This window comes from Caretta caretta, chromosome 8 (assembly GCF_965140235.1).
Source record: "Caretta caretta isolate rCarCar2 chromosome 8, rCarCar1.hap1, whole genome shotgun sequence".
Lineage (NCBI taxonomy): Eukaryota > Metazoa > Chordata > Testudines > Cheloniidae > Caretta > Caretta caretta.
The window spans coordinates 46647222-46776483 of record NC_134213.1 but is presented as its reverse complement, the minus strand read 5'-3'; the positions used below and the strand labels follow the sequence as shown (position 1 = coordinate 46776483).

At 43.2% G+C, this 129262-nt stretch overlaps 1 protein-coding gene across 18 annotated transcripts; it reads left to right on the top strand.

Annotated features, from left to right (window-relative positions):
- The first annotated feature begins 11681 nt into the window (after window positions 1-11681).
- PRRC2C (proline rich coiled-coil 2C) lies at window positions 11682-128963 on the top strand. 18 transcript variants are annotated; one of them, XM_048862309.2, is made up of 35 exons: window positions 11682-11821; window positions 30810-30977; window positions 32013-32190; window positions 33263-33357; window positions 36863-37000; window positions 40192-40433; window positions 41143-41222; window positions 43060-43190; window positions 43278-43368; window positions 43696-43843; window positions 45008-45088; window positions 46580-47207; window positions 49161-49333; window positions 50110-50353; window positions 52582-52795; window positions 54164-56488; window positions 57939-58147; window positions 58918-59072; window positions 59633-59978; window positions 60487-60572; window positions 68396-68584; window positions 71184-71435; window positions 79353-79442; window positions 81474-81575; window positions 86623-86833; window positions 87731-87934; window positions 96713-96834; window positions 98466-98602; window positions 100036-100270; window positions 100937-101059; window positions 103043-103261; window positions 118756-118859; window positions 122982-123108; window positions 124139-124375; window positions 127132-128963. In XM_048862309.2, exons 2-35 carry the CDS (start codon window positions 30863-30865, stop codon window positions 127390-127392), a joined length of 8292 nt encoding a protein of 2763 aa, XP_048718266.2. In that variant the 5' UTR covers window positions 11682-11821; window positions 30810-30862; the 3' UTR covers window positions 127393-128963. The 18 variants fall into 18 exon arrangements, with proteins under 18 accessions (XP_048718266.2, XP_048718280.2, XP_048718262.2 ...); XM_048862323.2 differs by having other exon boundaries at window positions 33263-33372; window positions 49164-49333; window positions 96722-96834; window positions 100937-101044; XM_048862305.2 differs by having other exon boundaries at window positions 33263-33372; window positions 49164-49333.
- The last annotated feature ends 299 nt before the right edge of the window (window positions 128964-129262 follow it).

The window sequence follows — 129262 nt, the reverse complement described above, 5'->3', positions numbered from 1 at the left end:
GCCTGCCAGAGGGTGCCAAAGTCATGCACAACCCCAAAGGCATACTGAGAATCAGTAAAAATAGTGGCAGAGAGCCCCTCGGCTAGAAAGCAGGCACGGGTTAGAGCAATCAGTTCAGCCACCTGGGCAGAGGTCACAGAGGGTAAGGGCGCAGCTTCTATGGTCTCAGAGAGAGAGACCACAGCGTACCCTGCAAGAAGGTGGCCTTGGTCATTTCTATAACAGGACCCATCAGTGAATAATACCAGGTCAGAGTTAGGGAGAGGTACATCTGAAAGGTCGGGGCCCGGGATAGTGATAGTGGAGACAGTTGCAAGGCAGTCATGGGATTCACCATCACTAGGTAAAGGAAGGAGGGTAGCAGGGTTTAACCGGGAGCAGCGCTTAATAGTGATATGTGAGGCTGAAAGCAGCAAAAGTTCATACCTAGTGAGGCGAGCAGAGGAGAGGTGAGCAGTGTTGCATTGCAGAAGGAGAGTTTCCACAGAATGGGGAACCATGAGAGTGAGAGGAGAGCAGAGGACAAGGGACTCAGACATCTCGACCAGGCGCGCTGCAGCAGGTACAGCGTGTAGGCAAGGGGGTAAACCCTGGGCTACAGGGTCCAAGGTTGCAGAAAAATAAGCCACCGGGCGATTTCTGTCACCGTGCTCCTGAGTAAGAACCCCGAGGGCACAAGCAGATTGTTCGTGACAGAAAAGGGTAAAAGGCTTGTCATAGTTAGGTAACCCTAAGGCAGGGGCAGAGGCTAAATTCTGCTTAAGGGAGATGAAAGCAGCATTTGCTTCAAGTGGCCATGGCATGGGGTTAGGTAAAGAGGATCGAGTGAGTTCTTGGAGTGGTTTAGCCAGAGAAGCATATTGGGGAATCCATTGCCTACAGAACCCTGTCATGCCTAAGAATTTTCTGACGTGGAGAGCAAGGCTGGGGAAAGCTAAGGATGGCTTGTACCCGGGCTGGATAGAGTGTACGGGAGCCCTGGGAGAGAAGGAAGCCTAGGTATGTGACAGAGGTTTGGCAGAACTGCAATTTTGTGCGAGAAGCCTTATGACCCTTGTTTGCTAAAGCTGTGAGAAGTGTTAGTGAATCAGTTTCTGAGGCAGACAGAGAGGGGGAGCACAGGAGTAAGTCGTCCACATATTGGATCGGTGTGGATCCTGATGGGAAAACCAGATCAGCGAGATCCCTGGCTAGGGCTTGAGAAAAATAGGATGGACTCTCTGTATACCCCTGGGGAAGGGTCGTCCATGTATATTGCTGACCCTTGTAGGAGAAGGCAAAGAGATACTGGGATTCAGAGTGAACTGGGACAGAGAAGAAAGCGGAGCACAAATCTACAACAGTAAAGTGGGTTGCATTTGGAGGAATAGACGCTAGTATTGTAGCAGGGTTAGGAACCACTGGAAAAGAAGGTATGACAATACAGTTAATAGCTCAAAGGTCTTAAACAAATCGCCACGATTTGCCATTAACCTTTTGAACTGGGAGGATAGGGGTGTTACAGGGGCTGGAACAAGGGACAATAATTCCTTGTTCTTTTAATGCAGATATAACTGGAGCAATCCCAGCCTCTGCCTCAGGATTCAAAGGATACTGAGACAGGCGAGGCAGAGGTTTGAAATTGTCTACAGTAATCCGAACTGGGTCAGTATTTAATCGGCCCACTTCAGATGGGTGAGATGGCCATAGGGAGGAAGGAACCTGAGAGATTAGGTGCTCTAGGGACGGAGTTAAGGGACAGCAAGGGACCGGAGTGGAGAGGGAAGTTTCAGACAGCAGGGAGGCTACAGAATCACATAAGGAAGACTGAGGGATTTGCAGATAGACACCATCTGGGGAGCAGTAAATAGAACAGCCACGTTTGCATAGCAAGTCCCGTCCCAGAAGGTTTGCAGGGGTGGAATCAGAGAGGAGGAATGCATGCTCCTCAGAGAGGGGACCAACCTGAACAGACAAAGGTTTTGAGAGGGGAAAAGAGGTAGGGATCCCTGTAATGCCAACAGCAGACACAGATTTTCCAGATCGGGGAACCTCAGGCAAGTCAGTGGTGCGGATTGTAGAAAGAGAAGCTCCAGTATCAACAAGGAAAGGGAGAGAGAGATCATTTACAGTCAGGACACATTCTCCAGTAGGGGACAGAGGTAATAAGGGAGCTAAAACTTTGTGAGGTTCCCCAGCGTCCCGTCATTGTTGGGGTGAAAAATAGGGTTGGGGATCAGCTGGAGGAACCAGCGGGGGGTTCACTTGATTTCCCATACAATTATTAGGTCATCTTGGACACTCTTTTTTCTAGAGTCCAGGCTGTTTACAGTACTTACAAACCCCAGTTAATCCAGCCCCCCCCCCCCCCCGCCCCCTTCCGCAACCCCGTCCCTGTCCCCGGTGTGGTCTGCTTAGTCCTGAATAATGCTGTATCTGCAGAGCCATTAACTTTTGGGCGGACTGTTCCTCCTTTCCTTTTAAAGTGCGGTGGCAATGCTCTGCTACTGCCAGCAATTTGTCCATGGTTTCAGTCCCCATCCCACGCTTATTTGTTTTAACATGCTGCCTGTGGCAGGGAGAAGACCATCAACAAATGCACGTGCCAAGGCCCCCTGCCCATTTACATTGGGCTCTTGTATTCCTGAATGTTGTAGGAAAATATCAGTTAGCCGGGACCTATAGTCGCCTGGGCTTTCTCCTTGCCCTTGCTTACAGCAACGTATTGCTGTCCAGTTTCTTTTAGGAGACCACACTTTGGGAATGGCTTGATGCAGGCGCTTCCAAAGAGCCATACACCGGTCTCTGTATGCCGAATCTGGGCCAGTACTTTTTATGGTTGAGTGGCGTGCCTCAGCTGGCCAGTCTGCAGCAGCCAACCATTTTTCATAATAACTGGCAGGAGCTAACAATTTACACAGTTGGAGGAGATCTGTCTCAGAGGGTTCATAGGTTTCACAGATTAACAGAAACTCCTCAGAAAATTTGACAGAGTTTTCCTGTGGTTTGGGAAAACTTTTAACTATAGATAAAAGTTCCGTACGAGTCCAGGGCTTATAATCCCATATGGACTCACTTTCTCCCATCTTAAGGACTCGTAAGGGTGCCACAACAGTATGATCAGAGTCTCTCATTAACCTCCCATCAGGTTCTCTTTTCCAAGAAGAGATGTCAAAAGAATCTTTGCAGTCTGCTTTGGATTTCTTCTTCATAATATTTTGCAGAGCTGCGAGGCCAATGAGGGTATCTTCTTCACTTTCATTATCTGTAGTCACTGAAGATTTTTCCTTTTCTGATTTCTTATTTGCGCAGGAGTATGGTGGGGGTCGGGTTTGATCCGGATCATTGCACAGGACTGGGCAAAGGGGAGCGCTCGGACTAGTGGTGGGAGAGACTGCATCCAATTGAACTGTTAGTTTTTTGATAGAATTTTTAAGAGAGGTGAGTTTTGACTCAGTCCATCTATGATTTGCCTCTTCCCACCACTGCATGAAGCAGTCTACTTCTCCTCTCTCCAATTTGGTTTTTGGGAGGACGAGTTTGCTTTTTAAAGCATCCACTCGATCCTTGTCCCAAGAACCTAACAGTGGCCACTGTAATTTGGGGTTCTCTAGAGCTAATTTGGACCATTTTTCAAGAAACCTACAAGAGTCCGGACCCCTCCTAAAATACATAAAATAAGCTGGAGTTCCCTTAGGGAACTGTTCTACCTTAGACTTCTGATTACCCATCCAGGAGGACTTCACACAGCACTCACACAAGAAGGAAATTCGGGCTCAGCAGAGCGGTACCCGGTGCAACACACAGAAAGGAGCCCACAGGCTACTGCCTCAACTGCCCTTGCTTTCACACCAGGGGTTATACCCAAGGCGTGGTGCGGCTGCAGCTGTGCAGATTCCACTTATTCAGACCGTGGGGACGGGGACCCCTTGGTCAGCCAGTCTCCGGATAGAGATGGCTCCCAGATTCACACACACACCACGGGGAAGATGGATAGACACAAAGACAAGACATTCCTCAAACCAGTTAAAGCACAAAAATAATAATTACCTGAGACGTCTGATTCCAGAAGCTGGATCCAAAGACCCCTACCCAAACAGAGTGGGAACCAACAAGTTCAATGGCGTAGACTGCGCTGCTGCTGTGTACCTTTCTGTCTTGTGAAGGATCGCTTGGACTAAGCGTCCAGGCGCCGGCTGCCACGATCGTCCTGCAAGGCAGTCAGGGATCACACAGCCTCAGTGAAGCCACTTGCCATCTCGGTGGGACCTCCAAATTGTCAAAGTTTGACTCAGTCTCACAATTTATCAGACCACTCTGTTTTATTAGCAAAGCTGCTCTGCTAATACATTTAGAAGTGAGCCCCCCGAGTGGGGCTTGTGTCTCTTAATTTATACAGCTTGCTGGAGAACAAGTTACAGAGAAGTTACAGACAAAAGAAGAAAAAGATTTTAGTCACCACCCTTCGAGATTCCTGAGACCAGTCACGTATCTTCAATTACCTACCACCCGTAACAATCTCCTTTAACAGCTTCCAGTTAACTTAACTAATTGCCCTTCACACCTTCCATTCTGATGCCTGCTTCTTAGATGTGCTGGCTCTATCTTAATTGCTTCTCCATTCAAAAGCTAACTGTCCCTACGTGTGCACCCTCAGATACTTTGTAACATGTTTTGGCATGCCCTCTCATATACAATGTATCCAGCATGTTCCCTTATACAACCTTATACTTATACAATGTTATACTTCCACACCACCCTGACAGTTAAGAAGTTTTTCCTAAATCTTCCTTGCTGCATTTTAAGCCCATTGCTTTTAGTCCTGATTTCAGTGGTTAAGGAAAACAAATTATCACCCTCCTCTTTATAACAATCTTTTACATACTTGAAGACTAATATGTTCCTCCTCAGTCTTCTCTTCTCCAGACTAAACAAGCCCATTTTTTTTCAATCTTTCCTCGTAGGTTGTGTTTCCTAGACCTTTAATCATTTTTGTTCCTCTCCTCTGGACTTTCTCCAATTTGTCCATGTAGTGATTCTGTGGCTGTCCCTCCCCATCAGGCTCGGAGGGAGGCTACTCTGTCTCACTATGTCAGTAAGGGAGTCAATTAGCAGGCTAGGGCTCTGAACCTCTGGGCAGGCAAAGCAACAAGCAGTCTTTAGCCCAAAGCCTCCTGGCTTGGGAACTCAGCAATTGACAGTCTAAAAACTCTGACCCTTTAGCTACAACCTTCATGCTGGAGCAGGCAGCAAACACCATCTGGGGCTCTGGGTGGGCAGAGCAATAGGCAGTCTTTAGCCTACGTGAGTAGGCCTGCTGGCCTCAGGTGACTAAGCCACCATCCCCCCTAGGAGTGGGAGGACTTGGGCCCATCCTACTCCACCAGGTCCCAGCCCAGGCCTCTAACAGTGGTGGGTGGTCCTACCACTTGGTCAGCAGGGCAGTCACTGAAAAACACTGACTCATTTTCTGGCCACATAACCGGACTAATATCTGGTTTCTGTTGGCTACTTCCTACCCCTGCCTGTAGGGCTCCGTTGCTCGTGGATGCTCAATTTCCTTGAGGTAATCGTCTGGCAGCAGTCCTGGCAGCTCCTCGGGATACTCATCTGGTGACAGTTTCGGCAGCTCTCCTCCTTCAGGGTTCTCCTCTGGGACAGAGATTGGCACAGCTCGGTCCTTGGTCTGGGACTGGCCACAAGGCAGAGGCATCTGACTCCTTCCCTGGCTTTGGCCCACCTGAGCTAGAGACCGCACCTCTTATACTTCCTGTTCCTCCCCTCTGCCTCTGGCCATAAAACGTCACTGGACTAATTCTTGTTTGAACTAGAGCATATCTTCTAAACATCTAATCTTGATTTAAAAATCACCAGTGATGGAGAGAATCCACCTCAGCCCTTGGTAAATTGTTCCAGTGGTTAATCACCTTCATTGTTAAAAATGTGTGCCTTATTTCCAGTCTGAATTTGTCTAGTTTCAACTTCCAGCCATTGGATCTTGACTTCTGGCCATCGAATCTTGATATCATAATGCCACCTCCAACAAAGCCCTTGAGGAGAGCTAGCTAGGCTCAAGAACAGCTTTCAATGGACACTTAAAAGGTTTTGCCCTCCTCCGTGCCATGCATACTGACTTTGATTTTTGAAATGGTTTCCTAGAACTGTTGAGTCAATTTCTGGACATGTGAGTATTTATAGTGTGGGTGGAGCCACCGTCCTCAGTAGCATATACAGGATGAGAATTCCAGGTCACCCAGCTCCCTCTCCCATCTACGTGAGTAAAAATAAGCAAAACAAATAAAACCAAGATATGTGGTTTTTTGAAATGTATTTTTTGTCTGGTGGGAAATACACATATGAGCATGTATGGGACCCCAGGGTTTTTGATGCATGTTTATTGGCAAATTATTTAGAATTCCTCAACATATTATTTTCTTGCTTTTAGATTGTAAGTTCTCTGAGCAGTGCCTGTGTCTTCCTCTCTTTAGAAAGGATCTCGCACACATTGGTGCTGCCTCAGTCTAAATAATGAAAATATTGCTCTTATTCATATTCATTATTTTATGGCATCAAAATGTGATTTAGGTGCTTCTCAGAAGACATGGTAAGTCATGGTCCCTGCCCTAAAGAGCTTACAGTTGAATCATAGAATCACAGAATATCAGGGTTGGAAGGGACCCCAGGAGGTCATCTAGTCCAACCCCCTGCTCAAAGCAGGACCAATCCCCAATTAAATCATCCCAGCCAGGGCTTTGTCAAGCCTGACCTTAAAAACTTCTAAGGAAGGAGATTCTACCACCTCCCTAGGTAACACATTCCAGTGTTTCACCACCCTCCTAGTGAAAAAGTTTTTCCTAATATCCAACCTAAACCTCCCCCACTGCAACTTGAGACCATTACTCCTTGTTCTGTCCCCTTCTACCACTGAGAATAGTCTAGAACCATCCTCTCTGGAACCACCTCTCAGGTAGTTGAAAGCAGCTATCAAATCCCCCCTCATTCTTCTCTTCTCCAGACTAAACAATCCCAGTTCCCTCAGCCTCTCCTCAGAAGTCATGTGTTCCAGACCCCTAATCGTTTTTGTTGCCCTTCACTGGACTCTCTCCAATTTATCCACATCCTTCTTGTAGTGTGGGGCCCAAAACTGGACACAGTACTCCAGATGAGGCCTCACCAATGTCGAATAGAGGGGAACGATCACGTCCCTCGATCTGCTCGCTATGCCCCTACTTATACATCCCAAAATGCCATTGGCCTTCTTGGCAACAAGGGCACACTGCTGACTCATATCCAGTTTCTTGTCCACTGTCACCCCTAGGTCCTTTTCCGCAGAACTGCTGCCTAGCCATTCGGTCCCTAGTCTGTAGCTGTGCATTGGGTTCTTCCGTCCTAAGTGCAGGACCCTGCACTTATCCTTATTGAACCTCATCAGATTTCTTTTGAAGACCCTGATCCTGCAAAAGTATTACACAGAGAGACTCCTGCACCCATGTGATCCTAAAAGTTCCCCAGGGACAGCTGGCACATTGTTGTCATGATATTTACCCAAAAGGTGGCATGTAATATACCACTGGAAAACTAATAACTCAGCGATCATTAATATTTTTCCATGATGCATGTATGGTACATCCCCAAAAGACTTTATAGACATATGCTGGAAATATGTGACTAAAATATTTTTAAACCAGGCAGGTTAGGGGAATTGATAAACAGGTTCTCTCCAGACAAAGGAAAAAGGCCAACATCTGAAACCAGGTGTGGCCAAATTCAGTGGGCTATTCATTTGTACTGGAGGTTGCGGGAAGAGATAATTTGCATTGTAAAAATCATCAGTGGGGGAGAAGAGACAGCATTAAGTCTATACCAGACAGCATGGCATCCACACCTAGCAGGGAAAGGAACTTTATCTGGAGATATGTTTCAGAAGAATACATTTCCAATGTTTACTGGCCTACAAAAAGAGGGGGAGCAAGCCCCTAAGTTATCCTGAGGAGTCAAAGAAGCCCAGTGCTTTGAGCTCTGTGTGTAGGGTCCTGGACAGAGGGTCTGGTTAACCATGGTGGAAAAGAGACTTGGTGAGAAACACTTCTTTGTACAAGATACCCTACTTTGTTAAAGCAGGTTTTAGTCTTAGATGTATATTTTTACTTCTGTTTGCTCGTAACCCTTTCTATCTTTATTCCTTATACTTGGTGTCATATAAACCTATAGCTTTTTGTTGAATGACCTTGTTTTAATTTTCCTATAAACCAGCTCAGTGCTGTGATTGAAATAGAGTGTTTGTCAAACTCCAGTTAAATTAATAAGCTGCAGTGCATTGTCTCTTTAAAGGAGCAACAAACTTCGTAACTTTTGTAAGTGGTCAGTGAGAGAGGTGGACATTGCAGGGAGACAATTTTGGGGACATTCGGGGCTGGGAGGGTGGTGGGATGACTCTGTAACAAGTAACTGGGTGGTGGAATCCAAGGTATGCTTCTTCCCCCTGGTCTGGTAAATCAAAATGAGGTTGATCAGGAGGTCTCACGACTTTGTGGGGCCACAGATCTCCATGCCGTCTAGTGGATAGAAGAGTAGACTGGTAGTCAGGAGACCTAGGATGAAATCTTGCCTGTATTGAAGTCAATGGAGATTTTGCCATTCAATGAAGCCTGGATTTCACTCCGGGTTCTATTCTTGGCTTTGCCACTGATTGCTGTATGAGCTTAGACAAGTCACTTCACCTGTTTGTGCTTCTGTTTCCCTTCCCACCCTTTGTCTGTCTTGTCCATGTAGATCGCAAGCTGTTGAGGGCAGGGACCATCTCTCACTATGTGTTTTTACAGTGCTAGAACAATGGGGCCTGAATCTCTAGCTGAGACCTCCAAGCACTACCATAATTCAAATAATAATTAGTAAGAAAAATGCTGCAGGGTTTCTTCCTTTTATGTAAATGACTCCTTCTGTTATCTCAGAATTATGAGTCTTTATTTCTGATGTCAAGAGTTTTCAACAATCAAAGTGAGGTCGCCACATTTGTGGTGGGATGTTGGTAACTTTGGGAGTGAAACGAGTAGTGTGCCTTGAAATAAGATTTGCAGAAGCAGGGCCTAAATCTGTTTTGGTACTGCGATGGAGCCGAAGGATTGGTTCTACTCTCCAGCTTTTAAATAGTCCCTTGGAGAAATACCTTCAGTGTGCTATGCCCATTAAGGTTCCACTCTTCTCCAGGGTAGGCCACATAGCCTCAACACCTCCAAGACTGAGCTGCTAGGCTCCAGCAGGCCCGTTTCACACCATGAACTCTGCCCAGCGAGTCCAACTGAGAAAGACTCCTAGTCAGAGACTTTTTCATTCTTCAAGGACCAATGCACCTCACAAGTGTTTGTGGTGACACCAGGCAGCCTTCTCAAAACAAAGTAGGACTTATCAGTCAACAGAAACACAGCAGCGGAAAGTCCTTGGGTTGGCCTAGAGAAGCAACGATTACAACATAATCCATCCTGACCAACCCAGTGCTCCAAGCTGCAGTCAAATCCATTTCTGGCTCTCTCCCTCTGTTTCTTTGTCTGTTCCAGGTGAGAGCCCTGGGTCTCTCCAAAGGCCAGCTCTTATCCAAGCCACCTGCCCGGTTCGGGCTGCTATCCTCCTGTGGGTTCACATGTTCCACCTGCCAGAGTTTCCTGTGGGTAGGTGTCAGTTGTTCAGTCCTTGGCATTCTCAAGGTCATCTCAGAGCCTCCACTTCTATAGGTCAGTTTCAGGTAGTCCTTAACAATCCCTTTATACCATCTCAGACAGCTATGTGACTCAATGCCTCCAGTCTCCTGATATGCCCCAAGAGCAGCTTTTAACCGTTTTGGACCCACTGAGTTACAATCCCTAGTCAAGTAAGTCACTGTCATGTATATCATTCATAAAAATATTACAGAAAATTACTACTGTGGTACAGGTGCCCCATTAAAGCATTGCCAGCCCCCAAATGTTCAGAATTCATTATTCAGGCCCCACAAAAATCATAAGATTTTTTTTTAAATAATACATTTTTGATTCCTTTTATTTTCATCCTGGCCTTTGAGTCTTTAGCACGCACAAAGGCCTGAAACTTACCTTGTCAGTTTTGCCAGCTCTTGCAATTTTTGCATCAGTCTTGCAGTATTTTCTGATAGCCCCAGCTCCTGGAGACTTGTGTTTATGTGAGAATCTCTGCTTTCATTTTTAAAAAAAATACACTTCTAGCCCTCATGGTTGCAGAGAAAATCTGGACAATATGACCCTTAAAGGCTCAAACATCAGAAGGCAGATAGAAAGACTCCAAATTTAAATTTTAATCTTATTTTAAAACCAGTCTTCTGATTTATTTTATGGCCCAACTGATGATTTTTGAATGCTTTTGGTTGGCAATTCTGTTTATGTAATCATTTGACTCTAGGACCTGGGGATTTAACGTAAAACATCAAACCTCATGAGAGTTTTTACAGGCTCTCTTCAGCAGTGCCAGCATCTCGCCGTATTTGGTAGTTTACTTAAACCACAGCTCACGGAAACAATTATATGTGAATCTCATATTTCATTTTAAAAATAAAGTGAGGCCTTGCCTGCACACAATAGTAGTACTGCTTTAGCTACACCGGTTTATCTCTAAAAAAGCCCCTTTATTTTGAGTCCCAGTCCAGTGCTGTATCCACTAGGCCACTACATGATACAACCTCCTTGTTTGGGCTCGGTTACACCAGTACAGGTTATTCCTGTACAGGAAGGAGAATCCACTATACTGCTATATGGTGCCTTTACACCAACATAATAGCTTCCACACTACTGGCCGTACTGGTATAAATATATACTTTTTAAAAAAAATCTCACCCCTATCTAAACTAGCTATACTGTAGAAAAACTTTGAGTATGTGTACTCTGCAATTAGACATCCACAGCTGGCTCATGTCAGCTGACTCTGGCTCGAGGGACTTGGGCTAAGGAGCTATTTAATTGTTGCATCCCCACATCTGGGATCCTAGAACCCGGATTTCAGCCTGAACTCAAATGTCTACTAACTGCAATTAAACAACCCCTTAGCCTGAGCACCACGAACATGAGTCAACTGGTATGGGCAGCTGCAAGTTTTTAATTGCAGTATAGGCATACCCTCTGCGAAGAGCAGGTCTTAGTTTCTAGCTCTTGTCCTTGTAGAGAACAGATTGGAAACATAACCTGTGTGCACCTCACAAACTCAGAAAACAGAAGGGAAGGGAAATAATTTCCCATTTATTTTTAAAATCTCATGATTTTTTTAGCCTGATTCCTGGATGTCGGCAGGCTGGCAATACCTGCTCTTTGCCAAGGTGTGTGATAGCTCCTAATCCAGCATTCAACCAGCACAGCTTTCTTACAAGCTGAGCAGGGGCCTCAGGTTTACTGGGATTTGCAAACTTTGCTGTGTCCTGCAAGAGACAGGAAGGCCAGGGAGGAATCCGGAGCTTCTCCAACCTCCTCTGGGCTGACCCCAAAAGAGAACCTCGAGAAACAAAAGCCACGAGGTGCCCCTGGGGGTTAGAGTGACCTGATTGTCCTGCCCTTCCCACACCCGCCGCAGTGCCTGCCTCCCTGGAAGGGCAGTTCCAGCAGGCTCCTGCAGGTGGAGCTATCGACTCCGTGGAGAGGAGGAATCCGCCCAGGCTACTGCGGCAGCCAGGCATCACGTGACCGGTGCTGCGTGGGCGCTGCGCGGTGAGGTCAGACGCCGTTGGCGCCGGCTTGGCCGCCCGCCATCTTGGCCTCTGTGTGGAGGCGGTTCGCGCGGTGGTAGCGGCCTCACCGAGTCCCGCAGCCGGGTACAGGCCACAGCGCCGGCCCCGGACGCTGCGCGCCAGGTAAGAGGCCGCAGGGGAGCCGGGAGAGGGGAGCTCGCCGGCAGGCTCCTCCCTTAGGGGAGCGAAGCTCGCCGCCGCTTCCCCCGCGGCCGGGCGGGGCCGGGCCGGGCCCCTGGAGCCGGTGGGAGCGGCACTCAGATGAGAGCGGCCTGCGCCGCATGGCCTGGGGGGCTCCGTCTGGGCCCCGCTCCTGCTTGGCGTGGGGGGAGCTTGGAGGGCCCAGGGCCTGCGGCGAGGGGAGAGGGTTCTGCTCGCTGGCATGGAGAAGGGAGAGGGCTCCCCGAGACCTTCCCGGGAGGAGATGATTGCGGGAGGCTCCCCGTGAGCCCTCTTTTGCTTTCTCCTGTGGGGGAAGGGACCCGGCCCCATCGTGCTGCTGGGGGGGAGGGGGCGGAGATGAGGCGAGGGTAAGGGGCCCAGCATACAGTGGTGCTCTGCGGGGAGGTGAGGTCAGGCGCGGGGGGAAGAGACCCGAGCCCCATAGCGCTGTTCCGGGGGAGGGTGAAACGAGCCGGGGCGGGGGGAGGGATACCAGCCCTATAGTGTTGGTCCCTGGAGCTGAGCAAAGGGGCCTTATTTCTTTGCATTGAGTAATGGGTCCTTTTTTCTTCCCTTTTTTGAGGATGGCTTGGGTTGAACCTGTATTTCTCTCTTGGCTCCATGACAAGAGTGATCGATTGGTTCTGCTCTTTGCAGGCACTGTGAGCTCCATGGGGCGCTGCAGAAGCAGCATCTCTTCCCTGCTCACCCCCAGCTGTATGAATAGCCACGAAGGGGAAGGCACTTGGTACAGGAATATTGTATGGTGAAACTGAGCTTTTTCCTCCCTATTGAGGCAACTAATCTCACAAATGGGTTGTTGCAAGTTTGGAGGCATGGGGCATCAGAGGGTCTTTTTGGTCAATGCAGTTTAGTTATCTTATCTCTTTCTTCCTCTTACTCTAAAATATTTCAGTTTTCTCATCTATCACTGGTCAAGGCATGGGCTATGCACTTAATGCAGTTAATGTTAGTTTGTAGTTGCAGTTTTTGTTCCAATTGTATGCCCGTATTATGGGATACTTGGCTATCATTTCCAAGGTCCTATGCTCTATAATGTCTAGGTTATGATGAGACAGATGTTTTTGTACTACTTGAGGTGAACAGGGTGAGCAGACATTGCAGGATTATTTCATTTAGCTTCAGAATAAAACCCAGCTCACTAAAGTCTTGTTTATGCCATTGTTACAGCAGTAGGAGTGCTAGTGTAGACATGGTTCCAGGAGGCTGCTGGCATTTTAACATGGAGCTGTCTAGACCTGCTGCTGCTGGTCTACATTAAGCATTCTGGGCATCACCATTGAGGGAAGCAATGGTTGGAAATTTTGGGGGCAAAGATTAATTATCGACGCAGCTCAACAGATTTCCAAGAAAGTGTAATGTTCCTTTGCTGACTAATCAACAGGAAGCATCCCAGTCTGTAGTCAGAAGTGTTGTCCAATATACATGCTGTTCCAGTGTGTTTCTCGTTATCCCATTGCCCATGCCCAGCCTGTCTCAGAGGATTCCAGACTTAAGTTTTTAAAAGTGACTTACAAAGGGAAATAGGAATTCATGAAGAAAAGAGCGAAATGTATGAAAAAGGCCTGAAGGGGGTCTTTTGGGGAGTGAAGGCAGTGATGTTCTGTGGGTTTTGGTTTTTTTTAATTGTTGTGTTTTTGTGTTAAATAACAGGAATGTCAGACAGATCTTCTCAGTTCTTTCTGGTCTCAGATGTGTAATGGGAGGTTTTTTCACCACTTAATTCAAAGGCCTTTTTTCCTTACCAAGTGTTTCTCAAGCATTTGAGTCAAATAGGTGTTGGCAAAAAATAAACTACAAAATTTTTGAACAGTTAGACTAAAAATCCATTTCCCTCTCAATAGTTTAGTTTTCAGTCTCTTGTCCAGTGTGATATAGTTCCACTTGTCCTTCAATCTTCTACAGAATTTCTGATGTAAATTTTTTTTTTAAAGAAACCTTCCCGTCTCCTTCCTACGTAGTAGAGAAGCAAAATGGGCACAAAATTAATTTTATTCCCCTGGCAGGTCACCTTTCATATCTGTGCTGCTAGAAGCTTGTCCGTTCTCAGTTTTTCTTTGCATACTATGAAGTTCAGAGTAAAATGTGTCATTTTTTTTATCAAGCTTAATATAGGGGCATTATAGTATGTATGTTACTCAGTGTTGTTCTTTGAATTAAGAAATGAACATTTTCAGTCCTTAGGACTTGGTGCGCCTTTGACAAAAGCATGGCTTGTGCCATGGAGTACAGCATATTCTCTGATAAACATTAAAAGGTGACATTTACCTTTTAAGAAGGTATTTTTATAATGGATTTCAATGGAGCTAAAATGGGAGGCAGCATGGTCTAATATCTAGATGGAGACTGGGACTCATCACCTGTCTTCTGCTAGAACTAACATGCTGTGGCCTTGAGTGTACCCAGTCACTGCACTGCCTAATTTTCTTAATTTGTAAAATGGAGATCACCACTTTTGTAAAGTCCTTAGTAAGATAGATAAAATGTGAGATATATGTGCAAACCATTCTTCACAAGCCCTGCTTTGAGGACTGTACCTTTCAAACGCAGTAGTAGCATAAATTCTCTTTACTCGTTATTTAAACCATTTAAATGGAAACATTGCTTTTGGAATAAACTTCTGCAAAAATAGTTGCAAAAGTTACAGTTGAGTTGAAGTTTTACTGGAGTACTTCTGGTTATATAGATTTATAGAATGCATCTTCAGCCTGTGGGAAAATCAGATATAACAGTCTGTTCTGAGAAGTGAAATGGTTGCAAGTAAAAGATTGCACATTTTAGGACAGCTTGTCTAGGGTGTTGCTATGCCTGGGTGGGTTTTTGTTTCAATCAGTAAAAGGTATGTAAGTAGGTAGATTGGGCATACTGTGTAGTATTACACTGGATCTGGGTTGTGAAGTCTTCATCCCAAATACCTTTATTTAATTAAATGGGGAAGTGACATCAAATTGATAGACAAGGCAGGTGACTTTAGTGGCTCTATTCTGTATGGACAGGCTACGTTTATCAGGGCAGCCAAATGAAAGATGTTGCAATACTCAAGGTGGGATATACAGGGAGGCACTAGCCTAGGCACTAGCCCAGTTCCCTGCTCTGCCACAGACTTTGTGTGATCTTGGGCAAGTCACTTACTCTCTCTGTACCTCAGTTCCCCATTTGTAAAAATGGGGGTAATACTTCCCTACTCACAGAGATGTTGTGAGGATAACTACATTCAAGATTATAAAGCACTCTGAGATCTGATTTAAAAAAAAGGCTCTATGTAATTTTTATGAGGGCCTGGACAAAAGATTTGGGGCAAGTCTACACAACAATCTTAAATAGACTTATCTTAGGTTGGCTTATAGTCACCACTTCCACACTACCCTCCTTTTGTCAGTGGTGCACTAGGAGCGCTTTCACCGACTGAAGAGGGGCACTGGGGTGGGCTGAGAGTGAGAGCTCTCAGCTCTGCACTGGAGCCCAGCTGCCCCTTGGGGCTTCTTGCCTCCCTGATCCCAGCCAGAACCAGGGGGACAGCCACTTGGGGCTTCTTGCCTCTGGTGGGTAGATGCACCCCAGAGCCTGGTCAACTGCCGTGCTTCCAGCAGGGATCCAAGACCTGGCGGGCAGCAGCACTCAGAGCAGGGAGCCTGGGCAGCAGCCCAGCTTGGCGTGGAGACCTGGTAGCAGCCTGGCTTGGGAGCCGACTTTCTTGTCGATTTCACGGCTCTGTCGGAACCGTGAAATTGACAAGAATGACAGCCAACAGCCCATGTAAGGAATGCAGTGTCTACACAGACACTGTGTTGCCCAACTACACTGATATAAGCCCTATGCTTCTCATGGAGATGGAGTTATGATGGTGTAATAGGGCACTTAAATAGGTGGGAGGAAGTCTGTAGTGGAGACACTGACATAGTTGGGTCGACATATGCTGCTTTATGTAGACTTAACTCTAGTCTAGACCAAGTTTACGATATGAAGCTGAAAAGACAAGATGATGGAGATATTGAGGGGGAAGAAGCCCTCACCCTGGCAATGAGGATTTAGAGTTATACACTGAGAGAATTCTTTCCCTCTTCTAGCAACAAACCTGGGGGAGAAGGACAGGAACTTCAAATTTATCAGACACCCTAAATCCAGAGTTTGCTGTAAATGATGGTGTCTTCAGGCAGGGTACAAGAGAAAAGTAACCTGATAACACCCTCTCTATTTCCATTAGCTAGGGATGGAGGCTGGACTCGACATCATGGAATTGCCACGTTGCTTACTGGTAGAACCTTTCCTTGTTGTTTGTATTGATCTAAGGCTTTCGTAGTCCAATCTGTTTGCCCTGTAATTTTTTTAAGCCTTAGTTTTAGTTTTATAGATCCTGACACAGAATTTTTAATATATTAGCTATAACATGAACAGAAACAAGACAGAAAAGAACACGGCTGAAAGATGTGAAAAAAGATGAACACTGGATAGGTTTGTAAAACTGGGGGGAGGAGGGGGATCTAAACTTGTGACAGCACAAGCGTTAAAAACACAAGGAGCAGAAGATGGAGATAGAAATTGTAATGAAGTACGAAGATAGCGTAATAAAATGCAGAGATGAAAATAGTTTCAATATCTATAGTATACAAACTAACAAATAGACTACTGTTTTTATTATGAATACCTCAACACTACATAACATTAATTTTTTAGCATTTCTTTATAAACTGTTAGTTACAGATTGCGCTAACGCATGTTTTTTTATCATTTGTACTCTTTAAATTTAATGTAGTACTTTTTTAGTTAATGGCAAAATGAGACTACTAGTGCAAAAACACAGGTCAAAAGCAAACACTGTACCTTTGCGTCCAAGGTATGTGTAAAACAAGTCTTAAAAGATACCCATGCAAGGGAAAAAACTGACCATCACTGTTTGATATTTTATGATTGAAGGTCTGATTTTTTTTGTGTGTTTTTACATTATGCTCCTGGGGGAATTCTGTGCCACTGCGCATGCGCAGAATTTGTCCCCCACAGATTTCTTTGCTTCCTGGTAGAAAAACGACTTTCTAATGGGGGAAACCACAAAAATGCTCATGCGATCCTTCCCAGCAGTATGTTTTGGGTGCCCAGGGCTGCCGGCAGAGAGGTAAATCACTGTGTGGCAGGAGGGGGGATTGGGGAAGGCCTGGTTGGTGGCTCCTACCCTGTGCCGGACTCAGCTGGTGGGCTGGGGAGGACGGGACTTCCTCTTCCCCTGCACGGCATCCGGGGCCGGGTCAGACCCACCCCCAGATTTCTTCCCCGGCTGCAGGAAGCTCTGCAAACTCCCCCTGCTTCCTGCAGCCGTTGCTCCTCAGCTGCAGGGGGAGGGATCCCTGTACAGGGAGCTGCTCCCCCATCTGCCCAACCCCCATGCATCCAGACCCCCTCATACCTAGACCGTCCTGCCAAGCCTCACCCCCCAGTGACTCCAACTCCCGCTGCACCTGGACCACCCTGCTGAGCCACCTGCACCCAGATCCCCACCCCACTGAGCCCCAATCAGTTGCACCTGGATTCCCATCCACTGAGTCCCACTCCCCCAGCATCTGGACCCCCCACACCCAGTCCCTGTGCCGAGCTCTATCCCCACCACGCTCAGTACTCCCCATCCCCCCCAATGGCAGTGTCTCAGCCACCTTCACCTGGATTCCCCTGCAGAGTCCCATTACCATTGTACTCCAACAAGCCCCTGTGCATCCAGATCCCCTCCGCACCCGGGTCCCCCGTTGAGCCACCTGCACCCATATTGCCCCTTACAGAACCCTCTCAACCCACACCTGGATTCCCCCACACTAAGCCCCTCCAAACTTGGATCCTGCCTTGCTGAGCCTGCCTGCCCACACCTGGTGCACCTGGCATGGAGGGGCAGGGCCCTGGGGTGTTTCTGGGGCAGGCCCGGTCCTTGCACTGTGTCAGTGTTGGGTGCAGCCTCACCATTAAATCGAGATCTTGGGGCAGGGGGATAGGGAAGGGAAGCTGCAAAGTGATCTCTCACCTCTGTACAGCTAGTGGTCTGTGCTCCCCAATGCCATGCTGGACCCTCCACATTTATTTGACAAATAAAATTTGCAGAATGTTGCAGAATTTTAAAGTATTGTGTGCATAATTTTAATTTTTTTGGCGCAGAATTTTTTTTTTTTTTTTTGGTACAGAATGCCCTCAGGAGTAACACTGGAAATTCAGGTCCCATCTAGCCTGAAAGGTGGTTGGCTGGAGAACTGATAAATCATAATATCACAAGAGTCAAAGGTGTTGGACAGTTGAGAAGAAGAGGGATTTTTACTTGGACTATTTTAAATGCTACTTACTGTTAAACATCTTTTTCAACTTAAAATCATAACAGAGCCTTTAGTAAGAGGAAGGCTTTATTAAAGATTCAAATATTTCATTTAGGTGTAAGATTGAAGTAGACATCCTCTGAGATAGGAACAGCCATACTGGATCGGACTAAAGGTCCACCTAGCCCAGTATCCTGTCTTCCGACAGTGGCCAATGCCAGGTGCTTCACAGGGGGGAGAACCTCTGAATTGATATTTGATATTCCTGACTTTTTTGCTTGCTTGCTTAGAAAAATTAACTTAAAAAAAAAAAGGGGGGACAAGAAAACCTTTCAGGCCTTCCTCATGCATCATAAAGTAGCAAAAAAGCACAAGCCCAGCTTTAAAAAAAAAAATGCGATTATCTTTAATACTTTTCCTTTTGTCCTTAGTCCTAGTGGAACTCACTTACAAAATTTTTCTTAAAAATTACATGAATATATTCTCATACTATAGAATTAGAATTTATAATCCCTGTTACATTATAGCTCAAAAATATCTCATCATAAATCTTAATTAAAACTATCTTTAGATAGGTTTTTCCTCAAAAAGCATTTTCTAAAAAAAATCTGATTTAATTTAAAAACTGATTTTTTTTTTTAATTTAAAAAAAAAAAACATTGATTTTTATCCACCCTATCAGAAGACTAATGTTAGTGGCAAAGAACTTCTTGGAAAAAGTTTTTTTCCCCCAGTTGTTTGACTGCTCATTGCTTCAAGAATAAAATGCGAAACGTAATTTGATGGGTTCCAAGTAAGGATGTGTAGTCCCTTATAGTATTTTACTCCCTTCCAGATTAATGCTCTCTGACAACTTTTTCACTTGTCAAAGATAAATTATTTCATTTATGGGTCTTGCCCTGTGATGCTGTTTATACTTGTGGTTGAAGTCCAGGAAAAGTACCTGAAGCTTGATTTTACATAAAATGTAAATTACGTGTTTTTTACACACGACATCTGGCAAATTTTTTGAAAGCAATGGATTAGTCCACATGAAATTCTTTCCACCCTCACAAGTCAGAGAGGATATTGCAGTCAGGTTATTTTCTACAAAACAGAAACGAAAACAAAATATTGTATATAGAATAGAGTGAGATATTACAAGTAGATATTTGGAATAGCTATTCTGGAATAAACTGTTCTGAAGTTCCATAATAGCTCCCTGTGTGAACACACCATTCAAGAATGTCACTTTATTCCAGTAAAATTAGTGTCCTTATGTTTTTCCCCCAGAATAGTTAGTCCAGTCAATTTCCCCACGTACGCAGGCACTTACTGTGCACATCTCCTTTTGAATAGCACCTTCTCCAAAAGCATAGATGTACTGAGAAGGTAAAAAGTAGATAGGGGATATACAGGGCACAAATCATGTTTGTTCTGGCAAATTCATTTCTAGAGTGGAAAGAAGGGCTTAAATACTTAACCACTAGAACATCTTTTGTGCATTGATATAAATTCTGGAATAAAGTTTAATTTGCAGTTGGGCATGGGAGCTGCCCTGAAAAAATTTCCTGAAGGGAGCTGAGTCTAGAGCAGCGGAGGGCAAACTACAGCCCGTGGGCTGGATCCAGCCCATCAAGGCTTTCAGTCCGGCCCATGGGATTGCTAGTCCCCTGGCGCAGTGGGGCTAAGGCAGGCTCCCTGCCTGCCCTGGCCCGCTGCTGCTCCCGGAAGCGGCCGGCACCATGTCCTTGCGGGCCCTGTGGGAGGGTAGGGACAGAGGGCTCCATGTGCTGCCCTCGCCTGCAGGCACTGCCCCCGCCAATTGGAGTGCAGAGACAGTGTGTGGAGCACCATGGCCCCCCTGCCTAGGAGATGGATTGGCTACTGGCCACTTCCAGGGCGCAGTGCAGTGTCAGAACAGCTAGGGGCTAGCCTGCCTTAGCTGGGCAGCACCACCAATGGGACTTTTAACAGCCCAGTGCCTTACATTCCGTGACCCAGTCCTGCCCTAAAACCACTGCCCTAAAGGCTCAGAAACCAGAAGGCAATTAAAAAGAACCCCAGCTGATTATTTTTCAAGATCTCATTACTTTTTAAGCCAATCTTATAATTTTGGGGTCTAAACACATTTTGAACAATTGGGATTGGCGATACTGGATATCGTATAATGAACTACAGAAAGACAATCAGATACTACAGTGATGAGTGATATAAGAACCTCTACAAAACAGACTATGCCACTACCAGTCCCCTCTGTCAAGACTCTTCAGCTGGTGGAATCTTGTAATTCATAGGTATGAGATTGTATTTTGAACAGGGTGTTTTTATTTTGTATATCTGGCATAGGTTGTGTAACTGCTGCAGTGTTTGGCAACTGTGTAGACTTCAACATTCTTAACTGTAATTCAAGAAATGGTAGGGGAAGCTTGCTATTCGTTGCATATGTGGTGAAGCATTGATGCTTCATGACTAGTAGAGCAAGTACAAGTTTCGCACCGTGGACACAAGTGTTTACAGATGTGTTTTATTAAAAGGTTCTGTTATGTACCCTTACTCTTGTCCCCTTTTCTTAATATTTAGCACTTTTAGACCATATGATTTTGTAAAACCAGTAAATTTATATGGGGAATTTAGTAAACTACTCTTAATCCATTTTAAAAACTGATTAGATTTAAAGTTGGCTTTAACGAAGCTAGAGGGCATGTTTAAGGCATGTTGAACACAACTGTAGCAATGGCGCTTTATTAGAAGCATAAAGTGAGATTTGCTCACCTGTTGCTTCTTTACCTGCATTTTACCATCCCTGACCAATTAATTCTTTTCTCCTGGGGCAATTCCGTGCCACTGCTTGCATAATTAATGAGCCATGCATTTTTATTTTTTGCACAGAAAAAAGCTTCTGCTGGAAAGGTGCTGCAGTTCTGCCTTTTGCCCACCAGAGGGTGCTGTGATGATAGAACAGAGCAGCAGCTCCCAGCCAGCTAGGGAAGAGAGAGGGCCTGCCTTCTTCACAGTGCCTGTCAGGCCAGATCATGAGACAGGGGATAGGGGGAGACAGACAGCATGGGGTTGCTGTGGGGTCAGACAGGGACTCATAAGGGCTAGTGGGGGAGGACAGATTGGGACAGGGGCTGAATGGGAGTGGAGGCCCAGGGCCACATTGGGACGGGGGTTGGCTGAGTGGGGGCACAGACATATGGGGACAGGGTGGGGGTGTAGGGCCACATGGGATGGGGGGAGGGGGTGTCTGAGTGGGGGTGGAGGGACACATGGGGGTATAGGGATACATGGGGTCAGCCAGGGTCTGCATGGGGAAAGCTCCCTAACAATCTCTTCCTGCCCCTAAAAAAAAAAAAACCCTGTTCCATACTTTTCCCACCCATATCCAACAATCCTCCACACTCTAGTTCCTTCCCAGCAATTACTTCCTTCTCCCTCAGCTCCTCCATTATCACTGACTTCCCCCAAGCCTTTGCACTGCTTCAGAGGGGTGCAGGAAATAGAATTCTGTATTGTGGTTTAAATGAATTATTACTCAGAGTTCTGTATTAATATGCCTAGTAAGGAATCTGTTTTGTTGCCAGACATACTTGCTGACAGGTATTTTGAAATAAATGACCAAAAATAATTGAAACTGGTGTGATTATATTGTTTTGCAGAATTTGAAAATATTGTGTGCAGAATTTTAAATTTTTTGTTGCAGAATTCCCCCAGGGGTAAATTCTTCAACTCCTTGTTCCCTCTTCTCAACCCTTGTGGGGGGAGGTTGAGTGATTTTTTTTTTTTTTTTTTTTTTTTTGTGGTGGTGGTGGTGGTAAGGGGACTTGGATTTTGTTTTGGTTATGGGTTCTTTGGCAATTGTGTGTGTTAGCAGTTTAATGAGATCTAAGCCGCTTGTTCTTACATTAGAAATTCATATCTTGTCTTCTCTGAAAAATGACTGTAGAATTAGTGAAACAATGACATTACAAGAATGAAAGTGATTGTTGAACGGGGCAAGGAGTTTTAGTCCCTGTTTAAAGCTCTTGTTTTTCTTTAAATCTATTCATTTCAGTGTCTTATATTGAATAAATTATGTCTTTGTTAAAGACACTATTACCACCACACTTTAAGCTCAAGAGCTCTTAATGAGTGTGATCTGAGATGTCCATAGTTTTGCTGGAGGACCTACTCTCATGCGAGACCTGAGATTCTTGATGTTTTAGGGAAGAAAACTTGAAAGACCATCTCCCTACATCTTAAAGATGTAGCAAAACACTGCACAATCTGTTTTTAAAAATCTTGTGTAAGACACTAATTAAGACGTGTTTTTTTAAATTAAGCTGGCGCAAATTTGTGTATAGGCATGCTTATTTTGTTCTTTTTTTAAACCACTGATTAAGCTAAAACTTTTGTAAACCAAAATAAGAATGGCTATGCACAAACTTGCATCAGTTTAGTTAAACCAGTTTAAACATACACCTGCATTTAAAAGTGTGTCATCAGTGACCTAAAATTGGCTCTTTTTTGCTCTGATAATCTTAAGATTTTTCCCCAGTATTTTTGTTTAAATAAATGATAGGAAAAGTTCAACAGCCTGGGATTTCTGTCTAGATAACACTAGAACACTCTATCCTCATGTATCTTACAATGTCCAAAGGAAAGAGCTGCTTGCCTCCAAGTCCTGGGAGCTTCTGCCTAATAAAATGTGGAATAAGTTAACCAAGGGCTTCTGGGAAGTGGTTAGTCATTCATTGGGTCTGTTTTTATAGTTTTCAGGTAAGTTAGCCTGGTTGGATGTACAGGTGCAGTCTACCTTATCCCTAACACTGCTAAACAAGTGCTGAAAAATTTCTGGCTGAAGAGGCTCATACTGTCAATCAAAGCCACCTTTCACTGCTGAAAGGTATTACTTAATGAGGGCTATTTTCATGCCAAACATCAGCTTTCTACTCCCAAGTCATTTTGGCGCCTGTTAGAGAACGATGCCTCTTATTAATAGGGAAAGTTTTTTGTTCTCCCTCCAAAACATGCTCACCTCATACTTCCAATGGCTGAACCGTTTTTGATCAAAATTCATCTCTGGGCTGAGATTAAGCCTGGAAAATTTCAGTCCCCAAAGTGAAAGTTTTGGCAGCTTAAGTCACTGTAAACCTGGTAGTTGGAAATAACATCTCACACAGTTGGACTATTGTGCAGTGTATGTGCACAAATCAACGGGGTTAATATTTATATTTAACCATTTGCTTTTTGTGACTTGAATAACCATGTGCAACCTTAATGTTAGCATTAATGTAGGGCTTTGTTTGTTTTTTACTTCTAGTGTTTTCTCAGTGTTTTTCTCCAACTTTATGCTGATGTGGATTGTAGCTGCTGTGAGGTCTGTGGCTAGAACAGGGAAAACCCCACACCGCATTCCGTTTTTGCTTACCTTTGAAACTTTTAGTCTGATATCACATTAAAATATTTGTTTGCAACATGGGCTTAAAATCTAAAAACCGTTAGCAGTTACTGATAAAACTGATGAAGTGAGCTGTAGCTCACGAAAGCTCATGTTCAAATAAATTGGTTAGTCTCTAAGGTGCCACAAGTACTCCTTTTCTTTTTGCGAATACAGACTAACACGGCTGTTCCTCTGAAACCTGATAAAACTTTAAAATCCTAATAACATATCAGGAATCTGAGTGTATTTATTAAAGAGAGTGTGTTATAAATGAGCCACAAACCAGGAATGCTTTAAAGTTGGACTCTCCCCCCCCCCCCGCCCCCTCCCCAATCAAGTCACTTCTGGTTCCAAGTCCTCAGAATTCACTTTCTTAAGTCTTGATCTGTTGCTGTGATATAGTAAACAGTCTGTTCTTCAGATGACCCACACATTAAATTTTTTACCAGATTTCACATACTTTTCAGGATATAGTGAGGCTCATTCTAGCCATAGATCATAGTGAAGTTTTGCAGTTGTGAAGCAACTTCTCTGCTTGGTTAAAGATGTAGAATCTGGAAATATGCCAGATTTACAGTTACAGTGAAAATTTTCCATTCTTGTTGCAGTTTTTAACACCTTAATCTTCATCTGTGCTGTTCTGCACGTGAGACAGTTCAGTAAAGCAGCAGGACCATTCTCCTAAAGCCAGCAGTAATGGGTTTGGAGGAACACAGGCCATTACATTTAATTACCCATGTAGCAGAAAGATACTACTCTTACTCAGTAGTTTGAAGATTTACCTGAGACTTATTTTTCAGGGTATCCATTAACGAGGGTGTGTTTTAAGGATGTTGGCACTGTAGCTTGACATGACTATGAAACTGATATCAATACCTTCTTTCTAAGAGGGGAAAGATTACGCTTTCTAGAAGAAGTAATTAGAAAAGAATATAGAAAGGAACCCAGGAATACTGACTTCTGTGCAATTTACCTAGATACTTATATGGCTTCTGTTATTGTGGTATGTGTGTCCCTCACAGACATTAATGAATTTATTTTCATAACGTGGTGAATATCATGAGGCCCTCTTTAAGATGAGGAATTGTGAGATGCCTAAGATTGCACAGGAAATCTACGGCAGAGCTGGGTATTGAGTCTAGTTCTGAGTCTCAGTCCACTACAGACCATTCTTCTTTTCCAAGCCATGGCGTTGATTTACTGTGTGACCTTTGGCAATTTAACCGCTCCACTTCTTTTCCACTCTATAATATGAGGATATTTGCCTATCTTCTATAAATTATTGTGGTGATTATCTAGCTAATAGTTGTAAAACTTTGAGAGATCTTGAGAAGAAATCGTGATGTAAGTACAGCATATGATTAGTTAACTATCGTAGAGTATTGTATACTTGTACATCAAATAAAACCCCTTCGCCAAAATGTTGTCAAATTAGATAGTCCTGACTAATGTTTCAGAGAAGGTCCCTGATGTGTTATGCAGTTCTTTGAAGTATAACGTCTATTTTGTGAGTTAAAAAATAAATAAATAAATATATAAAATATGTAGGGGTAGAGTAATAGAGTGCCCCAGCCGTTGCTTGCACCAACCAGGAGGACTCCAGTGGTAGGAAATTGAGATTTTTAGTAGTCAGGGATTTGCAGTAGATTGCACTTCAGATTTATCAGGGACCTATTAGTTGAAGGATCATAAGATATGGAGCCCCTGAGCATGCCCCAGGGACAGCACCATGATAGGAGTCCCATTCCAGCATCCTCCCCTTTATCAGAAGCTGTTGGTGAGGGAGTTGACATCTTACCTTCGCATTGCTGCAAACATTTCTCATCTCCCCCTTTCATTTCTGTCTTTAGCATGTGTATGCTCTGTCTCTTGACTACTAGAACTTAGAAATCTTACTGGACACTTTAACATGAGGTGATGAGAAGTGTGTATATAAAACTGCCATTCCGTGGGAGAAATGTGACAAAAAATATAGAGAAGGGATCTCAATCTCAAATCCTCGTGAAGGCCACATGATGACTAGTACATTGGCCCGAAGGCTGCATCACTGAAACCATTAGTTTTAATAAAATATAAATACTCAGTAATGCACCTCACTCAAACGACAAAACGCACATTTACTTTTAGAATTACTTCAGTTATAGCTCCCTCACCCCCTGGCCCCGCCCCACTCCACCCCTTCCATGAGGCCCCTGTCCCTATTCCAACCCCTTCCCCAAATCCCTGCACCGCCTCCCCGTGTCCCTGCTCCTCCCTCCTGGAAAGTCCTAAGGGCCGCCATATAGCTGTTTGGTGGCGGAAAGCGCTGGGAGGTAGGCAGAGGAGCGGGGAGCTTGGCTGCTGTTGGATTCGGCACCTATGGAGGGACGCAAGAAATAACTCCACGGCCTGCGTATTTGAGTACCCTGATATAGAGGAAGTAATTAAACTACAAAACGTAGGGGATAGACTATCCTTAAGAGATACTATGTTTAGATCAACTCCTCTACATAGGCCACTTTCAAGAAAAGGGACTTGCTAGAGGCATTCACATCCTCCTAATAGTTGAAGGAACTTCTTTATATGGAATTCACATTTTGTGGTTTTCTATAAAGAAAAGATAACCCTTTGCACGTGCTACAAGTTCTTCCTTGACTAGTTTGCAGTTAGTCTTAATCTTGCAAAGTGCAAAATTTAAAATATTTTCTAACAGTTAAATTGTTCTCTGCTGTATTCATGTTTGGAAGGTTTCCTTCACGTTTGGGAGAGAGAGAAATTTCATTTAAATGAGCTTATTTTCTGGACCATAATTCTGCAGTAATCTATGGCCACAAAATAATGGAATATAATGGGGCCTTGATATGGTGTGCTTTTACATACTAGAACGATCTCAGCGTACGGGAGATATACATGCCCTGTGCTTTAACACTGGACCTAAATAAGTGACAGAAAACTTCTTGTAATCTGAAAAATAGTGTAGTATAAAATACTAATTTCTGTAGGTTTAACTGATGAACATTTATTTGTATAAGTCTTGTTATGACAGTTAACTTTTGATGTCCTAACTTAAGTGGCTGAAAGTACTATTTTTGCTCCAAAAGTTAAGCATAATGCCTTATGTAATTGTGCAGATGGTAACTATAGTGACCCGAAATGGTTCATTGACCATATAAAACTTTTCTTTTTTTGGATGCAGTGAACCCTGCAAGTTGCTATTACTTCATTTGCTGTAGCACATCCCTTTCCTTCCTATCAGGTTAATTATTTAATTTTAGTGAGTGATTAGAGACTTTAAATTGTATGCTTCTGCTTCCTGAGGGCATGCAGCTATCTCATATCCTTTCAATTAACTGATTTGTTTGATACTGTGATTCAGAAGTCTAATAACAGATAGGCATAGTTTTCTCTTGATGGATGCACATTTGATAGTAAATATTAAAAGTTAAGTAATCAGATATTAAGCAGGCTAGCTATTTAATTGATTAAATGTACCAATGTTAGCAAGGACTAACTTTGAAGAAGTTGGTGTACCGAATGAATCTAAAAACCTCAGCTGAGCATATGTTTGTATGTACTTAACACATCCAGTGTATGGCACTATGGAGCATAGATGATTGCAAGCATAAATAAGAGCAGAGGTTGTGTGGGTTTAGGACCTGGTCAAAATGTTTATCTTAGAAGTCCATATTCTTTGGCACTCAATTGCATGCCTATACTAAGTTAAATATGAAAATGTATTGACTGACCTAATTCAAAAAGTTTCCCACAAACCAGTTTACTGAGGAAGGTGAATTTAATCAGTTTAATCATCATCTTCATGAAGTTTTTAGTTGAACTTAAATATAACCAACTATGGCAAAATATCGTGTAAAAGTAAACATAAGGGAGCACAGAACAATCATCTCTGGCAAGGTAAAAAAAATCAGCATAAAGAAAGCTTTATGGGAATGCATAAAAACTTTGCATTTATGTTGTAACAGTCATTCTAGCAAGAATTGCTGTTAAGGTTGCCTAACTGTTGCTGTTGTAATTCCCTGTTTTCACTAAACCATAACTTTCTGTAATTTTCACTTTATAGATTAAAGTTTTCCATGCTTGGTTTCTGCCCAAAGGGAAAAGTTTTTGGAGAGTTTGAGTAAAAACTTTACATTATTTTAAGTCCGCTCTCTGCTATGATGCCTACAAGTTACTTCTGGTGTTGGTTAGGCAAGGGGTGATATGAGACTTATTTTTCTACTAAACTCTGTTAATTTCATTACCTCATCCTCTCACTCCCCCTTTTTGTCTGCTTGTTTCATAATACAAATTATAATTTTTTAAAAATCCTCATTTTTGAACGGTGCTACAGCTAAAATGGTGGTTTGAGAGTTGAACTTTGGTGTGGAAATAGCTCTCAATAGCGAGCAGTGTGAACCTTGGTAAAGAGGAAATTAGTTTTTAATTAGTCTGTTAGGATAGATGAATACTTGAGTATGCATAGTACATTATTGCTAGGCTTAAGTGCATATCTAAGGAATAGTGTGGGATGTACATGCATATCATCCTTTTCATTTTCTGCAGCTTAGTGTATCCTTCTTGAGATCTTCAAAAGCATTGGAGCTATTGGAGCTATATAATATCCATTATCTTGCAGATTGATTTGGGAACCTGGTGTGACAGCTTTCTACCCACAAGTCTGTAAAGGCTTGCAGGAGATGCCTTCCAGTAGTGCTATTGTTGGCCTTGAGAGTAGAAATGATTCTTAAGGCTTTGAAATGTTGCTTCCTTTTCTGCAAGAATAGCTCCCATTTACGGATCTGATTGGCCTAGGCTTCACTTACTTGGCTCAGCTGTGAAGCGGTGCCTGCAACTACTCTGAGCAGCATGTAGTCTTCTGGTGAGCAAGGGAAGAACCCAGAAGGAGCCATCATGTCAAAGTGAGCAGAAAATGCTGTATAAAAAATAAAATACATAGGAGGAAAAGAGAGAACATACTCTGGAAAAGGATAGAGAGATGTGGATAGAAAAAAGTGATACTGCTAACACTGCCTGTGGCAATGGTGATGGAAGAGGATATGAAGGTGAGGGCCTATGATCTGTGCAGTAGGCTTTTACCTGCTTTTTAATTTCTGGTAAAAGGAATTTAAGGAGTTAAATTTGTTGTTTATATAAGTTATGGCAGCTAGGTGTGGGGAGGGGACATTGAGTTAATTAGCATGCAAATATAAATTAAATTTTTCCTGAGTGTTGAAAAATGGATAGGTTGGATAACAGCATATCTTAGATCAGAGCTTGGTCAGGCACATGCCATATTTCCAGTTTCACTAAGATTAAATTATCTGTGTAAAAGTGTTTCACTTAATTGTATGCTCACTGGTGTGGAACACAGGCAGCCACATCGAGCAGGAACACTGCCGCTTAGGGATGCATCTCTACATTAAAACTCACTAAACACCAGTGGCCCTGTTGCAAGATCTTCAAGGTATGTCATATTTGGGATAACACTTTTAGTTATCAATCCTAATCTTTACTGCCAGATAGCCCTGAAGAAGGAATAGCGTAACTGGTATGAACTCCTAGATCACAGCGCTTTGTAGCTCAAACCCATCATGTGACAAAAAGAATACAGATGAAGCTAGCAGGCCAGCATAGAAGCTCGTAGAAGGGGACCAGTGAAAATAATAGCTGCTTGTTGTGTTATAGGCGTAAATCACTCCAATTCACCATTTCAAGACTGATCTGGGAGTGCTGCCATCTCTCTATCTCCTTTTCTTTTCCTTTCTGGGAGGAAGGGGGTGTTGGTGACTTGGGGGGCAGAGGTTGAGAACAATTTTAAGTGAGAAAGGACCCTTATGTGAAGAATTTATCCTGACCATAGGAGACCCAGCCAGCTACATTAACCACCTGTGGGGTTCCACATACCATCTAAGTTTCTGCCCCCCTGAAAACAACCTTGTTTAGGACTATTGAGAGAAGTTGGAAGTGAAGAAAAAGCTTGCTGATTAGCCTTGCCCACTTAAGTTGGTTTGAGCTGAAGGATGTGTACATTTTTGGAGGTACCCGGGGCTTTGAGAACCATAGAGTCTTGGTCCATGCACAAATGCATCCTCAGCAAACTTCTCCCTCCCTCTGCTGACTGGATTGTAGCCAGTTAGTGAGCTGTGCATCCAGCACAGAACAAACATACTTTGACAAGAATTACTGGCCTTTGGGAGGGAGGAGGTACAGGAGCAGGGAAAAATTGGTATTAGTGTACTGATGCTTTTCCTGAAGCCTTTGGGACAAAATGAAATAGTTATGTTGTTTCCCTATGTGGAGGTCCACTGAAGGAGTCTTCCTCCCCTTAACACAAAGCCTGCAAACAAGTTCAGTTATGACTCACGTTTTGATAGGGAACAGACTGGAAACATTGGTTCAGAAACTGGTTTGTTGCTGTCTCCATTGTAGATCCTTACTGGGAGGAAGCTGGGTATCAGGAGCTGGAGCTGTTTTCCTGAACCTCCAAATATTTCCAATGTATTTTACAGCAAAGTTGGGGGTAGCAATGCTACTGACTGCTGCAGTGGGTGAAGTCACTGAACATTGCTGGTGAGGGGTGAAACACTAGAAATGTTTTGGGGGCATTTACCCTTTCTGTAAGCAGTGCAGCCCATTCAGAATTTTTGAGAAACTCCTCTTCCGGTGGAAAATAATCCTTTCCAAAGGTGTGCATGCCCAAATTTAAAAAACAAACAAAAAAAAACCTGCCTCCACAGAGAACAGGGTTTGAGTGTAGGGAGGATGTTTGTTCGTTCAACAAATATGCCAGTGGGAATTGGTTTCATGTTCCAAAAAAGCACACTCTTTCCATCCGCTGTGTTTGGGCAGAAGTACCAGGAGCAGCTCTCCTTCCATTATCTAGTTTTGGACAAAAATACTGAGAGAGAGGATCCAACTCAGCAGGAATAACCATTGCATGACCTGATCACTTTTGACTTGACTTTTTCCGTAGGATTTTGTATTGACCAGAAGTTGCCCCTTTATAAGTTAGGTAGTTAAAAAGTTCAAATTGCTAAATCTGAAATCCTTCAAAATAGTTGCTTTAGTATTACAAAAATTATGGATATTATGAATTTAATGCCTTCTAATATGACAGTACCCAGAGTGTTCTAGGTGAAATATCAGTAACTTCCAATGCACTAAGAATATGTTTTCAATTAACTTGAGTATTTATTAACTTTTTATTTAAAAATTTAATATGGGATTTGATTTGAATTTGACTCTTCCTTTCTTTTATACTAAGATTGGTTTTGAGGGGTGAACAGGAGGTACCAGACTCGATGAGTTTCCATCGAAATGTCGGAAAAGTCAAGTCAGAGCACAAAAGCAAAGGATGGAAAAACAAAGTATGCAACACTCAGTCTATTTAATACTTACAAGGGAAAGTCACTGGAAACGCAGAAAACCACAGGTGAGTAGATTGAGTTGACTTATTTTATGTTCTGTAGCTCTGCTAGTACAGTCATGTTTGGGATTGGTCATGTGGAGTGTGTGATCTAAATGCAACAAGATGTCAAATTGTATGTTATACAAAGATGCTAGATGGAAAACATGATAGCAAAGGATTTAGGTGTAATATTACTTCTGGTTATATGTAACCTAGTGCTTCAATATGATAACACCCATTTTTTCATGATCTGTGTGTATATAAATCTCCTCACTGTATTTTCCACTGAGAGCATCCGATGAAGTGAGCTGCAGCTCACGAAACCTTATGTTCAAATAAATTGGTTAGTCTCTAAGGTGCCACAAGTACTCCTTTTCTTTTTGCGGATACAGACTAACACGGCTGCTACTCTGAAACCTGTCATTATATTTTTAAGTTACTGTTCTATCTTTGAAGACTCTCTTTTAAGTACATTTAAAGGGACCGTTAACTTCAAAAAAATTTATCTAATTGCAATTAATCTGTTCCAAATAACCTCTGAGATTACTATAATTTGGAATATGTTAGAGAATTTTTTTCAGTTTATTTGTGCCTTTGAATAGTATACGGTCACTTTCATTGTTTTGGTCAGTTACAATTCCTGTTAGTGATATCACTTTCATTCCACACTTTGGTGGGAAACCCATCTACATGTTCTTTCTGAAGTCCTGCAAAAGGATCTTTGCCATTTTTAATGTTTTTTTTAGTTTTGAAAAATTACTGTAAATTTGGGGCTGATATAATCCATTTTCAGTTTGATCCTGAGGACATCAGAATACATTAGCTTCAAAACTACGAAAACTATTTCAGAACTCTTCTAAGCAAGGAATTTATAACTCCTGCTTGACAGTGAATTGTAGATTTCAAGGGGCTTGATTTTTAATCTTTAGTGCCCTTTTTTTGGTTTGTTTTAATATTGTGGTAAAACAATTTTTTCTTCTACTAAATCTGTAGCGTTACATGAACAGTTTGAATTTTAAGGAAAAAAGTGAAAAAATGTTTTTTCTTTTTGGCATACAGTTGCTGCACGTCATGGATTACAGAGTCTTGGAAAAGTTGCCATTTCCCGGAGGATGCCTCCCCCTGCTAACCTCCCTAGTCTCAAAGCAGAGAACAAAGGCAATGATCCTAATGTAATCATTGTGCCTAAAGATGGCACAGGATGGGCTTCTAAACAAGAACAGCATGAGGAAGAAAAGTAAGCTACAACACAACAACTTACTGATTTAATTCAGTATAACTTGTGAAAGTCCTGTCATACTGCAAACACCTTAACGAAGGCCAAAGGAAAAATAAGGAGTTGGTGGCTGTGTGACAATAAGCCTAAAATGTCGAGATGATATCATGGAGGAAATAATGCCATATTAATTGTTGGCAGGGAGGATTTCACCACATGAGGCTGGTTGAAATGAATTTCATTATTCTTACACTGGAGACAGTATGCCTACATATATTCCAAATGAAGGGCTATAACTTTTTCCTTTCTGCGCTGTTCACAAATTTAACTATTATGGCTGTGTTTATCTATATGACAACTGTTAAAGGAAATACTGCTAGAGGAGAGGCAGTTAAGTGTTAACCAGGTCTCAAATCATTTAGGGATTCATAGGTTAAAACTCCTTTTCAGTCATCTTTAAAAAAAAAAAAGGGGGGTGGGGTGGGGAATCTGCTTTATTTTAGATGTAATTTTGTATCCTGCCTACTTTTAATTGCTACCTACCTGTGCACCAAAATACTGTAAATATAGTATTGACGTCTCATCTTGGCCGCTGTTTCTTACATAACATCAAATCTCACATAATTTACTGACCATAGAGCTTCATTATTCTGGTATTAGTTCTCTCATCACTTAAAGGGAGGAGTATAAAGGGATGGGAGGGAGTGATTAATAAAGTACTTATATTTACCTTTGAGTGATGTCATCTTAAGTATTTTGATGCATGGCTAAACACTAAGAGATATGGGGTAAACATTCAGTTTTATGTCTTACGATTTGCTTAGGAGAGAACGCTTGTAGAGTAAATTACTGTTCATCTCCAGAACGTTGCCTCCATATCAGGATTTTAGGACAATAAGTTAACTTGTGTTCATACAGGGTGTACAATTGTGTTGCAGATTAGGACTTCAGTTCTTAGTTCTTCTAATGCCATAATTATCACAGGCACAAGTGAGCAGAATAAGTTAATACTTCTGAAAAAATTGCTCATTCTGTCCTGAAAATATATCTCTCCTCCGTCCGTGAAGAATGAATTTGTTTCTTTTAATTTCAGACAACCAGAAGTGCCGCAGACACAGCCAAAACCTGTGGTTCCCCCTCCTCCAGAAGTAGCCCCTGTTGCCAAATCCTGGGCCAGTACCAAGCAAGGTGGGCAAGGCGATGGTAAGTGGAGTTTAAAGTGGAGGAAACCTAGGCTGGCCCAGTGGTTTAGTAGTTGTGCTTGGCACTGCTACGTGGGAGATCTGGGCTCAATATTCTTTTGGTCCTGTCTCTCGTTCCCTGGGACAGCAGGGGCTGGGAGTGTTGTGGAGACAACTTCCTTGCCCCTAAGGTGAGGGAGTGCCTTGTCACTCAAGTTAATCCCTGAAGCCAACTTAGCAGCAGTGTTGTTCAGCTGCACAGGGAATTGTACAGCCCTCCTTTGCTGGGGTTCCAGGGGAAGATGATGGCTGGGGTGCAAGTCGTCGAATATGGCAGGGTTAAGAGGGGAAGGAAAATAAAGAAATCCTCAGCCTGTGGCAGGGATGTGTGTAGCTCTTCTCTGGCATGGGAGGGGGAACAGTAAACACCCAGTGGTCAAGCTAATCGTGTATATGTTTAGCATAACCCAAAAATCTGGAACCATGAAGTTTAGCAACTGCAGTTCAAACAGCATATCTGCTACAAGACGGTGTTTTTTTCCCACTTGTTGCTGTATAGTTCTTGCAGTATTTTTAAAGCCGAAGAGTATTGACTCAAGTAGTTTTCCTGGTTTCTACCAGTTCTACTAGTTCTTCCTAGTTTCTACCATATCTTACATTTTGAAAGAAATGGTAGATTGTGTCCATGAATGTGAACCTTAAGTTCTTCAGCATTTTCATTACTATTCTAGGATAAAAGTTTGACCTTTTACTGTCAGTAATTGACCAGAGAAATAACACACTTTTATTAGACGAAGTGCACACAATGAAGCAGGAAGCAGTTTTGTTTACAACACAGAAAATAAGTCATGGTCCCTTTTATTGGCTTAATTTTGAAAGATCTGCTTGTAAGCCTCTTCTGACCGAATAACGGACTCGGTTGCAGCATTGTGCTGATCTGTCTTTGTCCAAACCATCCTCATAGTGTGAACTTACTCTGAAAGATCAATGGAAATAACTTCTGAGCCTGTTATTGTAGGCATAGACCTAGTTTTTGCATGCGTTAATGTATTCTTGTTCATAAGGTCTTTGGATGCTGTATTGTGGGGCAAATATTAGGATCAAGTTGGCAATTCTAGATTGTGTTGGCATCCCACTTCCCTTCCTAAAGTTTAATATGGCATCCATCCTTGAATATAGGAAATCTCCCACTCCAAAACTAGATCTGATAGTTTGTCTTATGTGAGTGTCCTGTGAGTGGGATAAGATCTGACTCATACTGGGGTACAAATCACACTTCTACAGTAAAACCTTCTTCTCTGAGGTGCCACAGGAATTAGACTATGCTTGGTGACTTTGAGATGCATACAGATGATGTCTGTTTGAATTTAGTTAATGATTTTATGGCTGCTTTGAGAACTAAACCAGATGGTTGTCTCATCTCATGCAACTAGCCACGATATGGTGTTTGGACAGGAAGTTGAGATTTTGGAGAATAGGAAAATTATAGTTTTTGTCTTGGACTGATTCCAGTATCCTTCAGTTTGAGATTCCAGATGCACCTGCCAGACAAGTTATGAACTTATTTCTGGCCTGCTCTTGGTTGATGGAACTTGTGCATTTCTAGTTGTCTCTTGGGGAGAATAAAATTCAGCTGACTGATCCTTTATGATATAATAGGATTTTTTTCTTGTCTGTTGATAAATCTTCCTTAAATTCCCTCTCCCCAGCTCCATTCTTGTCTCTCGCTATGGTTTGTGTGTATAATGCGAAAAATTAAGAAGGAAAGACTTCTAGAGCTCAGAAGTTTTGTGCAATGCCTGACCAGTTACAGTATATCTTTAGATCTTGTTGTGTAGGAGATAAAGAAAAATGTAGTTGTCTCAACACCATCTTTAAAGTCTCTAACAGCTGAACTGTTCACTAGGTGACAGTGGTTATTTCAGGTTGACGCCACTTGCTTAGATTGTCAAGTTTATCACTAAGCAAACTGTTTAGTTTGCAGACAGAATCACTTGATTCAGACTTTATGGTTACACATCAGGCAGTATTTTGAAGATGCATAAATGCGTGTGTGCGTGTGTCCCCGTCCCGTTTCCCCCCCCCCCTCCCCCCCATCCTGCTTACTGTAGGACATCCTGGAAAAGTTGCTTTTGCCTCATAGGAGCAGCTGTATGGAGTGATTTCTACTGCCTGCCACTTGTTGTTAGCAGTGGGAAGTGTCTTCTCAGTAATAGTAGGGTTTCCAGATACCTCAATCTGGTCTCCTCCCCTCCCCCCCCCCCCCCATGATAAAACTTTAAATAAATAATATTCGTCTTGGCAAAGTGAGGATTGGTTATACCAGAGCTTTCAAGATCCCCAAACAGTTAGTCATGGGGGAAACTGTTGGGTGTTTTCCCTCTTTTCTTGTTTGTATAAAGAAGACATGAAAGATTCTTTTCAGAGCTTCGGTTTGTGCTTGATTCTTACCTTACAACATCAAGAATATAGTCTTCCCTTCAGAACAAAAAAGGGTTCCTTGGAGGACCAGAGAATGATTGCAAGCTTTCTTTACCTTCAGCTGAAGGTTTGGGGATTTGGAAACATTCAAAGATCTGTCCTTCTAACTAGTTATAGAATAGTCTGAGGTGGCAGTTTTGACAAAAAGAAAAAGGTTTAAACAGTTTGACTAAAAGTCACTTCCTTTCTCAATCAAACTTCATTTCCTTGGCATTTGGAATGTTATAGTCCTACTAGATCTGCAGTTCATATCATCATATAAATAACCAAGAAAGATTATCTTAATTTCCAATTTTAAATTTGTGTTTAGTAAAAACCATGTATGGCTTTACATATCATAAAGCAAACAATGGCACAAACACTTTTATCCCTCATTGCAGTTAATTTTAAGCTAGCCTCCATGCTCAATTTTATTGAACTATTTTCTTGAGGAAGCTAGTTAGGTTCTTTCTAACATCCTAAAAATTGCCCTTCTGAAGGTTTAATGTTACCTCACTAATTTTTAGTAGCGTTCTTCCAAGAGGATCTTAAGCTTAAATTTTATTGTGATCTCTGTTAATAACTCAACTACAGATTGTTTCTTAAACATGCTTCTGTATGCTACCTTAAATTAAGCCAAGAGTAGTGTTTGCATACTTCAGAAGTAGCTAATTAAGAAGCTGGCATTCATGGTGTTGAGAAATTGCTTATCCAAGCTGTCCCCATGTGACGTACCAGTTCACATTTTAGGTAGTTCAAATGATCCATTATTGCTATTCTCGCACATTCTGTCTCTCTTATCTTGATCCATCTAACATTATATCCAACAAGAAAGTAAATTGGATCAGTGGATTTAACTACGCCTGTTCACTAGTGAATATGGAATTTCACAAAGGATTATTTTACACATGGATGAAATACACAGCTTGTTTTATTTGAAAAATAGTATAGCTTTTTAAAGTAAACTTTATGGTTGGCAAGCTACAGGGTCCTATTTTTTAAATTATATTCATTATTGAAACTTGTAACATGGTTTTGTTGTAATTGTCTAGGTCCAAGTGTCCCAGTAAACAGTTATTTCCAGCAAGAGTTTCCCAGTCTGCAGGCAGCTGGGGATCAGGAAAAGTCAGGGAAAGAGAAAGATGCACCTGAAGAGCCCTATGGACCTGGACCCAGTTTACGGCCACAAAGTAGGTATACCTTAAAAGTCTTGTGAAGATGCATGCCGAATTTTCATTTGTGTAGCGAGTCTCACCACTACGGCGCCTCCTGCTGGTCATGCTGGGAATTAGCTCTCTTGGACCACCAGGGCACCTTTTACTAGGAGTGTCTCACTCACCGTTACTTCCACTTCCTCCACCGTGTCCACCGTCTGGACCCACATCGCTCCCGGACTGCAGTGCCTTCTTCGGGACACAGCCCGCTGTCTCTCTCCTTTCTGGGGACAGACAGTCCTCAGTCCTTCTACTTGCCTCAGTAGCCAACTGCAGTCTCTAGTCTAGCCCCTGGCTTCAGGGCAAACTGCAGTCTGGATTTAGGCCACTCTCCTCATTGGCAAGTACAGGTAAAGGGGGGGCAGGGACCCAGGCCTGTCTGCTACTCTAGGTCCTGGCCCAGGGACTCTATAGCTGGTAACCACTTACTGCTGCCTCCTCATATTCCCACTGCCTACTTTCCTGGGCCACTTCCTCCATAGCCCTAGCACCTTCCCTGCCCTTGCTTCAGGGCCTCAGTCTGGCCATTGTCAGCCAAGAGCTCCCCTGTTGCTCCGCTACCCTGCCCAACACTGCAGTATCTCACCACAATTTGGTATAGGGTTTTACTAAGGATTTCTGGCGTGCACAATGAAATAGATAGAATGTTGTCATTTAGAAGTTCAAACACTCAACAGAAAATTGACAAACGTGAATTGGCCTAAAATCTACATTACATACACTTGCAGATTTATCTAAGCATGTTCTTCCAGATTACATTTTCATGCCTGCCTGCCTCAGTATATTGTCAGCTTTTTTTGTTTACTCATTTTACTTTTCTTTTAATCTACAACCTTGTGTTTCTTATTTCAGTATGTGTGTTTACCATTTACTGAGAGGTTACTCTGGGGAATTTTTCACACTTTCACTTCTGTTCCAGCACAATGTCTACATATAGAAATAAGATACATTAATATTTCCCTTATTCCTAGGCTATGGTTCCCTTCACAGGTTCCCAAACTGTGGTCAATTGTCCACTCATGGTCCAAAGAGTACTTGCTAGTCACATTCAAATGGTGCTGGCACCTTCTTATTTCTAGTTGCTAAATGTCATGACAAATAAAAATACTTTGCTAATATTATTCACCATGTGAGCAGTTATGGGGTTGCCAAAGGGTGGCTGGTTACATAATTACAAATGGGAGGAAGTGTGGTCTGCAGAACTGTGAATGGGAGGAGAGTTGGTCTGCAAGATGGTCTCTGTCAAGATATGGTCCATACTTCGAAAGTTTAAGACAGTCTGACTAAGACTTTAATAAGCTGGACCTTTCTCCGCTGCAGAGGTCTAGATGTGGCCAGAACAAATGAAGGCCACACAGCACCTACAGGAGGTTGCTTTTACACACTACTTCTGAGATGAGTGAGCTCTGGGAGTTGGGAACCACACTTTTGATTCCAGCAGTACTGTTCCTTACAGGAAAACAAAGTGACTTTTTTTTCTTCACCTAAAATTCATCATCCAATCAAATGATCATGTGAAGTATTTTCTGTATTGTAGCTGCCACCTGTGCAGATGACGGTGCCTTGTCTAGACTACAGTCTTAAGCTGACCTGTGTTAGGTGGACTTACAGTAATTACTGCGGTGGCTGATGTCCGCACTACCCTCCTCCTGTCAGTGGTGCACATCTTCACCAGAGCGCTTCCACTGATTGAAAGGCCGGGGGGAGGAGGGGGTTTGGTTTGAGAGCCAGGGCCAGTTTTCCCTCCCACCCAGGCTTCTCACCTCTGGTGGGGAGATCCACGCCTGGAGTCCGGTCAACAGCGGTACTCCCAACAGGAAGCTTCAGTGCATCTGGATTGCAAGCGGGGAGCCAGAAGCCTTAATGCAGCCGAACTCCCAGTGGGAAGTTGGGAACCCCAGGGGGCAGTAGGGCCCCTAATGGGGAGCCCAGGCGGCAGGCCAGTTTGGAGCAGAGACCCTTCAGCAGCCTGGCTGGGGAGCTAGGCTTTGTCAATTTCATAGCTTCAGTAGTGCCATGAAATTGACAAGACAGCCAACAGCTGGTGTAAGGAATGCAGTGTCTACACAGACAATGCATCATCCTAACTACACCAACATAAGCCCTGTGCCTCTCATGGAGGTGGAGCTATTATGTTGATGTAGTAGGGTACTTACATCGGCAGGACACGGCTGTAATGTGTACACTGACCTAATTAGACTGACATAAGGCAGATTAGGTCAGTGTAAATGTAGTGTAAACCAGGCCTGAGGCAGGTAGTAGTCGTTCCAGAAGAAGGGATTTTGACATCCAAGGCTCCTTTAAACCTTTCTCCCCCTTCCCTTAGCATTCACTTCTCCATTTTTTCCTGCCTGTCATCTGTAAACCAGCCACTGGGTACCTCTGACTGAAGCAGTATATTTGATCAGAATCTAAGCTGGTTTTCAGGTGAAGAATAAACCAGCAAGGAGTGGGAGAAAGTAGGAAAATTTGCCTTGCCTGTCTAATGTTTCAGTCTCAATTTCTTCTGCATAGTTGTTTTGGATTTTTTTGCTAGATCTCCATGTTTCTTTAAGCATAGCTAGAGCTTCCTGTCCACCCCTTTGTATCATAGATGGTGGAATCTGTCTCGGAGCTTCTAGATACTTTGATTCTGCCTGGAAAACTGAAGAAACTCTACGTACAGGGTTCTGCATTCCATGGTTTTTGAGCTGTGCCACTCAAAAGTGGATTACTCCATGCATTCTAAGCAGTCCAAACTTCCACTTGACACTGTCTCTCTTCAGGGACCTTTTAGACCTCAAGTTGCTACAGCAATCTACTTAACCTACACACTGAGATCTTGGGAAAAATAATTTTATATCAATACCGCACAGATACCCCTCCTAAGTCATCCCATAAGCTGTGGAGCATAGAGCAGGCTAGCCAGTTTAAATTTCATTGTTGGAAGCTCTCAGTTAGAGAAGAGAAATCTGGAGATGGGCTGAGGAGGAATGGGAGTCAGCAATCGCTTTATCTGCAGTGGCTGCCACCTGCCTGAATGACAGACTACAAAGCATGTTCATCATTTGCACTGGTGTTGCTACATCAGAGAAAACTATTAGATAAGTGTCATTTACTTTGTTACAAATCAGAAACTTATTTAAAGCTAGGCTTGTCTTTCTCCCCTACTGGTTCCTTCCATGCAGATGTTGCTAGTTGGAGAGAAGGTGGAGTTAAGAATCTCAACACCCCAAATTCTCCAACTGATCAAGAAGTTAAGCCTCTTGGCCAAGAAGATGGTAGTGCAGTAGGACCAGTAGAACAAAATGATGTCCCCAAGGCAGCAGAGAAAAGGGATATGCGGGTAGCACAGCCACCTCAGCCCAAGCTGAATGGTCAGCAACAACCTGCTGTCTCTTCCCAGTACAAAGCAATGATGCCACCCTATGTAAGTAACTGCTGTATCTTATATAAATATCAGTGTGAGCAGTTGAATCAATAAAATATTAGCATTAGATAGCTAAGCTGAAACATCTTACTCTTTCTCTGGGGCACTTATTGGCTTGGTTTCTAAACAGTGCAAAAATCAAGAAAAAATGTTAACTCTTTTTGTTCTTCTTTGTACAGAGGTGTTTGGAACTGTGTGGATTTTTCTTCTCTTCCCATTAAGGTGGTTTTTAGGTGCTATTCCTAGGGGAAAGCTTGCACACCTTTTGCAAGAGCAAGTTCTGTTGCCATATTAAAGCCAGCCCCACCCTTATTGCAGGAGGTTACTTGGTTTGTATTTCAGTCTCATGCTGCCTGATCTTCCTATTATACCACATCTTTCCTGTGGAAAGAGAATCTGGTGTGCAGCCTTAGCTGATATCCACTGACAAGCATTAATGTATACGGAGCCCTGTCATGACTCCATCTGTCTTCAGTTTCAACATTGTCATGAAGGGCAACTACCTACCTTTAAGTGAGGGAATTGTAATTTGTGAGCTCAACCCACTATTTAAGGTGAACAGTCTCCTTGGATTGTAAGACAGAATTTCTCTGCCTTTCATAAGGGCTGCTGTAGTAGTGGCATTGGCAGTTCTAATGAAGCTATATTTTTAAATCAATTTTTCCTATATCTAAAAGCCAGTCTGGTAATTTTTGGCTTCCTTTCCTAGATGTTTAATCAATATCCTAGAATGGCATATCCTGCAATGCAGGGTCCCAGCAGGTTCCCTACTTCATCTGAGGCTAGCAGGTAATAACTTTCATAAATACTAGAATTGCATGAGTAGTGACCAAATATATGTCACTAAGTAAAACCATGGTGCGCCCACACCTTGAATACTGTGTCCAGTTCCGGTCATTCCATCTCAAAAGGATATAATGGATCTGAAAAGATTCAGAGCGGAGCGTTGAAGATTATCAGGTCTTTAGAATGGCTTCTATATGAGGAGAAACTAAAAAGATTAAGATTGTTTGGCTAAGAAAAGAGACATTTGGGGGGAGATATATGAGAGATCTATAAAATCATGAATGGCGTGGAAAAAGTGAACAGAAGTATTGTTTTCCCTTTCCCACAATATATCTGTTAGCCAAGATGGTCAGGGATGCAACCCTAAAGCACTGATTGCCAGAAGCGGGGAGGGGGAAGCTAGGATCAATCCTTCCAACTGACCTATTCCGTATACTCCCCCTGAATCTCTGGTACTGGCCATTGTTGGACACTATATACTGGGCTAGATGGACCACTGATCTGACCCAGTAGGGCAGCTCTTTATTTTGTGTGATAAAAGCAGGGCTACATATACAATCTAGCACAGGTGGGCAAACTGCAGCCTGCAGGCCACATCCGGCCCACCAGCCGTTTTCATCTGGCCCTCGAGCTCCTGCTGGGGAGCGGAGTCTGGGGCTTGCCCTGCTCCAGCCGGAGTGCAGGGTTGGGGGTCGCTCCATGCAGCTCCTAGAAGCAGCGGCATGGCCTTCTCCGGCTCCTGTATGTAAGGGCAGCCAGGGGGCTCTGCTCGTTGTCCCTGCCCCAAGTGCCACACCTGCAGCTCCCATTGGCCGGGAACCAATGGGAGCTGCAGGGGTGGTCCCTGTGCACGGGGCAGTGTGCAGAACTACCTGACCACGCCTCCCCGTAAGAGCTAGAGAAGAGACATGCTGGTGCTCCCTGGAGCTGCTTGAGGTAAGCGCCACCTGGAGCCTGCACCCCTGAACCTCCCGCCATGCCCCAACCCCCTACCCCAGCCCTGATCTCTCTCCTGCCCTCCAAACCCCTCAATCCCAGCCTTGAACAGCCTCCTGCACCCCAAATCCCTCATCCCCAGCCCCACCCCAGAGCCTGCACCCCCAGCTGGAGCATGCACCCCTTCCTTTACCCCTGCCCCAGCCCTGATCCCCCTCCTGCCCTCTGAACCCCTTCGTTCCAGCCCAGAGCACCCTCCTACACCCTGAACTCTTCACTTCCAGCCCCACCCCGGAGCCTGCACCCCCAAACAGAGCCTTCACCCCTTTCCGCAACTCAACCCCAATTTTGTGAGCATTCATGGCCTGCCATATAATTTCTATTCTCAGATGTTTGCCCACCCCTGATCTAGCATATATAAATTATCTAATATAAACTTCATTCTCCCCTTCTAAGAGATTAGATTGAAACGGTCACTCAGCGATTTTTTAAAGAGCCCTTTTTCAGTATTTATAAACACCAGAACAGTATTTACTGACCATGTAATGGTAAAGAAGGGAGACTTGGACCCTTTTGCTCATTTTCCCCATTATAAAACTACTTGATTCAGAAATATTCCTCCTTCCCTTTTCTTTAGACATTCACAAATAATAAAAATGATTGTTTAATTGGTAATGATACATAAATTAATACAGAATGTGCTAAATATGGCTAAGTAGTATAAACTGTGCCTCTGCTAATAAGGGGAAAGCAGTAATATATACTTAAAATAGCCTATTGCTTTAGTCTTCAACTACAAATTAATCTTTTATATAGTGATTTTTAAAGATCTTAGTTGCTATCTTGGGGATAGCAGATATTGCTTTAAAAACTGATTTTTATTTACGTTCTTCCTTTGTTCTAGAGGCCCACGGGGAAGAGGGCCCTCTTGGTGCTCAGAACCTGTTGAGCGTCCGTCTATCCTTAGTGCTAGTGAACTCAAGGAACTTGATAAATTTGATAATCTGGATGCTGAGGCTGATGAAGGCTGGGCTGGTGAGAACATTGAACCTATGAAGACTCTTGCTCTTTCCATGCTGAACACTTTAAATATATTAATCTGAATTTTTGCTCATATGATAGGTGCCCAGAGTGAGGTAGATTACACCGAGCAGTTGAACTTCAGCGATGATGATGAGCAAGGAAGTAATCAGAAAGATAAAAGGGAAAGCAGGTAATTTGATGTTGCAAGCCTTGTGAGCTGCCGCACGTGTAGGTCATGCTCTAGTGTAGGTGAAAAAATTCTTTGGGAAGGTTCAGTGGACCATCAGTGCTGACAACTTAGTTTCTCAAATGATGAATTGATTGTCTTGGGTTACATTAATGCCAGGAGACCCCAAACAGTATTGAGGCACCATTGTGTGAGGTGCTATATGTACATGTAGTAAAAGAACAGTCCTTGCCCTATAGAGCTTGCAGTCTAAAAAGCTGTGGGAGAAAGGGAGTATTACTGAGTGTACTCAAAACAGACCCTCAGTTTCATTTCTTTCTTTATATGCAGTGATGAACAAATGCCTTCAAAAGACTCTGAGAGCCCTGACGGACAGAAAGAAGCAGAAGAACGGTATAACAGTAAATCCTCTACCCAGGCTCCTCCACAGTCATCGGTAGCCAGAGGTCCCTATGGCAAAAGCACTCAATTTGACCAGGTTTGTTTTTGTTTTATTTTCTCTTCCCTTTACCTCCGAGGGTGTCCCCTGTGCCTTGAGAATCCTTTCTGTGGATTCTTCCCTATTCTTCCTCCCTAGACACTTCGAAAGTCTCAAGTGATTGGTAAAAGCATATGTTTTAATAGCAAAGTTACCACAGGGTGCTATGAAGTCACTTTTACTTATTGTAACTACTCAGTGGCAGCCACTGTGATATCATGGCATCTCTCCTACCTGAGTAAGTCTGCTTTGCGTACTCCAAAAATTATCAACTGTAACTAAAACAGCAAGTGCAGTCTGTCTCTCACTTCCTTTTTCCAATACTTCAGGAGCAAGTTTTGTTTTTCCCTGAATAGCCAATTCAAGCTCCTTTGATGCATATCAAAAACTTTGTTTTAGTTCTTCTCACTGCACTCTATTTCTCAAGATTTTTTAAACTTTCCTTGAGCCTGTTACAGCTTGCTGCTAGATTGGGCCAGTGGGAGAAAAGAACTTTTACTTGGCTTGCTTCTAAATAGAGCCCTCTCAGACAACCTGTCGTGGGCACACACACACATACTGTAGAAACCCTGAAGTGTTGAGTTGTTTTTTTTTTTAACTGACTCCATAGCACAGAGAGATCTGCATGTGCATAATGTAAGTTCTGCCCAGGTCCCAACTGGAGATGTACTCTTAAGTCTTGTTTTTCAGGGAAGTAAGTTATGGCTTTGTCTGATAATTTCACTGAAAAAGTAATTTTTCCCCTCCTTTCACCTGTTACAGTGAAGACAGGGAGGCCTGAAATGTGCATCAAATGAGCCTGACTTAATCCAAGTTTTACTTAATATATTTAATTTTAAAAAGGTGGTGGTGGGGGGGGTGCACTTAAGTGACAATTCCTGAAAGATTTTATCTGAATTATAGAAAACATATGAGATTTTTTTCACTGTTAAATCCAAATTTTGCTCCTTGGATATATGACTGTTACTTAGCCCTTGAACATAAAAGCGAAAACTACTTTGTTGCCCTTCTATATTTGTATCTAAACTTCTTCACAGAACGCATGTGGTCCACGCTGACATGGTTAAATGCAGCCTGAAACCAGTCTCTATTTAGAGGATCTGCAAGGTTGACCATACATTCCATCAAGCTAGTCACTCCAACACTGTTTTCTTTGTTCAATAGGAGCGGGGTCCGACACTAACACAGTCATCTGTACATGAGAGGGGCGGCTCTGCACTTCATCCAAAATCTATTCCTCAACAGGTATGAGAAGACAGAAGATCTGATTTACATTGGAGAATCTTGATTCCCAGTGTCAAGTGCCTAACTGTATCAGAGAGAATTTGAGGGGGAGAATTAACAGACTGTATGCTCCACACCTGTAAGGAAAAAAGATGATGATGGGCATTTTGTATGATGATTAACAAGAATGATGCAGAATTTATTATTTCTATTAGAGTAGCTTCTAGGTGCCAATAATTGAAAATTGTTGCAAGACACTCTACAAAGTTAAAGTAATAAGCAGTCCCTGCCCCAAAGATCTTAGTTTAAATAGACAAGACAAAAGCTCAGAAAAAGGGATATAACACAAAAATAGAGTGAACAGAGTGGTGGCTTGCAAATGTTGTATGTTTCATGATTGTTAGTTTTTACACATGGGTGAGGAGAGATTAATTCAGTGAGTGAAGCTTTATGTGGAGACTAGCTCAATGGAATACCAAGGGAAAGGAGAGGAGACTAAAAATAGGAGTAGAGTGCAGCTGAGGTGATGATATTGAGAGGGAAAAAAAGACATGAAGGGATTAGAGCGAACGGTCAACACAGGGAAAAGAATGTCCAGTATGTAAACTAGAATGCAGTCTGGCAGCATCAGTGTCTAAGAATCCCTGCTGAGGTTGCTTCAGTGTCTGCTCCTGCTGGCTTAAATTTCTCTGGCTTCTGCCTAGAATTTTTTTCCCCAGTGGGAACAACCCCATTGTGGTTTACACACCCACATTTTTTGTTTAAAATAAATGGCCACGAGACAAAATTTGTGAGAGCGGGTATCAAAATAAATTAAATGTACCATCTGAAACTTTTAAGGCAAGAATTCTCAACTCTTCTCTAATCATGGGTCCCAGAATCTAATAACTCCTGAGGTTCTTGAGACAATTTCTGACAGTGGTAAAATTCCTTTTTTCCTATCTTTTTCATCCACACCCTCTGTGCCCAGCTGCTAGAAGTTGTGGGAGCGCTCCAGGTCTCCCATTCTTGCTGCAGGAGTGAATGGGGATTCAGGGATTCTCAAACATTACTTCCTGCTCTTCCTGATTTCACAAGTAGCAGTCACAGCTCTCGGGGGGGGGGATTGCAAGATTATTACATGGGAGGTCGTGAGCTATCAGCCTCCACCCTAAGCCCCACTTTGTCTCCAGCATTTATAATAATGTTAAATATATTAAAGGTGTATTTAATTTATACGGAGGGTCACATTCAGAGATTTGCTATGTGAAAGGGGTCACTAGTACAAAAGTTTGAGAACCACTGCCCTAAAAGCAGAAAAAACAAGCGCACCAGTCAATAGACCTGAATTACAGCAGGAAATTAGGACCAGCCTTATGCCTCACAAACCTGCTAGCAACTCACAGGTTGGGCTCTTCTGTTTTGAAGGTGCCAGCCAAATACAGATTACTGCATATTGTTATATATAGCCAGGTGATTTGAATACTAAAGGTTTGTTTGATATGTACTGCATTACTTATATTAATGTTACAGCACCCACCTCCAGATCGCCAGGCAGGACCTGGAAGACAGGGCCCCTTACCCCCTAAACTGGTACCAGATGAAGATGAAATTTGGAAGCAGAGACGAAGACAGCAAGCAGAAATTTCAGCGGCAGTGGAGCGAGCGCGTAAGCGGCGAGAGGAGGAGGAGCGAAGAATGGAAGAACAAAGAAAAGCAGCTTGTGCTGAGAAGCTAAAACGGTTAAACGAGAAATTTGGCTGTGTGACCAAACCATCCCGGGAAGACCCTCTGAAGGAGAGGGAGAGGGAACGAGAGAAGGAGAAGGAGAGGGAGAGGGAACGAGAGAGGGAGAGGGAAAGGGAGAAAGAGAGGGAGAGGGAACGAGAGAAGGAGAGGGAAGAGCGAGAGAAGGAGAGGGAGAGGGAAAGGGAAAGAGAGAAAGAGGAGAGGGAACGAGAGAAGGAGAGGGAAGAGCGAGAGAAGGAGGAGAAAGCAAAGGAACAGGAGAAGGAGAGGGAAGAGCGAGAGAAGGAGGAGAAAGAAACAGCAGAAGAGAAACCAGAGCCTGAGAAGCCTGAGCCTCAAGAACCAGTGCTAGCACCTGTAATAGTAGAAAAACAAGAAGAAAGTGAAAACTGCAGTAATAAGGAAGAGAAAGGTTTGTATGAATTGTTACAGGCTGTCCTTTTTTAAAAATAAGGAACCCCTGGGATTAATACAATTTAGGGTTTTAATTTATACCGTTATCTTAGATCACATACAGCACACATTGCCATGGGCACATTGCAATCCCAATTCATTATTTGATTCAGGACCCAGACCTGTTAGAATGCTGTATTTCATCAGGAAAAAATTGTGAAACCCACACGTTGCAATTTTTGCTGCATTCTGCAAAATCTAAGCTTTCTTCTTACTAAAGAGAGGGAAAAAAGCAATCAGCCTTGCCAAGATACAGGCAGCATAGTATAAGTAAACAGATGTTTTGATGATGTTGGTACAGTACAGACCTGTTTACGCACTAATCCGCTTAATGCGCAGTAGCGCCATGCCTCGCAGTGCTACCTATTTAACACGCAAGACTCGTTAACACACGGTACAGGAACTTTCTATGTAGCACTACAGATTTGCTCACTAATTCACTGATACAGAAATCAACAAAGTGCGGAGCAGAAACGTGTTGTACATCTTTACCGATATTGGTAAAGACATATCACGCACGCTTAGTCATTGTCACACTAGAGAGATATGTAATATATATACTACATTAGAAAATTTTAACCATAGGCTTAATATAATGGCAGAGGGAAAGCATCAGCGTTCCTACACTGTAGAAGAATAGCTAGCTGCAATAGATCGAGTAAATAGTGGAGGAACCCAGGCCAAAGTTTCAAAAGATATTGGGATTGCCGAATCTACTCTCAGAGGATGGCTAAAAAATGAATCTAAAGTGAACGACTTTATACAAAATCTCGGTTCTGCCGTGAGGCTTAAGCGAAAATGTGTGCGCTATTCAGCAAACCCCACAATAGACAAAGTTATGCACATGTGGTTTGCTCAGGAAAGGCTGAAAGGAATGCCGCTAAGTGGGCCAATTCTTTCAAGCCCAAGCGACAAAATTTGGAAATTTAACCGGGGATGAATCATTCCAAGGAGCAAAATGTGGAAAATATCGAAATTGTTCATCTGCGGCGAATGACGCATAAGAGAGAGGGAAAATGCGAGCCAGAAAGAGCAGAAAATAACAGCGTTTTTTTCTTCTAAGTGAATCATAGATACTTATTTCAGCATGGCCCTCTTAACCCGTGGTCCATTAACATGTGGTCGTGATGGCTTGACTCCCGACATCTGTGTGTAAACGGGTCTGTACTGTATTCTGTTAATCCAGCCTTGCAGAACAGTAACCCCTTTCCTCCCCCTTCGCGCCCCCCCCCCCCCCCAATCCGCTACAAGGGAACATTTAAACTTCATCCATTACTTGTAGTAAATTGTGAGTTTAAGCACCTAATTCTATTCTTTGTCTTAATCCTCCCACACCCTCAGGTGCTGAGAGCATCCACTAGTTTCCACCATTTATTAGGTGCTGAAGACCAAAATTGGGACTGTTTACATACCAGTTCTTACTAAGCACAGGCAAATTTCTTTTTTTCAAAAGTGCAAAATTATTGTAAATCAGCCTATAGGTTGCACAATCAAAATAAGTCAGGCAATTCAGAACTTGAGTTGTACATCAGCATAAACTTGGCTGCATAGCAATCCTATATATATTCATTTTACAACATAAACAGCAATGTGGTTAGCCACACAGTTTACTTAAGTAAACAGTAGAATATACTCCATATGTGAGATGAATTAATAGCTGTTGATCTATGGTCTCCAGCAACTAATTTTCATTTCAGCCCGTAACCTTTTTGTTTTTCCATTAATAGAATTAGCCTAGCAGAGCACTAAAATAATAAATTGATAAGTATCCAGGGTGCTTTCGTTTTAGAAAGCCATGTCTTTTTAAAGTTAGGATACACTGACTATCTGATAGATTCATGTGAAAGTGAAGACTAGCTTATGACCTATAATACATGTGGTAGGTGTAAACTAATTTTCAATATTTTTATAGCAGAGGGACAGCCAATTTTTACCAGACAAGACAGTGGTCGGAATGAAAAAGAGAGTTCCCAGGTGGCTCATGAAAGTGAGCCAGATTCAGGGTCTCAGCCTCGACCTGCTGTTTCCTCAGGCTACTCTAAACAGTTTCAGAAGTCGCTGCCACCAAGATTTCAGAGGCAACAGGTAAGCAACCAATCTGTTGGCATCAGAGGATGAAGGGCTTATTTACTTCTGAGTAATGGAATACAGGTCTGATTTTGGGACTCCTAATTCTCACACTGGAGATGAAACTCATTACTGGGTGATATCTTTCATAAAGATACTAGAATGTTTTCAGTCTTGTATTGTTGTCTGCAGTACTGGCAGGGATACTTCTAGAGAGGCAATTTATTTGCCTTTTTCTGTGATGGCAAGGTGTCCAATTGAGCCAAAAATAAAAGCGTTGTTAAAATGTAGCAGGATTTTTTACACCAGTTTCTGTGTAGACCATTGATCTGTATTTGCAGAATGTTGAGGTTGTAGAATGTGATGTTAATCAGTATTTCCTAAAGGATTCATACATGTTGATACCTTTTGAGTATTAAATCTATAAAATAACCTGACTGAAAGTTACTCTGCAAAATGTATGTTTTACAGTACAGATTGCCCTGCCCTGCTTCTCAGTGAAAGCCATGCAGCCTTTGAAGCTAATTTTGGGGGCGGGTGGGGGTTCAGTTTCATTTGTTCTATTTCCTGTTTTCCCCCCTTAATCTTTTTACGCCAGTTTATCCCCATGCATTTGACACATTCTGGATTATTGTGCCTTGTTCTTAAGGTAACTAATTCTAATTAGTTAGTTCTAATTCTAATCCTTTTATGGAGATAACTGGCTCTTATCGCTAGTTTATTTGAATGGCATGCAAGTCACTTAATATTATGAATGAGCCTTCTTTTAATGTTGCATATCTGTAATGTTGTAGGAACAGATGAAACAGCAACAGTGGCAGCAGCAGCAAGGGGTGCTTCCACAGTCTGCTCCATCACAACCTTCCAGTGGTCCTGTCCCTCCTCCCCAGCATAGACCCCTTTACCAGCCGATGCAACCACATCCTCAGCATTTAGCTTCTATGGGCTTTGATCCACGGTGGCTTATGATGCAGCCTTACATGGACCCACGAATGATGTCAGGAAGGCCTACTATGGATATGCCTCCTATGCATCCAGGTAAAACCCAGCCTGCATTCCCAGTGAACATTCTCGCAGTATTTTTGAACAGTAAAAGATTCTTTCCCTAAGCCACTGTTTGTCCACTGACTGGAAACATCAAGCTAGTACATAAGTACTAAATTCTCTTTATGCGTAAATATCAGATAAGGCAATCTCATTAGAAAAATGGTACACTATACTTACTGCATTCCCATACATGATTATAAAATGAAACCACAGTTTGGTACTGTATTACAGTGATGTGGTAGTGACTGGTTATGTTTGTGTTAAAAGCTTCGCTATAAGCCTCACCACCATTGCCCACCCATCTCGTGTTTGACCCAAGTTTGTGGAATCTGTGGAAAATGTGAGTAATGCAGGTTGACTTTTCAGAATAGCGTACAGTGCTAGGATACATCGTTTTCACATGCTAGCAATCAAATATTAGCACCTATGAAACATTGCAGCAATAATTTCAAAATTTTCAGCCTATTATCTCAGTACAGAACATGCTTTTAATCTCCAGGATTTCCATTTGCATCCCTGTTGAAGCCAGCATTTAAAGATAACAAATGTCTGATAAAGGGGACTCTCCAGCTAGCTGGAATGTGAAAAGAGAAGGGATAGTGGGGTGACGTTCACAGGGTGGGTGAGAATTTGGGGAAGCAAAACAAAGGTAGAAATATCTGTTCTAAGTAATGTAACAAGAATATTCTTTCCCTCTTAATTACTTGATATTCAAGGCTTGAAAAATCCTCTTGCCCAAGGTGATCAGGAGTGTATCCTGGGCAAGTCCCATCAATTTCTGCAGAACCAAAGCTTTAAGTGAAACTCTAGCCCTTACACTTTCCAAACCTAAATAACAGATTACTGTATGCTGCTGCTGTTGTGGAATAGTGGAGAGGCTATCGGATGCTGCTGTTGAGGATGTCTAGGACAGGAGGCCCAATAGTGGCAGCAAAAACATGAGCAGAAGGCTCTGTATGGTGGGAGTGGCTCCTGCAGCCCCTGTACTTGATGGGGAAGTGTCAGAGGGGACATCTGTATAAGAGTTCTCTGCTCATCATCCTGCTGATTTATTTCAGCTTAGCCAGAGTTTTAAATTCTTCAAATCCTGTCTTTTATATAATTGTGACCGGGGTTCCAGGGTTGCCATGCTGAGATTGCTCATTTAGGGCAAACTGCAAGGAATGAGGCAGACCATCCCCAAAACTTGTGGTTATTCTAATACTCAGATTCACCAAGCCAGCAACAAAACAGCTGCTGCAATACCTTACTGGTTACCCTGAAGCCAAAACACCGTTCCCTTAAAGCAGTCCAGTCTTGGGCTTCCAGGCAGCCAAGTCAAATATGATGAGGATACTGAAAATCTTATTCATCATATTAAAATAGTTCTACCAATCCCGAAGGATTGGACACGTTACCCACCAGGTTAACATGTATTTCAGATCTTACCCAAATACATGCTTACAGCCAATTCTTATTAACTAAACTAAGATTTATTAAGAAGGAAGAGAGAGTATTGGTTAAAAGATTATTATACATACAGACTTGAATGGAGTTCTTTCCTCAGTTTTGTAGTAGAGATGGTGAGTTTTAGAGTTGGAAAGAGTCCTTCCCAGAATCAGTTCATCAGGTTTATAGGCCAGTGCCCAAATATCCAATATAAAGGTGATCCAGATGGGACTGGAGACCTCAGTCTTGCAACTCAAACTTCCCCCGATGAAGCTTAAGCAGATCTAAGATTAAAAGGATCAGGGCCCAAGAGTTTGTAGACCCCTTGCAGGCTATTGTCAGCCTCTTGACAGCAGGTGTTCCTTGTGTGAAGAATAGTGTCTTTTGAAGTAACCTCCTATTTCCTAAGCATCACCAGTGATTAGCTCCATGGATTAACATAAGGCAATTGCCTATCTCCTGCCATTTATATGTAGTCTGTTATATACTTCAAAGAGAAATTAAGACTGATATCATTACATTCACAATTGATTTAAATGTTAATATTTCCTTTTGATCTCTGAATTAACAGGATACAGTGATAGACAGGAACTGTTTGGTTACATTGTCAACCTCTAACTGTATATGTAAACACACACAACACGAACATTATCTACTAATATGTCTCTGAAGGTTGACTCTGGTCAGTCAGTCTGCTAGTTTTGTGTAACCGTTTCTGGCCGTATGTCACAGTAATCAATGTATTTTGAGCTGTTAATTTTAACTCTTTAACTTGAATCTCTTGATCACAGGAATTATGCCTCCCAAACCATTAATGAGAAGAGACCAGATGGAAGGGTCAGGAACTGGTTCAGATTCATTCGAACATATTGCTCGATCAGCAAGAGAACATACTGTACCACTGTCAGAGCCCCGCATGATGTGGGGTTCAGATCCTTATCCCCATGCAGAACCTCAACAGGCTAGGACTCCTCCTAAAGTGCTAGAAGAGACTGAGGATTTGAGGTGAGTCCTGCCTGATTTCTGTATTTCCACATGCCGCTCACATCCACCAGACTCCTCCTATGTTTGTTTAGATATGTAGGCCATACTTGCAACTGTGAATTAGTCAGTGTTCATGATCAATTGTTACCAAGTGGATAGGTATGGATGACTTAGGGACATGTGAGTTGTTTAAATTTAATCAGCTATGCTTTATGGCATCTGGCTGACAGGTATGGTTTTAAGGAAGATGCAAGGAAGAGTCCATAACTAGCTCAAAAAGAAAAGGAGGACTTGTGGCACCTTAGAGACTAACCAATTTATTTGAGCATAAGCTTTCGTGAGCTACAGCTCACTTCATCGGATGCTAACCAATTTATTTGAGCATAAGCTTTCGTGAGCTACAGCTCACTTCATCGGATGCATCCGATGAAGTGAGCTGTAGCTCACGAAAGCTTATGCTCAAATAAATTGGTTAGTCTCTAAGGTGCCACAAGTACTCCTTTTCTTTTTGCGAATACAGACTAACACGGCTCAAACTAGCTCAAAGGTTCTGTGACTGAACAATTGTGTGTGCATTGGAATTCTATATTGGACAACAGGTTTGAGCCATCTAATCTAGTATCCTGTCTCTGACAGTATCCCAAGAACCCCATAGTAGGCAGATGTGAAGTAATCTGGTCCTATGAACGTCTCATCCTAATCCTTAATAAATGGAGATTGGTTTAGTTATTAGTGGGTGTTTGCAGGTACAAGTGGTGGGAACGGTGATATATTCCCTTGTTTCAGGAATCAGGCGGGAAATCCTGCATGTGGTCTCCACGTTGAAGAGCTCTAGTCCCCTTCACACTGATAAATCAGCTAACTATGAAAATAAAACTTGGTCAGGCAGTTATTTTGATCCTTATTCACAGTCAGCCTCTGAGCTTCTGTTGACACTTTCTTAAATGTGACCCCAGTAATTAACTTTTACTTACTTTGAACTGATGTTGTATTTGTGATGTTAATTCACTGATACGCTGGCTCATTCAAAGTTTTGACTTAACTGTTAACAATACTAGATTCCTAATGCTAAATGCTTATTTGAGGTTCCTAATTCTGGGAACTAGAAATTCTGGAACTCACGGCAGTTAAAAGGGGGCTGTGTGCATGTCGCATACACCCCTTTTAACTGTCATGAGTTCCAGAATTTCTAGTTACCAGAATGCGCGCGCACATACCAATCGGAATCCTCTCACACCATGACAGATACCTTGTTCCTCCTCTTAAAACTTCCGTAGATGAGGCAAAAGTCCTTTAACATGTTACAGGGATGTTAGAGAATCCAGTTATAAATATGGTTAAATTAAACTTTGTTCCATTAAAAACCTGTTTAATTGCTTCTTCACTTAGGCCTGAAGCACATTTGGAAGAAGAACAAATTGCTGTTACTGCTGCTTACCCTGTAGAACACAACCAGTTGGATTCTCATCAAAAGACAGACTTTTTTAGAGAGCCAGGCGAGGTGGATGTACAAAAATTCCCAAGCAGGTCTTTGGAAGACGTACGACCTCTCCAAACTGACATGCCTAATCCAGCAGTTGGCTTTGAAGTAGCTGATGAGAATGTTGCACACAGCCCTCAGGAAGAGCTGGTACCCGTAGGAGAGAGTCATTCTGCTTTGAAGAGAAGCATTTCCCATGGTTCAAGTCATTCTCTAAAATCAGAAGAGCAAAAGAATGAGACAACACCAAATGTCCCTAAAGTAAGTAGTAGGTATGCTGAGACTATAGAAAGACCAGAGATTAAGCCAAAAAAAGAAGGTTTCATGAGTAATAGAACATCAGAAGGTCCAAAATCTGAAAAACCTTTCAAGCCTAAATCTGAAACCAGATGGGGTCCCAGGCCAGGCTACGGCAGAAGAGAAGAAGGTAGCGATAGACCAGTAAGAAGATCTGGCCCTATTAAAAAACCTGTTCTTCGAGATATGAAAGAAGAGCGTGAGCAGAGGGAAGAACGTGAGCAGAGGAAGGAAAAAGAAGGAGAAAAACTAGCTAATGAAAAAGCTGGCAAGTCTGAAAAGACAGAAAAGAAGGATCAGGCACAACTGTCACCTCCCCAGTCAGAGCCAGAAAAGTCCACTCCAGACATTGCTTCTTTAGCTAAAAAGATACCACAAGATACGGCTCCGATTTCAGAAAGTACAGATAGCCATCAGCTGGACTCTGCCATTAAATCTGCTGTCCAGCAGCCTTCACCTGTGGTCCAGCAGCCTTCACCTGTTCAGCAACCTACTGTTCAGCAGCCATCACCTGCAGTCCAGCCACCACCTGTTCAGCAACCTGTTAACGCAATTAAGGAAGAAAAACAACCAGAGAGAGCTGCTGGCAAAGAACATATTGTTGAGAAACCTCGCCTAGAAACCAGGCCAGTAAAGAGAGAACCTGGTTTACCACCCAGAACGTACTGGAAAGAGGCTCGGGATAGAGACTGGTTCCCAGATCAGGGATATAGGGGCAGAGGCCGTGGAGAGTATTACTCTAGGGGTCGCAGCTACAGAGGGTCTTATGGAGGACGAGGCCGGGGAGGTAGAGGCCATAATAGAGACTATCCACATTATAGAGACACTAAGCTTAGGGCAGACCATGTGCCTTTGGGGCCTCTTAGGCAGAGAGAAGAAAGCGAAACTCGTAGTGAGAGTTCTGATTTTGAAATAGTCCCCAAACGGCGAAGACAGCGAGGCTCAGAAACTGATTCTGACAGCGAAGTTCATGAAAGTGCTAGTGATACTCTTCTTTCAGACAAAGACAGTTTAAGCAAAGGTAAACACCCAAAGAGAGAGGAGAAGGCTGATGGCAAGAAACCTTCAAAGCCTCTGCTGTCTTTCAAACCTGAAAACAATGTCAGAGTCGACAATAGATCCCTGGAGAAAACTTACATCAGGGAGGAGGAGGATAAACCAAAACCAGGATTCCTTCCTAAAGGAGAACCTTCAAGACGTGGCAGAGGGGGAATGTACAGACGTGGTGGTAGGGATCCAGGTGGGCGCCCACCAAGACCATCTACATTAAGGAGGCCAGGCTACAGAGAGAGTCAGTGGAATCCAAGGCAAACAGAGACCATTAAACCAGAAGAGGAGGAGCCACCAAGAAGACATGAACACTATTGTCCTGTGCCCATGGATAAGAGACCTCCAAAATTTGAGAGGAAGTTTGATCCAACTAGAGAGAGGCCTCGAAGGCAAAGGCCTGCACGACCACCAAGGCAAGATAAACCACCACGCTTTAGACGCCTAAAAGAAAGGGAAGCTGCATCAAAAATAAATGAAGCCGCAGCTAGCTCATCGACAAGTGCTACAGTTGTTAATGCAGTTAATGAAGCATCCAGCACTGCTTTGGATATTTCAGGGAGTAAGACACCAGACTTGTCCAATCAAAATTCTTCAGACCAGGCAAATGAAGAATGGGAAACTGCCTCAGAAAGTAGTGACTTCAATGAGAGGCGAGAGAGGGATGAAAAGAAAATGGCAGATGTGACCACACAGGTAGCTGCCAAAGCAGGAGAAAATGCCGTAGCTCCAAAAAGAGAAATATCTAAGCGAAGTTTCTCTAGTCAGCGGCCTGGAATAGATCGCCAGAATCGCCGTGGCAACAATGGGCCACCAAAGGCTGGAAGGAATTTCTCAGGGCCTAGGAGTGAAAGGCGGAGTGGTCCTCCATTAAGAAGTGGTAAACGAGGGTAAGTATCTATTTGTTTCCAGTAGCACCCACACTGTGTAGTTACTGTATAAACACAAAAGGCTCTAACACTCACTAATTTCCTGTTGAGGATTGCATAGCCATTCATAATCTGTAAGGTTCATAACCCTGGTCAGTGGAGGATAGTGTCAGACAGCTCCACAATGCTGGCCTTTTGTACAGAAAAGTAGTTTTCATCTGAATCACTTCGAGCCTGTGAGAGTAGAGGGGGAAAAGTACAGAGCTTTCCAGTGTCACTGTACCATGTTAAAACTGTCTGGCAGAAAAATGCCAACTCTGTTGTCAGAGGTGTAAACTACATTCATCCCCATGAAATTTAGCATTAAACATGATCCAGTTGATTTAAATCACAACTCTACAGTCTATTGCTTTAATCCTTTCACTGTATTTATCCCTTCAGGGCCCCCATGTCCATTTCTAGTAGAAAATCAGTTAACTAAATGAAGCATGTACTTTCCCGTTAAGGAGAGTTTCTTAGCTCCACTTGGGCATGTTGCTCAGTATTAGAAATGAATTTGTTATGCTTACATCTACATGCTGAATCAAATTGAAGCCTGCCTTTCATCTCTGGGATTGGTTTCTCATGCCTTGTAGCAATTGCATGATGGTTTGACAGCATCTTCTGCACCAGGTTAGGGAGTGCTATGGAGTGGGCTGCTGAACTCCACATTGAAGACTTGGCTACTTTAGCAGTGTCCTCTCTTGAAAACTTTTGCTGAATATTCTAAGCAGTTGGTCCTTCCATTATAAAACTTTGAAAAAGTTTTTATGTAATACTTAAAATATTTCTAGTGTTCGACAACAAAAAGGCAGAATTCTGCAGTTTTTCCACTGGCCTGCAACTGGCTGCAGTAGTTGTTACTAATATATCAATAAGTCCATGGTGCAGGTATACCAAACCAAATTAAATATGGAGCATATATTGCAAAGTCTAAAAATTTCTATGGTGTGTTACACAGCAACTTTTTCAGTGAAGGCTTTAGCTTCACATTTGGAGTGAATATGGGTCATTCACTTATTCAGTGTAGTGAAAGAATGGCAGTTGAAATGAAAATGTTGCACCTTCTCTATATGGTTAAAGCGTCTACTGTGCATCATTCATTAGCTAGATAAGATGTATGGCTACTGCTTTATTAGTTCCCCATTGAGGCTACGCCCATTAGTGATGCTTACACCTATATGACTAAAGTGTCTACTGTGCTTGTTGATTTTTTGACTGGTCTGTGATCCAAATCTGTAAGCATCGCAGATAGGTGCAGCCTCAATGGAGAACTAATAAAGCAGTAGCCACACATCTCAGGCAGCTAATGATGATGCACAGTAGACACTTCTAACGCGGTAATGTGATCTGCATGCGGATGTTGTTTTGCTGTTTCTGAGGGTACTCTGGGGATGGTGGTTAGTTCTGTCTATAATTTTGTCTGATGTAGGCCATTTGAAGACCAAACAGGAAGCATGACTGCTATAGATCCCACCATCAGTAATTCCTTGCATCAAGAAGAAGGTGGTGGTAGTGCTGCAATGCAAAAGACCTCCAAGGATGCCAGTGCCAAAAAGAGGGATGAGCCCAAACCAGGTCCAAAGAAACCCAAGGAGAAGGTGGATGCTCTATCCCAATTTGACCTCAACAACTATGCAAGTATGTGTTGATGGAAACTTGTGGTAACCAAAAAAACCTATTAATACATTAGCATTCCTCCTTCTGGAATTGGATATATTTGGGAACTGTGGAAAGAAGAAAAGTTGGTGCATATTTTTTAAAGGCTGTTTATATCCCAGTATTCAGACGCTGCCCCCTTTGCAGCAATGAATGAGTCCTGTGGCATGTGTCCCTTTTAAAAATGAGTAATACAATTTTATATATATGTGTGTGTGTGTATATAATATATATATAAAAAATAGTTATCCATTTTAAGGACACTTCTTTTGTACAATCTCATTCCTGTAACTTTTTTCAAGCTGTCATTCAATCATTCCACACCCGATGTTGGCATCAGGTATTTTGTATCTCTTTGCACGTGGAAAATGGGAGAGGATGTTACTGTTGTAAACTCAATAAATAACGCCAACCGGTTTGCAGTTAGTGTTCAGAATGTATTATTTTTTCTATTTAAACTACTCAAACTGTTTTTCTTTAGCTCTTGGTTTTATGGAACTTTTTTGTACAAAGTATGGTGTCTTTTTGAAGAGCCATTAATTGAAGGCTTTTATATTAAATCCTTTTTCTTGAAGTCCACCAGCAAAAGGATGGTCTGCATGAGGGAACTTGAACTAGGATGGTCGTCTTTGGCTGCAACTGTATGAAGCTATGCAGCGCTAGTGGAATTTGCTTTTATTCCAAAATTCTGAATATTGTGTCTGAAATTGTTGAAATGGAAGAAAAAATGTACATCTTTGGTTCATCTACAGGTGTTGTGATCATCGATGACCACCCTGAAGTGACAGTAATTGAAGACTTTCCGTCTAACTTGAATGATGATGGCTTTACTGAAGTGGTGTCAAAGAAACAACAAAAACGTTTGCAAGATGAGGAACGCAGAAAGAAGGAGGAACAAACAGTGCAGGTTTGTTGATAAAGAACGTCATCCTTTGCACCTGTTACAAGCAGTTACACACTTTTTGCAAATTTTTTTTGTAAAGGACTATGCAACGGTGCAAAATCTGTTTCCAAACAGCTGTTTTTACCAGTCAAATTGCAGTATTCTAGTTAATTGTTTATTGAAATTGTTTGGCCTAAGTTATGCAGGTCATATTGCCTCCCCTTATGTTTCTCCTCTTGTCCCTCTTACTCCTTCAATACCCACTGCTGCTGTAATTTGTGTATTTCAAAATTAAAATGTTGGCTACTGTAACTAACTTGAAAGCTTGCTTTTGGGCTTACACTGTGGGTTTTGTTATGCTATTGCCTTTGTGTCACAATTCTATATGAAAATTTCTTGGCCAAAAACATGGAATGTGTTAACTTTTTCATTATTCAAATGGTAAAAGTAAGTACATTAGGGGAAAAAAGTCTGAAAAAACGTTCAATATTCCTGCTTTGTCCTTCTCCTGTACTCTGCAACTGACAGAAAAATACAGACTTTCTAAAGGGCTTACCTTTCCGTAATGTCAACTTTACTCTTAGGTTTGGACCAAAAAGAGTTCAGGTGAAAAAGGAAGAGGTCAGAATTCCAAGCTTCCTCCCAGGTTTGCAAAAAAGCAGCAACAGCAGGCGGCGGCAGCAGCGGCGGCAGCACAGCAGGTACAAGCTCAGGCACAAGCTCAGGTACAGCCCCCGAGTGCACCCCAGGCTCCAAGCCAGCCACAGGCTTCAGTTCAGCCTCAAACCCAGACAGCAGGAGGAACAAGCAGCACAGAATATACAGCAACAGGCAAAGCTCTGCAGAATGCACAGTCCCATCCTGCTCTAGGGACTGAATTATGGGAAAATAAGGTGGCATCAACAACTGTTAACGACATCTCCAAGAAATGTAAGTGGTATTTTTTTACCTTTTTTTTTGCGCCTGGGAGGGATAGAAGAGAAACATTGTGGTTGGAGCGTTTGGGTTGGTGAGAGATTTTTCTGGAGGTCTCAAACATCCTGGCCTGCCGGTATAGTTCTCATATGGCACAGAGAATATGCTGCTATGAAATGTTCTGCAAGACTGCTGAGCCATAGTCTCCCAGGTTCCCTGAGATGAGAGAGCTCTTCTTTGCTGCTGTCGCCACATTCTATATCCCCAGTATATAAGCAACTGCCATTGGTCTCAAACCTGGACTTCTTTGTCAAATTTGTGCATGTTTCCAAATATGCTAATTAGGGCAATCACGGTTGACTTAATAAGGGACTTACTGTTAAAAGCTGAAATGGAGTTCTAGAATCAAACATGTGAAATCAAGTAGCTGAAGTTTCATTGTCCATTCAGTGTTGTACTTATGAATCTGAATAACCATGGATTAATTGTGGTTTTGACTCCACTGTATTCTCTGGACTTTTAGTGGGACCCATTAGTCCACCACAACCCCCTTCAGTCAGTGCGTGGAATAAGCCTTTGACATCATTTGGATCAGCTACATCTCCAGAGGTAAGAATCAAGAACATCTGAAGATCGCTCAATTTGTGTCTTGCAGGTGGTGGGACAAATGAAATATGATTATTGTGATGGTTCGCAAAGTACCCAGGACTGGGAGTCACCTTGTTCTTCTTTGAGTGCTTGCTCATATCGATTCCAGTTTAGGTGTGCGCGCACGCCGTGTGTACAGCCGTCGGAGAATTTTTACCCCTAGCAACACCCGGTGGGTCGGCTCTGGAGCCCCCTGGAGTGGCGCCTTCATGATGCTCGATATATACGCCAGCTGACCCAGCGCCCGCTCAGTTCCTTTTTACTGCCTGTGACGGTCACTGGAACTGTGGAGTTCTGCTTCGCTGGTCTCCCCTCTCCCTAGCATTTGCGGTTTCTAGTTTATAACCGTTCATAGTTGATAGTTTATAGTAGTTCATAGTTATAGTTGTAGTTAGTTAGTATTAGTGGGTTACAGGGTTCCCCCTCCTTCCTGATTTTCTATTGGGCTCATGCCCAAAGCTCCGGGATTGAAGCCCTGCGGTTCCTGCTCTAAGCCCATGCCAACGGGTGACCCGCAGACTCTTGCCTAAAGTGTCTAGGTGAGCTTCATTAAGCAGACAAGTGCAGGATCTGCGAGGGTTTTCATCCCCGGACCAAGAAGGAGCGGGACTTTCGTCTCAAACAGCTCCTTATGGAGGCAGTTCTTAGCCCGCAACCTCCTGCGGTGTGCCAAGATCCGGCACCGAGCGCCTTGGTGCGCAGCGCTCTGGCAGCAGCAGTAGGAGCAGCACCGTGGTTGGACTATGACCAAGACCCATGGCACTGGCACTCCCTAGCACTGCAGCCGATATCATCGGCCTGGCACCGGTCCCACTCTCCTGGCCAGAAGCAGCACCAGAAACCGGAAAAGGCTGGCCCACTCCCACAGAGGCCAGCCTCCTTGGAACCGCCTCTGGAGGTGCGTCCCAGTCTACGGCCTTGGCACAGTTGACTCCGGCCCTGGGAGGGAGAGCCATTGAGTCCAGTGCCCCTGGACTTCCCGGTACACAGCGTGGTTGAGGTCCAGTTGCTGTCCACCCTGGATACCTTTGTGGCTGCAAGGGACCTTACCGCCATGATGGCATCAGCATCCCCTCAGCCTCATGCCAAAGCACTGGTACCTGCACGTGCAGCACCATCCCGAGGCAAGCTGGCCCTGTCTCCCCGTCAGCACCGTCGGTCGAGCCACAGCACCTATCTTGTTCTCTGCACCGTTCTCACTCCCAACACCACTCGCAGTCCTGACACCGCACTTTCTCGCGGCACCGGTCATACTTGCAGCACCGCTCCGATTCCCGGCACTGGTCCTGGTGCTGCTTGCCCACCAATCACCGTCGAGGAGCAGATCCCGGACCCGATGCCGCTCACCGTCTAGATCCAGGTCCCGGCACCGCTCCCCAGTGTTGCGGCGCTGTTCACCATTGCCCCGTCAGCATGACTCGGCACCACCGTGGCCTTCCTGTTCCGTTTCCCATTTCTTGGGATCGGAGGCAGGGTCGCGCTTCTCGGACTGCCGCAGTATGGACCATAGCCTCCTGGAGTCGGGCTGGGCATTGGCAGGAGCAGGGTCCCACTTAAGGGCCCACCCAATGGCCATTCTGGACACCCTGGGCATACCACCAGACCCAGGGTGCTCCGTCTGGGGCTTCTTGCTCAGCCCCGTCCAAGCCACAAGTGCCAGAGGCTGTCGCCACTCGGCCCGCCCCGGGAGGCATGGAGACTGTGGTGGCTCCTCTTCCTGCTACAGGACCTCCTCCAGCGCTGGTTCCTGCTCCGGGCCCTGAGGTCGCTGGCACAGGACAGCTGGGCCCAGTTCCCCAAGAGGCCTTAGATGACCCTCTCCCCCTTGTGGCCGCCTCCGCCTCCGCGCCCGACGAGACAGTGGCAGGCACTGCAGTCTCGGGTTCCCCTCCCATAGACCTCCATGCCCAACAGGACTTCCTGCGCAGGGTGGCCCGTAATCTGAATTTCCAAGCAGAGGAGGTGGTAGAGGTGGAGGACCCAGTGGTGAATATTCTGTCAGCGGAAGCTCCATCAAGGGTAGCCCTACCCTTTATTCAATCCACTCCACCAATCCACTATCCAATCCACCACCAGAACAATCTGGCAAACACCTGCATCCATCCCACCGACTGCTAAGGGAGTGGAGTGCAAATACTTTGTCCCCTCAAAGGGGTACGATTATTTGTTCACCCACCCGCAGCCTTGTTCACTAGTGGTAGCATCGGTGAACGAGAGAGAATGGTATGGCCAGCAGGCCCCAGCTCCCAAATCAAAGGACACCAAGCGCCTTGATCTGTTTGGGTGCAAAATTTATTGCTTGGGGGGTCTTCAGCTCAGGATCGCTAATCAGCAGGCACTCCTGAGCCGATACAGTTTTAACTCCTGGAACTCCATGCTGAAATTTAAGGAGTTAGTACCTCCTGAGTCCAGAGAGGAGTTTGGGGCCTTGGTTGATGAGGGAAAAACAGTGGCATGGACCTTGTTGCAGGCCTCACTGGATGGTGCGGATTCTGCCGCATGTACTTTGTCCTCGGGGATAGCGATGAGGCGTATCTCCTGGCTGCACGCCTCCAGCCTGCCACCGAAGCTTCAGCAAATGCTACAGGACTTCTCCTTTGATGGAGAGGGCCTGTTTTCGGACAAGACTGATTCCAGGCTACGAAACCTTAAGGACTCATGGGTGATAATGAAGTCCCTGGGCATGCACCCACCGGCTACCCAGCGGAAACCTTCAAACCCCAGCAGCCACAACAACGCTCCTATCCTCCTCCTCGTCCAAGGCAGGATTTTTATAGGAGACGGGGGGGTAATGGAAGGAGGAAGCCCTCCAACCCCCAGTCTAGGCAAGGCCAGGGCCTGTCGAAGCCTCCTTTGGGCTCAAAACAGACCTTTTGAAGGGACCCTCGAGGACGATGTACCGGACCTCATTCAGGATCCTACCCGACCCTTCTTGAATCGTTATCCCGCTTCCACTGTGCCTGCTCCCACATAACTGCAGACCGCTGGGTCCTCCGCACAGTGGAAGCGGGATACTCTCTCCAATTTTCTTCCTTCCCACCCTCCTTCCCCGTCCCTCTTCAGGGACCCTTCTCACAAGCAACTCCTTATTCAGGAGGTTCAGGCGCTCCTCGCCATGGGGGTGATTGAGGAGGTTCCAACGGAGGTAAGGGGTTTTACTCCCGATATTTCCTAATCCGCAAGGCAAAGGGAGGGCTTTGGCCCATTCTGGACCTGCGTGGTCTCAAAAAGTTCATGGTAAAGTTGAAATTCCGCATGGTCTCCTTGGGCACAATCATACCTTTCCTAGAGACTAGTACGGCGCCCTCGACATGAAGGACGTGTATTTCCACATAGCGATTCATCCGGCACACAGACGCTTCCTCTGTGAACCTTATCAGTTCACGGCCCTTCCCTTCAGTCTCTCCACGGCCCCCCGAGTGTTTACCAAATGTATGGTGGTCATGGTAGCCTTCCTTCGTTGTCGGCAGGTGCAGGTATACCCTTACCTCGACAACTGGTTTATCCAGGGATGCACCAAAAAACAGGTGCAGTCCCACCTCCGCTTGGTCAAGGACACGTTTCCTCGGTTAGGCCTCCTTCTCAGTGTGGCAAAGTTGACACTAGAACTGACCCAGAGAATAGCATTCATTGGGGCAGTTCTGGACTCTCTGCAGGCACGAGCCCTCCTGCCAGATGCTTGTTTCCAGGCTATAGTGGCCCTATTTGGAGCCTTCAGAGCTTCCCAACCTCGCCAGCAAGAAGTTGCTTGAGTCTTCTCGGCCACATGGCTTCCTGCACATACGTGACCAGGCATGCCAGACTTCGACTCCGCCCATTACAAGCCTGGCTGGCATCAGTCTGTCATCCAGCTTGAGAGCTCCATCAGAGTTCACCTTGTGGCCCTATCGGCTTTTCACCCGGGTGTGAATGGCCGCTCTGTCTTGACAATCTCATGGCTGACAAGTTTCTCAAGGGCCTGAACCGCCTCTACTCACAGCTTCGACAGCCAGTCCCCGCATGGGATCTTAACCTGGTCCTCTCCAGACTCGTGGGGCCCCTGTTCGAGCCACTAGCCACCTGCTCCCTCTACCTCTCCTGGAAAACAGCTTTCCTGTCACTATCACGTTGGCACGGCATGTCTCCGAGCTCAGAGCCCTTACCTCCGAACCACCCTGCACTATCTTTCATAAAGATAAAGTGCAGCTTTGGCCTCATCCGACCTTTCTTCCGAAGGTTGTATCGGGCTTCCATATCAACCAGGACATACTTCTTCCGTTTTTTAATCCAAAACCACACGCCAATCACTAGGAACAGCGGCTGCACTCCCTTGATGTACGTAGGGCCCTTGCCTTCTACATTGAGCGTACAAAACCGTTCAGGAAGACAATCCAGCTCTTCATCACCATGGCAGACCGGATGAAAGGCCTCCCGGTTTCATCTCAGCGGATCTCCTCGTGGATCACGTCCTGTATCCCTGCTTGCTATGATCTGGCTGGTGTATCAACCCTGCCCCTCACTGTTCGCTCCACAAGGGCCCAGGCCTCATCGGCGGCTTTTTTGGCCCAGGTGCCGATCCAGGAGATCTGCAGAGCCATAAGTTGGTCCTCGGTAAAAGCTTTTGCTTTGCACTATGCCATTGTCTGTCAAGCAAGAGACGACGCAGCTATTGGTAGAGCGGTCCTACAATCCACTTTGCTTCACTCTGATCCCACCACCTAGGTAAGGCTTGGGACTCACCTAAATTGGAATCGATAGGAGCAAGCACTCGAAGAAGAAAAAATGGTTACTCACCTTTTTAAACTGTTCTTCGAGATGTTGCTCATATCCATTCCAAACCTGCCCCCTTCTCCTCTGTCAGAGTAGCCGGCAAGAAGGAACTGAGGGGGCGCTGGATTGGCTGGGGTATATGAAGTATACAAAGGCGCCACTCCAGGGGTCTCCGCAGCCGACCCAGTAGGTGTTGCTAGGGTAAAAATTCTCTGGCAGCTGTGCACATGGCACGCACACACCTAAATTGGAATGGATATGAACAACATATCTCGAAGAACAACAGTTACAAAGGTGAGTAACTGTTTTTTAGCCCCTGCCTCCAGAGTGAGGGAGTCTTGTAGTAACTGAATGTTTAGTTCCCTATCACCACCAGCCCTCTCCTCTCCTCTCTCAGCTATGCCAGCCCTGTCCTTTCCTTGCAGATTAACAGCAGGTGCACCCTAGTCTCCAAGTTTCCTTAAAGTGCTCCCATGTGATATCCAGACTGTGACACCAGTTACCGACAAAAATCCTCTGTACTCCAGTTACCAGCTTTACTTAAACCACTGCAGAGAGCACTGTACAGAACACTTATAATGAAACAAAAGGTTTATTTAAGAAAGAATAGAGATTTCACTAGTAATAAGATAGTGGTGGAAACGGTTACAATACAAAACAAAATAATAAAATGTGAACTGGGACCTACTTTCCTATTTAATAAAGTAGGTCCCCTCCTCCCCAAAAGTTCCATCTGTTGTAGAGCTGGCTGGCTTCCAAGAACCAATCTTTCATGAAAAATCTCTCCCCCCTCCCCCTTTAAGGTGTCTCCTCAGTGAATGGATCCAGAGTGCCTCTCCCCACTCTTATACTGAAACAGTCTTTTGTCTTTATTCATAGGCAGGGTAGTCCATGGTCTGTTACAATGTTGTTTTCACCTCCAAGTGGTTTTGATTGTTTGCAGTTGCCTATGATGGTTTTCTATTGACTGTTCCATGATGTGGCAATACTAGACCATTGAGCCTCGCATTACATCACTGGCTAAGTTTGGAGGAGTGGTAACCCAATCCTGCATGAATAGGCCGTCACCAAGTAATATTACTCCAGCGTGACTCCTTTTAACCTTAAGACCATAAGGACATAAACTTCAATATAGTTACATTATTCCTCAGATGTTATCGGTACATATACCATGCCATGATTATGAACATCAATAAGTTGCAAGCTTTCAATAGAGGCCTTATATGTTACCCTTTATGGACAAATACCTTGTAAGCAATGTTATCAGGTCTAAGACAAGAGTTGTTTGCAAAGAACCAGGGGACCTTTTGCCAAGGGGATTGTCACAATTATCCAGTGTTTTCAAACTGTGCGTTTTTTCTTTAGCTAGATGTAATTACTGAATAATATAGATAGTGCCAGCTACTGACATTATCTAATTTCTTACTGAGAGCAGTTACAGCAAAAATGCTTATTGAGACAGTGTTAGTAATTAGAAAAACTTGTAAACTTCATAGTTTAGAATTATAAAACTTAAACCAATAAACTTGCAGCAGTTAACTTGTTTGATTATGGAGTTCTAGTTTAGCAAATGCTTTAAGATTCAACTCTCAGTAGCTAACTTGACTAGAATTTGTTAAACAGCCTCAGATTTACCAGTTGTAACTTAGCAATTGGATAAATATAGCTGATTTTTCAGAAAAAAATTAACGTAAGCTTAATTTGAGTTAAAACACTTTAAAATATTTTGTTTAGCTGCTCTATGCATACTTGTCTGTGGCTCATAGTCAGCAAGATAATATACAGATTCCCTTGATATTGTCGTACTTTTAAGGTTTCTTTCATCCATAGGCCATATTTTCATATTCCCAAAAAAGGGACAATAGATATGCTTCCTGAAAATTGCATATCTACCTTTCCTGTAGTTCTCTAGATACTTGTCCAAGATATCTATCGCAATATAAAACAGTAAGTCTGTAAATAGACTGACCTTAATAGCTCCAGCAGATGAGACAACTCTTCTCAATCTTTTTGCTGACATCCTTTGAATTAAGTATTAACTTGGTCTTTGCTGTCCACAAAGACCTTTGCTTGGTCTTTGCTGTCCCAGTTCACATTTAAAGAGACACTCAACTTCAAAACAATTGAAAGTAGTCAAGTGCAGTACATGCCCCCTCTTGTCCATCCAATTATAATGGGTTTCAACCACATTTTACTGTTTTTAAATGTTTTTTCTTTCTCCTGTTGACTGACACACTCAAAGCAGAAAGTGAATATACACAAGATATTTTCAAATGCAAGAAGCTCTTCAATTTATTTAATCAAATCTATTCCAGTAATCTTAGGTTGTCAGCAAAAATATTCATACATCTGACTTTTTAAAACCAACAGTATTCCTTTTAATAAAGCAGCTTCAGGAAAGCTTCTACACATCTCTCACTGGTATTCTGTACCATAGAAACTTTTCTGCTGTGACGCATGCATTCATGAAGGGTGATTACTTTCTGTACATCATAGGTGATCTGTAAAGCTTCTTAAACAGAAAGTAATATACTAAATTAATTGTGTAATTTAAAAAAGTAAAGTTAAAAATGCATTTTGCAACAAGTATTCGTAAATTGAAAAAATTACGTAATTTCTCTAAAATGTTTGTCATTACAACTTTCCCTAATGCCAGCAACAGGATAAATACTATGAGAATTAAAATTTTAACGAAAGGGTGTATGCTTGTTTAGTATTAAATTCAAGTAGCTAAGCAAATATTTCTTAGAAGAAACCTAGGTATTGCCTCAAAACCAGCTTCAACCTGCTATTTTTACATTTGGCTCTGGTCTTACATTCTCAAGTAATGAGAACTAAAAATGTTTTTAAAAATGAGGATAATGTGGGTTGCATCAAATTTTAACCAGCCTTTCATGTGCTTAACTTCCATTTCCTGACTTTTGTATGCTTAAGTATATAACTACATTAAAATCAAGGTAAAAACCTATTTTAAGGCAACATTCTGGTTGAGAATTTGTTGAAGTTTTAATGTATGCTGTTGATACCTTAACTAGGGAACAAAACCTGGACAGGAAAGTGGAGTCGAGCTTGGAATAGAAACTATTCAGTTTGGAGCCCCAGCTTCTAGTGGTAGTGACAGTGAAGTTGGCCCTGTGCTTTCAGAGAAGCCCACTGACAAAATACCTGAACCAAAAGAGCAAAGACAGAAGCAGCCTCGGGCAGGACCCATCAAAGCACAAAAGGTAAGGGAGAAGATCTTTAGTTAACAGTAGAAGCCTGTATAGTGGGCTCCTGGGTGGCAGAGAAGTCCAGTCAAAAGGAAAAATACCAGAACTGTGGCTTGAAAAAAATTAAAGGAACTGTTACAGGTACAATCCAAATAAGACAGACCTCGTTTCCCGCTGTGTGTTAGTCAGAGAAGATGTTGTGCATCAGTTTACACAGTTACCAAATCAGCCATGTAGAAAGAACCTATAAATATATGCTGTCTGAGCAATCTAAGCCTCCTTCAGAACATCCAAACCTACTTTTTTAAAGTGGGGATGTCTCTGAAATCACTTTTTTTTTTATAACAATAAATGGCCTATCTTGGTTTTCCTTTAAAAATTGTGTATAGACATTACATTATTTATACTGTCATGTTTAGAGCCCCTATCTGGTCTTCCTTTGCTAGTTGCATGCTAAAGTGCTTGTCCCTACAGGAATATTTAGCAGTCTAGAGGGAGACGGAGGAGAAAACTCCTGTGGTATAGGACTGACTGGATTGTCTGCTAACCAAATGGGTACTGACCTCTTTTCCTCACCATCAAATACACAGGCTTGTAGGAAATAGGGGGACAGGAAAAGTTGGGGGATAGGGGAAGAACACTGGCTTCTCACACTGCAGCAGCCCTCTCCAGTGTTTTGGAATAAGTTGGTGGTTAAGGTACTGACCCTAGCCCTGAGTTCCCAGGTCCTCTTCCTGTTGCCTGAGTCCCAGTAGTGGTCCCAGTACACTTGTCTACTGGGAACCCCTTAGGTTTTTTTCTGAAGACAAATTGGTTACTTACCCCATCATGACTTAGAAAATTGAAGGTCATTAGAGTGCATCTACTTGTTAAAGAGCCAGCATAGTTTTGATAACTGTTACACTGACAGCCTGTAATCCAGTGACATTTGCATAATTAATGTTAATAGCAGCAGAGGACTACTCAGACTAAATGTTCATATAATTGACTTGATGAAAATACATTAGTAATCAACAACCTTATAAAATATAACTGAACTCAGTCTTGCATTAAGAACATGCGTATATTGTATGTGTGTCAAATCACTTATATTGGAGTTACGTAAAGGTGATCTGCAAAGGTAAAAAAATGCCACGTTTTCATCAAGTATACAGATTGCATAGATAGTCTGTTTTTTCTGCTTGTTTCTACTTTACAAATATCAGGTCTTATCTACTTTGTTTTTCCTGGTAGGACTATAACCTCATAAGACAAGAGAATTAAGTGAGCTATTGATGGGGGAAGAGATTTTCAGTAAAATTAAACGCAAACTTTTTAGTTAAGTCTTAGACGTTTAGGACTTCTCTTCACTAGAAGGTTGTACTGCTTTAACTATACTGCAAAGTAGTGTGCTTGGGGATGAGATGGGAGAGGAGAGGAAGGGTGAGGCAGAACTGTCTGCTGTAGGAGTGATGAACCTAAGTGGCTACTCTAGCCAACACATTTCCCCCTCCTTTCTCAACAGCTTTTGAGCCCTACAGGTGCAAACTCTCTGGGTAGGAGTTGTCTTTGTCTCCATTTAGGGGCCTCCCCAGCAGACAGACCTGTAAAGAAGGGTCTCCTTTACCTGTCTCTGGAGCAATTAACCTCCTCATTCCTTGTCATGAAGTACTTGTGGTGAGAGAGAAACTGCCAGTCTCTCCCCTGCCCACCCTTAGCCTCCATTAATGCATTGAGGGCTGCGCTGCCTACCCTAGCCCACTAGCTTTAAAGAGACATTATGCTGCTCCTGCTGCCTCACAGTAGTAGCCACTGAACTGCTTCAAGCAGTCTACCCTCTGGGGGTGTCACCATCTATGAAGAAGGGAGTATCTTCTGAGTGTCATGGCATGGTGTTAAACTTTTTCTTCCTTTGTGGCCACAGACTCCCAAAGCCCCTCAGTGCTCTCCCTCCACACAGTTATAGAGAAATCAACTTTACATTTAAAAACATTGATGATAATATAGCCATATGCCATTGCAGCCACCACTCCTGCAAAAGAAGACAGGGAAACACTTGCAAATTTGAGTTTGTGTTTAAAACCCTTTTAGTGCAAACAAAACTGTGGAAGAAATGACTGGCAAACATCCATACCCCAGTGTCTCTTCAACTTAGGGCTGAGAACCCTCCACCTCCAGCTTTTTAGGGCTCCAGCAAAAACAGAAGACTCAATATTCCTGATACTACTAAAGCTAAAAAAAAATCCGTTCAACATTGCTAGAAAAAACCTTTGGGGCTCTCTTTAGACAGTGTATATTAAAGTTCACTAGTGCAATTTTTTCTTCTTTGCAGGTCACTTTTAATCTTTAGACTGACTATTTAATCCTATGCCATTTAATATAGCACCCATAGTAGCTCTGCTTAGATCTTTGGCTTCCTGCTGGTAATTAGTGCTTTTAAGAGACGTGTGATACTCATCTGGTGCCAGATTAACATCTCTAACTAGACTAACCTTCCCTTTATTTAAAACAAAAAAAACCCAGACATACTGTTTACACCCTCAAGGAACGGTCACAGACTTTTTGAGTCTTGGTAGATGTCAACAAAATGTTTTGACTAAACAGCCAACACTGACAAGTTAAAACACTAATTTAGCTTCCAGACTTGAGTCCAGTAGAAAACAAAGAATATAAACCTGGTCCTATTGGGAAAGAGCGTTCGCTAAAGAACAGAAAGGTGAAGGATGCCCAGCAGGGAGAGCCCGAGGGACAGGAGAAGCCCAGTCCCACCACTGTCAGGAGTCCAGACCCTGTTTCGACAAAAGAAACCAAAGCCGCAAATGAACTGAGTACTGAAATAGGAACAATTATCTCTGTCTCTGCTCCAGAGTTTGGAACAAATACAAAGGTAAGACCAAAAGTGGCACATTTCTTGAACATTACTGAACAATGTGTGTAAAAGAGATATTTCATTGACTGTAACCCATTATTGGTCATTTAATGTCTGAATCAGCTATGACATTTAGTTGCCTGCTGATGAAATCATTCAAGTATTACATAGAAGAACTTACAAAACATTGGAGTTGAAAAGTTAAACCATTTGCCTGTAGTTGTTCTCAGGAAGTAATATTTAAAAATAGAACACTGCTGTGGATCATGTGCCCTGTATGTGACTGTGGTTGACGTGTTCTAAACTGTTACACTGCCTCATCGGTGATTACAAGTGCTCACTAAGCTATAGAAAATAAGTCTGTGCTCTGAGCCCTAGGTTCTGGTCTGTGGGGAATAGCACCAAAGAGGTTGGAGTAGGCAGAAGCCTTGAACTTCAAATCAGGCACTGAGTGTATCCAAGTTACACAAGAGCAAGGTGGTCAACCATCATCAGAGAGCTGTACCAAATGTTGGAGGGAGACTCAGTTTGCAAGTTTGAGTATCACAGCAAAGGAAACAGCATATATCAAGCTTCAAGATAAGCTTTGGTATGGAAACATTTTCAAAAGCACGTAAAGAATTTAGATGTCCAAATCCTATTGAGTTCAATGAGACTTCAGTGCTTTTGAAAATTGCTGGAACATGGTGAAGACACTTAAGCTTCACTGTACATTCTCTGCAGATTGCTCTTTGATTTTATGGAGACCTTTTGTAATAACACTTAACAGGAAGACCTCTACTTTGCTTGCTTTCAGCCCTGATCCTTAGCTATGCTGTACTGACAGCACAAAATTGGGGGGAGGGGTAGGAATAACCAAGGCTTCCCAGTGATCCTCTGCTGTTGTGATAGCTCCTCTGAGGTCTGTTGAATCCAGTATAACTTTAAAGCGGCCTACAGATTACTTGAATTTACACCAAAGGACTAGCCCAGCACACAGCCAGTGCAAGATTGAGCACAAAGATTGAGAACGCGACTGCAGAAATTAAGCTCCTTATCAACTGGAGGTGGGGAAGTGGACATTTTAAATAGGAACTGGTGGTTGTTTCAGTAGCAGGTGGGCACATACCACCCGCTGGCAAGACAATTTAATGACTCGGGACTTCCAGTTTGTAATGTTCTGTCTCAGTTGCCTGCAGATAGTCAATCTTGAGCTGGAAATATTGCTCTGTTGCTAGCAGTGACATTGTACTTGATATGCTGAGGAATCTGAGATACTAGTGACTCCAAGAATGTTGTTTAAATAGTTCTAAGTTAGCCGAAACAACTTAAAAAAAACTGAGAGCATATCTGTGATCCTTTAAGCTGAGTTGCCACATGCTCTCCAGTGAACTAGAAGCAATCTGCAGAGCAGTTATTGGAGGCTGCACATCCTTGGAAAGATTCACTCTTGAGAGACATGAGGGGTGGTACATAACCTCTGCCATGGAGAAGAGGTAGTCTCTGAAATCTCTGTTCTAGCCTAATGAATGTTTCTCCTGTTGCCAGCAGTGGAAAGTTTGTTTTAAGGTGTGTTGGTGAGTTTGAGTAAATAGTGGGTGCTGCCGTTTTTAATCTTGTCTGTATCTGTGTATTGGCTTCCCTGAACCAGCAGACTTAAATGTCTTAAGCCCACCAAAAACTGATAAGATGAAAAGTGTAACCTCTGAGGTGCTGAAGTAGTATTTTTGGTGACTGGCAGGGGAGACCATGACTGTATCTTACTTTGTACATCCTGGCTTGGGCCTAGTTCCTTTATTGTCAGAGCCCAATGGGTTTTTTGTAACCTCTTGTTCTAGGACCAGAGCATCCCATTGAGGCCTATCAGGGCAAGGAGAACATAATCATCTTTTCCCAGGAAGCATTCAGAATGGGAAAGATGCCTCAGCTGACTACCCAAAAGGAAGGCCCTGGATATAATAGCACTAGCAGCATACATTGACATCCTTTTGTCCTCTCCCTAATCCCAAGAAGTTACAGGCAACCCACAAAGGGAGAAATTGGTTTTTGTGATATTTTGTCTCCTTTATTAAGTATAAAGAAGACTTGAAAGGGTGGGATTGTTCTTTTAAGTTTTTTTAAACGTAAGTTGAAGCTATCAGGAGTATCAAGTCTTGTGTCTGCAGGAAGCTTAAAGGACCAGAGTGCTGAAATGGGAGCTGTCCCAGCCCTTAGCTGAAATGTTCACACAGATCTTTTCTCCCAGCTGTTTGAGTTAAATAGGTGTTAACAAAACAGTGTTTTCTACAGTTTACCTAAATATTCCTTGCCCTCTCAGTTGTTCAAATTTCACTCATTATTGTGATGTCATAATTGTGTTCTCAAGTCACCCATAGAGTCCTCCATGAAAAACGGGTAGACAAATCTTTAATTTTGAGTATAAAACCAAGCAGGAAAACTGTATTTAGAAGAGAAACTTTCAGGCTTTTTTTAAAACATTACCAAAGCAAAACACAAATCTTTGCAGGTCACCTTTGAGGTAGTGGCGCCATCAACTTCAAATCTAGTTTTTAAAGTAGTTTTAGGTATCATGCCTGTCCCTAAGTTCCTCTGCCAGCTTTTGTTTTCCAGCCACATTTTTGTGTCTTTAAAATGTTTTTCTCTCCTTATTCCTTGGAGGACCCAGCCAGACAAAGTGAAATGGACTGTACAAGGAAAAACAGATGATGGCTATACAGTTCTCTAAAATGCACAAGTATAACCAAATGAAAAATAGGGGGAAGTTTTCCTCTATTGTTGTATTAATTTTAGATAGCATTAAAAGTAAATTTTCAAACAAGTGATTTTAAAGTGTTTAAGCGAAACACAGTGAGCAGTCTCTTAAAAACAAACAAAAAAAAAAAAACCTACTGCTCATGTAAGAGGATGGTGAGTTTTCCCTCTAAGTCAGGTTGCAACAGTCAAGTATACCTTGTCTGCAACTCCAGAACCGCAGAGCAGAGTACTTCACCCATTCAAAAAAAGCTCCATAATGAGAGCACCCATGTTGTTTAGTCATGCTCTTTGCATTATAAATATAGAACGTCAGGATGATGATGATCCATATAATATGAGAAGAGACTTGCTTTTTGGAGTTGCTGCTGCATCTCATTTGTTTCAACAGTTTTATGTTTCTATGGTGAGACCACTCTTGCTGTCTTCTAAATCTAAATAAACCACACTGGCCTCTCCACCTCCCCCAGAAATCATTAAAATGGTATGTAAACCACATCTTGCAGTTCATAGGTACAGTCAACAAGATCAGTCCTACCAGTTTTGAAAGTAATGGAATCCACCTGGTACTGACTTGTAGTTAATGGAAGCTAGCTCTTTAAAAGAAGCTAAAATGTCCCAATAGGCCTGGGAAATTGCTTCATTTGTAGCCTAAAATGGATGAGCATTTAACAACCTCCTTGGCTTGGACAATCACCTCAAGACAGAAACAAATCAAACTTCTTTTCAGATAATACATAATGTAGCTTTAAACCAGCCTTTTCATTCACAGCAGGTTCTCTTCTCAGTGCCAACTCTTCTCTGTCTCTCGTCTTCTAGATTCATCTCAGCTTTGTACAACATTCTCCTCCTTTTAGGCAACTTAGGGTAGCTGGGAAAGTTGGCCCCTCTGTTTCAACTTCTGATTGCCCATACAAGTTAAAAGAAAGCTTGCACATATACTTCTCATTTTTTCTTGATACTGCTTTGGAATTTTATTTAGATAAATAGAAATTATTTTATTAGTTTCTTCAGTATAACATTAATAAAGATTAATAACATCCTTAGCCTTTTGTAGTTCAAGACAATCATGTAGACCCAAGAGAAGTATTTTTTTAGCCTCAAAGACAAACTTTAAACTTTGCTTTTAGTGTTGTAACCTTGTTGGTCCCAGGATATTAGAGAGACAAGGTGGGTGAGGCAATATATTTTATTGGACCAACTTCTGTTGGTGAAAGAGACAACCTTTTGAGCTGCACAGCTTCTTTGGATCTGGAGAAGGTACTCTGTGTCGTCTTAGCTAAGGCTAAGATTTTGTCATGGTTATTTTTAGTAAAAGTCACGGACATGTCACAGGTAATAAACAAAAATACACAGAAGCCATGACCTGGCTGTTACTCTTGCTACTGCGGCTCCATGGTTTCCCCCACCACTATGGCAGCTGGAAGCTGCAGGGTGACCATATATCCCAAAGAGAAAACGGGACACCCCCAGCCACTCACCCAAGGTATTCTCCCTCCCCCCGCAAGGCTGTCGCCAATTGCTGGAACCCTCAAGAGGGCCCCCTCAGGAGTCTGTTGCTGGAACTTTGCAAAGGGCCGCTTGTCCCTGCTGTTGCCTGTCACTGGAACCCTGCCAGGGCCCCACTGGCTGCCAGCTCCAGAGTCCTGCAACCCCTGGGGCTGAAGCAGAGAATGTCAGGGAGGTCTCTGGAATGGTTCTGTGACATAAATGTAGCCTTAATTATAGCTAAATAAAAGGTGGAACAGATGGTTTAGTGTAAATAGTTAACACATTGTAAAAGATCATTTAAGGTGAAGTGACCAGTTAACACCTCTGCAGGACAAAAAGTGCAGTTAGTGGGTTAGGGCTTGGCTGCACTACTAAATTAAGTTGACTTAAGTCCAGGTACAGCCATCTGCAGTAATTAAAGCAGTGTTTCACATCCACACTGTGCTCCTTCTGTCATTTGTGCGTGTCCTCACCTGGAGTGCTTCCACTGACTGAAGTGGGGCACTGACAGCTAGAGCCCCACCGCCCTGGGGCTCACAACTGGAGCCCCCCTGAGCTGAGGCTGGCAGCCCGAGCTGAGGCTGACAGCCCAAGCTGGCAGCCCAGCACAGGGCTCACAGCTGGAGTGTAGGCTGGCAGGTTCCCTACAACACAGTAGCTGGTCTGCGAGTGCCCAGCTGGAGCCAGGATTCTGGGGGCTGCCACTGTCTCCACACCGCAGCAGCAGCAGCCCTGGGAGTCTCATCTGCAAGCAGGATTCTTGGCTCTAGTAGGCTCCCATCCCCAGGACAGGGAGCTTACCAGCAGTGAAATTGGCTATTCCATATTCCAGCTCCAGCTGTCACTCCGTCTCTGTCCCCTTCCTCAAAGGGAACCTGCATAAAACCGTCAGAAGACAAGCCTGGAAGCTTCAATTCATAACTTTGCTAGACAGTCAAAATCATGGTTTTAATAAAGACACTGGATTTATGGCTCATTAGAGCAATCTAGCCTGCTAACCTCCATTTTTTGTCCTGACTGCTGAGGTGTTAACTGGCCACTTCACCTTAAATTGTCTCTTACAATATGACAGGTTACAATATGTTAGCTACTTGTGCTAAACAGTCTGTTCCACTGGTATTTAGCTATGACACCGAGTACCTTTCACAGACCTGAAGAGCTCTGTGTAGCTTGAAAGCTTGTATTTTTCACAAACACAAGTTGGTCTAATAAAATACTTTACCTCACCCACCTTGCGTTTCTAGCAACCTTTAATTTTTAGTTCAGTAAAAAAAATTCTTCCAACAAGAGGGGTGTTGCCTAAACACACAGTTTGTGGAATGTTTCTTGTAGTTAAGGCACTTGATTTGTATTCTAGGAATTTGGCCAACATCCTAAAGGCTATCCATCACTTAACTTCCATTGGGTTATTTAAATATACTTGATTGTCAAATTCAAGCATATGTGCAATTTTATTTATAATCCCAAAGAATTGTTGGTAGATAAAAATCCTAGATTTTAAATGCCTCAACAGCTTCACGAGGAAGAAGTTTAAATGTGAAGCATCTACTGTCAGTTCTGCCTGCCATCTCTGTGGCAGATTGACATTCATTGATTTAGTGACCATGTACCTTTTGCATTCTGATTCGCACCATTCCTGATGAAGTTCCTCAAGTCTCTTTCTGAAATAAGAACATCTTGTCAAGAGACTGATGACTTCTTGGGGGTTTAATCAATATCTTGTTAGTGACTATCACAGCCTTGAGAATGCAGGTGTATACACCTGTTTTCATAGGCAGGCAATGGGCTTGATCTTCACTGTTACTAATTCAGTGTAATTACACTGGCATAATATGAAGAATCAGGCCTCATAAATTCATAAAGACCTGTAACTTAGTAAGTGGCAAATACAACAACCCTGCTAGTGAAATTCTATAAGTCAACTTGTGTCAGTCTTGTCCCAAACAATGTTCAGCCCTGTAAGAGTGAAGATAATGAGAAGCCTGGTGCAGGCTCTTAAAACCAAAGTAACTTCTAAAAGATGCAGACATCTAAAGTATCTAACTTTACAATGCCTGCTAGAACATCACTCTGTTCAGGCTGCTAGGATCTTCGGATTAGGTTCCACAAGTAACCACTCCAGTGACTAATGCATCCTGAGACCGTACTTGGAAGAGTGTGGTCAGAAGTATGTATTCCATGTACTTTGACAACCAGAGAAGGACAAGAACTGAACCATATTATTCAAGTTATTTCTCTTCACCAGCCCTAGCAGGGAGTGGTGGCAGTGGATATTAACTCAATGGAGAGACCCCATTGGAAGCCAATATCAGTACAGAGAACACAGAGCAGGAATTTCAGATCAATATCAAGCAACAAACCAAGCTTGTTCCCTGAAAATGTTTCTGCTGGAAGTCATCACCTAATGAGGATTAAGGACAACGACTTTCTTGAACAAAGGGGGATGTATGTACAGTATCCTGGTAATCCCCAGCAGCAGCTAGTTCAAAGTGGACCTTGGATCTTAGTGCAGGGAAACCTAAATAGGAGGGCAGGTGAGCACAGCAGAATGATCCTGGATAAAGAAGACTGGAACTTTCATCCTCATCCGTTCCATGAAATCACTTTCCAGTGCAGAAAAATCCAAGGGGGAGCTTGTCTCATCCATGGAAAAATCATAAAAGGTAGTTTCCAGAAGGAATCCAGGAACAATAGCCGTTGACTCTCTCCCCTAGTATTGGGCCAAGGATCATCTTTATACCTTTTCCCAATATTTCTGAACTCGAGATGTTTTTAAAAAGTTAATCTCACATAGTAATTAGCAGACCTAGAAATGGCAATTTGGTCTTCCTTTTGGTTCCAAACAAGACCCAACATCCTTTTGCAAGGACTAATTCTACAACTCTGTCTAGTCGCACTAAGCATGGTAGTATAGCTTTAGAAAAGGAATCATGGAGACAGAAATGCTGTTTGGAAGAGGGCATAAAACCTGTCTTTATATTCCCAAGAGTTGGCTTTGAATGCTCATACAAGAATTTTAATGACTTCAGGAACGAGTGCGAGGAGTTTTCCATCCTGTGATGAGCTAGTAAAAATTCTTCATTTTTGCTTTGAGTTGACGTCTTAGTTACCTTTTTAAAACTTGATAAGATCTTGCCATTTCCAGATCAGTTTTTCACTGGCCACTTGCCACCAGTGAAATTTCTTATGTGCACTTTGATTTCTCCATCTGTTCATCTTTTCAGAAAAGAAGTCTCAGCCCTTTAGAGAAAAGTGCATATTCATCCCCTCCATTCTTTTTTTAACCTGGAGAGCCTTATCTTTCATATGCTTACCTAAGAAACATCTGATCTTATTTTATACTATTTTCTTCTGTGTTTTATAGCCATGTGCCTAATATTAAAAGCCATTAAAAGTTGTATTTAGCTTCGAAAATTTATCATCTGGACCGCATACATGATTAAGGGCAAGGCTTTCCTGGGATATGTTGCCTCTGACAGAGCTGAAATCTTCCACAAATTCTTCTAGTGCAAAGTAACTCAGCAGTGAGAATTGCTGGACATGCCTTCTAAGAAAATAAATTAAAATGTGTGATGAAATTCTGTCATCATACTGCTTGGTGAACTGCTTCTATGTAAAAGATAGTCAAACCACTATCTGAAAAGACTACACCTGAGACTAGAAAACCTAGTTTAGATAGGGGGTTCATTTTAATGGACTTGTTTTTCTTCACAGGAGTCTGTGACAGACTACACTACACCTTCTTCTCATCCTAACACTGTGGCTGCTAGCAGTACAAAAATGGAGGAGACTTTGGTGACTAATGTAAGTCTATTGTAGTGAATCTCTTGACCTAGAACAGGGAAAATGTATTTATACTCTTGTCTTCCTTTTTAAAAGCACACAATGTTGCATTCAGTTAGCTATTAGTACGGTTTCCATTATGTTAACCAGGTGTTCATTGTGTAATTCCACTGTAAAAAAAAAAAATAATAATAATAACTTCAGTTTGGTTAGTGTCTGTCTCTGAGTTCTTTATGTGTTACATGGTGTTTCTTGTTTTTAAAACAACGAAAAATTTGGAAGCCTATGTAAAGTAAAGATATTTTTAGAGGATACTTGAAAAGAGATGGTGTCAAGATTCAGGACGACTGTTCCAGATAGCAGGAATTACAGAGAAGTTACCCTCAACAGCATTTGTGAGACTAAGGGAAAGAAGAGGTCTGTACTAGTAGTTAGAGGTGGAGTCTGTAAGATAAGCAAAGGGAAGTCCCCAAAAGACTTGTTTTAAAAGATTTATTTTGATCTGGATCCTGAAATTAATTGTGGCTATCAAATGTGAGGGAACCAATTTAGTGGCGTATTTAAAGTAGACAGCAGAATTCAATCATAATGCTTGAAGTACTTCCCACAAAACCAGCAATACTGGCTTTGTGGATTTGTTGTCTGTATTAGTTTTTCTTACTTGGTGAGAGAGAGTACCAAATAGTGCATGACTCATAGTGACTTCAAATGTGTCTTGAACTTGGTGGGTCTCTGTCAGAGTAGGAACCTGGACCTTGTGATTCTGCTAGTTTGAACAATGCAAATATAACTAGCTCAGAGTTGACTGGATTTGGGGGAATTGTGACAGGTCCTACTCCTACATCTCTCCCAAGAGAGCTTACAATTTAAAATAAAATGTATTCCTATTAAATGGATTTAGTGATAACATCCTTGATGCATTTTTGTGGCAATGTTGTTTGTAGCTACTCCTGCACACCTCTTCCGTTCAAATGCTGTGACATTTTTTGTGCTATTTGTTAGTGGTAGACTCAAATCCTAGGCAAAGTATGATACTTTGTTTTGTAATTCCTTGGTCCTGCTGATTTTGGTGTATTGCATTGTTGCCTGGTAGAGTTGGATCCACACACAGGAAATATGGTCTCCGAGCAACAACAGAGATTTGTGCTTTTTCTAGTTTCAAAGTTTCATTACATGTATTTTGAGATTAATCTCATTCTGTGGCAGCTAGGGTGACCAGATGTCCGGATTTTATAGGGACAGTCCTGATTTTGGGGTCTTTTTCTTATATAGGCTCCTATTACCCCCACCCCCATCCCAATTTTTCACACTTGCTGTCCGGTCACCTTAGTGGCAGGTCTGTATGCTCTGTGCCTAAACTAAGAGTTGGTGATAGACAGGAGTAAGAGACTATTACTATAGCAAGGATCATAGCAACATTTTCTCAGACCTTGCGTTTAGGACCTTGAGTAAATCCATCATTAGCTTTTTCTTGTGCAACAATTGATTGCATTTTGTCAAATTTGCATTCTTTCTCCTAAACTTGCCTTTGTATGAGAGTCCTGTTGAAAGAGAGCTAGGAAACTAGAAATAGCCATATGCAAGCATTAGTTGCCAGGTATAGTTTTGCTTATTTTGTGGTCCTGTGACTTTTTGAAGAACATAGTTTCTTTTTTTTCTTTTTTTCTTTTTTCTTTTTTTTTGGTAGAAGTTGCATCTCAGAGTTTGGATCCTAATAGGGCCAGGCTTGATTTGGGAAGAATTTTGTACCCCATTGAACTAAAAGTACATTTTGGGCTAAATTCCCAAATGGCTAAATCGCACGACTATACAGAAAGCATTGGTGCATGGACAAATAAGCCTGCAGTCACTCTCAGAGATGACAGGTATTACCTGAACACATACTAAATGACCTTTCCCCTCCAAATTTTCATCCTAGTTTGTCAAAACATCCCTGCCAAAAGCTCAAGCCTTGAAGAAAATTTAATTTATTAGCACTGCTTGAGCTTTTGCTCTTAAGGGGCTTTTGTAGTAGACTTAGTTAGAATGTGATGTGTGTTGCCTGCCTTTCAGGTGCCCCTGCCCCACACCCTTCCCCTCCCTAGGAGGGAGACTCTACAACAGAGCTCCAGCCTAACTCCAGTTTCTCCCGCTACCGTGGACCTCACCCTCAAGGTATGTACCACATCCCTCTAAGGGTCATTTTCTTGCATGCAAGGGAAAAAGATAATGGAGAACTTGCTGGCGAACCTTTTTAGAGCCTTCCTTTGTTTCCTCTTCTGAACTGCTTTTGCATATAAACAGATGGCTGAAACAAAAGGGTGTATCAAAGGGGATGCATTCAATTTTAAATCTCTTTAACCCCATTTTGCATTAACACTTGGCCTCAATCTTGACTCCCACTACCCTGAGAGTTAATTCTAGGGAGGCACATGTAAGAGTGTAAATATTGTGGCATGCAGAAACCTGTCATATTTTGACGTATTGGTGGATAGGTCTGTTTAAAACAAGCTGGTTACAGATAGATGGTTGTACAGGTTTTTAAAAACTGAGTAGTGCATTAACTTCAGCAAGCAGTACTTGAATTTCTTAGCTCTCTTTTTCCTTTTGATTAGTGATGTGTGACTTGTACAGTTAGATGATTGGAGTAGTAAATAATGAAAAGTAGGTTGGCAGTAAGTTATTTTATGTCAACAGCTATTGTCTCATATAAACTAGTACAAAAGTGCTTTGCTATACTTGTGGTGGTTGACATTTCATGCTCCTTTATTGTGCAGTGTGGAGCAAGTATGTGAGAGCATTTGTTCTATGGCATGTATGTAGTCTGATGTTGGGAGGGTATGGATTGTGTGTTCTATAACTCACTAACATTATTAAGCTGGTCTCTGTCCTTTGGCTACAGCATTTTTAGGAGGGTCTGTCCTTTCCAGTGTCATAGATGAGCTATGTGATAGTGCTTGTGTACACTGAACTAGTAAAAGCATTGCAACTTCCTCTGATTTTCAGAAGGGACAATATTGTCCAAACTAGAACTCACGCGAAACAGGGTTGGATGCATAGCTAACTGGCTTTCAAGGAATTTTCATGCAACTCCCCGTGAGAATTTCTCACTGAAATGGTTTTGTGATAGATGAAAGTTTCTTTCCAGTTTTCATAGACTGCATACAGCACAACCCAGTGGTTCAACCCTAGTTACTGTTAATTCTCCTTTATTATCCTCCCCTCTTCTTGTTTCTGTATGTTTAAAGTGTCTCAACCAGGAAAAATGTTAGTCTATTTTAAGGGGAAAAAATGAGTGAGGTCAGAAGAGTGGTTTAATTTGGGGAGGTAATGGAGAAGGAAGAGTAATCTAGCAAGGGAAACTCTGCTAGCTGGTTAAAATTTGAGAAATAATACATTACATTTCAATCTAACTTTCTGGTGTCTGGAAGCACTTTTTAAAATTGTTACCTTTTAGATGTTAAACTTAATAGAACAACACCTGGAAATAAGTAGCTCATTCACTAAACACTTGGTACAGATAGGAATATTACCCATCCTGAGACAGTTTCACACCTTTTAAGCATTAGCCTGCTGAGCAGAGTGTTGAGTTCCTTTTGTGTATATTTTCTTGTCCTGTAACTTTGTTGGGGCACTTCTCTACCAGGCTGATTTGATTGTCCTAATAAACACTTGATAGATGATAGCTATATCCACAGTAGGTATGATGAGAAATTTTGTCTAAAATCTGTGCTGAGAGTCCACAAACATTTTGGGAAGGCTTATTTTTTTATTCCCCCACCCCACCCCTCCGTATTCTGCCTCTACTCAGACATTCAGAGTTTGCATCTCTTCCTGCAAATACCAAAGGTAGTTCACACTTTTTCAAGGCACTCCAGGACTTGACTATGCCCCTACCATCTTTATGCCAGAGTCTCTGGTACCCAAACAGAACATTGCTGCTATTCTCCCATCCTACTGAATGTAATCCTTGCTTTTAAAAGCTGCTTTGAGGGCAGCAGTGAGCAGGGTTATCTTCCAACCCTCCTCCCTTAGAGGAACAAGAGTTTCCAGGCTTTTCTTCTGGAATGGAATAACGCTCCAGTCTTCTCTCTTGTTCCTCCATCCCCTGTCATAGCATTCCATCTGCAAGGAGTTCCTCTCAAGAAATGGGGGGTGGGGAACTCTGCCACAATTGCTCCTTTTTCTGGGCCTCACTCTGCCAGGGAAAGATACTCTGAGTGGAAGGCTTGTTTGGATCTCTGCTTCGCTCACATCAACCAAGTCTTCTTGGGAGACACCTTTGCAAAGACAGGTCAGCCATGTTAGGACTTAGCCAGGCCTTTGCTGATCAAGGTCTCTTTGGCAGGGAAAGTCCACAATTCTCTTAAACTTCCCTGCCTACCATGCTTCTAAATTCCAGGGTCACATCTAAAGGTTCTAAGTGGGTAACCAAGTCATTTGGCAAGGAATCTGCCTTTGTTTTTCTGTCCTTGCTCACAGAAAACCTTTTTCCTTAGGGAAGTTGTCTTTTGCTTCCTCTGCAATCATTTATTGACTTCTGAATGCTGGGACCCTGGAGCACTTGAGCGGGCTAAGGCCCAGTCGGAGTCACTATCCAACACACTCCCTCTCCCCCAGATGAAAAAAACCACAGAGGCTCAAAAAACACAGAAAGAAAGTAAAATCATTCTGGATGCTCTTGCTGCTTCCCCAAGGTCTTAGAATTGAGAGAACTTCTTTCTCCCAAACATGTTTGAAACATCTGGTATGTGAGAAAGATGCAGCATGGATACTCCCTGGAATTATAGGCTCTTTCACATCCCTTCATCCTTTCTCTGATCTTGAGAGGTGATGAGAAACTTAATTCTGAAGGAGCCCTAATCCTACAGCTAGGGAAACAGTCTAAAAAAGGAAGGTGTTCAGGACTCTGCTACATGCTCTTCATAGTTAAAGGGTCGGGTGGAGTCTGGGCCAGTTTGGTCGCAGACAGTGAATACGTTTGATAAAAGACAAAATTCAGGATGGCGACTTTTGCTTCTGCTCTCACTGGAACCACTCCATGAGACCTTCCAACATCAACGGACCTGGCAGAAGCTTATTTACATATTCTGGTCAGACCCTTGTCACAGACACTTTTCCTGTTGGTCTCCAGAAATTGCCAATATTAGTTCAAAAAACTACCTGTCTGTCATCTTCCCCTATGGTGTTTACACAGGTAATGATAGTGATATAACCTGGCTGAGGAATCCAAGGTCTTAGATATAGCTATTCTTACCAGGTTTGTGACGGACTTGTTCTCCCTATGAAGATGGTCTATCTCAGGATCAAAATAGCATGTGGGTGAGACAGTGGCTCCCCTACAGGAAAGGTTCCACAAGATCCAGGCACTGAACTCTGAGGTATCAAGGAACAAAGCGTCATTCAGCCATACTTGCAGATGCTAGGTCTTAGTCTCGCTCAGAGATTGCTCCATGTAAAACACTACATGTGAATGCTTCAAGGAGTTTAATTTACAATTAAGAATATAGTTTCCTTACAGCTTTGGGAAATATTCATCTGGTGTGAGGGTGGAAGGGTGTGTGGACAAACCAGGCCTGCATCTGATATATTTATTAGAAGAGGCTCGGCCTCAATGCATGTGTTTGTGGGAGGAGTCTGTCCCAAAAAGGGAAGTAGTCAAGTCACATATTTTCTATGAAGTGTTCAAAAGCACTTGTGTGGAGGGGAAAAAAATCTTGAAATAGCTCCTCCTGTCTGATGTCTTTTTACACTTCAACAATGGAAATTAAATACAAGTTATATTGGTTTTTCCATCATTTTCTATGATGTGTAGACAAATAACATAACTTAAATTAGGGGCATGCGGACCTAATTTCTGTAAAATGAAGTAGTTGCAGCCATGCTCCATTTTAATTGGAGGTGTGGCCGTCAGAGACTACTTGTTCAGTAAAAAGTGCTACATCTCAATTCAAGTGACTAGGCCAGTCTGATCAGACTTGTGCATTTTCAGCACTGAATGAGTTTGACTCTGAACAAGAGACCAAATGAAAATAGTTCCTGCCCTCAACAGTTTGTAATCTGATAAATGAAGAATTGCAGCATGGAACCCATAGTCTTCAATGGCTAACCCTCAACTTTAAATATGTGGGCCATTGTCATTGTAGAACTTCATGGACCATAATTAAGATTTAAGTTTGTGGCATGTCTAGTTTGAAAATTTATAGTAAAATTTCCTTCCCTTTGTCAGTTTAGCATAGTCCCTCAATATTCTCCCTAGAATTATTGCATGGAATTCCAAGATTTGCTGTTAAATAATAACAGTGCTAAAATCGTCATTTTTTGCTCCAGTCAACCACTAGGTTGTTTAGATCAGTTTGTGGAACAGCTTAGAAATACGTTTTTTAAATGCTTCAGAAGACTGTTTGACCCTGACTGTTTGTTGCTATGCAAGGTTACATACATCCATGATTACAGAAAGTAGGATTTGACCATTTTTTGTATTTATTTTTTCCTCTAACATGAGTAGTGGGCATGAGACACTTACGTGGCACGGTTTCATCTCCAAATTATTTTCTTTAAGGTCTTAAAATATGCAGCGAAACAAGCATACTAGTTATATGGTGTGTAGTCCTGTATTAAAATTATAAAATAAAATGGACATTGTGTTCAAATATACCTTTTTGACAAAAATGATCTGTCTATACTCCCTTAAATGGTTTCGGATCATACTAAAGGTAGAAACTTGCTGTTGTGACACTTTTCATTGAAACATGCATCAGCTATGTCCAATTTCTTACCTTTTTGCACCAATGACTTATCAAAACCATTTAATTTTAAAGTGAATGTTTTTATTTTAGAACCTATTTTATGGTATTTTAAGTATGTATGAAACAATATATTTCCCTTACTCCCACTCCCCTCGTGGGGAGACAAATCAGTGTGAGCAAATTTAATCTTGGATACTGAAAATTTAAAATGGTTGATTACTTAGTCAGTTGGAGCTGTTTGGGAGCTCCCACTTAGGGCTGTGGGTTTTTTGCATGAACACATAGCATTGTGCAATTATAGTGATCAAATGTTAAGCAAGGAGGCTCGCAGGTAGCCTGTATTTCCTTTTTAACTAAAATGAATTGTTAACAGAAGGACTAACTGAAGAGCTAAAATCTTTTAAATAGCTAACCTGTTTCTCTTTTAAAAAAACAAAAATTAAAAAAACCACCTTCCTTTTTTTCCTAAATAGATGGAGTCTGCACGTAAAGCGTGGGAGAATTCTCCAAATGTGGGGGAGAAGAGTTCGCCAATAACCTCAACAGCATCTCCCATAACTGGAGGTAACAGTGGAAGCAGTAGCAGCAGCAGTGCACCAAGCAGCGGCACTTACAGCTCTTTCTCAAGTGCATCAATGCCTCCTATTCCTGTGGCATCAGTTACACCTACAACTTCATTATCAGGTATAGGGCTTTACGTTGCATATTGTGTTGCATCACCCCCTTTATCCAGTTTACTTGTTACCCTTTGATCATGCCAACCTCGTTGCTTTCTTTGAGATTACGTATTAGGTTCTGTTCTGTTCAGTACAAGCCATGGTCTACCAAAACCCTCTTTTTGGAAGGTCTGATATTTCCCCTAGGCTTTTACTGCATAGCTAGCTGGGGAGAGGGGTTTTTTGGTCTCTTTTCCAATAGGGTGGATCTGGAAGATTCAGTTTAGGAAGCTCCTCTTCAGGAAGCTCCTCTCTTGGCTACACAGATATTTGTGTATAATATAGCTGTTCTCTCCCACCTTGTAGTCTTCATGCTGCTGGCCTTGGGGAAACCAGTAGCTGTGGCAGCTACCCAGTTCCCACAGTTGTCTGAAAATCTCCAGATTTTGTTTTTCAGTAGTGCTGACTGAGGACTCTTTTTGTGGTAGGTGCTATACAAACATACGTAATATGAAAGTATCCCACAAGACTTTCAAATAACACAGGTTTCACTACTGCTATGCACAAACATTAGTGAGAAAGTGTTTGTCTCCTACTATAGCTTACAAAAGTAGTAAACAATTAAATTCGATATCCAATTAAATCTTCTCTCATGTGGCCATTAAAGGGAATGTGTGCTCTAATCCCAGCTGAGGTGACTAAAGAAAGTTTCTTACTATGGTGAACTGACATTCTCTGGATAACTGGAACAGAAAGCGCAGTCGTGTTAAGAAATATTAAGGTTCTGGCACCTCAGCCACACAGCCGTCTATATAAGTACTTCTTTATTATTCACCCTTGCCTGTGGTAGTCAGTGCTTCCAACATTTTGTCAGACCTACTCAAAGATAAGTTTTTGAATGATACATGTTTTTTTCCCAATCCAGGAGCTGGAACATACACTACCTCTTCACTGAGTACAAAGTCTACAACCGCCTCAGATCCTCCTAATATCTGTAAAGTGAAACCACAACAGTTGCAGACAAACAGCCTTGCTTCTGCCAGTCACTTCTCCCAGCTAAGCTGCATGCCATCCCTCATTGCCCAGCAGCAGCAGAGTCCACAGGTCTATGTGTCTCAGTCTGCAGCAGGTAATAATGTTTGTGAGGTTGGAAGGGAGAGGTGCTAGCCAGTTCTTTGTTTTCTTTGGAGTTAAACAAGTTGGTAGGACTTTAAAAAAAAAAAAAAAAAATCATAGTACAACTCAGATGAAATTATTTCTGAAGTTAGTGATATACTTCTAAGTTATTACATACTCTGTTCCATTTTTACTACCTGCAGCAAAAACGGAATGACTAGAGGGTAGGTTACATACCTACTTATACACTAGTGTATGGTGTTACATTGACCAACATACTCAAAAGAAACTTCCACTAAATAGAACAAGTTTGTATCTTCTCTGTATTGTATGTTTGTATTAATCCCTTCTTCTGTAACCTGCTTTGCATTTTTTTAATTTTAAATCTGTTTGTTTAAATGTAGTCATCTCTAGTTTTAATCTAATTTTATAAACTATTACAGCAGTGTGTCTCTCTTCAGTGATACCTTTCTCTAACTATAAAGAAACTACATGGGTTTTTTCCTTTAAATTGCATACATTAACGTGTTCTTCACACAATGCTTAGTTGACTGAAGTAGGGCATTTAGAGGTCTGCACAGAATTTACCGTACCACTAAATTTCATGGGATTCAGGATGCATATGCACAATTTATAACTATGCAAAAGCTCAAAGGGCAGGTGGAGCCCACCTTCCACTTGTACATAAGAATGGCCATAGTGGTTCAGACCAGTGGTCCATCTAGCCCAGTATCCTGTCTTCCAATAGTGGCCGGAGCCAGATGCTTCAGAAGAATGAGCAGAACAGGACAATTTATCAAGAGATCCCCTGTCGTCCAACTTCTGGAAGGCAGGGGTTGTATGACACACCCAGAGCATGGGGTTGCATCCCTGACCATCTTGGGTAATAGCCATTGATGGACCTATCTTTCAAGAACTTCTCTAATTCTTTTTTGAAACCAGTTGCAATTTTGGCCTTCACAACATCTCCTGGCAATGAATTCCACAGGTTGACTGTGTGTTATAGGGAAAAAGTACTTCCTTTTGTTGGTTTTAGACCTGCTGCCTGTTATTTCACTGGGTTCTTGTGCGATGGGTAGGGGTGAATAACACTTCCTTATTCACTTTCTCCACACCGTTCATGATTTTAGACCTCTATCATATTCCTCCCCTTCCGCCCTCCCCCGCCCCCTCCAGTTGTCTCTTTTTTTAAGATGAACAATCCCTCCCCTTCTATGGGCAGATCTTCACTACAGCGTGGATCAACACTCTGAGGTCAATCCACCGGCGGTTGATTTAGCGGGTCTAGTAAAGACCTGCCAAATCAACTGCAGTTCGCTCTCCAGTCGACCCCTGTATTCTACCCTCAAAGAGAAGAGTAAGGTAAGTCAATGGGATATTTTCTCCCGTTGACCCCCTGCGGTAAGTTGACCTAAGGTACGTCATCTTCAGCTACGTTATTCACATAGCTGGAGTTGCATAGCATAGGTCGACTTACTGCGGTAGTGTAAACATAGCCTGTGGAAGCTGTTCCATACCCCTAATCCTTTTTGTTGCCCTTCTCTGTACTTTTTCTGGTTCTAATATATTTTTTCTGAGATGCGTGACCAGAACTGCATGCAGTATTCAAGATGCGGAATACAATGAATTTATATAGTGGCGTTATATTTTCTGTCGTCTTATATATCCCTTACTTGATGGTTGCTAACGTTCTGTCAGCTTTTTTGTCTGCATATTGAGCAGATGTTTTCTGAGAACTATCAATGATGACTCAAAGAAATTTCTTGAATGCTAACAGATAATTTAGATCCCATCATTTTGTATGTATAATTGGGATTGTTTTCTGGAGTGCTTTACTTGGCATTTATCAACATTGAATTTCCTCTGCCGTTTTCTTTCCGAGTCACGCAGTTTTGAGATCCCTTTGTAACTCTGCATAGTCAGCTTTGTACTTAGCTATCTTGAATAATTTTGTATTGTCTGCAAACTTTGCCACCTCACTGTTTAACCCTTTTTCCAGGTCATTTATGAATATGTTGAATAGCACAGGTCAGAGTTCAGATTCTTGGGGGACCCTGCTATTTAACTGTTTCCACTGTGAAAATTGACCCTTTTTTTCCTATCTTTTAACCAGTGTCTGATCTGTGGCATGACCTTCCCTCTCATCCCGTAACTGAGTACTTTGCTTAAGAGCCTTTGGTGAGGGACTTGGTTAAAGGCTTTCTGATAGTCCAAGTACACTCTCTGAATCACCCCTGTCCACGTTTATTTGACCCCCCCTCAAAGAATTCTGGTCGATTGATGAGGCATGATTTCCCTTTACAAAAGCCATGTTGACTCTTCCCGAACAGATTTTGTTCAGCTGTGTCTGATAATTCTGTTTACTATAGCTACAACCAATTTGCCTGGTACTAAAGTTAGGCTTACCAGCCTGTAATTGCCAGGATTGTCTCTAGAGCTTTTTTAAAAAATCAGTGTCACGTTAGCCATCCTCCAGTCATCTGGTACAAAGGCTGATTTAAGCAATAGGTTGCATCCTGCAGTTAGTGGTTCTGCAATTTCATATTTGAGTTCCTTCAGAAATCTTGGGTGAATACCATCTGGTCCTGGTGACTTTTATTACTGTTTGATTTACCAGTTTGTTCCAAAACCATCTCTACTGACACTTCAATCAGGGACGGTTCCTCAGGTTGTCACCTAAAAAGAATGGCTTGGGTGTCGGAATCTCCCTCATGCTTGTCTTCCTTGAGTGCTCTTTTAGCACCTGGATTGTTCAGTGGCCTGCCACACTGAATGTCAGGCTTCCTGCTTCTTGTGAACTTAAACAAAAATTTTTACTAATAGTCTTCAAGTCTTTTGCTAGTTGCTCTTCAAATTCTTTTTTGGCCTGCCCTATTATACTTTTACACTTGACTTGCCAGAGTTTGTTCTTCCTGTTTTCCATAGTAGGATTTGATTTCCAATTCTTAAAGGGTATCTTTTTGTCTCTAACTACCTCTTTTACTCTGTTTTTAAACCATGGTGTCATTTTTTGTTTCTCTTACTTTTATTTGGGGTATACATCTAGTTTGAGCCTCTATTGTGTTTTTAAAAAATGTTAGCTTGCAGGCATTTCACTCTTGTCACTGTTCCTTTTCATGTCTGCGTAACTAGCCTCTTCGTTTTTGTGTAGTTCCCCTTTTGGAAGCTAAATGCTACTGTGGTTGATTTCTTTTTGGTATTTTTTCCCCCATAAGGATGTTAGATTTAATTACATTACAGTTGTTCTTTCTGAGCAGTTCAGCTATATTCACCTCTCGAGCCAGATCCTGTGTGCTACTCAGGACCAAATTAAAAATTGCCCCTCTTTGTGGGTTCCAGGATTAGCTGCTCCAAGAAATAGTCATTAATGGTGTCTAGAAATTTTATCTCTGCATCCCATCCTGAGGTGATGTGCTCCCAGTCAATATGGGGATAGTTGAAATCCGCCATTATTACTCAGTTTACTGTTTTTGTAACTTTCTAATCTCCCTCAGCATTTCTCAGTCACTGTCACCATGCTGGTCAAGGGGTTGGCAGTATATTCCTACTGCTATATTCTTATTATTCAAGCATGAAATTTCTATCTGTAGAGGTTCTATGGTGCAGTTTGATTCACCAACTTTTTTTTACTCTAGTTGACTCTGCTTTCTTTCACACAGTGCCACTCCCCCACCAACACAACCTACTCTGTCATTTGTATATATTTTGTCCCCGGTATTACCATGTCCCATTGATTATCATAATTCTGCAAGTTTCTACGGTGCGTGTTATGTCAGTATCCTCACTTTAATATCAGGTAGTCAAGTTCATCCATCTTAATATTTAGACTTCTAGCATTTGTGTATGAGCACTTATAAAATGTGTTAATATTTAGGTGTTTGCCTTCAAGGTGAGTAATTGAATGGATCTCTTTTTCGTATGGCTGTTTGTTTCTCTTCAGCTCCCACCTGTACTTTATTGACATCTGTCCTCTCCTCTTTACTAGGATATAGAAAATCTCCTTTAATAAATCCTCCTCTCGGGGATGTGTCTGTCTGAATGATGTGCTCCTTTGTACCGGTCAGCTTTCACCCAGCCCTTAGTTTAGAAAATCCTCTACAATCTTAAATTTCACATACCAGCAGTCTGATTCTGTTCTGGTTTAGGTGGAGCCCATCCTTCCTCTGTAGACTCTTCCTTTCCCCAAAAGTTTCCCAGTTCCTAATAAGCCTGAATCCCTCCTTCCAACGCTATCGTCTCATCCACGCATTGAGACACTATAGTTCTGCCTAACTGGCCTGGGCATGGAAGTAGAATTTCAGAGAATGCAACCATGGCGTATATGTGGCCTCTAGGACTTCTCTCCTACCTTTCCCTATTTCATTGGTATCTACATGTACCATAAAAAGAAAAGGAGTACTTGTGGCACCTTAGAGACTAACCAATTTATTTAAGCATAAGCTTTTGTGAGCTACAGCTCACTTCATCAGATGCATACTGTGGAAACTGCAGAAGACATTATATACACAGAGACCATGAAACAATACCTCCTCCCACCCCACTCTCCTGCTGGTAATAGCTTATCCAAAGTGACCACTCTCCTTACAATGTGTATGATAATCAAGGTGGGCCATTTCCAGCATAAATCCAAGTTTAACCAGAACGTCTGGGGGGGAGGGGGAGGGAGGTAGGAAAAAACAAGGGGAAATAGGCTACCTTGCATAATGACTTAGCCACTCCCAGTCTCTATTCAAGCCTAAATTAATAGTATCCAATTTGCAAATGAATTCCAATTCAGCAGTTTCTCGCTGGAGTCTGGATTTGAAGTTTTTTTTGTTGTAAGATAGTGACCTTCATGTCTGTAATTGCGTGACCAGAGAGATTAAAGTGTTCTCCGACTGGTTTATGAATGTTATAATTCTTGACATCTGATTTGTGTCCATTTATTCTTTTACGTAGAGACTGTCCAGTTTGACCAATGTAAATGGCAGAGGGGCATTGCTGGCACATGATGGCATATGTCACATTGGTGGATGTGCAGGTGAACGAGCCTCTGATAGCGTGGCTGATGTTATTAGGCCCTGTGATGGTGTCCCCTGAATAGATATGTGGGCAGAGTTGGCAACGGGCTTTGTTGCAAGGATAGGTTCCTGGGTTAGTGGTTCTGTTGTGTGGTATGTGGTTGCTGGTGAGTATTTGCTTCAGGTTGGGGGGCTGTCTGTAGGCAAGGACTGACCTGTCTCCCAAGATTTGTGAGAGTGTTGGGTCATCCTTCAGGATAGGTTGTAGATCCTTAATAATGCGTTGGAGAGGTTTTAGTTGGGGGCTGAAGGTGACGGCTAGTGGCGTTCTGTTATTTTCTTTGTTAGGCCTGTCCTGTAGTAGGTGACTTCTGGGAACTCTTCTGGCTCTATCAATCTGTTTCTTCGCTTCCGCAGGTGGGTATTGTAGTTGTAAGAATGTTTGATAGAGATCTTGTAGGTGTTTGTCTCTGTCTGAGGGGATGGAGCAAATGCGGTTGTATCGCAGAGCTTGGCTGTAGATGATAGATCGTGTGGTGTGGTCAGGGTGAAAGCTGGAGCCATGTAGGTAGGAATAGCGGTCAGTAGGTTTCCGGTATAGGGTGGTGTTTATGTGACCATTGTTATAAGCACTGTAGTGTCCAGGAAGTGGATCTCTAGTGTGTACTGGACGAGGCTGAGGTTGATGGTGGGATGGTGTTCTTGACGGCTTGTAGCCCATCTCAGGGTGCCAATGCCACTGACTTCCTGAGGAAGCTACAGTCCATCGGTGATCAGTGGCATTGGGACCCTGAGAGCAGGATTGTCTGGCTATGTAGACTCCCTCCTCAGGCCCTATGCTACCAGCACTCCCAGCTACCTTCGAGACACCACTGACTTTCTGAGGAAACTACAATCCATCGGTGATCTTCCTAATAACACCATCTTGGCCACTATGGATGTAGAAGCCCTCTACACCAACATTCCACACAAAGATGGACTACAAGCCATCAAGAACACTATCCCCGATAATGTCATGGCTAACCTGGTGGCTGAACTTTGTGACTTTGTCCTTACCCCTAACTGTTTTACATTTGGGGACAATGTATACCTTCAGATCAGCGGCACTGCTATCGGTACCCGCACGGCCCCACAGTATGCCAACATTTTTATGGCTGACTTAGAACAACGCTTCCTCAGCTCTCGTCCCCTAACGCCCCTACTCTACTTGCGCTATATTGATGACATCTTCATCATCTGGACCCATGGAAAAGAAGCCCTTGAGGAATTCCACCATGATTTCAACAATTTCCATCCCACCATCAACCTCAGCCTGGTCCAGTACACACAAGAGATCCACTTCCTGGACACTACAGTGCTAATAACAATGGTCACATAAACACCACCCTATACCGGAAACCTACTGACCGCTATTCCTACCTCCATGCCTCCAGCTTTCACCCTGACCACACCACACGATCCATCATCTACAGCCAAGCTCTGCGATACAACCGCATCTGCTCCATCCCCTCAGACAGAGACAAACACCTACAAGATCTCTATCAAACATTCTTACAACTACAATACCCACCTGCGGAAGCGAAGAAACAGATTGATAGAGCCAGAAGAGTTCCCAGAAGTCACCTACTACAGGACAGGCCTAACAAAGAAAATAACAGAACGCCACTAGCCGTCACCTTCAGCCCCCAACTAAAACCCCTCGAACGCATTATTAAGGATCTACAACCTATCCTGAAGGATGACCCAACACTCTCACAAATCTTGGGAGACAGGTCAGTCCTTGCCTACAGACAGCCCCCCAACCTGAAGCAAATACTCACCAACAACCACATACCACACAACAGAACCACTAACCCAGGAACCTATCCTTGCAACAAAGCCAGTTGCCAACTGTGCGCACATATCTATTCAGGGGACACCATCACAGGGCCTAATAACATCAGCCACGCTATCAGAGGCTCGTTCACCTGCACATCCACCAATGTGACATATGCCATCATGTGCCAGCAATGCCCCTCTGCCATTTACATTGGTCAAACTGGACAGTCTCTACGTAAAAGAATAAATGGACACAAATCAGATGTCAAGAATTATAACATTCATAAACCAGTCGGAGAACACTTCAATCTCTCTGGTCACGCAATTACAGACATGAAGGTCACTATCTTACAACAAAAAAACTTCAAATCCAGACTCCAGCGAGAAACTGCTGAATTGGAATTCATTTGCAAATTGGATACAATTAACTTAGGCTTGAATAGAGACTGGGAGTGGCTAAGTCATTATGCAAGGTAGCCTATTTCCCCTTGTTTTTTCCTACCTCCCTCCCCCTCCCCCCCAGACGTTCTGGTTAAACTTGGATTTATGCTGGAAATGGCCCACCTTGATTATCATACACATTGTAAGGAGAGTGGTCACTTTGGATAAGCTATTACTAGCAGGAGAGTGGGGTGGGAGGAAGTATTGTTTCATGGTCTCTGTGTATATAATGTCTTCTGCAGTTTCCACAGTATGCATCCGATGAAGTGAGCTGTAGCTCACAAAAGCTTATGCTCAAATAAATTGGTTAGTCTCTAAGGTGCCACAAGTACTCCTTTTCTTTTTGCGAATACAGACTAACATGGCTGTTACTCTGATACATGTACCATGACTACCATCTCCTCCCCAGCACTGCCCATACATCTGTCTAGATGTCTCTAGAGATCCGCAGCCTTCACATCCAGCAAGCAATTCACCACGCAATTCTCCCATCAAAAGCCCAACTATCGATATTTCTAATAATCCAAGCCCTCATTTCTATTACCTTTTTCTTCTTAACAGGTGTACTCCGTGTAAGAGAATACCATGACATCATCTGGAAGGAGAGTCTCAACTGTGGGATAATTTTCCTCTTTTGAGACTTTAGTCCTTCTCAACAGCCCAGAGGCTGTCAGACAGGAGGGAGCCAGAAAGTCTCATCTATGTACATCTGTCTCCCTTAGCTACTTCAGTTCAGCCACTCTGGTCTCAAGAGCCTGTACTTGATCTCTGAGAGCCAGGAGCTCCTTACACCAAATGCATGCTAATGCCACCTGCCTAGAAGGCAGGTAATCGTACCTGCTGCATTCAGGGCAATATACTGGATAGCCCACTCTGCAGCTGGACTTCTGCCTACATTCTTTGTACTCTTGTATGGGTTTTTTTTTGTTTTGTTTTTGGGGGGGTTGTGGGGGAGCAAGCTTTATTGGCCCAAGTTTAGAGGATGTTTATAAGATGTATCTGGACTTCATGTTCTTTCTCTCAACTCCCTTGTAAAAGTCCCCTTTACTTCTCTTGTTCACTAGCTCCTCCGGTCACTTATGAGCTGGCTTTTTAAGCCCCTGTTTTCCATGAGTTTGCTCTGCCCCCTTGTCAAGAGATTCTGAAGGGATGAGGGATCCAAGGATGGCAGGCTAGAGCTTCCTTAGGAAGCTCTCAGCCTTCCTAGCAGGCTGCTAGGGTCAGCACACAGTAGACCACACTGTAAACTTCAAGCAAGCAAACACAAAATAGACTTACCCCAAGGGTCATGTAGTTGCTGCTCCTTCACCTGGAGAACTCCCTCACAAAACTCTCATGTTCGCTAGCTCACTGAAAATCTCTTCTCACACCAGATCTCCACCCCCAATGCTAACGGTCAGGCAAATAGTTAATCTAACTTGTAAATATGAAATAGAAAATGTCCTCTCTGGCTGCAGTTCCAGCACTACTTGGAAATCTGCCCAGAAGGAAAATGTTTTACATTCAGACACTAATTTTCATATTTTCCTGAGGTCCTGCAGCTCAGATCCCAGCTTTCTACATGGACACAAGCCACTTATTCAGCACTCAGCATGCACGTCTGGCTCCACCTTCCTTGGCTCAACAGCAAGGTTTTCAACCAGGACTTTCACAGGTATTTGGGGATTCATCTTACTGAACCTTCATTGTAAAGCTGTTATAACTTGAGTGGACCTGATAGTTGCAGGAGGGAAAGAGATCTGTAAATACTAAATTACATTGCATTTCACTCCCAATCTATCATAGTTCAGTTTGACCATGTACACAGCCTTTTATGGTCTTTCAGTCAACATTCATGTGAACAAAGATTTCTTTATAACAGTATTCCAGTAGAAGCCTGTGTTCTCAGAAATGTACTGCTTCATACAAGACTATATATGTTCACACCAGAAGCGCTCACTATGGTTTTCCTTCCTGCAGTTGAGGACGTTGTTTGCTTATGTAATAGTAGGGAAGAACACTAATGAGTCCAGTAACTTGTGGGTGAATCAGAACATATCATTTAGAAAGTGGTCCAGCCTCTGTTTAAAGAATTCAGATTATGATATATTAGCCAGCTCCTTTTGTAATTTGTTCCAGTGGTTGGTTCCCCTCATTCCCAGTTTGAATTCTTCTAGATTGACTTCCTGTCATTGGGTCTTGTTGTCTTTGTCTGCTAACTCAGAGTTCCTATTCTGCGTACTATTGAAAGCCATAGCGAAAAGTTTGGTACTAAGGAAATTTAATAAGTGAACTAGTTAATGAAGTGTACCAGCTGTCTGCATAAAGAAAACCTGTGCACATAAATGCAGTAATTCTCATGTATGTAACAAGAAAAGTGAATGTGAACTCTGCTGTAAATAGTCAATAAATCTATTGTGATGGTCAGTTTCTATCAGGAAGGAATCTAGGTGTTTTTAAATCTGGGATCCACATATAGGTCAAAAATATAAAGCTCTTGTAGAAGAGTAAAGGAAAAGGTTTAAAAGTGTTTTAGATCTCCTAGATTTATCTCCTGCTAACTTTCTAAAGTACTCCATCCATCTGCCTGAGAGAATCAAGTCCAAGTGACTTACAGTACTGGTTTGTAAAAAAATAGCGCTCAAGTCACATGGAATATCTGACTAAAGTTGCTCAGAGTATGAGTAATAAAGATCAAGTGTTAAGAATGCAACATGTAGTCTAGCATGTAGATTAAATGTTTGCCAATTTTTTAAAAAAGTAACAGCTGAATGGCCTACGTTTAATAAATATACTACAGATATTTTGCTAAGCTATCATCACGCACTCTGACTTCTCATTCGCTGCTATATTACAGCAACTGCACATGCGTAATGGTTCTGAATTTCTTGAGCATGATTTTTGGGGTTTTTTTCTCAGTTTTATTGTTGGTCATCAGAATCAAATGTCTAAAGTTTGTATCATAACAAATTTTTAGATGGAAATTAACTTTTAAATAGCTGTTCTTTGCCTCAGCAAGAAGTGAACTGTGATATCTTTCTACAACTTATTTGGAAATGGCAAATCTGTCAACTCTTCAGTTAAGTTATCTTTCAGTTTAGAAAGTTGTCGTGTGTTCACTGTATAGCCTTTGTGTTTGACGTCAAACTACTTCTTAGTCTCTTTTAATTGCTTTATAAATCCCATTGCACGTTAGGTACAGACATTTTTTTTCCTTAATGGTTTTGAATTGGCAATTTTCAGCTACCAGGATTTTTATGTGACAGTTTCTACGCTTGACTATTTAATTATTTATTTTTGTTACAGCCCACTTCAGTTCAGCAGATTCCCATCCCCATCTATGCACCTCTACAAGGACAACACCAAGCCCAACTGAGTTTAGGAGCAGCACCTGCTGTTTCCCAGGCTCAGGAATTGTTCAACTCCTCCTTACAACCTTATAGGTAAATGTTTTAGTTTTAGTAAGGAAAAGCAACAAATGAGATCAGTCCATTGTAGTATTCCTTTCTTTCACCACTCCCACTTTTTCAGACCAACATTGAAGTCTAATAGCAACTTTAAAATCCTTGTTAGTTTGTGAATTCAGACATGAGATCCAGTAATAGAGATTCGACTTAAAATGAGCTACAAAACTTAAGGACCAGTGGATGACCTAAAAAAGTAAAACCTGCTACTGGTTAGAAATACTATGGTCTCTCCCTAGTTAACTTGCCAGCCAGAGTTCATTATACATTTTATTTTCTCACCCTTTTTACCCCTTCAAAAATTCCACATATTCAAAATGTCACTAATTCTGTGACAAGCAGAATGTTGTTGAAAACTTCCATGGAAATTGAAAGTTAGCCTTCACGTACATGGCTTAATCAAAAGAACCTTGGGTGCTGTTGTGGTCAACATGAGACAGCAGCTGTTGGTAGTAGACTCTGTAGAGTAGATCTGAAAGATTACACTAACATTCAGTGTCCACAAATCCTTTCATTCACAACTGATTCTCTTGCCTCTCTTAGCGTTTCATTGGGAGCCTTTTGTATTGACATTAATGAAGCTGAGTTGAGCCCCGTATGCACAGGAGTGGAATTCCTATTCTGCAGTTTCTAAGCTGTTCATAATAGTGAGACTCCCTCCTGTGCCTAAAACTAAGGCAGATTTTTCCAGATGAGCTAAGAAAGCAGCCTCTAGCCTTTGACTGCTGGCTGAGAGGCTTTTAGGTAGTGCTTTGCTGTATTCCTGTGTGAAAACCCAGAATGAGTAGTATGGGAAGAATGTGCAAGGAAACCAAATATCAATTTAAATATTAAGGACCTTGTTCCCAGCAGTCAATGTCTCAGATAATACCAAACATTCATTGTTAAAAATACCCATTGATACCCAGCGACTAAGCAGGTAAGTATTATGGAGTCAGCATTAATGTACTTAGGGTCATCTGTGGTCAAGAGAACCAAACACTTTTTCATGTTCAGGTGCTGCTACTAAACTCTGTAGTACTTCCCTCTGCCTGATGCTACAGGACAAAGACTGAAAACTAGAAGCAGACAGATTTCACATGTGGCAGTGCAATTAATTTCAACATTTTTCATGTAACTTAAAATAGTTTAATATACTTTAATACTAAAGAAACTAAAATAACTTATAAAATGTTTTTTCAGATATGAAGTTTAGTTGACTAAACTAGTAGCTAGCAGCTCATACTGTCTTCAATGGGATGTGTTGTGTGTGCAGCCATTTTGAATATCTGGCTCTCTGATTTTAATGCCAATAAAGGTCTAGTTCTGTTCTTAATATTATATATTTGTATTTTAAATTTCAAAGGCAGTTTCTCATATATTGTATCTGTAATGCAAACTAAAGCCTAATAACACAACTTATTCTTTTGTAGATCACAGCAAGCTTTTATGCAAAGTGGTCTGTCTCAACCATCGCCAGTAGTTCTGTCTGGCACGGCCTTACACAACTTCCCAACAGTGCAGCACCAGGAACTTGCCAAGGCACAATCAAGTCTTGCATTTCAGCAGACTTCTAACACTCAGCCTATTCCCATCTTGTATGAACATCAGCTTGGTCAAGCTTCAGGACTAGGAGGCTCTCAGCTCATTGATACTCATCTTCTCCAGGTTAGAATTTTTTTTCAAGTTGAGGTCTGTATCACTTATTGGAGCAAGTAATGATAGGATGTAAAGAACACTGGAGGAATTTTCTGTTACCTTAATACTATAAAATGCAGTCTTTGGGGCTCTATATTATTCAGACCTGCTTCTAACCATCTTCGATAGATGAGATGCCAAATATCCATATCTGTTAACTGAAATTTGTATTTAAACTGAAATTTATGAAATCCCAAGACCTTTGTAATATCGGGTTTCATCTGTATTCTGATATGCCCAGCTCTATAATATCTAGGTAGCATTGATGCAAGATTACAGGAAATCTTAATGGTTCCTTTTCACCATCTTTACCAGGCAATCTGTTTTGTGCCCCAACATTCCAATTCACTTGTAACAAACTGTGTAGTTCGAGGATACTTCTGCAGCTTACAAACATAAAGGCTTGACTTTTCAGTAAAGACACTGTCCTGTGTTTGGATTGTTTTAAACAGAAATGGATGCTTCACCACAAATTTGAAATGTCTCTAATTTTCCAACTTCTTATGCTGTAGCAATTTTGGAATTGAACTGACTTTAAATCCAGAATAAATTTCCATGCTCTTAACATTTAGTAATCCTGGTTATTGATAGTAATTTAATAGTATCCTATTGCAATTTGTCATTCTTTCTTTCTAGGCCAGAGCTACTCTCACCCAGGCTTCAAGTCTATATTCTGGACAGGTTCAACAGCCTGGCCAGAGCAATTTCTATAATACAGCTCAGTCTCCCAGTGCTCTTCAGCAGGTAAACTATGGCATGGTAAATTTCCTAAATTGCATTTCTTTTTATTAATTTTATGGACTGTTTTTTTCTGATGTATACTTAAAAGTAGGGAAATAAAGATATTACGATCATGATCCTATACCTGAGAATTGGCGGAATAGAGCCACCATAGTGAGACACAAGTTGCAAGAAAATAAAGTGATATACAAGTTCATATTAATGACTTAAGTCTAAGTAGCAAAAGAGTTTTTTCCTACACCCTTGTCTCTCTAGTGCAGTAGTTCTCAAACTTTTGTACTGGTGACCTTTCACATAGCATGCCTCTGAATGCGACCCCGCCCCCCTTATAAATTAAAAAAAACCTTTTTTATATATTTAACACCATTATAAATGCTGGAGGCAAAGCCGGGTTTGGGGTGGAGGCTGACAGATTGTGACGCCCCGCCACTCCCCCCCCCCATGTAATAACCTCGCGACCCCCTGAGGGGCCCCGACCCCCAGTTTGAGAACCCCTGCTCTAATGATGAAAGAAGCAACACCCTACATAACAGTTAAGTAATACAAGTATCTGCTCTCTTTCGTGGGGGCAAGTCAGAGGTAATAGCACTTTCACAGAGAGCCAAGTAATTACAGCATTTAGAGAGCAGACAAACAAAATAGCCTGTTTGCTAATGATGGCATATGGCTCATCACTGACTAGCTGAAACCTATGAGACCAGTCACATTTCCAAATGTGTACCCCAAATATGCAAAGTTGATAGTTTGCACAGTTGTCTGTCATACTTATGTGTATATCTAGTCTTAACCTGTAGCTCTGTAGCACTTCCCAGTTTTGAAGTTTAAGTGGTGCCAGAGTATTTCCAAGTAATTTAAGATTATATTAGAAAAAATTGTTTTGATTTTGTCTTGTGCAAGCACTGTAGGATGTTGCAAATCTAGTACCATTTAGTGGCTCACATTTTGACAACTTAAGGTTTAGATTTTTATAAACTGTTCCTAACACTTATTTGTAACATATGCAAACAATTGGCTATTTTATGACAAGTCTGTCAAACATTAACCGTATGAATGAGGGAGACCTCCAAAAACTGAGTAATATTTTAAATCCTATTGAAACACAGTGGAAAATCCATCGTCTGGTAGATTAGAAGCATCTTAAAAAGTTGTTATCCCCTCCAAATGAAAGACTTTAGAGGTCAAAATTATGCATATTTGTTTAATGTTTTCAGATGTTCTGGTGAAATAGCTACTTGTAACCAATATTATGCTGCTTACAGTAAATTTTGGTTTAAACTTGACTCACTGAATGAAGGAACAAAGAATATTGTCAGTCTTTTAGAGGCCCTCAAAACATTTTTCGTGTGTGATGGGAGAGGGGTTCATGATTGTGCATCATACCAACAGATTAGGAGATGTCAAAACTAACATAATTACTTGACTATCTAATATTTTCAAGTCCTCATCACTTCCATCCAGCAGTTAGTGTTCACATTTGGTTACAGTGTCCCCTGTTAATACAAGGAGGTATCATAGGTGGTTGGATAGTACAGTCCACCATTTCTGTTTTTAATCTTAAAACTCCATTTCTGTGTGCTCTTTGGCAAGTAAAGTCTAACCTCAATACCCAGCAGCCAGCTTGGTCATTTGAGGTGTTTGACGAAAAATTGCCATTTTTGTAACTATCTTGTAATTATCAGTTGAGTTTAATTTACTTTATTACTGTGAAGTGCTGTTGAAATGATGGTACAGTTAGGATCCAGCCTATAATTTGATGCATTTGTAACTGTTTCTGAAGTTCACGTATCCAAATGCATTAAGAACTAATTATAAAGTCTCTACATAACAAATTAAGAGATGATTTTCCTGCATCCCTCTGGGTGATAGTTTCACTAATTAAGAGAAATACAATTTAATCTGAAATATAATTTAGTCTGAATATAATTTAATGTCAAAGCCATCTTGATATAGTTAAGTAATTAAGCTTGTACTGTGGTACTGATATTTCCTTATTGTCTCCAGGTGACTGTACCTTTACCAGGCTCGCAGCTTTCTTTGCCCAACTTTGGATCCACAGGACAGCCACTAATTGCTCTACCCCAGTCCCTACAGCCTCCACTGCAGCATGCCCCACCACAGGCTCAGGCTCAAAATCTGACTAGGCCTGCACAAGTAAACCAGCCTTTCAGAGGATTGATCCCTGCAGGAACTCAGCACAGCATGATTGCGGCTACTGGAAAGGTAATTATGTGTTTAAACCCATAGTGCAATAATGAAAATGTTCCATTACTAATGTACACTATTTTTACAGCATCCAGCAGTGTTGTGAGCATGTTGACAGGGTTTTCTTTTTTAAGAACTGAGATCCCTGTCCAGATCTTAAAATTTAGTTTTAAACATGGTGTGACAAAAAGGGGGTAGGATAGCAAATAGCTGGAAAGGCATGTGGAGGTAGGGCACTTTAAACCCTGGGTGTACCTTGGTGGCTCAACCAAGGTTTTTTATTATTAACTTCCTTCTCGTGGCATTTTGAAAGAAGTTAATCTTAGAGGGATTTTAATAAGATGATGATGGCTTGGCATATGAGGGCATTTCCATACATCGGGAACAGTGCAGAAAATGGCACATAAGTGGGCAGAAACAGACAAAGAGGGCATGAGTGTGGTATTGGTAGATCAGAGGGTTCGGGAGCTGTGGGGTAAGATTTGAGTTTATATGTGGTCAGGTTGAGTTCTCTGGAGCTTTGAAGGAGAGGAGAAAACTAAACAATGCAATAGGAAGGGAGGAGCCATTAAAAGGGTCAGATTGGGTGAGTAAAACTTTAGGTGCTTTTTGAATAGTGGGGCCAGAATTGGGAGAAGAGGGGGTTTCAGTAATCAAGAGTAAATGATCAGCCCACTAATTCATGTTTTGGCTGTTGGGATTATGAGGAATTGCAGATCTTTAAAATATTGTAGAAGAAATTACTGGTTTGGGATATGTTCTGTGTGAAGAAGGGGGAATTCAAAGATGACCTTCAGCTTATGAACCTCAGTGACAAGAGTGGTAGTGCTGAAGGAATTTATCTCTGGAAATCAGATGGGGACAAATTTAGAAAAGATGAAGGAAATTAAGGTTATGTTCTGTTGAGCGGTAAGTGCATTGTACCTCACTTACCACATACTATAGAAGGAAGGGGGGAACAGTATTCACTTTGACGGAATTCCTGGTGCTGGCAGTGCCTCTTTTGGGGCTTCAGTTCACAACTGCAAAAAGCAAAGTATCCAACCCTCTTTCCACAACCACCACAAACGTGAGCATTTTTGAAAAGCATTGAGTTTTCAGCTAGCCTGCCAGGGTGGATCTGATTTAAATCACTGGTCAGGAAGACTCAATTTAATCATGGATTTCTACATAATAGTGCATTCTTGTTGTTACAACCTTAATACATATTCTTCACAACTCGGAGATAGATGTAGGTTTCATTTTTAGAAGGTACACACTATACATTTTTAAACAGTGATTTATTTTGAAAACTTTTCAGATAAGTTTTACAGCTCTATCAGAAAATGAATGATTGTTTGGTTATTTCATTTACCAAAGGTAATTAAAGCAGATAGTTCACCTCCCAATGACTTCATAAATATCTCCAGTTCAACAAGTTAGTCATTAATATTCGGAGGATTTTCTTGCCACGGTGTATTAGGAGGAGAACATCACCAGACAGATAGGAAGGACAGGTAGGGCAGAAAAGGTGGGGGAGTAGCATTGTATGTAAGAGAGCAGTATGACTGCTCAGAGCTCCAGTATGAAACTGTAGAAAAACCTGAGTGTCTCTGGATTAAGTTTAGAAGTGTGAGCAACAAGAGTGATGTAGTGGTGGGAGTCTGCTATAGACCACCAGATCAGGGGGATGAGGTGGATGAGGCTTTCTTCCGGCAACTTGCAGAAGCCACTAGATCGCATGCCCTGGTTCTCATGGGCGACTTTAATCATCCTGATATCTGCTGGGAGAGCACTACAGTGGTGAACAGACAATCCAGGAAGTTTTTGGAAAATGTAGGGGACAATTTCCTGGTGCAAGTGCTGGAGGAGCCAACTAGGGGGAGAGCTTTTCTTGACGTGCTGCTCGCAAACCGGGAAGAATTAGTAGGGGAAGCAAAAGTGGATGGGAATCTGGGAGGCAGTGACCACGAGTTGGTCGAGTTCAGGATCCTGACACAGGGAAGAAAGGTAAGCAGCAGAATACGGACCCTGGACTTCAGGAAAGCAGACTTCGACTCTCTCGGGGAACTGATGGGCAGGATCTCCTGGGAGAATAACATGAGGGGGAAAGGAGTCCAGGAGAGCTGGCTGTATTTCAAAGAATCCCTATTAAGGTTACAGGGACAAACCATCCCGATGTGTCGAAAGAATAGTAAATATGGCAGGCGACCAGCTTGGCTTAACATTGAAATCCTTGTGGATCTTAAACATAAAAAAGAAGCTTACAAGAAGTGGAAGCTTGGACAAATGACCAGGGAAGAGTATAAAAATATTGCTCGGGCATGTAGGAATGAAATCAGGAGGGCCAAATCGCACCTGGAGCTGCAGCTAGCGAGAGATGTCAAGAGTAACAAAAAGGTTTTCTTCAGGTATGTTGGCAACAAGAAGAAAGCCAAGGAAAGTGTGGGCCCCTTACTGAATGAGGGAGGCAACCTAGTGACAGAGGATGTGGAAAAAGCTAATGTACTCAATGCTTTTTTTGCCTCTGTCTTCACGAACAAGGTCAGCTCCCAGACTGCTGCGCTGGGCAACGCAGCATGGGGAGTAGGCGGCCAGCCCTCTGTGGAGAAAGAAGTGGTTAGGGACTATTTAGAAAAGCTGAACGTGCACAAATCCATGGGGCCGGATGCGTTGCATCTGAGAGTGCTAAAGGAGTTGACGGCTGTGATTGCAGAGCCATTGGTCATTATCTTTGAAAACTCATGGCAATCGGGGGAAGTCCCGGACGACTGGAAAAAGGCTAATGTAGTGCCCATCTTTTAAAAAGGGAAGGACGAGGATCCTGGGAACTACAGGCCAGACAGCTTCACCTCAGTCCCCGGAAAAATCATGGAGCAGGTCCTCAAGGAATCAATCCTGAAGCACTTTGAGGAGAGGAAAGTGATCAGGAACAGTCAGCATGGATTCACCAAGGGAAGGTCATGCCTGACTAATCTAATCACCTTCTATGATGAGATTACTGGTTCTGTGGATGAAGGGAAAGCAGTGGATGTATTGTTTCTTGACTTTAGCAAAGCTTTTGACACGGTCTCCCACAGTATTCTTGTCAGCAAGTTAAAGTAGTATGGGCTGGATGAATGCACCCACGTTGGGCAGTTCTCGGTCTCCGTCGGCCTCCAGGCCTCCGACTCAGGTTGAGCGGAGTAGCCCGGCCCACTTGGCGCAGGCCTCCTTGGATGTCCAGGTGCCCTCCACACCGGAGGCCCTGCAGGTGGCCCAGGACATTGTTTCTGCTGGTACCAGAGGCATCGCCACTGTTGTCTCCCCGGTCCAGAGCAAGCCACCACTTGGATCTCCACAGTCACTGCCTGGTCGGTACCATTAACAGTCAAAGGAATGTTCCCAACACCGTTCACCGCTCAGCAACCACCCCATGCACAATCCTCGCTGGTCCCTGTTGACCCCCACCAGGTTGTCTGGCTGGGTTATGACTGACTGGTTCTAAGCATTGCTCCGCCTTGAGGGACCATAGACCTCGCAAGGGGAGCAGGCCTCGTCGAGACCGGGAGAGATGGCACCGGAGGTCCTAGTCTCTGAGAGGCTACCGTAGTCCATCGCGATATGGGCATCGGTGCCGTTCCTGTTCTTTGTCTCTCTCCAAGACCCCGCTGCAGCACTGCTCATGCAGTCCCAGGCCTTGATCCACCGGCACTTCGCTATCACGGATCTGCCCGCCGGAGCCAATCACAGAGCAGCTGCTACCGGTGGAAACACTCCTCCATGTCGGGATCATGGTCTCGTGGTCGGCACTGTTCCCGACTCCACCACTCCTCCTGGTCCAGGCACAGCGGCAGGTCATATGCCAGCCCAGCCTCCCTTTGTAGTCATCAGTTGATAGGACAGGCTAGTCAGGCTGAACAGCCTGCTCCGCCGGTTCCACAGCAGGTGCAGTGGCCGCTGGCTCCTTGGCTGGCACCGTGGCACCAGTGTGCTCTGTGGCCTCAGATGCAGCTGGTGGTGGCTCGCTTGGGGGCCGGAGCCTTGGAGAGAGAGTCGGCCTCCCTTTCCCAGCCTCCCAGAAAGGAGTCAATGGGGCATGCATCTTTGGTTCCGCACTTGGAGGGTGACCAAGTGGTGAGACCTCCGGTACCGGTGGGTACACAGAGTACTGCATTCTCATCCTCCCTGATGAGGCAATTACGGCCCCTCCTCCCCCTGTTCCACAGGAGGACTCTAAAGCCCACCAGGAACTATTGAAAAAGGTGTCATCAAGCCTCAAACTTCAGACCGAGGAGGTGGAGGAACCCTCACACTCCCTCTTCAGTGTCCTCTCGGCCTCAGCACCGGGCAGGGTGGCCCTCCAACTCCACGAAGGGGTGGCAAAAATTTCAAACGCCTTGTGGCAAACCTCAGCTTCCTTGCCCCCCGTCTCTAAAAAGGCGGAACGGAAGTACTTTGTGCCCACCAAGGGGCATGAATACCTGTACACCCACCCTGCCCCCAACTCCCTCGTGGTCGAGTGGATCAAACACAGGGAGAGGCAGGGCCAACCAGCCCCTACTCTGAAAAATAAGACTCAAGGAGGCTGGACTTACTTGGGGGAGAGGTTTATTCGTCCTCAAGTTTCCAGTTAAGGGTGGTGAACCATCAGGCCCTCCTGGGTCAGTATGAGTTCAATTTGTGGGGCGCTCTACCCAAATTTGAGGACTTTCTCCAGGAGCGTGACAAGAGGAGTTCAAAATTCTGGTGGAGGAGGGCACAGCAGCTGCCAGGGCAACCCTGCAGGCAACGTCGGATGCCGCGGATAAGAGTGCAAGGTCTATGGCCTCCGTGATGTCCATGAGGAGGGCATCATTTCTTCTGCTGTCTGGACTGTCCCGTGAGGCACAGAACTTCTTGCAGGACCTTCCATTCGATGGCAAGGCCCTGTTTGCAGAACAGACAGACATGAAATTGCACGGCCTGAAAGATTCCCGCACAACGTTTAAGATACTTGGCCTCTACATCCCAGCTCCAGCCAGGACCAAGTTTAAGCCTCAGCAGGCTCCCACCTAGGCCATCCACTCTAAATATGAGCCCCCTTATAAAAAGTCAAAGGACTATAAGAAATGCCCGTAGAGGCAGTCCCAGTCTGCCCTCCAATGGTAAACAGGTGGGGAAGCGTCAGTTTTGACAGGACGCCCAGGGGCCATTTACCAGTTCATACCAAAGATCCACCCGCAGTAAAGCTTCCCTTCTCCAGCTTGTGTGCTTTTTCTCCCAGAGTGGTTGCGGCTGACTTCGGACAATTGAGTCCTCAACACCGTCTCACAGGGCTACACCCTTCAGTTTACCTCTACCCCGCCCAACCACCCTCCATCCCCATCCCTCCTGGGGTACCCCACTCACAAGGCCCTGCTCGAGCAGGAGGTGGGGCAGCTCCTTGGCTTAGAAGTGGTGCCAGCAGAGTTCAAACACAAGTGGTACTACTCCCACTATTTCTTTATCCCAAAAGTCAAAGGGGAGCCCACGCCCAGCCTGGACCTGTGAGGCCTGAACCAGTACATGGTAAAGCTCAAGTTTCGCAGTCTCTTTGGCCTCCATCATCCCCCCTGGATGCCGGGGACTGGTACGCCACCCTCAATCTGCAGCATGCGTATTTCCACATTTGTATATTCAAGGGATGCAGGCGTTTCCTCCATTTCACGGTTGGGCAGGAGCACTACCAATTTACGGTCCTCCCATTTGGCCTGTCCATTGCTCCCAGGGTATTCACAAAGTGCATGTCTGTGGTGGCAGCCTACCTCAGACATCGTGGGGTTCAGATCTCGCCTCTCTGGACGACTGGCTGGTCAAGGGCAGCTCCAGTTCACAGGTGTGGGATCACATGGCGCTCCTCCTGACTACGTGCACCACCCTGGGCCTGTTGGTAAATGACACCAAGTCCACGTTAGTCCTGGTGCAGCACATAGAGTTTATCGGGGCAGTCCTGGACATGGAATCGACCAGGGCCTCCCTCCCACCAGACAGATTTGAGACCCTGAGAGGGCTCATAGACAGGGTCACATGTCGGCATGCACATATGTGGTTCGCCACATCAGATTCAGGATGTGGCCCCTCCAGCTCTGGTTGGCCTCCGTGTTCTCCCAGTCCAGAGACAGGATCAGGGCAGTCCGGAACTCAGCGCAGTCCGGCTGGTGTGCATGGCCTTCCACTCTCATCCAAAGGGCAAAGTGGTCAGAGTTCTCACAGACAACATGGCCTTGATGTTTTACATCAGCAGGCAAGGCGGGGGCCCATTTGTCTTCCCTGTGCCAGGAAGCCCTCAGGCTGTGGGACTTCTGTATAGCCCACGACATTTGCCTACAGGCCCACCACTTACCGGGCGCCCAGAACTCACGGGCGGAACTCTGAGCCGAGATTTCTCCTCTCAGCACGAGTGGTCACTACACCCCACGGTGGTGCACAGGATTTTCCAAGAGTGGAGAACTCCCCAGGTGGACCTGTTCACGACTTGGCAGAACCGCCGGTGTCCCCATTTCTGCTCCAGAGTGGGGGTTGGGAGTGGGCACCATCTCTGATGCCTTCCTCCTATACTGGTTGGGCCAGCTTCTCTATGCCTTCCCCCCGATCCCGCTGATCGGCAAGGTCTTGGAGAAGATAAAAACGGACAAGGCCCTGGTCCTTCTGATTGCCACGCCGTGGCCCAGGCAGCATTGGTACAGGACCCTCATGAGCCTGGCAGTCACCCCGCCGTGGCCATTGCCATCCCACCTGGACCTGCTCTCCCAGGGCCGCCTCCTCCATCCCAACCTAGCGGCACTCCACCTCACAGCATGGCTGCTCAGTGGTTAGTCCAGGAGGGAAGGACGTGCTCAGAAGGGGTTCAGCGCGTCCTCTTGAAAGCAAGCAGCCCTCCACGCATCAGGCCTACTTGGCGAAGTGGTCTCGGTTTTCCCAGTGGGCAGCTGAGCAGGGCATTTCACCCGTGGCTGCTCCAATCCAACTCATTTTAGACTACCTCCTTCACCTTAAAGCCCAAGGCCTAGTGCCCTGTCCGACAAGGTGCACCTGGCAGCCATATCGGCCTTCCACCTGCCGGTGCAGGGGCACACGGTATTCTCCCTTGTTATGACTGGCCAATTTCTTAAGGGATTGGATAGTCTCTTCCCGTACGTTAGGCCACCAGTCCCACAGTGGGACCTGAACTTGGTGCTGGCCCAGTTGACGGGTCCCCTTTTGAGCCGCTAGCTACATGCTCCTGGTTGCACCTCTCCTGGAAGGTAGCCTTCCTGGTGGCGATCATGTCAGCTAGACGGGTCTCGAAACTCAGGGCCTTGACCTCTGAGCCCCCATACACGGTGTTCCATAAGGATAAGTTCCAGCTCTAACCACATCCTTTGCTCCTCCCCAAGGTGGTCTCCACCTACCACATGGGTCAGGACATCTTCCTGCCGGTCCTCTGTCCCAAGCCCCATGCGTCCAGTGAGGAGTGCCACCTCCACATGCTGGATGTGAGACAGGCTCTGGCTTTTATCTGGAATGGACTAAGCCGTTCAGGAAGTCTTTGCAGCTGTTCATTGCCTCAGCCGAAAGGACGAGGTGTCAGCCGATCTCCATTCAGTGGCTCTCCAACTGGATCACCTCATGTATCCGTACTTGTTACGACCTAGCGGGAATCGCCCCGCTGTCGATTGTGAGGGCACGCTCGACTAGAGCGCAAGCCTCGTCGGCTGCCTTTTTAGCCCATGTCCCCATTCAGGACATTTGCAGGGCTGCCACGTGGTCTTCCGTTCACACATTCACTTCGCGTTACGCGATGGTCTCTCAAACCAGGGAAGACGCCAAGTTCGGCAGGGCTGTACTCCGTCCCGAGAGACTGTGAACTCCTACCCACCTCCAGTAGATACAGCTTGGAATCACCTATTGTGGAATGCGCATGAGCAATCAGTCGAAGAAGAAAAGACAGTTACCTTTTCTGTAACTGTGTTCTTCGAGATATGTTGCTCATGTCCATTCCACATCCTGTCCTCCTTCCCCTCTGTCGGAGTTGTCTGGCAAGAAGAAACTGAGGGTGGGGGGGGTACACAGCACCCCTTATACCGCGCTATAGAGGCACCACTCCAGGGGTCACTAGGGGCGCACCCCTACGGGTACTGCTAGGGGAAAAACTTCTGGCACCAGTGCACGTGAGCACGCACACCTAATGTGGAATGGACATGAGCAACACATCTCGAAGAACACCAGTTATGGAGAAGGCAACTGTCTTTTTTTTAGAGTTGGTCAGTTTTTGAAACCTTAATTTTTTTTTAAAGAGGCACTGACAGCATCCCCTGCTTGTTGGGTACCATGGCAACAGGTGTATTGGAAATAGCTATTACAGATTTATTATTTTTGTTTTGTGCCTCACATTTGTGCATACAAAAATAACTCGTTCTAGCCCTGCTGTTAGACATTGATGGGGCTTTTCTTCGCGTACTGCGTGTAGCGATTGTCTGGCTTTATTCCAATACTTCCCTCAAACTGTTCAGTTCCCAGCCATGGGAATAAAGTGCTGATAATAATTTCCTTTTAGAGACTGTCTTTGTAATTCTGCTGTTTTGAAGATATCACACAAGATTCACATTTATCCATTGTTCCACTCTAAGTCTGGCAATTGTGCTGTTGAGGTGACATATTGCTTCTCTGTTTTCTTCACCCTTTTAGATGTGGTCGTGTACATTCTTTTCTGGTTTATTTCCATCATTGGCTTATTTGATGTCTTCATTTTTGAACAATTCTGACTAGAATATAGATGCTCAGGATACTGGTTGTTGGTCTGCACGGTACCTGAGTAGAGGTGGGAAAAGGTCATGCTCAACTAAGATTCTGAAGGCCAAAAACTTAAGCTAGGTCAGGAATCCTTTTCCTACGCACAGGAAGCGGAAGACTGGAGTTGGAAATCCTGTGCGGTAACTTCAAATAAGCAATTGTTCTTTGAATAGTGTCCTTATGGGTGCTCCGCTTTCAGGTGCCTGTGTACCCCACATGCCTTCGATGGGGGATTTTCATTAGCAGTGTCCATTCAGCCCACTCATGCGCCTTTGATATCCTCGTGCCCCACACCAGGGCTGTCTCAGGCTGTATAAGCAAACCATCCTCAGTTTCTTCTCACCCCCTTCAGCCTGAGATGGAGCTTAGCGTGTCTGCATGGTGTTCGCGTCCGCTTTTTCTGTGCTTGTTTTTCCCAATTTAGCTAGCTAGTTTTTAGTTTGTAGTGGTAGTTTGTGTTTTTAAAAAAAATTTTCTTTTCCTCTGGGGAATCCTCTCTGTCCAGGGCATGCCCCAGGTCACTGGGGTTTAAACTTTGCCTCTCATGTGGAGAGGCTATTCCAATCAACAATGGATACTCAAAGTGCCTTTGCTGCCTGGGAGAATTGCACTTCCCTCAGAAGTGTAACTTTTGTTTAGCCCTCAGATCTAAGGCTTGGAAGAACCAAGAAACCAGGCTGACTGCTGCTGATGGAGCATTCCCTTTGCCCTGCTTCAGAGCCAGATCACCCCCCCCGTACGTTGTTCCTCAGTGGCCCCTTTGACCTATGCACAGCAGTCTCCCAGAAAAGGGAGATTCTCAGTCCTCCTATGAACATTCGAAGAGGAGGAGCTCTAATTCGCCTCCCAAGGAACCCCCCTCAAAAAGACCTTGTTGCCTGACTAGGTCCACATCCTCAGAGATGATGTCCTTGAGGCTCGGTACCGTGGAGGCAGAGAGTTCCTCCAATACCCCCTTTCTCAGAGGTGAGGGATGATACTCAAGGACCTCACCACTCCTGATGAGAGCAACCCTGGATGCCACTCCCTCCTGCTTGTGGTCCTCAGTGGCCAGATTGGGATCCCTGGGCAGCTTCTTGCAGGTAGTTCTCTGGGGCTCCAACCCTCTCCTATTGGGATGGTAGGGAGGCTCAAGCTTCTCCTCCCCAGCAACAGGAGAAAACATTTGAAGCCCAAGAAACTAGGGCAGATGAAGAAGCCACTCCTCAAGCTACCATTTTGTCATCTTGTCCAGTTGAAGCTGCAGTGCCTTGTGCTGCATCTATGGCAGACGACTTTCAGCAGTTCCGTGATCTCGCTGGGCGGGTAACAGAATCTCTACTGATAATACCAACACAAGGCGTTGTATGCTCTGTAGTCTGCGACACCGTCCAGAATTGTCCTTCCTGTCAACAAGGCTCTCCTGGAACCTGTGAAAACCACTTGGCAAACCCCGGCTACAGAAGTGGCAATGTGTAAGAGGACCGATTTTTCAAAAAAAATTACATGTCCATTAAGGACTCAGAGTTAGGTGGAGGGTGGGAAAATAAGAACTCGCTGTGGTTGGTGCAATTAATGAACTGGGCAAGCAACATCGTCACAAGTCCACCCCATACGATTGAGACCAGAAACACCTAGACCTGCTTGAGAGAAAATCCTATTCATTGGCAGCCCTACAGATGTGTATTGTAAATTACCATGTGCTGATGGCAAAATACAACTACATAATATATAAACAGTTTGCATTGGTTATTGAACACTTCCACCGGACCAAAGGGACCAGTTTCAGGCCACAGTGGCTGAGGGACAGTTACTAGCCTGAACATCTCTTCAGGCAGCTCTGGATGCTGCAGATAGCACAGCCCACTGTATCTTTATGGCACTGTATCTTTATGGCAATGATTAGGGCTTCCTGGTTTACAGCTATCTGGCTTCCCCAGAGAAGTCCAGAATATGATAAAGAACTTTCCATTTGATGGACTCAGTTTGTTTGAGGAAAATACCAATGTGTCATTGTGTACCCTTAAGGATTGTGGGGCCACGTTACACTCATTAGGTGTCTACCCCTGCAAACAAAAGGAAGTTTAGTAGATCAGGAACGGTTCAAAGACATGGTCTGATGCGATTCTCCAGGTTTCAGTGACCAACTCTTAGAGAGAGACAGCTTCCAAAGAAAGAGACCTTCTAACAAAACTGATGTGTCTACGGAGAGGCCTTCATCATCAAAGTGGCTGTTTTGACGGGATGGTTAACGGTTGAAGCCCCCACTTCCGTTCACTTGCCAACTATGATGTTTTGCTCACCTCCCTCCATTTGGAGACCAATTCTCCCATTTCCAACCAGCATGGGAGTATATCGCCTTGGACAAATGGGTGATGGAAATATCCTCATGCCACACCATCCATTTTACTTACCTCCAGCCTCCTCATTCCACTTCTCCATCCCTCCTTTATGGACTCCTCTCATGAGTTGCTGTTCAGACAGGAAATAAACTCCCTTCTTTGTTCAGGAGCAATAGAACTTGTCCCCGGTCAACATGGAGGAGAGGCTTCTATTGAGCTATTTACTTGTACCAAATTAAAATGGAGGGTGGAGACCAATCCTAGATCTAAGATTCCTAAACCAACTCGTGAAGCCTCAGAAGTTCAGGATGGTGATTCTCTGGCAGCTATAATTCCTTCTCTAAATTCAGGGGGTTGGTTTTTGGCCCTTGACCAATACGCTCATCCTACAGAAGGTTCCTGCATTTTGTGGTAGGTGAGGATCGTTTTCAGTATCAGGTGTTCTTGTTCGGCTCTGAAGGTTTTCAAAAGTTCTATCGGTGATGGCTGTTGACCTGCATAGTCAGGCAATCGTACTCCCCTACCTCGATGACTGACTGCTCAAGGGTTAGTCGTACCAAGAGGTGTCATCTGCCACAGCTAAATGCTTTCCCTGTTCTTAGACTTGGGTCTGCAGTTGAATGTGGAAAACTGTACACCAGCTCCTGTTCAGAACCTACAATTTATAGGAGCATACTTGGATTCTTTAGCAGCCAGAGCCTTCCTTCCCATGGACAGATTTGTGACATTATCAGACCTTTTCAGAGTTATTGCAGGGAGCCCCCAGACTTCATTTTGAAACTGTCTTCAATTCCCTGTTCACATGGCAGTTTGCACCTTTGTGACAGAACATGCGAGATTACAGCTTTGCTGTTGCCGGGGTGGCTCAGATCAGCTTACCCGCCAAACACACACAGCGTGGACAAAAAGGTGTCAGTTCCCCAGCAGGTGACTCATTCCCCAGACTGGTGGAACATTCATTGCAATGGTAGGGGCAGGGATTCCTTTTCTTCAGTGGACACCAGCAGTAACCATAACCATGGATATATCTCTGTTAGGATGGGGGCACATCTAAGTTCCCTGTAAGCTGCGTGGCTGCGCATTTGCTCAAGGAACCTACCCAGGGACCTGCTGCTGCTGGGGCGCCCCTCCTCCAACTCAGCCTGCGGCCTGGACCAGCCGGGGTGCCCAGGCCTGCCAGGGTGGTGTGGCCAGATTGGGCCCAGGCACAGCTGTTGTGGCCTGACCCAGGCACAGCCGGGGCAGCGTGGCCTGGGCCAACCCTCTCCCAGCCTGGACCAGCTGTGGGAGGGCTGCCTATTCTGCAGCCCCAGAGCTCCCATGCTGCTGCAGGGAGAGAGAGCTGGGGAGGAGTCGTCCGTCCGTCCCCCTCTCCCTCCCCTCCCCCCCGCCATAGCCCTGGAGCACTCTCCTGCATCCCGAAGCCCTCTGCCCCAGCCCAGAGTCCCCTCCCACACTCTGAACCCCCAGCCCCACCCCCACCACATGAATTTTGTTATGTGCACCAATACGAAGGTGATGTGTGACACATCACCTTCCTTTTGGTGCACATAAAATTCATTCTGCATGTGGGTGGGAAAAATTAGAGGGAACACTGGGGCACACGTGGTGCTCTCACAATACAGGGCAAATGGTCACCCAAGAAACCATCCTTCATTTCAACTTACTGGAGCTCAAAGCAGTCAGAGTACGTGCCTTCATTTTCTGCCTCTCATCAGGCACAGATCTATCAGGGTTATGATGGACAACATGGCCTGCATGTTCTAAATCATTTGGCAGGGAGGAACAAGATCTTTCCTTCGGTCCCGAAGCAATAAGGTATTGGAACTGGTACATAAAACATCACAAAGGAATCCCAGCAATGTATCTTCCATGCAGACAAAACATCAAGGAGAAAAATACCTGCTGAGAGCATCCGCCAAGACTATGAGTGGGAGCTGAATCTCCAGAACCTGGTTGACATTTTTCAGATTTGGGGATTTCCAGAAGTGGATGTTTTAACAACAGCTACAAAAAGAAAATGCCACCTGTTTTATTCAAGGGGGAGTTTAGGTCCCAAGCCTCTGAGGGATGCGTTTGATCCTCAGAATGGTTAACAAAATCAAACAGAAGAGGATCGGAGTCATTCTAAGCCCTGATGTGGTCAAGGCAAGCATGGTTTACTTACCTGTTTCATCTAGCTCACTGTATGATGACAAATCTCCCAATCACACCTCAGCTCCTTTCTCAGGACTGTTGCATCCCAATCTGAGCATTCTTCACCTCAAGGCGTGGCTCCTTGATGGCTCATAGGGCTAGAGCTGTTCTGTTTTGCAGAGGTACCGCACATATTAAATAGTAGGAAAGATACTACCAAAAATACTTGCCTTCACAAGTGGAGACTGTTTAGTCACTGGTGTGAACTCCAGGAGATAGTCCCACATTCTGCCCCACTCCTCTTTTTCTAGAGTACCTGCTCCATCTAAAGAAAACAGGGCTGTAACTTAGTTCTCTCAAGATTTTTCTGGCAGCTTTTAACAGCCTTTCATACAACTATTGAGGGGTTCTGCCTGTTTGCTCAGCCAACAACTGCAAGGTTCATGGAAGGCCTGGGAAATCTCTTTCCACCAGTGAAAGTCTATACTCCTGTTTGGAAACTTTAATTTGGTTCTTAAGTCTTATAAATTCTCCCTCTAACTGATGGCAACCTGCTCCTTATCAAATTTCTCTATGAAAACAGGCTTCCTGGTTGCTATTACCTCGGCCCGCAGAGTCAGAGAGATGGGGCCTTAATGGCAAATCCTCCTTTCACAGTTTTCTACAAGGATGAGGTTTCCTTACATCTGCATTCCAGGTTCCTTCCTAAAGTGTCTTCTGAGTTTCATCTGAATCAGATCATTTACCTGACAGTGTTCTTTCAGAAACCTCAAGTCCATTGTGGAGACTGCTCCATACTCTAGATGTCAGAAGAGCGTTATCCTTCTGTGTATGTAGGACTAAACCAGGGGTGGCCAAGCTGTGGTTCTGGAGCCACATGCGGCTCTTCTGAAGTTAATATGTGGCTCCTTGTATAGGCACAGATTCTGGGGCTGGAGCTACAGGTGCCAACTTTCCAGTGTGCCAGGGGTGCTCGCTGCTCAGCCTCTGGCTCTGCCCCCACTCCACCCATTCCTGACCCTTCCCCTGAGCCTACAGTGCCCTTGCTCCTCCCCGCCCCCAGGCTCCTGATCGGGAGGTGTAGGGAGGGAGGAAGAGGTGCTGATGATCAGTGGGGCTGCCAGTGGGTGGGAGGAGCTGGGAGTGGGGTAGGGGAGCTGATGGGGGCTGCTGACTTATTACTGTGGCTCTTTGGCAATGTACATCCGTAAATTCTGGCTCCTTCTCAGGCCCAGGTTGGCCACCCTTGGACTAAACCATTTAGTAACTCCACTAACTGTTGGTTTAGTTTGCAAACAGATTAAAAGGCTCTGCTCTTTCTACCCAAAGGCTTTCAAAATGGATTTCTGGGTACATACAACTTGTTACACTGCTGTCAACATCTCAACCTCCTATTGGGGTGTCAGCTAACTCAACAAGATGACAATCTACATCTACTTAAAAATGTCCCTGTCGCTAAAGTCTGCAGAGCTGCTACATGGTCTTCGGCACATACCTTCTCCAGACGCTCTGCCTTAATCGATGCCTCCAGATCTGATGCAGCAGTTGGCAATGCATTTCTTTCCTCTGTAATTGACTTGACTCTGAAGCTCCCACCACCTGATGGGGCTACTGCTCCATCTGAAGTTGAGCACTCATAGGGACAGTACTTAAAGGTTACTCACTCTGTGCAGTAACTGTTATGTAGCTCACGAAAGCTTATGCTCAAATAAATTTGTTAATCTCTAAGGTGCCACAAGTACTCCTTTTCTTTTTGCGAATACAGACTAACACGGCTGCTACTCTGAAACCTGTTAGTTTTTGAGATGTGTCCCCCTCTGGGTGCTCCATTACCCATCCTCCTTTCCTTCTTCAAAGTCTCCTTCTGAGACACAGCAATGGAGAAGGAACTGAAGGCGGTTCACCCATACAGCCTGATCTAGCCTCAGCATGGGGCTTGAGGAAGTCAGTAGCGTGTGCACAGGCTGAATGGACACTGCTAATGAAAATCTCTAATTGAAGACGCATAGGGCACATGTTTACCTAAAGTTGGAGCTTTGATAGGGAGACACATCTCAAACTACAGTTACTGCACAGAGTGAGTAACCTCTTTCCCTGTCATGTGGAGTAATTGCATGCAGGGAAGGACAGCCATGTGCTTCGATGTTCTTAGGTTGCAAGTAGATAGTTTTGCAAGCTAGTTTTTTTCCATTGTAATAGCAGCCTTAATAGAATGGGTCATTTGTGGTTGTCCTTATAAGTGATGCATTTGGGTTAAACCACAAGTGATGCATGTGGGCTAAACTGCTGTTAATTTTTCTCCAGATGCCAGAAATGGATCTTAAGGCCTTTGGAAGCGGCATTGATGTTAAACCAGGAACTCCACCAGTTACTGGTAGAAGCACCACTCCAACCTCCAGTCCTTTCCGGTAAATGAGCCTTTTTAAGCCCAGAATTTCATATAAAATCAGTTCTGTATTAAGTATTGTAACTAGCTGTTTGCTCATGCATGAGCAATCAATTCTTTGAAAGAGATGAATGTTAATGGGGATGAGGGGGAAGGCTATGAATACTTCAAAATGATAACGCTTAAACAATCAACTAGCTTAGCACAGCAGAAGCAGCATTACAGTATGTCATCAGGTCTGCTAACGGTTATGCCAGAAGGGTACTACCCCGAAACATGAAGTTTATTTTTTTTAATTTGTGAATGAAATTGAAATATAACTGAACAGTTTTTAGAAGTGATTCCTGGGAGCGTAGTGGTGAAAAGACTTTGGGATGGCACTGTGATAGGTTTTAGAAGTTATTCTGTTTAAGGGTAGAAGTCTTACCTGCACTGAAGATTGTAGTCATTACCTAGGGCATAAACTAAAGCCTTTCTTAAAACCCCATGCCTTAGAAAGTAAACCTAGTGACAGCAACTCTGATGGAGTCTTATGCTTCAGTGCAGGATTTACAAACTGTTCTTAAACTCTGAAATTAGTATATAGACTGGCTTGCAGGTTTATTTGGCTGATATACGAAAAAGTGTAGCAGATTTTGCAGGAAAATTTAGTAACATTGAGATGTATGTTGCCGGCACACAACTTTTTGAGACGGCTCACAATGCTACCTGAGGGAAAAGCCTTTAATAGAGTAGAAAAGGCTAGAAAACCAGACACACTGTAATCCTCTATGGCTACTAGGAGTTAGTGAAAAATCTGAAGTACTTTGTAGGAGTTTTTATTGGCCATCTGAACAATTGAATTTAAGAAATCCTACACTAATTGGTATTGCATCAGGCCAGAGATTTCAAAAGTAGCAAAAGGAGAGGATCCTCTTTATTTCATACTAATCTTCCGGTATGTGAAAATTTGGAGATTCATAAAAACCAGTAGGATTTTTGGCTCCTTCAACATACAGGGGATGAAGATTGCAATGACTTCAGATTCTACCTCTCCATTACACTTCCAGGAGAGGAAGAGGTTTTGGTTCTGGAAAGGGTTTGTTTTTTTCCCCAGTTACTGGGGCCTGAAATAGATTGTATTGTAACCCAGACTGACTTCATGTGGAGTTAAGGAGAAGAGTGTATTTTCAGAAACTGAGGTGGCAATGACTTGCAGGCACTAAAAAGTTTTTAAAAACCCACAATGCAGACATAGAGCTAGAACGTTCTGAAGATTTCAGAGGAATGTAAACATACATTGCCTATGAAGACTACAAATGAATTGTAATTCAAATTCACTTTTGCACAATGTGGACATCTCACCTGTATCAGCCCTTAGTGTTTTGTGAGCTTTATTTTAACAGGAGGTTATATTTCTGTGAGCTGATCCATTTGACTTGACTGTGGTTTTCCCCCTAAATACAACGTAAGAGCTCAGGTGGATCCCGAATGTTATGTCAATTGGTGAACATCCTCAAAGCATTTTTGTATTGACATGTTCTGATTGTGTCCTTGAAATAAGTATATCTTAGTCCCAAGCATTCACATAATCTAATGTTACTAGTGTTAACGCTGGCATGTGCTAGTACCTACATCTTTGCTGAATGTATGGCCTGTAAGGGCAGAAGTCTGGTTCTGAATGGGGCCCACTTAGTCTCAATGTACCCTTAATATCTAACTACTTGGATTTTTTTTAAATAGTCTCAAATCATTTCTAGGGTTTTTTTTGTTGTTTAATATTGTGGCTATACAGGTTCTGAATGCATCAACACATGTTGGTACATTGCTTGTTGACATCAAGATAGCTGAAATTTAGTGGGCAGGTAATTAACCTTATATATAGTCTCTTCTTCGCTTCCAAAATCCCTGTTTGGTTTCAGTCACTGAAGCTTAATGTTCTATTAGATGACAATAATTGTGTTAAGATTCTTATGTACAGAATCAGTTGTCTGGGAATGTTTTAGGGTTTTGTGCGAAGAGCATTTCTGCTTTCTTTTTTTGTATAACACATAAGGTAATTTGTTTTTATTCAGAAATAAAAAAAATTGTGATTACAGTACTGATTCATTGCCTGTATCTTTGTAATTGTCTATCCTTACTCATCTGACAGACCCTGCAGTTCTGAAGCAGACAAAACTCCCATTGAGAGGCTTGGGAGTTTTGACTGCATCAAGGCTAGAAATGTATGTATATTATTGCATAGTTACATACTGAATTGGGAAATGCCAAAGCTAAGTGCGTATGCACACACTTGTTCTTCCCCCTGTATGTGTGCATTTAAGATGGTCTTCAATTATATTGTATTAAATACAGTACTTCCATAATTTTTTCCTAGAAGTTTAGGAGTCTAATGTTCAGCATCATGTTAGTAATCTTTTTGTCTTATACTTACACAATTATTGATTTAATAGTTCATGTGTATCCTAAGATTCTAGGGGAAAATGTGTGTAGTACTGTGTTTGAGCATGTGCCTACTAAATTAAAAGCATTCAGTGATGAAGGCTTAAAGTGCAACTTTAATTTTGACATTTCTGATTTTTATTGAATAATTCCAGTTTCTGTTCAACCAGCTTTTTAATATTATTTCCTGAAACCTTCTGATAGAGGGGAGAGATTCTCAATGGATTTTCAGTTCCCTGCTTAGCTTAAGGTCTGTTCAGCAAGATAAAAACTGGTTGTTTTATACAAAGGAGAAAATACTAGCTACACAGTGTTCTCAGATATGCAAATTAAACCATCTAAATCTGAGCAGCTTCTTTCCACTATGGTAATTGGACTGAAAATTTTGTACCTTCTGTAGTTAGAAAATGGACTGTTTGAGTTGACAATATCCCTTGACGTGTACTACTTCAGTGTTTAATACAGATTTTGAATGGAAATTCCAATTTTTCATTGCAAGAAGATTTTGATGGGGTGAGGAGGGAGAAAATATTAAAGAGCATCAGTCTTCATGACACCAATATTCTGATGGGTTGCAAAGAAAAAGGCAGTTAAAGTGTAAAATCAGCAATCAGGAAATATTTGAGAAATTACTGAAATGCCTGTCCCATGCACTTTATGGTCTGCTACAGAGATCCCTTCTCTTGCACACCTTAGCAGATCCCGAGGTATATTGATGAAGGGCCTCGGGCCTACTCATCTTCATTGGGCCAGCGTGCAGTTGGGGCAGATGAGCTGGAAGATTCCAGAGAGCCACCGAGTCGTAATAATTTAAACTTGTTCAGGTTGAAAATTGTAGGAATAAATTGACTTAAACTAATAACAATTCGGGTGACTTAGTTTAGCTGTGCGCGCGCACACGCGCTGCATCAGTGCTCATGTAGTAATCTTAACAAAAATATATTGCGCATGTTTAATACATGATATTTAAAGCAAATCAAACCCCATTTCCTCATGATCGAGACCATGCACTACTCCTCAGTGAAGGCTGTTGCACTCTCAAAAAATCAACTTTCAAACTTCATCTGTTTTGGCTTCGCTGTTCAAAATGTTACAGAAAAAAATTGTAATGGAGGGACATGGTTTTTCTTCTCACAAAAACTAAAAAAATGCATCCCACACCTGGAAAACTTCAGCCTGAAAACAAAAGAAATCTATGAGCAAGAGAGGGGGTCAGAATGGAAACAATTAGGGAGCATCAACTGTCCTGCATGTGTGCTTGGTGCATGTCACAGGTCCTGGTGCTGAAAAGCTTAGGATCTGAATCAGACAATACAAAGGGAGTGGAATGGGCAAAAAAAGGGGGGGGGGGGAGCCTGGCCCCACACAGCAAACAAGGGGGCCTAGCCATACACAGCAAACAGTCTTGCTTACTGAGTCTGAGATCGTTTATGGTGGGGGCACCAGGTAAAGTCTGTGACCAAAACACTTACTTTCCTTCTGTGTTCTGTTGCTCATTTTGTTCAGTAATTCTGACTCTCAACTGTTTCCCCTTGGGGTTGCCATGTTAACTTGCTACCGTTCTGGCTTCATTTGCCTTGAGGATCCTAATGGTAGTTGCTAGGGAGTATCTGATGGTAGTTTTCCTTTGAGCTCAGATTTCAGCTTGGAAGTGCTAATTACAAAAGCATCCTTGTGGTGATAGCAATGTCTTGATTCTAATTGGTGTTGGTTTCTTTTCAAGGGCCGCTTCTGCAAGTCCTAACAACCAGTCCAATAAAATGAACAGCATTGTCTACCAGAAGCAGTTTCAGTCAGCAGCTGCTGCTGTGAGAATGACACAGCCATTTCCTGCACAATTCGCTCCCCAGGTGGGAAACTGATGGCTTCCTGAAAGCAAACTTGCTTTTCTACACCTCAGTTAATCCTGTGACTTTATAACTCTACTCACCTGTGGGCTCTGTTTTTATTTTGATGGGTTAAAAGTATAAGCCCTCAATTTATAAAGAATGTTGTTTATCAAGCAACTGAATTCAAGTTAAAGCAGACTTGTCTTCAGCCTTGCAAGTTAATGCAGGTTTTCTGGTGTTTCATGCATTTTAATTTTCAGGGACATCTGCGCATCTGAAAGTGAGGCACTTAATAGCACTAGGTTGAGTAGTTCTAGTACAGGTAGGTGCCTTGCAGGCTTCCCCACACAGCTCCAGATAACCTCATTTCTATACACCCTACTAGAGGGGGATTGGGGGACTCCGTATCTCCGAAGGGTCCCAGTGCATATTTAAGATTCTAAAAACTTCAGCAGATTCCTAGTCGTTTGTCTGAGATGCAGTTCTGAAGTGATCCAAAGTATGATTTTTTTTCAAATATTCCAGTGAACACCTAAAAAAGGTAACTGTTCCAGATTATAACTGGATATCGTTGAGCCACTAGAGAGAAAATGATATATGCTGTGGATAAGTACTCTTTGGGATTCGTCTGTTTGGTTTCAGTGTTTGACTTAAGGATCTGCGTGTCTGGGTTTTTTTGATTGAAGGGTTCACTAAATGCTGCCAGATGCAGGGAGAACTCTTTCTCACTAGTGATGCCCTTAGGTGCTGCCTTGCTAGGGTTTGTAACATGTCTTAATTTGGGGGGGGTATTTTTCCCCTTTTTTTAGTAGAATTTTGAGTTGAGTGCAACTTTAAGCACAACAGCATCATCTTGGGGGTTCTGTTTTTCCTGGAGTCCAAGCATGGCCTGTTTTAACAGAGAAAAAAAATCCCCCTACTTTCTTGGCATTAGTTTAATGGCAGAGCAGGCATGTTTTTCCCCCTCTAAGGAAAAGCCAACATATGATCTGGTTGGCAGTTTTCTAATGGCTAAATGTTTTTTTGTTGTTGTTGTTTTTCCCCCACTTAGATCCTCTCTCAGCCTAACCTGATCCCTCCATTGGTAAGAGCCCCACATACTAACACCTTCCCAGCGCCTGTTCAGAGGCCGCCAATGGCACTGGCTAGTCAGATGCCACCTCAGCTGACCACAGGCCTTATGAGCCACCCTCGTTTACAGCATGTGGCCAGAGGTCCTTGTGTATCACTATCTGGAGTCAGAGGCAATCAGGCCCAGGCTACGATGAAGGCTGAACAAGACGTAAAGGTTAGTATTTTGAACAGCGGTGCTGTTAACACCAGTTCAGTCTTGACAGCTCATAGGGCAAGAATGTGTCTATGAACCATGTCTTAAGAAGCCTCTGGACCCTTAACTGCTTTATCCAGGCCTTTAATGTCTTAGTACAGACTAAAAACTAAAACTAGCCCCCCCCCCCCCCTTTTTTTTTTTTTTTTTAAAGAATTGCAACTATGGCAGCAGGCTTCCATTCTCAGGTGGTTTTGTGACCAATGGCTCCATAAAACCATTATCATTCTTGAGGGAAATCTGAAGTTTAGGCTTCAGGAGACTGCATCTTTTGAATGAGATGTAAAACCCAAGGTCTCTTAAACCTTTTTTTGGGCAGGGGGATGTAGCCAGATGAGCCCCTAGTGTACTGGCCAACTTCCAGTTTTGGTGATGTGGCCAAAATATATTTTACCTGTAGTTTTAACTGGATATACTGTTTCTCAGTTCCTGTTATAAACTGTTTAAACAGCTGGCATATTCCACCCAAGAGGTGGCTGCATTTCAGTAGTAGATTATGTGAATCATACATATTATATATATATATACACACAAAAACTTGTAAAGCACTTTGGGACCCTTCATGATGAGGCAAGATATTATTTCCTGAAGCAGATGCAATGGCACAGGGAGTCTGTGTGGGGACACCGTAAGATTATAATACACTTTACACATCTGCCTGTATTCTGCAGAATCAGTTACCAATGTGGATAGCGCTTCGTCGAAAGGAACTCTTCTTCAGTTGTGTTGCCACTTTCAGTGTCTGGGTGTAGAAGTAATGTAACAAGCTTTTCAAAAAAAAATTAGGCATTTGGGGAGATGTTACTTTCACTGCCCTTCACTTAAATTGTAGATATTTTTAGTTTGTAAATAATTACTTGTTAGGGATACAGCTACTCCAAACTTCTAACGAATTAGACTTAATGTTATCCGTAATTGATTAGTTCTTAATCCATCTATAAAATTTGATCCTTAATTAGGCCAGTCACATCTGAGTTTACCATCAAAAGACAGCAAGCATAAATCTTACATAGTCTTGTTTTCTGTACCTCCCCATATGCATTCTTTAAATTATTTCACATTCATTCCTTGTCACTTGTGATTAAAGCATTCAGACATCCTGATTTAGCTAACAGACAAATCTGCACAGAGGAGTTTAAGTCCGCATGCTGCTTCATTTAAAATGCAACTATTTCCACAGTCTGTTGGTCCATCACTAATAAATATTAATGTTTGTTGTATTAATTGCATGAAAAGTTGGTTAGTCATTACAGTAGAGTAGACTGGGGGCTGGGATTCTCGGATTGTTTTCCAATTCTTACACCGAGGGAAGGCAATCTCTCTCTGCCCCATCTATAAAATCGATAGAATACCTATCCATGGGAGTATTGAGGCTTAATTCATGTTCCAAGTGCTTTGGTGTCCTGCTTATAAATGCATAGCATTCTTGATAGCATATTACTTTTCTGTTGTACAGTGGACTTGCCTGCAGAGGGCCTGAGGAGTGCAACTCCTACTGGAGTTGAGTGGCACTTCCATGAGCAGTCCCTTGACTTTAGTGGGCTTTTGTATGAGTGCTGCTCAGTGTGACGAAGGGTTATATAATCATGCCATTAGTCGGCATAGTACTATTCCTTACAGAGAAAGGAGCAAGGGTAAAGTTGCAGTTTGCACCATGTAACCAAGTGGCTTAAATTACATACCTTGCAAGCCTGGGAAAATGGCGGTAACTGAGTCTATCGCTGTAGCGCTGTTAATGCAGACTCTCTAAGCCAACGGCAGAGAACTCTCGCACTGATTTAATTGCTCCAGCCCACGCGAGCGGCGGTAGCTGTGTCAGTTGGAAGAAGCTCCCCTGCTGTCCACAGTAAGCTGGTAATTTAATGTCGCTCAGGATGGTGGCTTGTTCATACCCCGGAGCGACATAGCTTATACTGACTTAAGCTGTAGTGTGTATATAGCCTGAGAGAAACTCAACCTAGGCAGCAGCTTCTGTGTATTGTGAGGGGTGTGGGGAGAATTTGAATCAGGATATTGTGGCTATATTGGCACTGTAGACTTTCTGAAATTCTCCCACTGTTGCTCTAGTGACAGTGGGATGGTTGGTGTAGGCCAGTTGCCAATGTTTTTGCCACGATCACATAACCGTGCTCAGAACAAGTCTAGAGGATGCAATGGCAAAAAGCTGGCAGCTGGTCTGCACTTGTACAACCCTTGTTAGTACTGACAGAGTCACAACAGTGCTAGAGCAAGTAGGTGACAATATCAAAGTCCCCAGCGTCAAACAAGGCTGGAAGGGTAGGGGGGTGTACTAGGAGCCCTTACATTAAGGGCTTGCATGTTGTTATGATGTCTAACACTTATTTATAATTGAAGATTTTTTTTGCAGTTTTCACAGTTTCTAAACATTCCCTAAAAATAGATCTTGGACTTAAAGTTAGTGGGATCTAGGTCAGCAAAATGTTTCCAAGTGTACCCAGATGGGAAAGGTGTTTAGAAATAGCTGCAGGAAGGGCAAGGGAAGATTGGGCATAACACTACACTTAATTTTTATATTGAGAAGCATTTTCAAGCCCAGGGTGCCTGGGGAAGAAACTAAAAGCAACAAGATGTTGCCCTTTGGGGAGATCATGATCGATCTGATTGGTTATGAAACTTTTTAAAATGTAACTCCTACAAGAAATAAATATCTTTAGCTTAACGTTCTATCAGTAAATGTGTGTTTTCCCTTCTTTAAGGCGAAGCAGAGAGCAGAGGTTCTTCAGTCCACACACAGGTTTTTCTCTGAGCAGCAACAACCGAGCAAACCAATAGGAGGCAAAGCTCAAAAAGTGGACGAAAGTGGAAGCAAACCCGCTGAGGCAATGACGGACTCCTCAGGGGTCTGTCAGGACAAAGTGGAGGAAAAGCCTGCCCCTGCACCTGCTGTCACCACAAAACCTGTTAGAACTGGACCAATCAAACCTCAGGCAATCAAGACAGAAGAAACAAAATCTTAAAGGCTGTGTTTCTATGATGCTGGGGGGATGGGGGGCAACAGCGTGAACCTGTAGCCCAAAGGGCAAAACAGTAGTCTTCTATCCCTTCATGGCTCCAAACAGTATAAAGGAAGATAGATGCTACTGGCATTGACAGACATAAACAGCTGCAAGTCCAATAATGCTCTGTCTCTTTGGGCTTGCAGCTTCTCTAATATAGCATGAAGTCTGCTTTTGGTGGAGTGTATGTGCGTATATTGACATACACATCTATATGCCATCCAGATACATAATGGGAAATAGCACAGCAGGGGAGAAGATGGCTGAAGAACTGGGAGGGTGAACACTTTTATTCATGCTCTGCTGTTCTTCGGCTGCTATTTCATCTTTTATAAGCTGTCACTCTCCGATCGTGCAGTCTGAAGACAGTGCTGGACAGAGTAAGGTGTGTTTATTTTTACTTTTTTTAGTGACTTGAGAGGCTGCTGTTTCGCAATAAAAAAATGGGAATTAATATAATTGGCAAGTCACATAGAGTAGTTTATCCTTCACCACATGGCATCTAAAGTAATAGAACACAATTAGTGACATCAACATTGTGTCAAATTTCCCTGAAAAGGCAGTGTTTGACTGCTGTTGCTTTTGTTTGATATGATGATGTACTTAGATCACGACAGTAAAGTGTCGCTTGGCACACAGGCTACTCTCTATACCCACACCGCCTCAGACATTCACCCCTTGGATTTAAAAGCCTAATTGCATTAATAGTCAAATGAGTTCTGTTCACCTCTGTTTGGCTATCCGTATATGAAGCCAGTAGTCTTTAACCAGTTTCCAGCTTTTGTCTGTGTAGAGCAATGAGCACTTAGAACTGTGCTGCTAGATTAAAGAGAAACTTTATCAGAGTAAAGAGAACCTTATCTTAAAAAGGTGCATTGTTAGGTCAGAGCTGCATCGCACCTCCTTGCCCACTGTGTGCTGGAAAGTAGAATCAAGTCAAATAATGCCTTTTTAATTGTATCCTCTATTATAGCTGTAGGACAGTACTGTATGATACTTCTGTGAATGTAAGATATCTTGTACCTGCTTATGATATGTAGTAGTGACTGTGCTATACCAGAGCTGTTTTTAATAATGTTTTTTTCCAGACAATGATTGAGAAGCTAATAAAAGGCACCAGGTACCACATCAATAACAGAATTTGCTGTTTTTTTCTGGGATTTTTTGTTTTTTTACTTTCTGGAAGGAAGTATGCTGAAAGTCTAATGTGTATAATTTTGTTCAGATGACTGCAGAAGCTGGAAAGGCTGTTGCTGCTATTGATGCCTAGTGAATCGCTATTGGTTATCTTTTTATATAAATATATATATAATTTGAATTTTTGGAAACTTTAGCTGTGATGTCAACTTTGGAAAAAAGTATCCCACTTGTACTGTGAGTTGGCATTGTACAGAAATTAACAGCCATATTGGTCTAGAAATGTTCAACTTAATTTTTTTTCCATTTGTACAGGGGTAATACTGTATTAAATATGTAAGGTCTTATTTACATGGGTTTGATTACAGAAACTAATAAAATATTCTCTAAATAAAGTATCCTGGTAATTTTATAAACCATTAGTCTACATGCTTACAGGCAAAAAAGAATGTGTGAAGTATCACTCTTGCTGTATGGATGGCATACGTTATGCTTTAAGAAGAAAACTTATAGCAGTTGAATTTCTAAAACAACTTATATATGGTGAACAAGGCTTGCCTCCCTCACAGTACATTTCTCTCCTATTAATCCTACAGTGAAGAGCTAATGGGACATAGTTTAGCCATACTGGATCAGACTCTTAGTTTATCATTTCATGTATCTTGCCTCCAGCACTGGCTAATATCTGATGCTT

Excerpts from the sequence above, each read along its gene's own strand:
- PRRC2C (XM_048862303.2), top strand. The coding sequence starts at position 30,863 with ATGTCGGAAAAGTCAAGTCAGAGCACAAAAGCAAAGGATGGAAAAACA. Across the intron at positions 32,191-33,262 it reads GAACAGCATGAGGAAGAAAA|ACAACCAGAAGTGCCGCAGA; the intron begins GTAAGCTACAAC and ends TTTTAATTTCAG. Across the intron at positions 101,060-103,042 it reads AGCAGGTAAACTATGGCATG|GTGACTGTACCTTTACCAGG; the intron begins GTAAATTTCCTA and ends TATTGTCTCCAG.